This window comes from Ochotona princeps, chromosome X (genome assembly GCF_030435755.1).
Source record: "Ochotona princeps isolate mOchPri1 chromosome X, mOchPri1.hap1, whole genome shotgun sequence".
In the NCBI taxonomy this organism is placed as follows: domain Eukaryota; kingdom Metazoa; phylum Chordata; class Mammalia; order Lagomorpha; family Ochotonidae; genus Ochotona; species Ochotona princeps.
The window spans coordinates 22,293,877-22,438,055 of NC_080865.1; the positions used below are offsets into that span (position 1 = coordinate 22,293,877).

Here is a 144,179-nt window from a genome sequence, read left to right on the forward strand (position 1 = left end):
GGTTAATATGCGTGTCCTATTTCGATTTCTATTTATGTTTAAGAGGAATTAAGCAAAAGGAAAAAAAAGAAAAAGGAGTTAAGTATAACTTATGCTCATTTCTCTAGTAGGAATTTGTTAGTCGTGTACAAACCTAGCAAATTCATCGTATCAACTTTTTAGGAATGTTAGACAATTATGATCACAAGGTATTGTTCCATAGAAACTGACCATTCAGATCTATATCCAGAGAAGTATCTGGTTTTTTTCACAAAATAGTACCATATCTGTACAAAGAAGAGCATAATTGATGACTGTCAAGTTAATGCGCGAAAAGATTGTGTTTTCTCTTTGTCCATGTTCCTACTTATTCCTTCAAAATACTCTAGTTATTCACTCATTCCAAAAAGAGTTGTTTGGCTTATTATGTGCAAGGAACAATGCTAAATGCCACGTAAGATAGTTTCTATTTCATAACCCCTCCATATCCAGACTTTCTTCATTAATTTCTTATTCACTCAGCAAATAACTCAAGTATATTTTGTATGCCAGCAGCTCTGTACATTAACCCCATTAATTCAGTCAACAATTAGGTACCGAGTGGCAGCAATGTTCCAGGAACCCTGCCTGATTTCAGAGCTCCAAAGGTGAGAAAATTTGGCATCCTTTGTGTTGTAGAATTCATAGTGGAGTTGGGAATACAGGCATTACTCTCAGAGCTAATCTTTTAATCACAATTGCACGTGCATGCGTTTAAAAAAGGAGTTAAGTGCAATAAAGGAAAAGAAAACAACCAGTACTATGACACCAGAAAAGACTTGCGCAAGGAAGGGATGCCACAGTGAGATGCCAAGGTTGGAAGGAGCTTGTGAAAGGCAAGAGCAGAATCCAAGGGAAAGTCTACATGGACAAAAAGGCTTTTAATGCGGATGGTGTCAGGACAAAGACAGGAAAGCAGACAGCTTCAGGTGCATTAGAGATGGGAACAACCTATTTGGGTGATGGGATATGCAGGTTGATAAGTAGTATATCAAAATTTAATGCTACCTTTATTACGGTTTCTATCGACTTCTTACAGGCAAAAACACATAGGGGTGGGGCTGATAAAAATTACAAAGGGTTTCACGTGAGGCTGTTCACATTGCTGTGTCAGTTAGCTTTTCCTATATAATAAACCACCCCTAAAATGTAACAGCTTAGAACAATAATTGCAATTCCGAGACTTAGCAATGTAGGTAGTGCTCAGATACATGGTTCTGTTGCTAGCACTGAGCTCACACATGTGAACACAGTTAAGTGGCACATCAGCTGCGCACCCTCAGCCCTGATGGCTGACTGTGGCCTCCCATCTTCTAATAGTCAAGCCTGGCTTCTTCACAGGATGTCAGAACTCCAAAGAATAGCGGGAGAAGGCTAACCCCAAAGTGCGTTCACTCCTCCAGCCTTTGCTTGCCTCTAATACTATCAGTGGATGATGCAAGTCACATACTAAAGCACAGCGATACTACACAAGATGAACACTCAAAGGGCCCCACGTCGTGCGTGGCACAGTGCATTAAGCTACTGCTTACAGCAGCGGGCATCCATATCACAGCCACAGTTCAAGTCCTGGCTGCTTGGCTTCCAGTTCAGCTCCCTGTTAATAGTCCTGGGAAAGCAGCAGCAAATGGCCCAAATACTTTGGTTCCTGCATCCATGTGGGACGGGGTTCTTGGCTCCTGGCTGCAGGTTGGCCTAGCCCCAGAGTATGTATTAGCAGGAAGCTGGATTCCAGTGTTCAGCTCAGACTTACAGCCAGGCACTCCTAGACTGTGTCTTGACCATTAGTCCAAACACCTCTCCCTTAACTACTGATTTTTATATGGAGTGCCCATGTGCCCACAGCTCTAGTCACAAGTTGGAACAACTGACCTAAAAACTTCCCACAGGGTACTTCCCAACAACTCTTCTCAGACTTCTACAGGTAACCACTGCCCTAACTTTACCTTTACCTTAATCCTTCCCTTGCATTTTGCATAGCACTACTACCAATGTTCTCATATGCTTCCAGTTGTTAGCTCCTTCAGGGCTGTCAGTTTTTGGACAGAAAAAAACTGGCCAAAGGTTTTGTCAGGGTGGGCCTGTGATGGGCCTGGGGTCTGCACATTTACATCCAGGGTGGGACTCTTCCAACAGGCAACTGTCACTGCATAACTCCAGGTAGAATGGCAGACATTGCCACCTCCTTACCTTTCTGGCCTCAAAACCTTGTAATTTATTCTCAACTATCTTCTGGTTTATTAATTAAACTGGAAGTTTAATATGATACACCTAATCTATTGTTCAATATATCAACTGAATTTTTGGTAAGATCTAAGTATTATTTCTTTCGAAGGTACAGTTACAGAGTGAGATATCTTCCATCCACTGGTTCATTCTCCAAATAGGCATAACAGTTGGAGCTGAGCCAGGTTGAAGCCAGGAGCCCAGATCTCTATCTGTGCCTCCCACCTGGGTGACAGGGACCCAAGAGCTTGAGTCATCATCTGTTGCTGCTTTCCTAGGTATATTAACAGGGAAGGTGGGTTGGAAGTGGGGCAGCTGATACTTGAACTGGCCCTCATATAAGATGCATTTTTAATTCCTGCAAATTCAGGCTTGTTCTTTTATACCCACCCTATTGCTTTTTATAGTGTTTTGCCTTCCAAATGCTTTCAGGCTTGTCAATTTTTTTTACACTTGTCTCATAATCTCTGAGTGTTAAGATCTCTTTCTGCTATAATTTCAGCATGTTCTCATTCATGCTGGTTTGTTTCTTAGTGCTGTCTTGGACTCTACAGCAGTCACTGCCTTTGGACAGTAATATATGACAGCCTCCAGTGCATACGAAAAGATGGGCCTCGTGACTGACTTGGTCAGGCAGCCAGGTGCACTTCCAGTCCTGGTTGCCCTTCAATCCTTTTTTTTCCCCCAAAGATTTACTTATTTACGAGAGAGAGAGAGAGAGAGAGAGAGAGAGAGAGAGAGAGAGAGAGAGAGAGAGAGAGAGAGAGAGAGTCTTCCATCTGCTGGTTCACTCCTCAAATGGCCACAACGACTGGGACTGGGCCAGGCTAAAGCCAGGAATCAGGAGCTTCATTGGAGCCTCCCACGTGGGTGATGGGACCTAAGCACTTGGATCATATTCTGCTTCTTTCCCAGATGCCTTAGCAAGAAGTTGAATCAGAAGAGGAGCAGTTGGGACTTGAATGGACATCCCCGTAAGGAATGCCAGCGTTGTAGTCATTGGCTTCTCCAGGTAGGCAACAGTGCAAGGCTACCTCCCTCCATACTTTGATGTATTATTTTGATAGTTTTCAATAAGAGGATCAATCTGAATAACTTAATGTGATAGAAGAATATAGCCACAAACTATCTAAAGCTCTTCTTAGCAAGAAAGCAGGCAGTTGGTGTAGCGAATAAGATTCTAATGGGGATGCTCAATTCTATGTAGGGGTGCCTGGGTTTGAATCCTAGCTTACCTTCCAATCCAGATGCCTGCTAATGCCCATTCTGGGAAGCAGTAAGTGATGGTCAAGTGTTTAGATTCCTGCTTCATCCAGCCTTCCTTTAGTTCCAGCTTATGTTGGTGGACGCTGAAGCCTAGCCATGCCCAATCCGGGACCTCCTGCACTCCATCCTGGTTCTCAGATCTGCCAGTGGATGTTACAAATTGGCCCAGCATGGCCCACTCCCAGACCTGACACACATGTATGCCAGCAAGTACTGTAACCTGGCCTTGTCTGGGCTGCTCCTCGCCTTGGTTCTTGCATTCATCCGCAAGGACTGTGTGCTGAGAAAGAAGTTGACTCATGGAAGATTAGCCAGTTGAGTCAATGTGCCAGCACCCATAAACAAATCTTAAATATATATACACACACACACATATATAGTTATATATAGGGCCCAGCATAGTAGCCTAACAGCTAAAGTCCTTGCCTTGCATATACTGGGATCCCATATGGGCGCCGGTTCTAATCCCGGCAGCCCTGCTTTCCATCCAGCTCCCTGCTTGTGGCCTGGGAAAGCAGTCGAGGACAGCCCAAAGCCTTGGGACCCTGCAACCATGTGGGAGACCCAGAAGAGGTTCCTGGCTCCTGGCTTTGGATTGGCTCAGCTCTGACTGTTGCAGCCACTTGGGGAGTGAACCAATGGACGGAAGCTCTTCCTATCTGTTTCTCCTTCTTTCTGTATATCTGACTTTCAAATAAAAATAAAACACACACACACACACACATATATATATGTATACATATATATAGAGAGATTGCCAAGTTCATTTGTATACACCAGAGCATCACAGGAAAAACTGCACCTTTCTTTCTCTAATCCCTTCCCTTCCCGGGAGTAAAATTATCTCCTTTAAAGCAGTATTTAGAAAGAAAACTCAGTATTCCTTAACCTAGAAATCTAAGAGCAGAGAAAGAAATAGTACATCCCTCAGGCCATTCACTTTACTCCAAGTTAACATTCTAGTCACATGTTATGGGTAAAAAACCTTTTTGATGGCTTGCTAAAGCAAGCTCCAAAAATTGTGAGCAAGAAATCTTTTTGACTATACTATCCTTCATGATTGGGTATATTTAGCAGCTCTACCAACAGCATGCATAGCAAAATATTATTACTTTTCATAGATAATAATGTGCATTACTGAAATCCAAAGTAGCTTATGAATCTGTCACAAATCATGCAGTGAAGATTTTAAAGTTTTTTCGGAGCAGCCATTTGGCCGCGAGGTTATGGTGCCACCCGGGGTGCCCCTGTCGTGTACTGGAGTGGCCACGGTTGTGTCTTTCTTCCACCTCCAATTACAGCTTCTTGATAAAGTGCACCTTGGAAGGTAGCAGATAGTGGCTCAAAAAGCTAGCTCCCTGTAACTCACAGGAGATAATCAGATTTGAGTTCCCAGCTCCTGGCTTTGACCTGGTCCAGCTCAAACTGGGGACTACAAAAGTGGACAGGTAATCTCTCGCTCTGTTCCTGTCTCTTCACCTTTCAAAGAAATTCAATGATTTGAATACTTCTTTTAAATAACAATTGAATTGTAAATGTAGGTTGCTCACAAAATGCCCATTGTAGGTTCTGGGGCAGGTGTGATCATGTAGCAGGTTGAATTCACACTTAGGATGCTCCTATCTAACACACAAGTGCTTGGGATCAAGTTCCACCTCTGCTTTCAGTCCCTCTTGCTGCTAACGTGTCTGGGAGGCAAATCATGAGGAGCCAAGCAAGTACTTGAGTCCCTGTCACCCATGTGGGAAACACAGATGCAGTTCCTGCATCCTGGCTTCACCCTGGCCTACCCGTGACTGTAGCAGGCATTTGCGGAATGAACCAATAGATGGAGATTCTCTCTTGCTCTCTTGGCCTTTCAAGGAAATAACCAAAAATAAACTTAAAATATTGATCCAGTAAGTGTTTTGTGAACAAAGAACTTCTCTTGTTTGTAACTTACTGGGGCTGAAATGAATCTATTGCAATTTTTGGAAGTAAACCCCTTCTTTCATTAAACTGTATGTGAAATTTCTGACTATAAAATATTCTAGAAATTATTCACCATTTTCCAAATTCATTAGGTTTTTATATGTTGATGCTTATGGTGCCTAGAACATATGATTTGAATGTTGTTGGATTATAGTAATAAACAGTATTTTCTTAATAACTTCGTAAAGTTCAATGTGTATAAAGCCAATGACAATAATCAGGGTTTAAAATACGTGTTTCACATTAAGATAATACTGATGGGGCCCGGCGGCGTGGCCTAGCGGCTAAAGTCCTCATCTTGAACGCGCTGGGATCCCATATGGGCGCTGCTTCTAATCTCGGCTGCTCCACTTCCCATCCAGCTCCCTGCTTGTGGCCTGGGAAAGCAGTCGAGGACGGCGCAAAGATATGGGACCCTGCACCCGTGTGGGAGACCCGGAAGAGGTTCCTGGCTCCTGGCTTCGGATCGGTGCAGCACCGGCCGTTGTGCTCACTTGGGGAATGAATCATCGGATGGAAGATCTTCCTCTCTGTCTCTCCTCTCTGTATATCTGACTTTGTAATAAAAATAAATCTTTAAAAAAAGATAATACTGATGGTAACGACATAAAGTAAAATCAAAACAATTTTCTCCTTAAAAAATGAACTGAGTAATTCATTTTAAAATTCTTATCACAGATGAATACTTTTTAAAAAGACTCATGTATGGTGCCAGTGCTGTGGAGTAACATGCTAAGCTTTCACCTTTGGCACCGGCATCCCATATGAGAGCTGGTTTGAGTCCCAGCTGCTCCACTTCCCATCCAGCTCCCTGATTATGCCCTGGGAAAGCAGGGGAGGATGGCCCAAGTCCTCGAGCCCCTGCACCCCCATGGGAGAACCAGAGGAAGCTCCAGGCTTCAGACTGGCTCAGCTCTGGCCATTGGGGCCATTTGGGGAGTGAGTCAGTAGATGGAAGATTTTCTCTCTCTGTGTGTGCATCTTCTTCGCACCTTTCAAATCATAATAAAATAAATCTTTTTACAAAAGCATAATTTGGTTTGTATTGGGAAAATAACAGAGGCATAGTTTGGCTTTGAATTTGGCTGAGTATGCCATGTCATCCCAAGAGTCAACTGTGAATAAAGGTGTTTTTACAAAGAGAAAAGGCTGTAACTAAGAATCTATTTGTGATTAATTATATTTAGGAGAATATTTAATGCACAATTGGAGCTCTTCTAATCTTAAGTCCTCAATTGTAACTAATGAAGAAAATATCTACAAACCTTTTTAAGATGCAGGAGAGTTTAACTGGATTTATAGTATAGTTAAGGCTTTGGTTTTATTTTCCTAGAATGAAAGTGCCTTGCACATCTCCTATGATCACTACAATGCTTTCATTTAATTCGGAATACCAAAACCCAGTACAGTAGCAATTGCTGCAATACGCACTGTTCCTGGGAAGGATGCCTGAAGGAACTCAGTTATGGAGAGCAGCACCACCTTGTGGTAAACTTGTTTCATACAGGAAAGCAGCTTTTTTTTTTTTTTTTTTTTAAAAAAAAAAAAAAGCTGAAAGGTAGAGATTGAGAGACAGAGAGAGCTCCTTCATTTACTTGTTCACTCCCCAAATGGCTGTAATGGCCAAGGTGGGGCCAGGTTGAAGCCAGCAGCCTGGAACTCTATCTGGTCTATCCATGATGACTCAATTATTTTGGTTCTTGCCACCCAAGGGTAAATGTCAGATGGAATTCTGGGGTTCTGGCTTCAGCATGGCCCACCCCCAGCTGTTGTAGGCATTGTCGATGGGAAATCTATCAGTCTGTCTTTCACATAAAGAAATATGAAATAAAAATTTTAAATAAAACAAGAGTACTCTGGTACAAAAATTGTGAAATCTACATATAGGTTCTTCATAAAGTATTATTTTCCATGAACTTTTTAAAGTCCCCTTATACATTTTATATATATATATTACATATATATATAACATGTTATAGTACATGTACTATTATAACATGTAGATTAGAGAACTCACAATCTGTGGGATGAATACATAAACATAACATTGAAAGTTACTGAAGTCTCCCAACAACTTGGTTTTAGACATTAGTTATTTCTCATCCTTTAAATTTCATCAAAATCCATTAATGAAAAATCTAAGATGGCTGAATAGGGAGAAACTGCACTGACTTTAGCCACAGATACCAGAAAAAGCAAGAACTGGGCCCAGCGGCATGGCCTAGCGGCTAAAGTCCTCGCCTTGAACGCCCCGGGATCCCATATGGATGCCGGTTCTAATCCCGGCAGCTCCACTTCCCATCCAGCTCCCTGCTTGTGGCCTGGGAAAGCAGTCGAGGACGGCCCAAAGCTTTGGGACCCTATACCCACGTGGGAGACCCGGAAGAGGTTCCTGGTTCCTGGCTTTGGATCGGCACGCACCGGCCCGTTGCGGCTCACTTGGGGAGTGAATCATTGGATGGAAGCTCTTCCTCTCTGTCTCTCCTCCTCTCTGTATATCCGGCTTTCTAATAATAATAATAATAATAATAATAATAATAATAATAATAATAAAAAGCAAGAACTATGTTCCCAAGGGACTTACTGAGAGAAATTTTCAGGCGGGTGCCTGGCAGGGAGTGCCATATTCCCAGGCCAGGTGAGAGGAAACTGCCAGTCTATGGCCATGGAGACTCTGACTGAGCTGGACTGCACAACCTTCACTGCCTTTGAGCCTGGCCTGGAGCCCTGGCGGGGACATCTTTGGAGGGGAGTGTACATGGAGAACCTCTGTTCAGGCCTGACCATCTGCTTTCACAATGCTCTGGGTGATGGAGTCTTCAGGAGGCAATATACTTACTTCATGGGTTAAAAAATACTGAGCAGCTAAAAAAAATGAGCCGTTCTTGAAGGCAGTAATCATAATTACCCAGGAATCTAGGTAGCAACCTATTCAGTGAAACCATTGCCTTAACTGAGTGCACTTCACGGACAATGTATACATACATAGCATACATTAGTCTCTCAATCACTTATCATCTGATAACTAAAACAAGTTGCTGGGTGTAGTCTGTAATTAACTTGTTCAAAACAACTTTCATTACTAAGTTGGAAAGTTCTGCTTGCGGCTTTTTTTCCCATGAGGTATTGCTCAAAAATCAATAGGGTTATCTATCAAATGTGGCTCTTAGATTCTATTTTTTTAAAAATTATATATATTTATTAATATTTATATAGCATATATCACGATATTGTATATAAATATATTTTTATAAATATTTGAAAGTCAGATTTGCAGAGCAGATACAGAGAAGATCTTTCATGTGCTGGTTCATTCCCCCTGTAGTCACAATGGCCGGAGCTGAGCCGATCCAAAGCCAGAACTCTTCTCTGGGTCTCCCACATGGGTGCAGGGTCCCTAGGCTTTGAGCCATCCTCGACTGCTTTCCCAGACCACAGGAGGCTGGATGGGAAGTAGAGCAGAACAGGCATCCACACATTTGGCAGAGTCTTAGCCTACTACGTCACCAGCTTGGCTCTTAGGTTTTTAAAACTAGGTTGATTCTATCTAAGACATTGGTGATGTCATATCAACCACCATATTCAAACCACACTCTCAGTTTGGCTGCAACCTTCTTTCACTCAAGAACACCCATAGGAGTAGATATGACAAGATCCATCTAATTGGTTAAACAAACAAGTGCTAATTCAAAACGAGACTTCTGGCCCACTGCCATAGCCTAGTGGTTAAAGTCCTCACTTCATTCTAATCCTGGCAGCCCCACTTCCTATTCAGTTCCCTGCTTGTGGCCTGGGAAAGCAGTTGAGTAAGCCCAAAGCCTCGGGACCCTGCACCTGCATGGGAGTCCTGGAAGAGGCTCTTGGCTCCTGGCTATGGATTGGCTCAGCTCTGGCTGTTGCGGCCACTTGGGGAGTGAATCATTGGATGGAAGATCTTCCTCTCTGTCTCTTCTCTCTGTATATCTGAGTTTCCAAATAAATAACTAAAAAAGAAGAAGAGTTGAGGTGATTCTTAAAGCTGTATTTATTTACAAGGCAGTTACAGGGAGGAAGAGACACAGAGGTCTCCCATCCACTGGTTCACTCTCCCAAACAGCCACAAAAGCCTGTGGGCCAGGCAGAACCAGGAACCCAGAACTCCATCTTGGGGCAGCAGGGACCCACGTAATCCAGCCATCATCTGCTGCCTTCCCTGGCACACTTAGCAGGGAGCTACATGGAAGAAGGCAGAGCAGCTGGCACTTGAACCTGCAATCCAATTTGCGATGCCTGTGTTACAGGCAGGAGCTTAACGCTGGTTCCATTTCTCTTGCATATTGACAATGTGCAAACTGTTCAAAACAATTCTACCGGAAGCAAGATCAGTAAGATTCCAACATTTTTAATCGAATAGGCTGTCAAGACAAACAAAATTATACCCAAAGACAGTGAATAATGGATTTAAGCCCAATCAGGTTGGAAATGCACCTTTTATTATCAAACATATATTAAGTTTACAGACAGGTAGACATCAGACAATTTTATTACTGCCAAATCTTCAAATTTTGCTTTAGCTGCTCATCTTTCCTAGAAATAAAACTATCGAGATCCCAGGAAACCCCTTTCTTCAGTTCCCTCCCACCTACTTCCTCAGTAAGCACCACCCTACAGTTGGTACTCATTATCTGTGTTTCATGTGCATCTATCCACTTAAGTGACATAAGATTTTGCAAGTGAAAAAATTTTGCACAGTTCATGAATAGTCATGATCTATAAAATATTTCCTTAAAGTTTTGGGAAAATATTAAAATGATTTTTTACTCTTTTTAATTCTTCTTTCTACTTTTGTTTTGTTTTATAATTTTTCTCATATTACACTTATTTCCAAGCAGATTAAAGAATGTAAATGTGCAAATATTCACTGCTATTTGAATAAGGGTCACGATTTAAGCAGTAGATCACAAACAAATCTTGTCTCCCACTATAAACTTTGTAGTAAAAAAGAAAAAAGATATACTAGCAAATTAAGACTAAAGATTTAAACTGAAGTTGAAGATGACAAATGAAATCAAATCTTTAAGAAGATTAAGAAACCAGCAGTTAGAACCCTTCGCTTAGGTAAAAGCTGGGTTACTGACAGTCATGGTCATAGAGTGTGCTGAGGACTTTCACAAAATGGTCTCCTTTCGGTACCAAGTACTTAGGCATCCTTAGTGTTAGTGTATTTTATTGGATGGCCCAGAAAAGCTGTTGAGAGGGTTAAAAAAAAGTGCAGAAAGTGTTTCCTCATAAGTCTATACATCTGAGGTCTTCAAAAAATTTGTGGGAAATGCACATTATGAAAATACTCTGCTGTCACAAATACGTATTTTCCCAGACTGTGTTCTTGTCCCTTTCTGAAGGTACATATTTTCTATTGGTAGCTCAACAAATCCTCTATTGACAGATATTTTGCTGAAGATTTAAATGATTGGCTATTTACAAAACTTCCTTGTACACTGGCCATACAAAAAGCAGCCAGTGAGATAAATATTATCAGTTTTAATAATGAGGAGTAAAGAACAAGCTAGTTAACTTTAAGATGAGAAAAGGCCTGAGGCTGCCTTTTAGAATAAAATTCATCTTCCCCTCAACTGTTAGATTGTCAGTCAGAGTTAGTTATTTGAAACAGAATTAAAACTGTCAATGCTATTAGCTAATTTGAGCAATTTGTTTCTAACCTATCTTTGGAAAATTTATCTTTATAGTCCTTAAAGTCAACTTAATGGGCAATTTCCATTAAATCTGATGACAAGGAACTCTCAGGAAATAGTCATTAATGTACTAGTTTATGCTATTTGCACATCTCATATTTAATTATAAAGTCAGAACTAAGGTGAGTTCCTTTAATTGCAAAGTAGCAATCAAATTAGTTAAAAAGTCACTGTTTTCTACTATTACATGAACTTATGTTAAGTTGCATGAGCAAAGGATCAAGTAAACATTATTTACATATTATAGTTAAATATTAAAAGACATATTTTAAAATAATTTTCATATTTTTCTGTTTACTATTAGGTAAATTATTACAGGTAAATATTACCTACCCTATTTTCAATACCATTAGTTGGTGTCCTCTGACAACTTTATTTGGCAATTTCTCCAAAATAACTATCAATCTTCATTCACATGATACAAAACACACATACACATTCCAAAGAATTGCATCTGGGGCACCTGAAAAATCAAAGAAAAATCGAAGCTATCATTACAGAAGCACAGATGCATTACTGATTTTATGGAGTAGTTGGAGAACAAAAGATTGAGGTGTGGCTATCAAGTTGATAGGACAATGGTGTGGTAGACTCCAGTGACTAAAATGAAGCTGAAGCCCAGAAAGAACCCGGTAGAAGGCCATAGGTAGCCAAGCAAGACTACTGACAATAGCTGTTAACTTTGCCAAGATATTTTCTAGCAATCTGAGACAGAAGAATATAGTCTATTCTAATACAATGATTTAGGAATTCATTCTAGAAGCTACTTCTTTGGATGCTGGATAATGTTTCAGAATGTGCCTGATTAAGGACTAATATCTGAGTTTCACCTTTCCAGCAACATCCTTCTTAATTTAACTTTAGTCTAAGTTCTAGGCTGCAAATGAGAAATGCAAGTAAGAATGCGGGGTCAATTTATTTGTTGTGAGCTTATTAAATTATCAGTGTGTACAATTTAAAACATTTATACATTTTGCAATTTTTAGAAAATTCATGCATTCTTAAAATTATTTAAACAATGACTTTTCACAACTATTTACAATTAATCTACTTTTGTAGAAACAATCATTTTTTAAAATAGTTGCCAGAAAGTGATGATTTCATAGTATTTTCTATATTAATAAAATTTAAATACATGGTAAATACTACCTACCCTATTTTCAATTAATTAACTGTCAGCTACATCAATAAAACCCAGCAAAATTTAATAATTTACAGACAGTCAAAATAGTAAATACAGGCTACTATTAATTCCAAAGAAAACAAACCTTTTATATTACCATATAAATATTTTCCCAATCAACACTAAAAATGAGATATTCTATTATTATAAAACAAATTCATTTTCAGATATTTTAAAAATCAATGTTAAGAAGCTAGATTATGTGTTTTTAAGTACAATACTATATATTTTGAGAAAATATTCTCATCAAAAATCATTTCTAATAGATCAAACTTTTTCTGTTTAAATACATGAAGTAGGTAATTATGTCACCCTGGAAAGAAATCATACTTTCTTATTAGTTGAAAACATCTTAATTGAAAGAGATTCTTGGTTTGTTGCTATAGTTTTCTCTACTTCTATTTTTAACTCTTCAGTTTCTCAAAAGGATCTTAAATATGTGCAAACTATGAGACTGACATGCTACACTTCTGTGCTAATGAGACACCTGATATGTGAAAAAGAATTCAATGAAAAATTACCCTATTTGGATTAGTGCTTATGTTTGAAAATAATATTTACTGTACTATTCCAAAGATTTCCTTATTTTTGTAGCATGTATCTGGCTAAGACAACTAAATTAAAAATATTATAAAAGAAAAATAGTTGAAGTTATAATGAAGTACATTTTTATTGGCATAGAACATATGCTTAAAATTTGAGTGTTGACTCTTTAAGAAAAAATATCTCCTAAAAAATTATGTCTGATCACTGCCCCAAAATGTATACAGCTGTTTTCCACAAATAGTTATATACACAGTAGTCCACTTAAAAAGAACCCTGTTATAATCTACTGAATACAATGTGCTCTAATTTATGAGTGAGCTACCCTCATGGCATAAAAAATGTATAGGTATGTATATTACACATACAAAGTAAGAAGTATACAAAGAAAAGATGAAGAAAAAAGAAAGAAAAGGTAAGTGCTGTTCTTTATATGATCCAGGCAGAAATGAATTTTAAGTAATGAAACCATGTAAAATGTCTGAGAAGTTTGTTTGGTAAATGCTTCTTAAAGAAAAATAACCAAGGAAGTACTAAATATTAGTAATTTAGTAGATTTCCATTTAACCATTCAGTGAAAGTCTGCTGTGGTCTTCTAAAATGTAGGAAAAATGACTTTGGGGAGGGGGTCTGCTACAAAAAGTTCACTTAATTTTAGCAGGTGTCCTGGCTTCATCAAGCATGTGTAGTACAGAGAATCAAATCCTGCTCTACTACCACTTGAATGTGTTTGATGAGATTCCAGTGGGCAGCATCTTCCTAGCTCCTAGAGGGAAAGAGCCAGCATGTTATGGCAATGGAAGCATCAGCCTCCAAACTGGTCAACCCATCCTTAACTGGTGATGATAAAAAACACACCAAATGTTTCTATAGCATTCTTTCTGCTGCATTTTCTTTATTTCAAGCCACAAGTCTACTTGGAGGATCATGCAGCAAGTGGCTTATAAATAAAATCAGAGTCTATGAATAGTGTCATCACATTAAGAGACAAAATTGCTGGATGCATCTTGGGGATCCATCAGTTCTACTATTTATGGGATACCTAAAATGGGGGGACAGAAATCACATATCAGTCATGCATACATGCAATATAGGAGATACAGTAATGAAGACTATTTTATCATTTACTTATATAGAAATTTACTAGGATTTCTAAGTAATGTTCCACAATCAAAACAGAAAAATATAACAGAAAAATATATGCAAATCTGAAATTAGCAAATATTACTATTGTTGCTAATTGTTTATCAAGAAAACGATTTCCACTTTTCTGAATTCTCAGCACATGTTAAATGAGGAAAAACCTAAAGATGGTGACCATATATTTTTTAGAAGCTTTTTAATTTAGACACGTATTGTATCCTTTCGCTTAGAGAGTTGCTCCATTTTCATAGAGACCACGCCTTTTCATGTTGACATGGTACCAAGAGAAATGGGTAGGGGTGAGGGGAATCAGCAAAAACATCTGTACAGTTTCTTGACTTTTCTAGATCATCATTAGGTAGCCCTAAGTACTTAGGATAATGGAATTTTTTCTCAATAATTTCTTTGTGAATTTCAATTACAGTTCTCATAGGAATGTTTAAAGTTTTCTATTAAACACTCCCCAGAAGCACAAAGAGAACAAACATCTGCTACTTCTATACAGACTTGTGAATACATAAGCCTTAGTATAAAGCATAAATACCAAAATAAAGTATTATTATTATTAGCAGATGACTTTTGAACAAGTTTTTTTCTGAATATTTGAATACAAATAATACAGAAAAAGGTAAGATAATATAGCTTTAAATTTTCATGCAAGTAACTCAAAATTCTCATTAAAGGATAAACTAACATTCTGCTGATATAAAAATGAATTTCATTACACATTTATATATCACTAGACTGATGATATCAAGCTGAATAAATTGTTAGATTTCCACAACCAACTGTTCTCCCCCACAATAATAAAGGTTCAGTTTTATATTTTCAAACCAGGTCATCATCTTACTAATTAAAAGGTCATTTAGTAACCATGAAGTTTTCTTTCAAATATATAGAACAAGAAACAAGTCATTTCCACTTGACTCAATTAGCTTCCAAGATGGCTACTGTATTTAACCTAGCTTATAGTATGTACTTTATACCATGTTGCATCATTTTTACTTTTGTAAGAATAGCTTTAGAAGTTAATGTGCAAAAATAATAATTCATTTTCATTCCAACAAATTTATTTAAGCAATCATTTTTTAAAAAACTTCAGAAAATGCATGCTTTTAACTAAAATGAAAATGAATATAAATCTGCCTCAGTTTTAAAATTTTACAGGAACTCTGCTAAGAAACTGGACAAAATTCTTTCCAGAATTAAAACATTAAAACGTGCTTAGCAAATTTTCAAAACTATAAAAAGCAATTCATACACAGTTGAGAGCCAATTAATTATCAAAATTATACATTAACTTTGCTTAGTAATGCTGAAACTCCTTTTCTATAAACATTAACAGTTGAATATAGCCTCTCAAAGCATCATCTACAAAAGTAAAAACCATTCAACACAAGCACAGTCCTTAAATATAACGGCTCCCAAAGACTAGTTAGTCTAACTAATTGATTTTCCAGGTTCCTAAAATTTGGAAGAATAAAAACCATCAGAAGTTTTCTGCAGAGTTATATATAAATACATTAAAACTAACTAATAAAATCGTCTAATTTAAAGAGTAACTAACCTGAAATGTACCTTGCTCCGATTAACATTACCATGCTACTCACTATAAAAAAGCCCAAGGGCAGACTACAGAAGATACTAGGGTCACCTGTGGTCATCCAAGCAGAAGGGAATTCCAGTCAAGCAAACCAAAAGAGAGACACATAATTACAATATTTGTGTTAAGAATCACATGATAGCAAAACAAGTTATAAAATAGTAAAAATTCATGAAAGCTAACAGTTATTACTTCAAATCAAAAATGTAATCAATATTAAAGGCTTATGACAGTTAACAAACAATACAGATAGCATGCCACAAGTAGCCCAGAACATAATACATAAAGACCAACATTGGCCTTCCATTGGCAGAGCCAAAGAGAGGCTATAGATAACTTTTTGGGAGGCTGCTAACTTTAGCTTTCTTGATTCTTTCCCCAAAAATACTAAATGAGCAATCCAGTTGCCCTAGAGCTTAAAAGAGGTTCTTTGGCTGTCAGAGAATTACATTCGTCTACTGAAAATGACTTAAAAACTCTGTTCTTGCTACATCTTGGTTCAGTGTTACTGCAGATGAAAAACGGCACTGTATTAAGCTACACTTTTACACTCATCTAAGAACAAACACTTCAATACTTTGTGATCTAAATTTTCTACGAGTCCCTCCCTTTAAAGATTACTTTATATATACACACTTTCCTTAAATTCAAAAATGGTTATTTAACATTCTTTAAAAGTTTATTTAAGAATAAATAACTGCTATCCTTAGGCAAAGGGGCTGTGATCTCTGGGGTAGTGTATTTTGTCATATTTTGCATCTGGGTGCTAGTCAGCTGATGATGGTCATTGCTTTGCTTTCCTGGGAGAGGATTGCCTTCTGCCCGTAACCTATCATGAATGTCTCCCTTTAAGACAATAGATGATAGATTTTCACTTTCATTAAAAGAGGAATATAAATCATATCCCTCATCTTATCACTGCAATTCACATTTTCAAATAAAAACAAGGTCTCTTTTTGTTTCCATATTCCTTAAAGGCTGCATTTTATTTTAGAGGTATTTATTTTTTAGTTCTAAATTGAAATAGCTGGTTTTCCTGATGACCCTACAATGAGTTCTAACTAGATAACCTGCATTCCAGAGTTCTTTCCAAATGGGGGGTGACTAGGCATTTACCTTGTGTGTGTGTGTGTGTGTGTGTGTGTGTGTGTGTGTTATACAGACAGAATGACTTTAAAATGTTTATGGAAAACTGAACTAAATGATAAGCTTATTTTGGTACAAAAATTTTTGAAATCCTTGCATATGATTTTCATAACATGAATTCCCATGAACCTTTATAAAACCACTTGTTTGTGTACGATATGTTGAAAATACCTGTAATTAAACAATTATTATTCTGAGTTGATTGTACAACTTAGTGACCTCCAAAATAATATACTTTAGTGTTTACAAAAAATCAATTTAAAACATATTTAAAAATTTTAATTTAAATCCACTGTAGTTTAAAACAAAAGCAAATTTAAAAAAATCTTAAACTATCAAAAAGTCAAATTACTTTTATCAATGCTGATAATAGAAACTAAAGAAATAATGTAATTTTTCTTTTTCTATCAATTTTTTCTTGGCGTCTTAAATTCACTGATAGTAAGGTATACAAACATAAAATGATCAATTGGTTTTGTGGGAATTTTGCAACTAAAATACCCTGAGCTTCTAGGCAGGAGAACTGCATATGTGTGTGTGTGTGTGTGTGAGGTGTGGAAATGGTAAGAGGGACAAAGGATGATTGTGCCATTTGTAAAAATCCAGTTGGATAAACAGACATCATGTAACTCAGCTTGTTTTTACTTTTTTAAAAAATATTTTTTACTTATTTTTATTGGAATGTTAGTTTTATAAAGAGAAGAAAAGACAGAAAGATCTTCCATCCAGTGGCTCACTCCCTAAGCAGCCGCAACAACTGGAGCTGAGCCAATCCAAATCCAGGAGCCTGGAGCCTCCTCCAAATCTCCCACATGAGTGCAGGGTCCCAAGGGTAACTCAACTTGCTACCAAGTATTACTTATAGGCAAGTAGAAAAGGAAATCAGAGCCCATGTTTGTTGTGTCTTACCTAACAACCAGCAAGTAATGTTAAAAAAAATTATAATTGACAAGTTTAATTATAGAGGTTCTCAAAACTATAGTCATGGGGAAGCTTTGACATTCTCTTTGGAAAGCTATCAATCCCCCACAAATTTAAAGAAAAGGATATTAAACATATTTAGGAGAAAAACCAAAAGCTTCAAATAGAAACATCCAGTACTAAAAATACAGATCATAGTATTCTGTGATAATGGGTGATTTTAGAGGTTTCTCCTAAAATCTAGATACATTAGAAGTAGTTCTGGGCCCTGCACAATAGCCTAGTGACTAAAATCCTCACCTTACATGCACCAGGATCTCATATAGGTACCGGTTTGTGCCCTGATTGCTCCACTTCCCATCCAGCTCCCTGCTTGTGGCCTGGGGAAGCAGTCAAGGACAGCCCAAAGCCTTGGGACCCTGCACCAGCACTGGAAACCCGGAAGCACCTGGCTCCTGGTTTCAGATCTGCTCAGCACCTACTGTTGCAGCAACTTGGGGAGTGAATCAGCAGCAGATGGAACATTTTTCTCTCTGTCTCTCCTTCTCTCTGTAAATCTGACTTTCCAATAAAAATAAATCTTAAAAAAAACCAAGTACTTTTACATTCACTTTGAAGTTGGAAGGCAGGAATTATTTCATTTCAAACTCTTTCTATTAAAATACATACTTGAATAAATTAGTAGCCATTTTTCCATTCATTATGCCCCAAATCTTGCATTCATTAAGAATTACAACATATATCCTACTAAAGATAACTTAAGGCTGCTTAAAGCTTACATGGTTTACTGAAATTGAATACCTTCTTACATAAGCAATTGAAAACTAATGTAGTTCCCTATTTTCTGTCAACACCTTTTCCTCTCCGTTTCCAAAGGAATTCCCAGTATGCTCATTTCTTACATACCTGGTATCAGCCTAGAAAGTAGTGGAATATATTTTGAAATTCATGTAACTTTTGAGTGTTTCAGGTCATAACGACAGCCTCCCAAAAAGGTAAAGTAAAACTGCGAGAGGAAGGGAGGGAAAGAGGGCTCTAGCTGATTTCTTTATTATTAAGAAGAAACTAGAAATAATTTTAATTTAGGAAAATTCAGTTATCAAGTGGAATCATCAAAAAAAAAAAAAACTCTAGAAGAAAAATGCGGCAGAGGACAGAGTTGAGTTAACCTCATAACCTGATAATTTCCATTTGTTTAGAACTTCAAAGTATTTTCAAAATGTGAGATTGGACATAACTATAATCAATGTAACTAAGTGTAGATGGCTAGATACTTCAACTTTTTAGCATAATAAGAAAAGGTGGCAGTAAGAAATAGTACAAATACTTTTTTACCACTTTCTGGAGACTGTGTTGTCACCCAACCCATTGACTTCATCACAGCTTTCTTCCAAGTAGAATATCGAATTTCACTTTCTGGAATTAGAAAGTAGAAAAAAACACACAGGTGAAAGGTAGTTTGCTGACATGTTTAATGTATCACACTTATGATAACTTGGTATTCTAGATAAATTGGTGCACATTAAAGTGAGGCCTCACCAGGACTGAAATTAGGAAGTACATGATTACTAGTAACTGGCAGTTGCTAGAAGTGATCTTGCTTGGAAACCAGAGTGAAATCTTCGGCATTGGTCTGTAGGGTAAAGGGAGATTGGGAGACACTACAAACAAACCTGGATGGATTAGAAAGGGCAGTCAAATTTGATTTACTTTTTTGGGGGGAGGGGGGAGAGAAGAGGACTTAGCACGAGGAAAGGAGTATATTATAATGTGCATAACTGGAGGGAGAGCTGTTTTAGGGACAAAAGAATAAAATCTGATTTCTCCTAAGATTCAAATTTCTGTGAGATGGCCTGGCTCCTTAAAGTAGGATTTCCTTCCAGTGGAAATGTGAAGAACCTGTGCCTATAGCTTGGGCTACCTGTCTCTCAAGTCCCTCGGCCTTCCACAGCACCCGAAGCCTACAGTGCCCAGGAGACAAGACTTCAGAATCACTGCTTCTGCCAGCTCCCTTCCTGCTTCCTGCAGCCCTGCATGCATACCTCAAGATATCAATTAACACAGCAAATGTGTATGTTTTTTCCTACCTATCCAATGTACTTGAGTCTCCTGAAAGGTAAGGACTTAGCCTTGAACTCATCTCTGCAACTGTATATCAGCCAGAGTCTTTGGCCTGTAGTTGGCTCTAAACCAAAGTATTATGAACCGCTGCCTGTAATAAGGTGCCCATTAGCGCGCACGCGCGTGTGTGGTAAAAGGGAGGATGGACACATCTGGCATAACTGATCGGGTCCAGTTAAGGTCAATTATAAAGATGGTTCTCCTTAGAAAACAGAACTTAATAGTGATTTGCATAAAGATTGCTTCCTTTAAAAGTATGATTCGGTGCTGGCACTGAGCATAGCACATTAAGCCTTTGCCTATAGCACTAACATCCCACATGGGCACTGGTTCAAGTTCTGGCTACTGCACTTCCAATCCAGCTTCCTTCTAATGACCTGGAAAAACAGTGGAGGATAGTCCAAATACTTGGGCCCCTGTACCCTTGTGGGAGTCCAGGAAGAAGCTCCTGGCTCCTTGCTTCGGATTGGCTCTGGCTATTCAGGTCATTTGGGGAATGAAGGAGCAGATGGTAGATATCTCTCTCTCTGTAACTCTGCCTTTCACATTAAATAAGTAAGTAAGTAAGTAAGTAAGTTAAATCTTTGGGAAAAAACAAATTTAAGAGGTTTGTTTTTTTTAAATAACAAAAATAAAAAGAATAAAGTGTGATTAGATTTGGAGGCAATATCATTTCTAAACTTTATTTGCTTATCAAAAATTTTGATATTTTGGGGCTGGCAATGTGGCATTTTGTATAAAACCACCATCTGCAATGTTGGCATCCCATATGGGCACCAGTTCAAGTTTCAGCTGTTCCACTTCTGCTCCAGCTCTCTGCTCATGCACCAGGGAAAGCAGCAGCGGATGGTCCAATTGCTTGGGCCCCTGAGTCTCCATGTGGGAGACTCAGAAGAAGGTCCTGGCACCTGGCCTTGGATCAGCCCAACTCTGGCAGTTGCAACAACATGGGAAGTGAAAAGCAACAGGCAAAAGATCGCTCTCTCTTGGTCTTGCTCGCTCACTCTGTTTCTTCCCTCTTTCTCTGTTACTCTGCCTTCCAAATACATTTTTGATGGTTTTTCAGAAGCAGAAAATCTTCTGAATTTCATGTTTTATCCAGTATCGAAAAAAATTTAAAAAAATTCTGTATCAAGTGACATTGTATACTCTGATTATAAAAATATTAGTATTTGGGGCCAGTGTGGCAGCACGGCAAGCTAATCCTCTTCCCTGTGGCACTTGCATTCCATTGGAGCACCCGTTCATGTAACAGTTACTCCATTTATGATCCAGCCCCCTGCTTATGACCTGGAAGAGCAGTGGGAGATGCCCTAATTCCTTGGGACCCTGTGCCCATGTAGGAGACCCAGAAGAAGCTCCTGGCATCAACTCAGCTCTGGCTGTTTTGGCTGTTGGAACAGCTTCTCTATTTCACCTTCTATTTCCGTAAAATCTGCCTTTAAAATAAAATAAATAAATCTGAAAAGGAAAATAGTGGGCTCTGGTTTGTTTCTTGGCTGCTCCACTTCCAATCCAGCTCTCTGCTTATGGCCTGGGAAAGCAGGAGAGGATGGCTCAAGTCCTTGGGCCTTTGCACCCGAGTGGGAGACCCAGAGGAAGCTCTTGGCTTCTTGCTTCAGATTGGCAAAGCTCTGACCATTGCAGCCATTTGGGAAGTGAACTAGTGAACCAGCAGATGGAAGAACTCTCTCTCTAACTCTGTCTTTCAAATAAAAATAAAAACAAATCTTTAAAACAAACCAACAAGCAAAAAGTATTGTTATTGGGGTTTGTGGTATGGTGTGGTGGGTAAAGCCACCACCTTTGACCTCAGCATCCCATATAGACACTGGTCTGTATCCCCAGAAAGAGCAACAGAAGATGGGCCAAGCACTGGAGTCCCTGCATCCATGCTGGTACACCTGGATAGCTCCTGAGTCCTGGCTTCAGCCTGGCTTAGCGCTGGCCATCGCAGACATCTGAGGAGTAAAGATCTCTGTCTCTTCTCTCTCTGTAATTCTGACTTTGTATATAAATCTTACAAAAACTTCATACAACTTATTTTCTTACATCGGGAAAAGAATTAATAAGATTAAGAAATACTGAAATATTTCAGAAAATTTAACAAAATGTATCAGAAAGCTTATTTAAGCTTATTTAACAGTTCAAAATCCTCTGATGCTTTTATGCAGACTTCTTAAATATTATAAAATCAAATTCAACATATCTTATTTTTCAATTCACATTTATGTTAATTTAAGAGATGTATCAGTATTCTATGAACGTGTTGGTCAGGGCTTGCAGCTTACCTCAATATCTTAGGACTATTAATCAGACATTTAATGTTCATTTAGTTAAATTGCTTCTGCATCCTACTGTACTTGAAGATTACCAGGATGTCTCAGAGGCCCACTAATGACATCTAAAAGCTGGGTCATCACTGCCAAAGACAACCCAGTAGAGACATTAGGGGCAGTCGGCTAATGACTCATACCTCCCTTATCACTTTTCAAAAAGGAAATTCTCACAAGCCATAATTGAGAGTGTGGCAATATCACTCTCCTACACAAAAGGCCTGTAAACAGTAAACATCATTAGTTTTAAAAAGCCACCTTCAGGGGCTAGTATTGTGGCACAGCAAGTAAAGCTGCCACCTGCAACACTGGCATTCAATATGGGTACCAGTTCTGCTGCTTCACCAATGATTTAGCTCCTTGCTAATGACTTGGAAAGCAATAGAGGATGGTCAAAGTGCTTGGGCCCCTGCAGCCACACGGGAAACCCAGATGAAGCTCCCAGATCCCTAACTTGGCCTAACTCTGCCCTATCTCTTGCAGCCACTTAGGGAGTGAACAAGCAGATGAAGATATCTTTGTCTCTGCCTCTTCCTGTCTATGACTTAAACTTTCAAATAAATAAACAAATTTTAAGTGATCTTAGAAGGGTTTTTATAAAGTATTATTTCAATAACACTCAGAATAAACCACATGTGCTTAGCAGCCAAGTGAGCAACAGTAACATTTGTAATTTTTATTTTTCGTCTTGGCTCACAGATAAATAGAAAGGCAAAATGCCCTCCACTAAGGTCCCTTTCACAGTATACCACTATTTCACAGTATACCTTGCATGCACCAGGATCTGATATGGGCATCGGTTCATACCCTAGCTGTTCCACTTCCCTTTCAGCAACCTGTATGTGGCCTGGGAAAGCATTTGAGGATGGTCCACAGCCTTGGGATGCTGCACCTGTGTGGGAGACCTGGAAGAGTCTCCTGACTTGGATCAGCTCAGCTCTGGCCATTGTGGCCACTTGGGCAGTGAACCAGCGGATAGATCTTTCTGTCTTTCCTTCTCTCTGTATATCTGCCTTTTCAATAAAAATCAACAAATCTTTTTTTAAAGGTATCATTCTTTAAAAGTACCCTCAGCGTTGATCTGAGGCTCAAACCTCTCCATCGTGACAGCTGATAAATCCTCGGGTTCAAGACTCCACACGCCTACTCCTTCTGCAGCCCCAGCTGCCATGGCTGCACCCAATGCAGTTGTTTCTGGCATGGAGGGCTTGACTGAGGAAGGAGAGAGAGAGAGAGAGAGAGAGAGAGAGAGAGAGAGAGAAAGCTACATCAACATTTTTGCAATTGCATATGCCTAGAGAACCAGTTCTTGACAAACATTGCTCCTGTAGTTGAAAGGAACAAAGTTTACTAACCTACAGGGATATACAGAATGTCTGCTTGTAGCTGCATCAGAATTTTATTGCTGGTCATTCCTCCATCTACTTGCAAATGACTGAGTGGAATCCCACAGTCCCGATTCATGGCATCCAAAATCTTAGAGAAAACATGCAATTAGCATAATAAAACTACTTTCTAGTAACATTCTAAAAATGACAATCCTCTGTTTAATAACCCTCAAGAGCTTCTCAAAGTCTGCACAATAAAGTCAGGACGATATACTGTGGTCCTCCAAGCCCTCTTTTGCTCTGGTCACCACAAACCTCTCTTACTACACCAGCACATTGACCCTGATGTGCAGTGAAGCTGGAAAACTCTATCTTGCACCCTGGTTTCCTTCTTTGATGTCCACATTACAGCTATTTCCTCTGTCTACCCAACAAGTAATTCAAGAAGTTGGTAGAAACGGCAATTAAATATTTTGGTGCAGAGGCAAATATGAGACTCTGTGATTAAGACATGACTTGAAACATCCAGATCTTACATCAGAGTTCCTGGATTCAAGTCATGGCACATTTACTCCCTGCTCATGTGCACCCTGGGGGAGGCAACAGGTGACAGATCCAGCACTTGGTTCACTGGCACGCACATTAGAGATTCATACTAATTTCCAGGCTCCTTGCTTCAGAATGGCCCAACCCTATTGTTGCAAACACTTGGAGAATATACCAGCAAATGGGAGATCTCTGTCTGCCTCTATCTTTCAAATAAGTTAAAATAAATAAGTATTCAAAGTTACAAAAAATAATTTTGGTGTAAAATAATCTTGAAACCCATGCATATGCAAAGTCTTTATACACATCATGACAAAGCTATGCATGTTTTTCACAACTTATCTGCACCAAAAAAATCCTTATTTTTCAATTCTGTTCTCTACAAACTTACTGAAATAGCCTCGCAGATACTACTCAGCCTCCCTTCAATCATGAAATGCCCAGAAGTCTAGCAAATAACAGGAACTCAAAGAGAAAACACAAATATTTAGACTAGTATTGAGGTAGACTTAAGTACATTTTCAGAATTTAATAAATATCAGGCAATAATACATAACTCATCAATGAAAAAAGTAGTTTAAGTACAAGGAAATAAGTCCACAACCATTACCTCTCGGGTTTGGAAGCAAACTGCTTCCAAAGCAGCAAAAGCAATGTGGCATTTATTGGTGAACTGAGTGAGTCCACAGATTATCCTAAAAATATACAGAAAGATTTGCCCATGAGAGTGGTATAAATGATTCATTGACCAGAAGTGTCTTTCGTGAATATGAAAAGCATGAATTCCACAGAACCGCATAGGTTTGGGGTGGACAGACATGGTATTTCCGTGGAGTTAGGCTGCTACTTGCAATGCTGGTATCATATTGGAGTGACAGTTCAAGTCCTGGCTGCTCTGCTTCTGAGTCATCTTCCTACTCAAGTCTGGGAAAACAGCAGAAGATGGCCCAACCAGTTGGGATGGAATTCCCTGCTCCTGGCTTTGGCCTGCCTCAGTCCCAGCCATTCTGACCATTTGGGGACTGAACTAGTAGATAGAGGATCTCTCTGTGTATGACTTCCTCTCTGTCACTTTGCCTTAAAAGAGAGATGTGCAGGGAAAGAATGTTACACAAAACTATTTAGCTACTTGACATGTCTTTGTAGACACAATCCTGCATCCATGAAAAAATTCATGATCCAGCTGAATGGATAATTGTAACATAAAATCAAATCAGTATTCATTAGATGATGTCCTTTTGCATACAGCTGTCAGACGCTTTGAAGATCAAACATAGTAACACCATCACAAATCACAGCACCCACTATGGCCACAGTGGGGGTTATTGTCAGCTGATTTATAACCACATGGAGCCAAATGGCTCTGAAATTTTGATCTCCAAATAGGAAAAGCATAGAAAAAAGGTCTTCCTCAAACACTTCATGAACTTACTTGACAATAAACAGAAAACATTTAACAGGTTTTCAACTAATTTAGCAAGTAAGAAAAAAATCCCTAAAAAGCATTTTATATTTTCAGTACACTTACCCTCTTGCACTGGGTTCCCAGTACGGTGCATATAACCCTGAAAACGCTGGGACAAAGTAGCAGCCATAAGAAGTGCCTACTTCTTTAGCAAGTTTTTCTAACATAAAAAAGATAAAGCAAAAGTTATACTTATGTCCTATTTTATTGAATAAACATGCCCACTTAAAAAACTAGGGCAAGATTTTTTTTTTTTTTTTTGCTGTTGTTTCAAATTCCTTGGTATGGAATAAAGTTTCTAACTATAGCAGTATGCTAGGAGTAATAGAAAAATTTTCTCCACATTGCACACCCCTACTAAAGTGTTTTATTTTATTTATTTATTTTTATTACAAAGTCAGATATACAGAGAGAAGGAGAGACAGAGAGGAAGATCTTCCGTCCGATGATTCATTCCCTCAACGGCCACAACAGCCGGAGCTGTGCCAATCCTAAGCCAGGAGCCAGGAGCTTCTTCCAGGTCTTCCACATGGGTGCAGGGTCCCATGGCTTGGGCTGTCCTCGACTACTTTCCCAGTCCACAAGTAGGCAGCTGGATGGGAAGTAAGGCCACCAGGACACATGCTGGTGCTCATACGGGATCCCAGTGCATGCAAGGTGAGGACTTTAGCCACTAGGCTACTGCACCGGGCCCTCCCCCACTAAAATGTAATCCAGGTTAAGACATTTAGGAATATGATTTGTTTCCTTGCAGTATTTTAAATTATCAGCATTTTGAAAGTCTCTGAGAGATGAAGAAATGTCTCTCTTGAATCCCTAAGCAGAAATGCATGTTGAATTGTCCTACCTTTAGGAAAAGTTAACAAGTAGATAAAAGAGTATAGCTGGGGCCCAGTGCAGTAGCCTAGTGGCTAAAGTACTAACTTTGCATGTGCCGGTTCTAATCCCAGCAGCACCACTTCCCATCCAGCTCCCTGCTTGTGGCCTGAGAAAGCAGTCAAGGATGGCCCAAAGCTTGGGACCCTGCACCCACATGGAAGATCTGGAAGAAGCTCTGGGCTCCTGGCTTCGGAATGGCTCAGTTCCGGCCACTGCAGCTGCTCGGGGAGTGAATCAATGGATGGAAGACCCTCCTCTCTGTCTCTCCTCTTCTCTCTGTATATCTGACTTTCCAACAAAAATAAATCTTCAAAGAAAAGAGTATAGGTGATTTCAAGCCATTCATCCACAAACAGAAGTTGTCATACTAATATTGAAATAATAGATGTAAGAAGCTGAACGTTCACTCACATCTAGGAGCTAAAGCTCTTTCTTTACATACAGCTTTAACTAGACTACTCTACCTTCAGATTCTGACAATCTCCAGTGTTCAATATTACACTTAGGTAATTTTTATGTCCTGTAATGCCACTTTCTTCATGGTTACCACTAATTGTGTCAATCTACTATTTTACAAAATTTCACAAAATAGCTAACTTTCTACATAAGTCAAACATACAATAGTGATTGATATGATTTAGAGATCACATCTGGGGTAAAACAGTAAGTTTTTAGACTAGAGAGGTAAAAGATTACAATTTATCACTCTTCAGCATACTTACCAATTTCCTCTGAGGACTTAATAATTCCAAGATTATCTCTTAGCCAGCGAATAACAGCACCTGCTATAGCTACAGAACCCTAAGGGGGATAAAAAGGAATCCAACATATAATACATATTGTAACTACACAAGCCTTTTATTCAATATATTCTGTGTATTACTCTACTTGATAGACAAAATTTAAATCATTTTAACTTTGGGACTCTTAAACATGATAAGCTAGCTTTTTCACTAGCAAGTTTTTCAGAGGATAAGGAAAAGTTAGTCCTCCAACACAGCCTTGGAAATGTTTCTGTAAGTGGATATCAATTGTTGAGAAGTCTGCCTCTTGTAAAATTTTACTAAGCTACAGAGGTGTGTGACCATCTAAAATACATCCCCATGTTATGAACAAAGTTATTCAGGCAGCATCACATTACAAGGCTTTTAAGAAAATACTTATTTCTATTTGGCAGGTAGATTTACAGAGAGAAGGAGAGCTAAACTGAAAAAGATCTTCCATCCACTGGTTCGCTCCCCAAATGGCCACAACAACCAGAGTTAAGCTGATCCAAAGCCTGGATATGGGTGCAGGGGCCCAAACACTTCGGCCATCCACCATGGCTATCCCAGGCCATAAAGCAGGGAGCTTGATCGGAAATGGACCAGCTGGGACACAAACCAGTGCCCATGCAGATGCTGGCTCCACATTACAGGCATTTTTTCCTGCTTATTTCCGAAATCTAATAGCATAGTAAATCAAGATGATGACAACAACAAAAAGATGGCAATGAAGCTAGCTACTAAGTAATTATTCTTTAAAACAAAATCATCAAGGATTTGTCTGTGGAAATAAGGATGAAAAAATATGATTCACAGTCAAATAAATAAACTGGATTTGAGCTCCAGTTTTAATATTTAATTACTATGTGATCATAGGCAAATTACTTGGGCTTTCTGATCTTTCATCTCTAACCATAAAATGTTAAGTGTAATACTTACCTAAACTCACAATGTGAGGCTCAATATGAAAACATAATGAAAATTCTTATTGAATGTATTAACTTCATTATATTTTTAAGTGTCAAAATATATCAATCAGATTATATGAACTAATATATGGATAAAATGTGCAATATTCACACAAAATATATTATCTGGCCACGAGAAGGAATGGAGTACTACTTTCACTTGCAAAGTGAAAGAAACCAGGCACAAACACAATATATTGTATTGAATGAATCAATGACTATGACTATGACTATGACTCCACAGAAACAGAAAGTAGATCATTGGATGCTTAGGCTTGGCGGAGTAGCTACAGGGTTCTCTTTGGGGTGATAAATGTTTGGTAAAGATAGACTGTGGTGACTGCTGTAAAAACCAATGAATACACTAAAAACCATTGAACTGTATACCCTGAAAGAATAAATTCTGTGACCTATGAATTATATCTCAGCCAAGCTATTATTAAAAAGACCCTAAGAACAAAAAGTAATATAAACCATTAGGAATTCTCAAAACAAACTTTTGTTTTGTTTCATTGATACAGATTATCAATGTAAATTTCACTGTGTCACCATATACCAAATGGTCTGTGATGTTAAATCTAGGAACCTATAATAGTAAATGTAGGCACCTATCCATAACTCAATCAGCTGAACCTAGAAATGGTCACCCCTTTCTGCTAATCAGCACTGTGGTATATCAGATTAAGCTGCTGCCTTCAATGCTGGCATCCCATGCGGGTGCCAGTTTGAAGCCTGGTTGCTCCATTTCTGACACAGCTCCCTGCTAATAAGCCTGAGAAAATAGAGGATGGCTCAGGTGCTTGGGCCCCTGTACCCACATGGGAGACCCAGATGAAGCTCCTGGCTTCTGGCTTCAACCTGACTGACCCCAGCTGTTGTGGTCATGTGAAGAGTTGGGATGGAAGACTTCACTCTTTGCCTCTGACTTTCTGTCTCTGTAACTCCGTTTTTCAAATAAATAAATAAATCTTTAAAAGAAGCAAATCATTTTCACTTCTCCCATCAGAAATGTGTTACTGAAACTGAAGACATAAACTGAATGGAAGAGAATTATACATACAAATACATACCTGAAAGGAGTAGCTAATTTTGCTATAGGATATGATACAAGGTATTATTTATCCTTTAAAGAATTTAATAAAATGAGAGACGCTTCCATATTTACAAAAGACATGTGATCTTTTGAATTAAGAGTTAGAAGATAAATTGGAACATGATATAATTCTTCAAAACTGGACAGGAAATTGTCCAGGAACAGCTGTTAAAACTTATACAAAGTCAACTTGCTATCAATTAAATCACAACAAATTACATCCTAAACATAAAGGTCTAATACTTAAGTACATCAACTATGATTGTGAACGACACAGACCTTAGCTGTAACTCATGACTAAGAAAATATAGCAGGCAGGGCCAGCATAATGACTCAACTGGCTAATCCTCCACTTTGTAATGCCGGCATTCCATATGGGTGCTAGTTCATCTTGGCTGTTCCACTTCCCATCCATCTCCCTGCTTGTGGCCTGGGAAAGCAGAGAAGTACAGCCCAAAGTCTTGGGACCCTGCACCCATATGTCAGGGTTGGAGAAAGTTCCTGGCTCCAGGTTTCAGATCAGCTCAGCCTCAGCTGTTGCGGCATCTGACGAAAGAACCAATGGATAGAAGATCTTTTTCTCTGTGTTATCTCCTATCTGTGAATCTGCCTTTCCAATAAAAATAAATGTGTGGCTTTTTTTTAAAGAAAATGTGGCATGCAAGACTAATAACTTGTTCTTTGAAAGACACAATGGAAGTAGAGGATATAAAGGATAATAAACTAAATAACAGGACAAGAAGAATAAATTATTATTTCCATGCCTGGAAAGTGAAAGGCTGAGAAATAGGCCGGGGGGGGGGGGGCAGCTGTTTGTGGAACAGTGGGTTAAGCCACACTTCAGAAACCTGCAGCCCATATCAGAGTGTCTTGAATTCAGTCCCACCTCTGCTTCAATCCAGCCTCCTGCCAATGTGTACCCTGAGGAGTACCATTGCTACCACCACAATCTGTTTTAGGATCCAGTAGATTTGTATCTTACAAGGCAGCTGGGTTAAAAATGGTAGGTGTGAAAAAAAATCATAACACAGATTATCCTTAAATTGCTTAAAGCATTCATGAGGCACAATAAATGTAGTTCTATTTATACTACACTGTTATATATCTCTGCATGTGTAATTTATACTGTAACTAATTTGTACATATTTTACTATAAATGCAATGTCTAACCCTATAGCATTTTTAATGGCAGGGGAAAAGGGAAAACAGGCAATATTTTCTAAATGTAACATAATTCACACATCCTTCAGCAACAAGTTAGAGAACTAGTATTAAAAGCCTATATTGTTGCTGTTGTTTTTAAAGCCTATATTGTAGGGCTGGCATGCTGGGACAACAGGCTACTCCTCCACCTGGAACACTGGCATCCCTTATCGGCACTCGTTGAAGACCTGGCTACTCCATTTCCAATTAAGCTCCTTTCTTATTAACCTGAGAAAGTAGATGACTCAAATGCCTTGGGCCCCTGCATCCATGCAAGAAACCGGGAAAGAAGCTCCTGGTTCCCAGCTTTGGATCAGCTCAGCCCTGGCCATTGCAGCCATTTGGGGAGTGAACCAGCAGATGGAAATCTCTGTCTCTCCTTCTCTCTCTGTAAAAATCTGCTTTTCAAATAAAAACAAACATTTTTTTAAGTACATATTGCACAGAAGGCATACTTTTCAAGAAAGCACATTATAAAATCTTCTACTCTGCTAGATAGTCTTTTACAAAGTTGATAGGGTATATGTGCTGATAGATTGCATTGACCTTGAAGAAGTAGGAAGCCACTCTGAGGACCCTTGTGTGGCAATCAACAGCAGGTGGCTTCTTGGCACTTAGGATAGCCTCAGGTTAACAGCTAGGAAGAAATCCAAGCCCTCAGTCCCACAACCATAAGGAAGTGAATTCTGTCAACAATCTGAGTAGGCAGAGAACCTCAAATGAGCACACAGCCTTGTGTGACCATAAGCAGGACTCACCATAGCTGAGCTGTGACTCTGAACCCATGGGAACTAAGAGGCTGGCACATCAAAAACTTGTACATATTTATGGGGTACCATGCAACACTTCCACACATGCATAACTGTAATATCCAAAATGTATTATTCCAAGCTGATTAAGTCTGAGATAGTATTGTTGTGTAGCAATAGATCTCTAACACACAGGCCTGTGTTAATAGGCATTATTTACCTCAAGAAGAATGAAAAACTCCGTAAAGGAAATCATAACCATGTAATTTTAACTCACACCAAGGAATATACGAGGAAGATACATTTGAAAACAGTTAACATGTCACAGAAGGAACCCTTTGGAAGATCGTATTTGAAAAGAAAAAATATCGCCATAACAGAATTTGCTGTGTAAGCAATATTTACGGTCTATCATGAAAGCCAACCGGAAACTCAGTGAACAAGACAAACAAGTATTTTGGCCTCAGGAAACTGACATCCTGGAGACAGAGCACAGAACACGGAAGTCTGAAAACCTAAAGCAGCTCAATTTCATCATCATAGTAAAGTATGTCCAACTTGCAATTAATTTCTGTTTTATAAAGCAAGATTTTAAAAAGGAAGAGAAACATGGAAATAGAGAAATACCATTTCCGCAAGACAGTATACTACTTAACAGACAATGTAGACAGCAGAATCAGTTAACTGCTCTATTTCGCTCCAGTCTCTTCTAACACCAAGAAAAATCTTGCAAGTAGAAAGAGTGAGACAAAATTTGGCAGTTTAATACAAGTTTAAACTTGGATGAAAAATTCAGGGATTATATGCTCCAATACCACTTGATACATAACAAAAATAAGCACTCAAAGAGTGTTAAATGACTGCCCTGGAGCAACCTTCTGGTGCTTGATAAAGAAAAACAAACGTGAAGGAGGAAAAGGATGCTGATGTCCATATATCGACAGAGACACTGAGTTTCTACTTCAAAAATCCTCACTGTTGTGAACACAGAGAAGAGCACACAAAGTAGAAAACAGTAAGAAAAAAACACTCGTTGACTCAAATACAGAATGATCCACATGGCCAGAAGTGGAAATGCAAGAAGGAGCATGACTGAATACACCAGCATGATCTGATTCATTGTATGCGTCAGCCAACAGGGTGGACCATGTCATAAATACTTCTTGTTTCAGACAGGGAATAGAGTTGGGCTCAGTGCTTAAAGCCAGAGAGCAGCCTACACTTTTCCACTTGTGTAGGGATCTGGAAAATTCAGCAATGGTCAGTTTGCTAAGGCTATGCATGTCTTGAAGGGATATGGGACTAGAAGTAAAAACTTGAAAATACATGCAAAAATCTATATTTTAAAAAAATAAGCCAGAAAAACCTAACAGCAAGATTAAAAATGATTCCAGTCTGATCAAGATTTTTTATATACACTGAAACTATTTCACGAGAAATAAAAGTGTCACTTTCATTAATACACAAAATTATGAACTACCAAAAAACTACTGTGAAAAAGTCATATAAAGATCTTGAAATGTGTTATAATATATTAATGCTATTTATATTTATATAACGCATATAAGTATATACAGAAGTGTATATATATATATACATATATATATATATATATATATACTCATTATATTATAAATGTGGGAGCCAGTGTTGTGGCATTGTGGGTAAAGACACCACCTGCAATGTTGGCATGCCATATGGACACTGGTTTGTGCCCCACCTGCTCCATTTCCTATCCAGCTCCCTCCTAGCAGCCTGGGATATGCAGCAGTAGATGACTCAAGTGCTAGGGACTTTGCTACCCACATAGGAGGCTTAAAAGAAACTCTTGGCTCTCTCTCTCTTTCTCTCTGATTTTCATGGATGGATTAAATAACCTAGTTAAGAGGCTGGTAGTGGGCCAGGCACAGTAGCAACAGTCCTTGCCTTGTATACACCGGAATCCCATATGGGCACTGGTTCTAGTCCCGGGGTCCCTGCTTTTCAACCAGCTCTCTGCTTGTAGCCTGGGAAAGCAGTTGAGGATGACCCAAAGTTTTGGGACTCTGCACCCGTGTGGGAGACCTGGAAGAGGCTCTGGGCTCCGGGCTCCGGGCTCCAGGCTTCAATTGGCTCAGCTCCAGGCATTGCGGCCGCTTGGGGAGTGAATCAACAAAAAAAAAGATATTCCTCTGTCTCTTCCTCTCTGTATATCTGACTTTCCAATAAAAAAAAAATCTTCTTAAAAAAAGAAAAAAAATCTCGAAATGGGGGAGGAGGGAATAGGTGCAATGGCTCAATTGGCTAATCTTTTACCTGTAAGTGCCGGCATCCCTTATGGGTTCATTTCCTAGCTGCTCTACTTCCCATCCAGTTCCCCACTTGTGACCCGGGAAAGCAGCAAAGCCTTGGGACCCCGAACCCACGTAGAGAGCCCAGGAAGAAGACACCCAGGAAGAAGGGAGCCCAGGAAGAAGCTCCTGGCTCCTGGCTTTAGATTGGCTCAGCTCCAACTGTTGAGACCTCTTTGGGAGTGAGGCAGCAGATGGAAGAGCTTTCTCTTTGTCTCTCCTCTCTGTAAATCTGCTTTTCTAATGAAAACAAGTAAACCTTTAAAAATCTTGAAAATGAAAATGCTAAATAAAACTTTAAAATGTAATAGATGAGATAAACCCTACAATGGACACAGATGATAAGAAAATTAGTGTTTCCATGCACTGCCTGTGGGAGTGTGACTTGTTATAATCTACAACCTGGAAGTTCTACTACCACAGAAAGCTGCGCACATAGAATTCTGAAAACATAAAAAAAAAAGTTCATAGCAGCAGTTTTCATAATGGCAAATACTAAGAAAAACTACAATGTCATCAACATTTGAATACTAAATTGCCGTAATACCATATATGGCAACATGAAAACAAATGAAAAAAAAAGACACAGATTCAACATACACACACACACACACACACACACACCCTTTTTCTTCCCTGTTTCCTTTATAGTTGGAATGTATATTGATTGTAGAAACATGTAAAACTGAACACTGGTGTAGGAAATCATCCGTTTAAGTGTTAGAACTATGAACAAAAACAAGGAAAGGATCATAATGAAAGTTAAGGAAGTGGTTATGCCAGGGGAGAGAGAAAAGGCAGTGATGGTGCCAGGGAGAACTTACAGACAAGTTATATAGGCCTTGTCTTCATAATAATTCATCACTAGTATCTCATGTAACTTTTTTCTGCATGTGTCTTACATTTCACAATACATAAAAGGGACTTTTATGTTTTGCTATGCTGGTTTCAAAAAGAGAATTTGGAAATGGAAGGTAGATACGATAAACTCACCAGGGATGCATCATAGAGAAACAAAGAGATTAAAAAACATAAAAGAGCAGTTAAGAGACATGGAGGATGGGCTCAAAGTTTCCAATATTCATCCAATAGCAATTCCAGAAGAGGATGGAGGTAATGGTAGAGGAGCAATATTTGAAGAGATAACTGCTGAGAATTTTCCAGATCTGAAGACAGACTTGGATCCAAGTACCTAACAGGATAAATAAAAATAAATCCAAACCCATGCACATCACAGTAAAACTACAAAGTATCAACGACAAAGATAATGTTAAAAATTCCCAGATAAAGATACAGATTATCTATAAAGAAATCACATTTTGATTGACAACAGAGGTCAACAATGGCCAGAGGAATGTGAGAAAAATAACTGCTAATCTAGGATTTCATAACTCTCCTAGAGGGAAGGCAAAGCAAAGACAAACACAAAAAGAATTCACTTACTTTTCCATATGCTGAACACTATAAAGGGATGCCCTTCAAGCAAAAGAAAAAAATCTGAGTGGGGAAATCAAATGTGCCACCCAAAAGTAAAGATACTAAACACAGAAATGAATATAATAAGTAGGTAAATTTAATTTATCATTTATTGTGAAAACAATTATTAATTGTTGCATGTTGAAGAAAAAAGGGAAATTGGAAACTAAATGAAATGGCTGCTGGTGGAGGAAGTGGTAGCAAACTTGAATTCCTCATCAGAATTGGAAAATTGAATGCAGTAAACTACTACATACACTGACAGAAAAAAAATATACTTAAACAATATATTAAAAATTTAAAGGGGGCAAGTGTTGTGGAATAGTAGCTTACTTAAGGCACTTCTTGGGATGCCTACTGCCATAGTTGAAATGCTGGTTTGGGTCCCAGTCACGCCACTTTTAATCCAGCTCTGTGCTAATGTGTTTATGAAGCAGTGAAATGATAGCCCATATATTTGACTGCCTGTCACCCAAGTGGGAGACTGGATGGAGCTCCAGGCTCCTGACTTCTTCCACATGGCACAGCCCTGGCTAACAACCATTTGGGGAATGAACTAGGAGATGCAAGATCTCTCTTCCTCACTCTCGATTTCTCTGGCACTCTTTCAAACTATTATTTTTTTAAATTTGGAGATACTCACAAAAAACACCAAAACAACAAAAAAATAAATCTAAATGCATTATGTTCTTCCAAATCAGCCCAGGTAGAAAAAAAAGAAGACTAAATGAATAAAAATAGATGCTAATAATTTCAGTTTTTACACAGAACAGAAAGAAAAATATTAAAAGCCCCTGACTTGCAAGCCTAACAGTAATCTGTAAATTGAAGCCATGGTCATTTAAACACATACTTTGTAAGCACTTATAGATAAGGGGAGTTGGAGGGTATGGATTAGTATGACCAAGTAGAATCAGTATGACATTAATGGGGAAAAAAAAGGTTTTGTCAATCTAGCATTAGCCTTCACCCTCTATTTTGATTTCGTTAATTTTTAATATTCTTTAGTTGCAAAAGAAATTTAAAAAATGGGCTAGAGACTCCAGCCTAGTGGCTGGAGTCCTTGTCTTGCATGAGCCAGGATTCCATATGGGCACCAATTTGTGTCTCAGCTGCTCACCTTCCCATACAACTCTCTGCTTGTGTCCTAGGAAAACAGTTAGAGGATGGCCCAAACCCTTGGGACCTTGCACCCATCTGGGAGACCCGGAGCAGGCTCCAGGATCCTGGCTTTGGAACAGATCAGCTCTAGCCATCGTCGCCACTTGGGGAGTAAGCCAGCAGATGGAGGGTCTATCTGTCTCTCCTTCTCTCTGTAAACCTGGCTTTCCGATAAAAATAAATCAATCTTAAAAAAAAAAAGAAATTAGAAAAACATAAAAGGAGTGAGGAAAAGAACCTGATATTGTTAATGTATTACTCTCTCTGTGTGTGTATTGCTGTTGCTGTTTTTGTTGTTGCTGCTGCTCAGCCTGCCAAGTTAGCAGATGAAGGAGGGGACATATTCAAGACATGATGACAGCAACACCAGATCTCAAGACTGCAACCCTGAACATTCAGACTTCAAAGGAGATGGTACATTGGCATGCCTTTTGCATCCTCATTTTACTAAGCGCAGCATGTCAAAAGTTACCTTGGCCAAACGACTGAAATTTTGTTTCTTTAATCAAAAAGACACCTCACATGTAAGGAATGGGGAGAGAAAGCTTAACCAGGCATGTTGTCACATGATCTAATGTTTATTTCTCAGCTTGAAACTCTATGAAAGTTAAAAAAAAAACATGAATTGCAACTAAGTCAAAAAGAATGCCATTATATCTAGATGAGACAAAACCAGAAAACAGAGTAAAGAATGAAAAAGGATTCAGTCTACACCATCATAGACTACAAATCACCGTAATAAATTAAACAGGAAGAAATAAATATATGAATGTAAATTAACAAAACATCTTCTACAAAAATGCTAGACAGAGCTGACTTGGTTTAATAATAGTATATCTAAAATAGAGTGAGGTATTTTAGCATATTCCCCTGGGACCAATAGCATGACAAAGTTATTGGAATAAATGAATGGACTCTCAGGCTGGAGAAGCAAAAGGAATGCTTGCAGAAAACAGGCAGGAATCATACTATTGAGCACAAAAATTATACCATGGAGCACAAGTTAAATGTTGTGGAGGCAGCACTATGACGTAGTGTACAAAGCTACCACATACAATGCCAGTATCCCATATGGGCACTGGTTTGTGTTCCAGCTGCTCCAAGTCAGATGCAGCTCCCTGCTAATGGCCTGGGAAAGCAACTGAGGACGGCCCAAGTACTTGGGATTTTGTCACACACATGGGAACCTAGATGAATCTCCTGGCTCCTGTCTGGCTCAGCCCTGGCCCCTGGGACTACTTTGGGAATGGACCAGTAAATTGAAGGTCTCTCTGTCTCTCCCTCTCTCCGTAACTCTGCTTTTCAAATAAATGAATGAATGAATGAATATGGAACTGTATCATAAAATGATAATAATAATAATAAAATGTAAAAATAAATTTAAAAAAATTATTGGGGGCTGGCATCATGGCATAACAGGTTAAGTCTTTCCCTTGCAGTTTCAGCAATCCATATGAGTGTCAGTTCATGCCTCAGCTGCTCCATTTCAAATCAACCTTTCTGCTAATGGCCTGGAGAAAGTGGCAGAGGATGGCCCAAGATGCTGGACCTCTTCACCCACATGAGAAACTCAGAAGCTCTGACTCCTGGCTTTGGGATGACTCAGCTCTGACTTTTAAGCTATTTGTGCAGTGAACCAGAGGATCTCTGTCTCTGTCTCTCCTCTCTCTGGAACTAGGTATTTGAAATAAAATTAAATAAATCTTGAAAGTATACAAAAATTAAACAAGAATACTATATTGTTTTCTAGAAGACACACATTGCAATGCATTGATTTCAGGGAGCTCAGACTATCAAGCATCTAGGAACCACATGAGATCACAGCAGTAGGACACTCTACTCTGACCACGGAAGAACCAGAAAAATGAGAGCTGTCTTTTACTATCTGATCACCTGACAGTCTTTCTAGGGTGAATGCAAGAGGTGTTACCGAAAAGCAATTTTTGGAGCCAGCATTGTGGCACAGAGGTAAAGTTGCTACCTGCAGTGTCAGCAGCAGTTTATGTCCCAGCCGCTCTACCTCCAATCCAGCTTCCTGGCAATTGGCTGGAAAAAATAACGAAGGATGGCCCAAGTGCTTGGGGTCCCTGTTACTCACATCTGGAAAAAGCTCTTGGTTGCTGACTTTGGCATTACTTAGCCCTAGCTTTAAGATAAATGCATAAATCTTTACATGAAAAGAAGTTGTTTTCAGAGCTTTCACTAGTAAGTTAGAAGGCTACTGGTAAAGGAGACAAGAAAAGGTTTTTAGACCAGGTGGCAGTTAAGATCTAATGACTCCTGTCCCTAAGGCTATTTCCACATCTGAGGTATCTATAATTCTAAACCACTTTCTCCCAAGTAAGGAAAAAAGAAAGCATCTTGCTGTTGCTACTATATACAGATTACTACTACTAGTAGTGGTACTAATATTACTACTGCTATTAGAGTGCACACCCTGTGCACTTAGTTCTAAGTTAAGCACTCCTCACAGGGGAAATTGAAAGGGGGAAAAGGTTCATAGGATTCTAAGTTTTGAAAGTGTTAAGATACTTTAATAAGCAGACTAAGTTTTCCTCAAATGCTTCTATCAATGCAGAAGGAGCTGACAGGAGAAAGAACACAGTGTTTATAGAAGGACTGAAATAATTTCTTCATACTCTAGATATAACAGCTAATAAAGTGTGTAACCAAATTGTTATCAGCACTCTGGGAAATGAGCTTCAGCAAATTTCAGATCAACAGTGTCTTTGTAGGTTAACAGTAGACATTTCAACATTTATTGGTCAGAAATGCTTATAAGAAATGTATGAGATTTTTCAAAGAGACTACTCATTCTTTGACTTTATAAGTAGATGTTTTCTAATACAAACTTACATCCTATAGACCTGCGCTGACTACCATGATTTATAAACATGCTTGAAATAAATGTTTCCAATGATATTTGACATAAATCTCCCTTTTCCATAACAAAATGTTACACAAAATTTATTTTTATTGAAGACAAATTTATTTTTATGGTTTCCTGTGGAACCCTGAAAGTATTTTAGTTGTATATTGCAGAATTTTCAGACTGAAACAATTGTAAACAAGTGAAATCTCTTCATCAAAACTTAGGGATAGAACACCTTTCACTGCAGAGCGATCACATAATCCAACCAATGTGACACAAGTAATCGGTAGAATAATCAAGGAACCAATATAATCCAGGTTTCCAGAGCCTTAACCCTCAACTCAGACCTAGTTCATTTCACTGAATCAATTGCTGAGAAGAAAATGGAATTTTTTGTCTTATAAATCAGGATTTACCATAAAAGATGTTAGAAAACACTGTAATTTCCCATTAACTTTGCTTGCTCGGTTATTCATATTGACTTAAAGGAACTTACTTCTAATGCATAATATACCGGTTTGTCTCTGCCAAGTTTGTAAGCCACGGTGGTCAAAAGGCCATGTTCAGAAAACACACACTGTAGAAAGGAAACAGAAGATTTCAATACTGGGGAAAAGTTAAAAGCTCAAATGACACAGATACAAAATAACAATCAAAAAACAGTTTAAAACTTAGCAGTTAAAATTATCAGTATTAAGAACACATTCAAGTTGTAAAACAAAAGTTTATTCCTCATTCTAAAAAAGAATGTGACAAGCTTTCAGTCTGGATTTCCAACCAATACAATTAACACACATATAGAATTCAAACAATCTGAAACGGTTCTCATCAGACTCATTCAAATTTCATGATTCTCTTCATTGTTACTGTGCTATAAATTAAGACGATAAAGATTAAGTAAAAGCTGCAAATGCAAAAATAACTTAATTGCAATATATGCTCAAATAGTATTTACAATATTAAAAAATACTCATCAATCTTTTTTGGAAAAAAAAAAACCCTACCTTATGACCTGTATTACAAAGTAAGAAGCATCCTGTTCCATATCTATAGGGAGAAAGAAAATGAATAGAATGACAAATTCATTGAAAGAAAATGATGAAACAATAATAATACAAATAGTTTAAATTTACATATAACAATAGAAGTGGTTATGTGAAAGTTTTAGAAAAGCACTAAAACCTAAGAACCACCACTCATACACTTTTTATGGAAGAATATTTCAAAAATTATTCTAGAGGGATTGGTGCTGTATAGTAATAGGTTTGGGTCCCAGCTGCTCTACTTCTGATCTAGACCCCTGCTGATATGCTTGAGAGGGCAGTGAAAATGCTTGGACACTGGCACCCATGTGGAAGACCTGGGTAACACTCCTGGATCCTTGCAGTGGTCACTGCAGTCATTTTGGGCGGGGGGGGGGGGGTAAACCAGCAGGTGGAAGATCTGTCTCTCCTCTCTGTAACTCTTTCAAGTAAATCAATTTCTTTAAAAAAAAAGAGAGAAAATGTACTTGGCACAACATTAATGGAAATGATGCAGGTAGAACATTTATCATTTAGTCAGCCACAGAGCAGGACTGCATTTCTAGAAACATAGGTTGAGTATTTCTTATCTGGAATGGGGTTGAAAGTCTTTCAGATCTGGAAGTATCAGTATTTTGGAATGTCTACCTTAAAATGTTTTGATCACCCTGCAGGAAACCACAAAGCCTAAGATCGTGAAGCATGCTCAGCCATACTCATTTTATTGCTAATGCATGTCAATCGGCACCGAGAGGAGGCTGGGTGCAGAGTTCTGAGAGAATGCAGCTGTAAACTGAGGACCTCTGTGGCCACTGAAGGCCACAGTGAAGAGTTTTTCCACTCTTTCCGCATGATTTGGTTATTATAGCAGTGGTGTAATAATCAGAGCCAGGATGTAACAGGCTGATATGGAAGAACTGTATTTTGTGGCAGCCTTACCGATATAAGCTTTGGACTCTGTAACAAGTCTGGCACTTGAACGTTAATGGGTACTTTTGCCTTGTGCCAGGCAGATAAAGAGTCCGAACTGATACCAGTAAGTGTCACAAAGAAAACTGAGTTGGGATAACAAAGCCGTAATGTCTCCCTTATTCAGGCTAAGCTCATTTTCTCTCCCTAGATGTCTCGTTCCTGTTCTGTGTGCCTACCCTGTACTAACTGCGCTAGTGACATCCCAGCAGGTGGCATAAGGGCCAGTGCTCAGTACAGGGGCAGGCAAAAGGATACCAGCAGAATCTACTACCAATCAGCGTAACTCCACAGATCATACTGGCTACACTTCACTTCTCTCGCGCAACAAATACAAGCCTAGAACAATTTTTTGATAAATATTTTTATTAGGCATCATTATTTTGAATAAGCATTAGTACAAGATACTCTATCTGTGCCAATACCTATTATTCTTGGCCTGCTTGATAAACAGGTGACACATTCGAAAGTGGGAGAGTAATACATACCTAAGTTTGAAAATGTGTCAAATAACACTAAATACAGGTAATAAATTTACACACTAAAGCACATAACTCCCTATTTTTTGCTATCACAACAATGAAAAAGCTATACGTTGTGAGTTAGAATTTTTAATAAATATTCATAAAATATGTTAGTTATAGTTTATGCCTTTTACTTATGTGTGTATGTCTGAGGGTGTATACACATACACTAGGTTTTTAAATTCACTTCAAAGGTAGAGACAGAAATCTCCCATCTACCGTTACATTCCTCAAATGCTCACAATAGCTGAACCTGGGCTATGTCAAAGCCAAGAGCCAGGAAGTTAATTCACGACTTGCACCTAAGTGACAGGGACTAAACTACTTGAGGCAGCTCTGCTGCCTCTCAGGCTGCACATTAGCAAGCAACTAGAATTGGGAATGGAGCCAGAAAACAACCCCCGGCACTCTGACACAGAATGTGGCCGTCCCAAGCAGCATGGTAATCACTGCGCCAATCATCTGCCCATATACACTATTAAAGTAAAAAGCCAATGAGAAAGCTCAAGGCACCTATTTAATAAAAGTCCATGCTTAAGTTAGTGTACTTTATAACTACTTAATACACATCATCAAAGTGTCAAGAACACTTTTTTGCTACATTTACACCACAGTTTTCAAAGCCGTACATGGGCAATTATTTTCCCCTTAAGTGTTAATATTCTTCCTTTCAGCCAACAATCATCTACAGAACTTTCAGTAGTTATAGGTTCTACCTAGCCTGCCTCTCTATAGTACTGTGTTCAAATATACCAAAAAGATGTCCGACCTGTCTGATCTGTTTGACCTTGGCAAAAGTACAGGCTGCTTGCTATCCTTCACAACTATCCAATCAGAACTGAGCAGCCTCATAGGTGTACCAAAGATTGCACCCAAGGGCATGGCAGGTAGCCCTTGGCAAAGCTGGGAAAGAAGTTAAAAGACTTTATTATACCCCACTGGTGCCCCTGGGGAGATTAGGAAGCTACTTGAGGGCTCTTTTATAAAAAGTGAATTTAATATTCAAATAACCCATGTTCTTTCTAGAAAAAAAAATGTAAAACATATCTAGTGTAAAAGAGAATCCCCAAACACTCAGGATCAGAACCAGAGACAGGTTTTCTACTCAATTCTTTTTTTTTTTTTTTAAGATTTATTTTATTTGAAGACAGAGTTATAGAGAAAAGGGGTGGTAAGAAGGGAGAGGAGAGGGGTGGAGAGAGACCTTCCATGGCTGGTTCACTTCCCAAATGGCTGCAACAGTAGGGACAGGACCAGGCCAAAGCCAAGAGGAGCCCAGAAATCCATCTAGGTCTCACATGTGGTTGTAGTGGCCCAAGTACCTGGGACATTTTCTGCTGCTTTTGCAGATATATCTGCTGAAAGCTGGATCAAAACCATATCAGCTAGGACTTAAATTAGTGCTCATGTGGGATGCATGCACTGCAGGTGGTGGCTTAACTGACTGTGCCACAAAGGTTCCCCTCTAGTGAAACTCTGAGCTGTCATTTTTTTGTCGTGCTGATTGGGAAAGATTAACTTTTCAATCCCAAATTCTCTAATCTATCAATACTGTATTCTGCCTACTGTTTATCTTCTATGATTTTAAAACTTCCATCTGTTCTCCACTCAGTCTACGAACATTCTCTAGTCCTAACATAATTCCCTAAACAAAATTCCTCAAACATTGCATGAACCTGTTAACCTCACAAACTGTCTACTTCTCTCACTATTCCTGGATGGTTGCATTTTCTGAAGCATGTTCTGTCTTACTCTATTTTCTGCCCATCTACATCTTTTGTGACTATGTGCAACTGGATGTTGATCTTTAGAATTCTATTAAACCTTCATTCTTCAAGTCACAAGATGAGGACTTAATTTCTACATACAATGGTCCACTCTTTTTTAGCCTCCATGATCTCTCTATAGTATTTTGTGATGCTGACCACACTTTCTGCTTAAATAACTAGTGTCCTGGATTTCCACAATAATGGAAATTTCTGATTTCTCTATCCCAGTGGCTCCTACTTTTTATAAGTCTCCTCTCTACCTGAATACTTTCTCTTGGTGATGTCACCCACTTTTATCACTTTGATAATCAGATCTAGAAGAAATTCATAACCCCTACTTTTATATTAAACTAATTCCATTTCCTCAAATATGTGCAGTATGTAGATACCTTACCAGTACCACAAGCATATACCAAATAGAATTTTTTTACGGACCCATTTTTGTCTTTGGCTAAGCCTAATCACAGTGCCTAGGAACCTAAGCTCCATACGTATTTCCTCTCCCTTACCCTATTTCAACCATCCACCACCACCTACACCTTCTTTGTCCTGCTGAGTCTACAACCTCATTATGAAGCACCCACCATAGTAGTTTCCTCCATTGTTGTAATAGTTCAGTGAACGCTAAGCACAAGCTCACAAACCTGTTGAAATTTTCTAGGATCTATCAGAAAAAAACCTCTTTGCCATGAAATACAGGGCTTCACAATATGATCCTAGCTTTATTTTCAAGCATCCTACCATAATGATCCCAACATTCTCCAAAGTCTCCCATTTCCCTATGTGTGTATTTGTTTAATGTTTCCCACACTCTAATATTTCCTCATTTTCAGTCTGATTATGAACATAGTATTTTTCTTCTCTCCCTTTGAAGCCCAACAGAATCATTTCAACATTTCTTCCTGATGGTGTCCCTGGGAAGGTAACTGAACATGGTTTAAGTTCTTGGACTCCTGCCACCCATATGGGAAACCAGGATGGAGTCCCTGGCTCCTGGCTTCAACCTGTTCCAGATCTTCTGTCATAGCCATTAGGGAGTATGAATCATCTGGTGAGGGATTCCCCCTCTCTCATAAAAAAAAAATTAGGGTCACTCTTGAGGCATAGTGGGTAAAGCTGCCACGAGCGACAGTGGGAATGGGTTCCAGGCTGGTTTGCTTCAGATCCAACACCCTCTAATGGCCTGAGCAAGCAATAAAAAATGGTCTAAATGTTAGCCCCTTCCTCTCAGGTGGAAGATCCTGATGAAGTTCCTGGATGCTGGCTTTAGCCTGGCCCAGCCCTGGTTCTTGCAGGAGTGAACCAGCAGATGTAAGATAATCTCTATTTCTATCTTGTTCTCCCCCCCCTTTGTCTCTCTCTCTGTCTCTGTCTCTCTTTTTCCCTCTTCCCATGTACATTCTAAGAAAAACAACAACAAAATGTGACATTCACTTGAGATCTAGCTTTGTCTTTCAGCCAACGCAAAGGCCTTGAGCAAGCACATAATCATAATCTGAACAGCTATTTTCTCACACCCAAGTGGGAATCATCATCTTACTACATCTTGATGTGGGATTTTCCCAAACTTCACACATATCAGCAATAAGATTGTGAGGAGATAAATTCTATCCTTGTAGCCTCATCAAATGAGAACATTCAGATAATTGGGAGAAAAAAACAGTACCAGGAAAATAACCTTAAAAATTTCCTCAAATAGGGGTAGACACTGTGGCTCAGAAGGTTAGGGCACCACGTGGGACATCTGCATCCCATATCACAGTGCCTGGGTTTGAGTTCAGTCTGTGTCTGATCCAGTTTCCTGCTGATGTGCAGCTTGGGAAGCCCTAAGTAGATGATGGTTCAAGTGCTTGGATCCCTCCCTGTCTTTCATGTGGGAGACCGGGATAGGGTTCCTGGTTCTTGGCTTCCATGGGCACTTGCAGAATGAAGCAGCAGATGGAAAATCTATGGTCTTTCTCTCTCTGTATTTCAAAATAAACAAACATGTTAAAATGCCACAAAAATATGAGGAATAACAAGCTGAAAATTGTATGTTCTATTATGGCTCTTCTGCACCTTCTTAGCGCTCCTCCCTTCCTTATCAATCTGTCCCCAAAGTCAGAAATAATTTCAGGCAAAATGTATTTTCTGGGAATAAAAAGTATTAGATTTTATGAATGACATGCTTCGTAAGTACGTTTACACATGGTATAATATATTTTATTTTCAAGAGATGAAGAAGAAAATTTTTAAATGCCTATATCTATGTTGGTTTTGGCCAAAATAAACTTAAGAAGGTGCTTCACCTTTGAAACAACAATAGCTTTTCAGTTTCTTAAACTCACGTATTTTTGGCTTGACCATCCTGGAAGCACATTTGTCCCACCAATGCAGCAGACTGGTCCCCTAAACACTGAAAGCACAAATGACAATGATGAATGCAGGCTAAGACAATATTATTAATTTCATTTTTAGAAGGACCATAAGTTTACTTTTCCATTGTTATTCATCAAGGCATGAATTGTCTCTTATATTTCCTCCAAATAATCATCTTTTTCTATTTGTAAATAGTTCTATCAGACAGTATAAATTGGAAGAGAAAGTTAAATTAACTTATTCAGAAGGTTCTCAATGACCTATACTGTTTCTCCTAAAAACAAAAATTAATCAGTTTTGCTACTGCTATTTGTATTCCCTGATTCAGGAAGGAACATTCCAGTGAACTAAGATAAAGGAAGAAAAACCTCATCCAGAAGAGGATTCAGATGAAGAGGTGATAGGGAGGTATTTTGTGATGAAGCTTACCCCAGATATTGGCACACCTTCCAAGGCCCCAGCTTTCTAATAAAATTTGGAAAAAAAAATACAATTATGAACAATTATAAATTTTAAGTTCTTTTAATGTAACATAACAAAAATGAGCACAAATGGTAATGTGCCAGAGGATGTGAGCAGACAAGACAAAGCAAGTGTTTTAAGTACACGAGTGGCATAGAAACAGATACTAGAAGTGCTCCTAGAATGACAAGAAGAGACATGGCATTCATAGAGAATGAACACGTAAAATGGATTGGGAATCAGGAGACATATATTTTGCTCCTGGTTAACTAGTATTATGCCACGAGCAGACCGCTGAACCTTTACATACTTCAATTTATTTATGTACAAAATTAAGACTGGGTTATAAATGACTGTCAAATCCATTAGTATTTGGCTATTACTGTCATTATTAAATAATGACTCACATATCCTATAAATAGCTATCAAGCCAGCATGGGACATATTTATTTGTGCAAGGCTGTATTTTATCAACTCTTCTTTCTAATCAAGCTGCTCTTAAGCAAGAAACACAAGAATGTTCTATGAGTGGTCATTACTTATCCACAGGAGACATCATTCTTCAAAATAAGATATGTTAATTTGTCATGATGAATGGTTTTTATTTCCTTCAATATGGCCAGCATTCTTGGAAGAAAAATGAGATATAAGTGACTGACTGTTGATTTTGTAAACTTAATTTAAAAATTCACTAATGTGAAGCAATTAGTGATTTTACAGAACAGGGGAAATTAAGAAATGAAGCAGTGGCAATATACTTGGAAGAACATGAAACGAAAGCTTTATACTAGTGCCTTGGTCTGCATTTGTGAATCATACACTCTGAGAGTTTCAGATACCCCATCTGTTAAAGTGTGGGCAAGAAAACAATTGACCCCACATGGATATGAGGATAAGAAAATATCAGCAGATATGAGGACACTCTTTACAAAACAGAAAAGAACAGCTGTTACTTTCATTCATGTTTGAGATAATTCAAGATCTATTTTTATCTACAGTATATATTCTCTGAAAATATGAGCTTAGGCATCAAGTTTAAAAAGGGTACATTTCATAAAAAGTTTAGAGTGAATCAACAGGAAACCTAGAGTCAGTATATTTTTAATATATTGAAATACTCGAGGAAGTTGCCACTTTTACTTTGGAAATGATAAAACTACCAGTAAGATCTACTATGTGTGCTCAGAACCTAAGGCACTGTTTCTCCTCAATGGAGGAGTCCTGGAGCATCCTCTGATGAAGCATGCAGAAAAAGCTTCAGTGCATTTCCAACTAACTGGTCTGAAAGGCTGGTCAAGATATCATTTAATATAGACATCTAAAACTTTTGAAAACTATGCCTAATTTCCCTGTTGTGCTAAAACCCGAAACATCATACCTATACTTAGTAATGGGTAGCATCAGAAGTTCTCATTCCAAGAAGCATAGTTTCTTTTTTTTTACGTTAGAACATCAGTGTCAGTCATAAAGAAACAAACAGGATTAGAGCTTTCTTTAAAAATGAAAACCCAAATAGTGTTTATAATAATTTGGAGAGTCAAAGAAATTCCAGACATGTCTGCTTAGCAAATTAACTTTCGCTTGTCTCAAAATAAATGGAAATGCACTGTATCTTTTCCAAATGAATGGGTAACATAATTGGTGGGTAACCTACTCACCAGGCTATGAGAGATTTTCTACAGTCAGCAAGGAGGAAAAAGAGGGACAGAAGCATAATATTTTAAATGCAAGAGAACTCTAAGCCAGTTAATTTTTTTTCAATATTCCATTGATAGTATCTCAAGTATCTTTTCCCTGACTCAAATCAGTTTACTGACAGCTATGAAATTACCAGAGTGCTTCTATTCTAAGTAGTGACTATGCATCCCTTAAGAAACTCCACATTGCTATAAAGTTTTATTGTGAATGAAATGGTTAATTTTTTTCATGGTTTATTCAGAGAATATATTCTTTGACCCTATTATTACTAACTCTGTAAGTGGAGTTTTTATTATATTTTATGTCTAAAAATAGTTTTCTAAATTTTTAATTTTTTCATAAGCTGCATCATGAATTCCAGATTTTTGTGCTCAAACATCAGTTCACATCCTTGTTCATTCTCAATGCATATTCTCAATGAGGCTAAGTAGACATTTTGCTAAAACTGCTTTTTTTTTAGTTTCAATGACAGCAGCCATAAAAAGGTAAATCAGTTTCATCAGAAATCCCCAAATTAGAAAGAAACAATTTTCTTTTAGTTTCTTTGCTAAATTTTGCTCAGGCTGACAAATAATCTAATATATAACATAGTCTTGCCATCAAAAAGAGATTAAACCTGAGAAAGAACACCACTAACATGTTAGAGTCCCTCGTCTCAATTCTAAAGCAGACATCACAACTATTTAGCAATTACTATGACTGAAAGAATAATCTGGCTCACTCATTATTTAAAACTAAAAATATTCAAAGAATTAATGTATGCAACTGTAAATCAGTTGGTAAGAAGGACTATAAGGTTCTTAAGTTATAAAACTAAACCCTAAATATTATTTTATATTCTATCAATATTCACAAAGAATTCACTAATCCCAAACTATGAAAAACAAAAATTGTGCTTTGAGTTTGAATAATTTTAAAATGAAAAATAAAACTTTTCTTTTTCTTTCTGCTTTCCTCTTTTATCTCTTTCTCATTTTTACCATTAGGCCATAGATTTCAGAAGAACTCCGGACATTTGGAAGAATTTCCATTGGAATTTCAAAAAATCTGAAAAATATCATGATAGACTATTAATGAGTATGTAAAAATATTTGCATGTATTTCAACATTAAAATGTGAAAAAAATTAGAGAATGGATATATTAGAGTATAAACAGTAAATACTTAAACCAGAAGAACATAGTTGTATGCTTGGATACCGAATATTGGAACTCCCAGAGCAACTGAATTAATGCAAATAAAAAAAGCACATGGAAATCACATTACTTTACTAAAGGAAGCTAACCCATGAGAAAGAATTAATTTGGCCTGCTTATTACATGCAATAACAAATTCCTTAATAAAGACCAAAATAGGCTTGCAGATTGTACTTAATAAGTCAATTACATTAACACCTAAAAATACTAAAATTTAGCTGAGAAAGAAATAACATAATGGGGAAACTAATCTTAGGGGAAACTCCAACTCACTCGCATAGCTCTTTATCCCATTCCAAAGAATGAATATTGAAAAGCATCGTCCTACTTGCATTTGTTACATCTGTACAGTGGACACCTCCATTGACTCCTCCTGTCAAACTCTAGATAGAATTAAAAGGACAAGTTATATTTGTACTTATCTGCAACTCAATTTATGTATTAAGGGTCATAACTAGCAGCACATAGAACTTTTGAACAGTTCAACTACTTAGTTTTCAAGTTTGAGCACTCTCCAACCAAAATAAAATTTGAACCACACTTGTAATTTTTAAATTTCTAATAGATACACTAAAAGAGATTAAATATGTGAAGTTAACCTTAATAACATAGTACATTTTATTTAATCCAGTATATTTAAAATATTATTTTAATGTATACTTAACGGCAAAATATTAGAGGGATTTCATTTTCTTTGTTCAGTATTAAGTCTTTGAAATCTAGGTCGTATTTTATACTCATAGTACATCTCAGTTCAGACTCAAATGCTCAATAGCCACATGTGAGTAGTGGTTACCACATCAGCACAATTCTAGTTAATCAGTGGTTAAACCAAAGATCAATTTTGTTTTTCTCTTCTGATCTTTGAAAAATTCAGTCTTCTTAAACTTGGCAAGGTGAAATAAATTGAGATATCCATCTCTTGAGACTTACAGAGAACCTTGTATTATCCCTTTGTCTCATATTTATCTTCTTAAAAAATTATCTCATCTATTTGAAAGCACATGACACAGAGAAAGACTGGGAGAGACTGGGAGACAAAGAGCTGCAGTCTCCTAAACTAACAGCAGGGGCCCAAGCACTTGGGCTACTTCCTCCACCCTTACATGTAGAGTAGCAGGAATCTGGGTTGGAAACAAAGCATTCCACCAAAAACTATCAGATTGGTAGCAGTAGTACCCTAATTTACATGCTATAACACTAGCCCCATTTTGTTTTATTTTTTATTTTTTGATTAACAATTTGCATTGAGCTTTGTCTATACTCACCCAAGCACATATCCTGAAAGCAGAGTTTTAAACTCTGATGTTAACACTCACATACCTGAACTGGAGACACTAAGAAGTTAACAAAGGAACAAAGGTAGATAAAAGTGAGTGCAATGATGTAGAACTAAAATGTACTTCCTCCAGTTTCCTGTAACTCACACTTCCCACATCCTGCCTTACTTTGTCTTGAGACAATTGTCAGAATGAATCAATCAACTGTGACAGACGGAATCACTCATCTGTGCGTGAGAGATGTGGAATTGGCTGGCCAGGAACACAGAGTACAACCTTCCCTGGCCAAACTCAAGAGGGAGGGTAGAGAAGGTGCCTCTTCCTGGGAACGCTTGCAAAGGACTTGATCTGGCAAGGGAGAACAGGGTAAATATTTCCGTCAAGTTCCTTGGAATGCTGAAAACGTCCTCACATTAAATATACACAAGTGAAAGTTTATGTCTGAGATTTGCATTAAAATGATCTGTTGGGACAAAGAGTACTGATTTTAGATGAACCAAAGTTGGTCCACAGGTTGACGATCAGTGTATGTGATTCACGGGGACAGAGGTTCAAGAGAGTCACTGCACTATTCCTTCGACATTGCGGAACAGTGATGTAAAGACTCAGAAGTCCAGGAAGAGAGAGAGAGAGAACCACTGGAGGACATGCCATTTTAAGCAGCATCTTAGAAAAATTTTTAAAAGCTGCTACTCTTCCTTGTTCAACTTAAGCAAAACAATTACCTAACAAATTCCATTATGATTTAGTTTCACATCATGACCGTTACACAAGAAACAGATGTGTGATACTGAAAGCAAATGAAAAAGGTGTCCTAGGTGTTTTATCAAGCTAAATGCTTTATCTTTTCTAAAAACTGGTTAGTGGAAACGAAGCATATAATAGGAAAGAATCAAAAGCTACTTATATTCTTATCTTAAAGATAACACATATGAGGGACCAGCATGGTAGCCTAAAAGCTCAAGTCTTCACCGTGAATGCACCACAATCTCATATGGGTGCCAGTTCTAATCCCGGCAGCCCCACTTCCCATCCAGCTTCCTGCTTGTGTCCTGGGAAAGCAGTCAAAGATGGCCCAAAGCCTTGGGACCCAGCACCTGCATGGGAGACCCGGAAGAGGATCCAGGCTCTTGGCTTCAGATTGGCTCAGCTCCAGCCGTTGTGACTGCTTGAGAGTGAATCAACGGATAGAAGATCTTCCTCACTGTCTCTCCTCCTCTCTGTATATCTGACTTTACAATAAAAATAAAATAAATCTTTTTTTTAAAGATAACACATATGAGATGTGGTTTTGGCAAGTATCCTCCATTTTCATTGAACTAAAAAAAGAAAAAAATAAGGAGGAAGTAGGGAAAAGTACCTCTCAATTGGAGGCTGAAATGGTTTTCCTTCTTCTTGAGCAGTTTTTCTTAATGATGCTAACTAAAAGTGTTGAACTATTAGTAGAAAATAGTAGGTCAGGCAGTTTACAATAATTTTCTGACAGAATTCTCCATACAGGAATGGTACTTATACATACCCAAATAAGCCATGAATCAATGGTCCCAAAAAGGGCTCTATTTTCTTCAACAGCTTTTTGAACTTTTTTCACATTGTCAAGGAGCCAACGAAGTTTCACTGCACTGAAGTAAGTACTAAGTGGGAGGCCTGTTTTGGACTAAAACAGTTATGAAGTTAGGCCAGCAACTTATATTTATTACAGTTTAAAATAAAACCACAAAGTTCAGGAGTTCAAAAAAGCAAAACTCTCAATGGCCCAAAGGCAATCCCATAGTATTAGAAATGAAAATATTGTTTCTATCTCATGACACAAGAATATTCATGGACAAAGATCAAAGCACTATGAGATCAAAGCCAAAGGGCACCCACGTGACAAGGTAATGACAAAATTAAATGACACATCATCCTGCAATTAGTCAGTGATAATGTAGCTGTTACCTTTTATAATAATATAGTATTGTGTATAGAAACTAAATCAAAACTCTGCTTATTTTACATTTCATGAAAGTAAAAATCAGAATCCAATTCACAAAACTAGTGACCATATCAGATAATTTTATGTCTTCAAAACACAAAAGACTTAATAACAATATATTCTTGTGTATATACATGTGTTAAAACAACATAAATAATATAAAATTATTGCAAACTAAAGCAGAGTCAAAGACATGCTAAATTACAAGCAATTAAGAGCTATTCTATTTAGGTGCCTAAATTCAAATACATTGAAGAGAGGCAATGTGCACTGAATAAAAGTTTACAGTATGAACATGAAACAAATATGAGCTTATCAGTCTTTCTTGAGAATGGGTCAGATCTAACTCTTATTTATGGTAGTATGTTAAATGTCATGTTTCTTATAAAGCCTAATTAAAGCAGTTAATACATACAAGAAAATAATGCAACAATCTTTCCCCTCCTCAAACTCTATTTTCATTTATCACCTAACTATAAAACCCTTTTGTTATGGAAGAAAACTCAAAATATTTAATACTTTACTATATTTGTAAGTTAAAACTCCTAAGGTTTTCTAACTTTCCTATCCTAGAAAAAAAAGACCAATACTCAAAAAAATTATTGAAATATCTTAATTGATTTTTAAGAACCCAAAAGCTAATAGTGGGCTGAATATACTTAATCTCCATGATGTGTAGATAGAAAGTGTAACAGTTCTCTGAAATGGCGTCAAAGACAAAAACCATGTATCCCCTGACGCACAGTGCAACCAGAGTTGGGAGTGTTAGGCAGTGTGACAAAGAGAACAGAATAGAGAACATGCACGGGTTTATTCAGGATACAACTGAATGATTTTCCAGCTTCATAAGACTTGAACACACACACACATGCCATAAACATCCCACTAAATGGAAATGAACAAACAAAGCAGAGGGAACTTCCTTCTGGCTATGACCTTTCTGAGAGTGCGCCCTGCCTTCCCATTCAGTTATCTGCAGACATTTATAAAATGCCTGAAAATGAGGGAATTTTTACTAGCTTTCTTCATATCAAGAAAGTGGAAGAGAGTTCAGTTAAGGGTTTGAGTGTCTCCTATTTTCTCTCCTTGAATCCAGCTCGGTAAAAACTAACAACTTTACTCAGAATTTGCTTCAATGATCATTAGAAAACAACAGAGATGGGTTTAGAAAGCACCCCTTGGGGAGAACAGCTTAAACCATTGCACACATTTTAATGCCCTCCAGCCTTCTTCCAATTCACCACAAGGCAAGGACAATGTCTGGGGAACAGTCTGTAAACTGAATCATACAACTACTGTGCCATAAGCTGTAAGGCCCTGATAATCCTTCTGGTGAAATCTGCACATGTTTTTTATAAACATTCTTATAAAAACATTTCAAGAGATTTCTTTCTTACCTTGACAAAGTTATTATTTCCTGGAATTCTTTTACTAAGATTCTCAACAGTAGACTGGGTTCTTAGATCAAGCCACACTATAAACCGAAATATAATAAAATTTTCATTAAAAATAAGAACGTAATGAAATCACTGTAAAGGACAGGATACTTATTAGTTTTCCATAAGCAATTAAAATGCTAGAGCTTTCAAAAGACAGAAATTAGAAAATTAGAAATGAATGGACATATTGTTAGAAGAGAATTAAGTTATAAGGGAGAATTTATAAGGTTTTTATGCAAAATTACAGACCAAGTTAGGAAGAACAATACAAACCTCAGGGTACTTATTTTGTACTCTTTTTATCAAAAAAATCCCCAAAAATATCTGGAATACAGATTTTCTAAGCAAATTTTCAGATATCTGAAAACTAGGCCAAGCAATTGGCAGTGCAAAACGCACAGCCTAAGACCACTACACCATGCAGAGTGTGGATCTTAGAAAACTTGGGAGCAAATTGTGACAAAGACAAAGTAGAGAACCTGATCCTATTATTGCAGGAATCAAAGATACAGTCTTTCATGTATAAAATGCTTATATATCTGAAAATCTTTTAAAGTATGCTAGACTCAGACTCCTTTAAAGTTGCAGTTTCTGTATGCTGGAGTGTAAAGAAGGGGGGAAATCCCCGTTTTAGTAATTCAACATTTTCTTTTACTACAGAGCCACTGTCAGCTTCCTGAAAACTTACTAGAATACATTTGTTGTGCTTAGTAACAGAAGGTGTGAGGAAGCAAAAGCACGAAATTCTACATAAAGCAATTGTGAAGAGTAACTAATATAATCAGATTTCTTTCTCACATTTAAGTTTTGTAATTCATTTGTGTAGCCTTTGATATTTTCAGCATTGACTGCACAGATACCTCTTGAAAACTCTCAGATCCACAGTGTGGTAAAAGACCTCAGAGAAACTTACATAAGCTTGCCACTGCACATCTGAATGCTAACACCTATTGTCTACTTGGGCTCACTCTTACTGTTTTTGTTCATTTAAAAACCAGTCCTTTCAGTCCGGGTGTGATGGCTCAATTGGTTTTGCAAGTGCCAGGATCCCATATAGGCACTAGTTGTGTCCTGGCTGTTGAGGATAACCCAAGGTCTCGGAACCCTGCACCTGCGTGGGAGATCCAGAAGCAGCTCCTGCTTCTTGGCTTCGGATCAGCCCACCTCTAACTGTTGTGGCCATTTGGGGAGTGAATTAGCAGATGGAAGGTCTTTGTCTCTGTCTCTCCTTCTCTCCATAAATCTTATCTCCCTTTCCGTAAAAATAAGCAAAATCTGTTTTAAAAATTAAAAAAAAAAAAAACACCCCTTTCTCAAGAGTGAATTTTAATCAATTCTTTCTCATTACTTAAAGCTGTCATTTCCTGTAAGGGACCTGTTTGTGACAGTGGCTACTTCCCCAGGGGCTTTTTCAATTGAGGACTTCAGGAAACAATAATTTTTGTAGGTATAGAAAAGCAGCAAGGAAAGACTCATTGCAACCAGGACGGGGGTGGGGGACTGACTGAGGAGACAATACATGGTAATGCAGCTAAGCCGAGATGGGTGCCAAGCCTGTTCAAATCTGAGCTTGGCAGTATGTAGTATGCAGCTGCTGCCCTTAAAACAGGAGAGCAAAATCTACCACATTAGGAGCCATTACGGGGGGGGGAGGGGGAACAGACGTGAAGGGATCCAGTTGATATTGTCTAAATCTGAAATCAGCTAGTTTAGATTACTGGTTCCATGAACAAAGCAATTCCTTTTTTTAAAAACTCAATTTATTTGGAGTTTCCTATTACTGAGACACTGTGTTCGGTGCAAGCCAACAGTGTTATCATCGTGGAGGTGGAGATCTGCCATGTCCAGGGAACAAGGACAATCCACGTTCTACACAGTGACAGTACTGTCTGACTATGACATAAATGTGCCTTCCTCATAGGCAAGCAACCCTAGCAAATAGTATTGGTATAACACAAGTAATTGTTAAAAAAAAAAAAAAGGAGAAAAGTTAACAGAAACAATTTTAAATCTATGACATCTCAATCCTGTGTATCAAATCACAATGAGTTGAGATTAGAAATCAATTTCCTGAGTTTTGATTACCTGCTTTAAAAAATGAAACAGTATAGATCCAGTCATTGCACTTGGTAAGGTAAATATTTATTTGTCAAACTTGTTTCAGATTATGTGGGGTTTCTGAATCACATTATAAAACATATTTCTTATCAGAAGGTGTAAACAAGCAACATTTAAAAGTCACCACTATAGGCTTTTTGTTTAATGACTTAGATTCTTCCAGATCAGCTTTGTTCATATTTAAGGTTCATAGCATTCACTAGGGAATTTAAAGTTGAGTCGCAACTCTCCACCCCCTTAGATTTGGAAATGTGGCACCAGATGGCCTTTGAAATAGTTATTCCACTTTCAGAAGCACTAAGAGACTCCATAGCCTTACCTAGAAAACATACCAAGAACACCTGTAAAACTTTGACATCACACATCCTGGCCCCACCTTGTATGTCTATGCAAGGTTTGAATCTCTAAAGTATGCCAAGTTATTCAATATAGTGCTAAAACTTGAGAACCTCTTCTCTGGGGCATGTCCTCTAGGATACTAGAAATATCCTCATTATTTAAAACTAAAACTAAAACTAAAACAGGTAGCTTCCTATATCCCAGGAGCCCTGTGACTCTATTCTTCCTTGTTAAGGACCACTTAGAAAACTAAGTTATTTATTCCCCACTTGAAAGCCTGCAGCGATGACTGACAACAGCATTCGGAGTTAAAATATCCCCACCAAGAACAAAAACTCTGGATATGCAATCAGGACACCAAAGTTCCATATTTGGCTTTGTCACCAACCAGCTGTATGACTTATGCAAGTCATTTCACCATTCATGGCCTGGATTTCCTAAAAATAAAGTAAGGAGGCTGGATTAGATGGCCTGTAAAATTTCTCTCCTTCCATTGTCCCATGATCACAGAAGCCTGTTAAGATACATATATATGGAATGAATTAGTAAAAATGTCAAAGAGAAAAATGTCAGTGGTTGGTACACTACCAAGCAATTCACAAATGCTCAAAATTAATTGTATTAAGAACAAAAAAATTAGAAAACTCATTAAATAAGCTAAGATGACTGAATTAGAATTGCAGAATGAAAGACCAAAGCCAAAGAGAAGACTGCAAGCTGAAGGACTAAGCCCCTGTGTGTGTAATTTCTGAGATCAAAAGAAGTGACAGATCCAGATCCAGAAGCAGAGGTCAATTGCCCCAACATGTCTGAGTTGGAAGGTTGGGCAGTGAGTAGTTAGCCAGAGCACCAATACCTGACGAAGTACCAGCAGCTGGAACTGAAGAGCCAGAGGGAGCAACGGCAACTGGAACTGAAGGGTCAGGAGAAACTGGAGCAGCTGGAGCATTAGGAGAAATAAGGGCAATTCATGCTAGAGATGGCCGAGTTGAAGGTCTGCATATTCTTGTTTACCACAAAGGAAATGGCAGATCACTTGGGCAAGTTCACCAGAAAGAGCATTTTTTCCACACATTTGAGTGTAGAAAAAGAAAAGGAAGAGACGTGGAGCAGAAAGGGAAACAAAGGAAATCCAGTTCAATCTCCATTTCAATATTTTTTCCATTTGGATGGATGAAGGCCAGGTAAATACCTGATTTCTGGTTCAGGAGGACTCTTCCCTACCTGGCAATATTTATGCATCCTAAGAGACTTTCATGTATAAAGTTAACTAAAGGCAGCTCAGTCATGCACTGAAGGGAAATGTTGCGTGGATGTAGGGAGGGAGCGTATCCCTGGGAGGATGTTAGAAAGGAATGAGCTGCAGCCATCTGTAGTAAGACATCAAAGTGCTGCTTTGGGAAGAAAAGACCCCAAGATTAGAAATAGATGTTAGGGTGTTCAGAAGACTATAGAGCCTGCTCTACAGGTAAAATAAACTGAAACTAAACAATTCATATCATCAAATGAATTGGCTGAAAAAAAAACAACTGATTTGAATGATGTGAATCTCATTTATATTAAATAAGGCCACATCCAAAATACATCTGGTCAACTCTGTTCTGAAAAGTTTCAAGAGTGAAGAGAAAATGAATTTGCCTCAACCACCACAGACCAGGATTTGTTTTTTGATGTAGTAACAGTACAAAGGAAAACACTATAGTGAGAATATCTAGAATAATAAAACCTCACAAATTTGCATCATTTTTATATAACCATAAAGATATAAGGAAAAAGCATCTAAGAAACAAAAAAAAAAAAACAAGAAAATGCCACTAGGAATAATCTAAACTATCTTCAGCTGACTAGAAACAAAGGCAAATAATGAAGCTCCTGTGAGACAGTTTATTAGAAGGAGCTTGTGGTCTGATCTGATAAAGTGAGGCGCCCGGCTATGAGACACATCCCAAGCAAGAACTTCTAACAGTCACACAAAGTGTTATGAGGCTGTTTCCCACCCCCCAAGAGACACCAAAATAGTAAAACAGCTATTTACTGTGTTTTACTAGTTTGTCAAAAGTTAAAGTATTAATTAAGCTGAGAAAGAGGTTATCTGCAAGAGGGAAAAAAAAAACAACTATACTGACTAACCCACACCTGATGACATTTCCAGAAAAAGGTGGGGTAAATTGAAAAAAAATTGAGAGTGGGACAGAAATAAATTAATAAAACATTGTTACTCTGTGTGTGTATGTGTGTGCATGCTTGTGTGTGTGTAAATACCCACACATTTAAGATGAGAACTAAAACTTATTTTATTTCATAGGTACACAAATGTTAACATGCCAATAACTAAACTAAGGCTGGGTGGCCCCAGGCAGACTCTGCACTTTCCCTAGGAACACCTGTCATGGATAAATCAGCCACTGCATCCGCCATTCCTAGATTTAAAATGCTACCATCAATTTAGAAGAGTGACCATGGCTGACACTGAAACCTCAGTCTGCCAGGTACTCTTTCAAGGATCCCACATCTCTTAACTCCCGGATCTTCACCTCAAACCTAGAAGGGCCAAACATTCAAACTCCTGGATCTAACTATTAAGCAAGAGGTACAGAATGCCAGAAAGTGAAAAAGCCAGTATTTGAACCCAGAGTCCAAATCCAGAATTAAACCCTGACAATGCAGATATAACTATGATGAATTCATAGTTTTAAATGGGACAAAATATTAAATATATTTTAATATTGAATATTAAATATTCAAAGTTAAAATCTTTCTACTTAAACTAACTTGAGTTGAATATCCCAATCACTGCAAAATACAGCAGTGTTTCTTTACCCAGGATTGAAGGCGCTATAAAGCTTTCAAAGAACCATGCAATAAAAGGCTTGAAATAATAATAACCAGGTATTGATAAAACTGAGAATTGGAAATTTTGTAAAAGTAAAAACAAAACAAAACAAAAACCTGCCTTCTAAATAAACAATAAAAATCATATTCATTATTCAAATCCAGTGTACTTAAGAATTTTAGATGGCTTGCCATATTTGCTTTGCAATCCATGGTTTTTCTTACAAGTAGATTTTCAGTTATAAAATGCCCAAGTTCAAAATTCCTCCAACAGATCTCAAAAGATGATTACACATGTTTAGTCACTGGTGTAGAATTCACCAGTATGTTCAAAAACAGAGGCAAAAAAAGATCAAAGCTGGGGTCAGCACTGTGGCATAGTCCATTAAGTCTCCATCTGCAGTGCTAACACCCCATATGTACACGGGTTCGAATCCTAGCTGCTCCACTTCCAATCCAGCTCTATGCTAATGTGCCTGGGAAACGAGTGAAGGATGAGCAAAGTCTTTGGGATCCTGCACCCATGTCAGAGACCTGGAAGAATTTCCTGGCTCCTGACTCGCCTAGTTCTGGTCATTGCAGGTATTAAGAGAGTGAACCAGCAGATAGAAGATCTCTCTCCCTTTTTCTTTGTCTCTCCTTCTCTGTGTAAATCTGCCTTTCAAATAAAAAGTATTTTTTTCATCAACATTTAAACCTGTAATATTCTACAGTGAGAGCTGTGTGTCACAGGAAGCTGTAAAGGCAGTATCTTAGAAAAACTGTTTTTTACAGCATTTCAACAAGGAAGTTTCAGAGATAAAGAAATGAATTTTGTAGGTACCTTTCTTTAGTACACTAAAGGTATTCAACCAATAACTCTAGCCTCATTAGATATTAGTCTATATTGCAAATGGTATTTTTATATCAAATAATAAACTGTGTTCTACAGAAAAACTCCCAAACTGAGGGTCACAGCACACTAGGCTTGTCATACATTGCAGGTTGGGTAAATGAGCCAGCCTGGCATAGAAAGTAGAAAGCAGCTGGCTTGTCCTGGAGAAGTTACATTATTTTTGCTGGTAGCCTCACTGAAACATGTGTGTAAACACATTAAATATAACTGACATCTAATCCTTCAATTCATGTGGGTAGTTTGGTGCTTTATCAGTAAGGGCTATGAACTCAAGCTTCCTTCAATAATATTTAAAAAGCAGAAATTTATGTACACTACTAATAAAAGTTGGTTTTGGAAGGAAAACGTTTAGCAAACTGGGTGAGTGGAAGGATCCCTTTGGAAAAGGACAATGACAAAGATCATGCTAAAAGTGAGAGAAAAAAACCCAGGGGAACAAGGAAAACTGAGCAGAGGCAAGAGAAGCCAAAGGCTACTTCAGACTTGGGGCTGCAAAGCTCTCACAAATCCTCCAATAAGGTCATCACGGTGAATGGTTGTGTCATGGCACAATGGATGGGAAGCAGTGATGCGAGAGTCATTTCGTCATTTCAGATACCACAATGTTTACCTTGCTAATTACAGAATCAACATACCCGTAAATTCTAAATTATATACGAAACTCCTAAAACAGGTCACCAATGATTCAACAGACCCACACCAACTTCTCTATATTTATAGTTGTCTGTTAGAAAAGATGTCAACAAACACACCTTCATTACAAGCAAGAATAGCGTTTTTCAGCATTTGATTCCTTCAATTAGCCTATTCCATGACCATCAATGGTAGCCTATGACTCTGCTCCCTGGGCTTCTGTTATTATACTGGAGATGATAAATTTATTGCATATAAGTGCTTCTGAGTCATAAAAAACTCACAGAATGCTCCTCTCATTTATTTGTCCTTAATAAACGTTGCTCATCAGTTTCCTAATGTAATAAGACAGAAAAATGAAGAGGAAAAGAACAGGCTTAGAGTGACAGAGTTGGAAGAAAAAGAGACAAGGAAGGAATAAGTAAATACAAAGAGAGTGCTACAGACTGAAGGTTCCTGTCTTCCCAAACTTTGTATGGTGAAATCCTAACCTTTGTAGTGACAGTATTGGGAGGTGAGGTTTTTGAGGTCTGATCCCTCAGGTATAGGACTTTCATCTTTATAAAAATACAGGAGAATGTTTTCTATCTTTCTGTTCTTTTCATATGAGGATATGGCAGGAAGCTGTTCATCTGCAAACCAGAAAGCAGGCCCTCCCCTGACACTGCATCTGCAGGCCCCTTGATTTCAAACTCAGGTCTCCAAAACTGTGAGAAAGGCAGTTGAATAAGATACCCAATCTACAAACTTTTTGGCACTATAAATAGAGAAAATTCAGACTGAGAAATAGACAAAACCAAAAATGCTCAAAATAAGATTCTCATGTGTATAGATATATTCTCACGTGTATACATGCTTTAGGATAAAACTGCTGAAAATTTTATATTATGCTGATATTCTCTATTGAGACCTCTATGGAGACATGACACCTCAGTGTTTTCCTGAATGAAATAAAATTGGAAGCAGACTCAATCTTTGTCAGTACTTAATGGCTTCTCTTCTGAGCTCATCACTGCTCGCTCCTACTTTTCTATTCCCCTTTCTGCTTCCAGCTTTCAAATTTCTATCTTAGCTTCTGTAACACTAATGCAAACAGCAGGTCTGCTTTGTTTGTTGTCATCTGCCCAGGGGTCATCCTATAACCTGGAATAAAGAAAAGCATCTAAACTTTCATTGAATGAATTATACGTTCATTTCTATGATGAAATTTCTCTCTCTATATATGTGTATATATATGTATACACACATACACATATATACATATATATAATATGTGTTATCAGGGTTCCATTCTACATTTTGAACACCTAAATTTATAACTTCCCAAAATTTAATTTCAATCACAGGTTCAAAACTCAACTGATCCAAAACAGAAAATCATTGTTTCCTCCCTGGCCCACAAACCTTCAATATTTAATTTCTCCGTTAGCTCAAATTGACAATCTTGCAGTTCTTATTTATTTTTCCTAATGTCTATACTCTATGCAACACACATACATACAGGCTGTTTTGCTTTCCTCTGAAAGGTCTTTCCAATTTGGCCTTTTAAACTTCTCTTTGCACTAACCTGAGCAATTCACTAGCAGTTCCAATAGACTCCTTTGCTAGATTTTACTGTGGAGAGAAAAATCTTATCCTTTTCAATATAACTACTTGCGTGTTTAAATTTTAGGGCATTTAGCACAGCAGTTAAAAATATTTAGATTCAATTGCTTCTCAGCCTTTTGGCTAAGATGAAGTGTAAAACCATTTAGATTCAAATTCTATTTCTCCTTCCTTACATCCTGTTTCATATATATTTTCCTTTCCTTCCTCATGTTCTTTTTTTAAAAAAGAAATCCACTCTCCTTTATAAGCTTCTTAATTGTAAATTATTTAACTTACTAGTTACACCACACATCTTTAATAAGTATTTCATAACACTTAAATCTTATTTACTTCAAATTCCTTTCATGTATTAGAATTCTCAATATATCTTAAACACATTAATATTTTATACTGCAAAAACTCCTTTACATTGATATACATGTTTGCCCTTTCTAGGGCACTATACTCCCACTGCAGTAGCAAATTTCTATTGTTTTTCCCTGACAAGCAAATTAAGCTTATTCTTTACTGGGTACTATCATCTGAATGTTGAGATATCATGAAATTCATGCTGGGACCCAACAATAAGAATTGATCATATCAAGAGGCAAGGTCTTGGAGAAGTGATTTCATCCTCAGGGCTCAATACTCAGGAATGGGATGCTAAGCAATGGAGAAGGTGTTTTCATTTTCCCCACCTGAGGAACAGTGAATCATCAGCTACCGATCTTAGGCTTCCCAGAACCCTAATAAATATCTGTTGTTTACAAATTACCCAGTATAAGGCATTTTGCTACAGCAGGCTAGACTGACTAAGACAATGGGAGTTTACTTGTAATAATTTCTGGCATTTGTCGTTGCCATTATCTTACCTTCATTTCTTTTTCTTTTCTTATTAGAAAGGCAGACACATAAAGAAAAGGAGATTCAGAGATAAATATCTTGTGTCCACTGGCTCCCTGCCCAAGTGGCCACAACAGCTGAATGTAAGTCGATCTGGAGCCAGGAGCCAGGAGCCAGGAGCTTCCTTCAGGTCTCCCAATCGGGTGCAAGGTCCCAAGCCTTTGGGTCATCCTTAACTGCTTTCCCAGCCCTTAAGCAGGGAGCTGGGTAAGAAGTGGAGCAGCTGGGACAAGAACCGGCACACATATGGGATCTTGGTGCATGCAAGCAAAGAACTTTAACCACTAGGATATTGCACCACGTTACTTTTTCCAAAAGATTTATTAAGGACCTGGCATGGCAGATCAGATTTATGGGGAGAAAGACAGCATTATCTTCCATCTGCTAGTTCACTCTACAAGTGGCCAAAAATAGCTGAAGCTGAGCTGATCTGATGCCAAGAGCTTCTTCTGAGTCTCCCACTTGGGTGCAAGATCCCAGGTACTGCTTCATGAATTTACAGCTTGATATTACCCATCAATATGGAAAAACTTTCTTTCAGTATCTGCCAAATAGTATCTATGCCTCATTATCTCCTTTTCTTCTAGAACACCAATTTAAAAAACATCACACTTTCTCATCTTACCTCATATTTTTCTTAAATTCCTTTCTATGTGTTCTATACTGCTTCTCGATGCTTTAATCTGGATGTTTACCTCTAATCTCTCTTCTAGTTCATCCTTACTTGTGTATGCTCTGATACACAACTCATTAACTGATTTTTTAAAGGGCTGTTTATTTCTATTTCAAAGGCAGAGTTACAAGAGAGAAGAGACAGAGAATCTCCATTCATCCCCAAATGGTCACAATGGCCACAGTTGGGCTGGTCCGAAGCCAGGAATCAGGAGCTTAAGGGTTTCCCATAAACCAGAAGATGCTCCTGGCTTCTGCCTGGCCTAGCCCCAGCTGCTGCAGCCACTTGGGGAGTGAACCAGTGAATGGAAGATCTTTCTCTCTGTAAAATCTGCCTTTCCAGATAAAAAGACATTTAAAAATAAAGATTCTTTAAAAGAAGAATCTTTAAATAAAAGAAAATAAATTTCCTTTATATCCAGTTCATCTGACACTGTCCCTTTTTTTTCAAGTCTACATTACTCTTCATTACTTTCAGTGTGTTTTATATCTGTACTAAATCCCATGTACTCAACTTACAACACAGGCTGGAATTGAAGAATACTGTGGCCTTAACTCTACCTTCAGCTACATGAAATTGGATAAGCTTTTCCATAATTCATTTTTATAGTAAGGTTAGAATGAGGGTGAACATTTGGTGTAGTTCTTAAACTGCAACATAGGACATCTGTGTTGTACTATGTATAAAGAGTGCCTGGATTAGTGTCCCAACTCCACTTCAATTCCAGCTTCCAGCTAACAACACACATCCTAGGAAGCAGCAGGTGACCAAGGCTCAAGTACTTGGGGCCCTAATACCTGTGTGGGAGACCCAGATTGAGTTCTCAGCTGCTGCCTTCCACCTGGTTCATTCTCAGTAGTCATGGACACTTGAGTAAACTAGAAGATGGGAGATCTTTAGTCTGTTTGTTTCTCTGCATTTCAAATAAATAAAATAAGTTTGATAAAACTTGTTTCACAGGTCACTGAAACTAAACAACATGGTTAAAGTGTTTCCAATCCCACAGTCAGGGTCCTGAGCATTATCATCACTGTGAGTTCTACTAAAAATAATCAGTAAGTAATCCATGCTTCAAAACAATTTCTTCAAGATTTGGTAAAATGTGTACGTTTTTCACCTTCACAGCTTATTCACATTATTCTTCAGATCCCCTGAATCCTAATCTTGCACATGCTTCAAAGCCTGAAAGAAAGGTAACCTTCATTATGAAAACTATGCCCAAAATAGTAGAAAAAAATAAGAAAAAGCAAAAACAAAAAAAGGACAAAAATGCCACAGTTTCACCATCCACACTAAGGTGTACTTGTTCTAATTCCTAGTTTAGTTGTGCACAATTCATCAACTACTTCCTAATTTTGCGCTAGTCTCCTTCCAAAACATGATTATAAGAGTTACAAAAACAGGGCCGAGCACAATAGCCTAGCGGATAAGTCCTTGCCTTACAGTGCTGACATCATTTACAGGTTTGTGTCCCGGCTGCTCCACTTCTAACCAGCTCCCTGCCTGTGGCCTGGGAAAGCAGTAAAGGATAGCCCAAAGCCTTGGGACTCTGCACCCATGTGGGAAGAAGCTCCTGGCTCCTGGTTTTGGATGGGCTCAGCTCTGGCCATTGCGGAAACTTGGGGAATAAACCAGCGGATGGAAGATCTTTCTTGCTGTCTCTCCTCTCTGTAAATCTAACTTTCCAATAAAAATAAAGAAAAACATATATATATATATATATATATATATATATATATATTACAAAAATAACCAATATTATTTTTCTACAAGCTAGATAGCATCAAAAACACAAGACTCAGTATACAAAAAAAGTTCTTTATATCTTACAAGTACACTTGAGTTAATATTCCAAAGTACACAGAAACGGGGAGATATACAGAGCAGCAAGTTAAAAGAAAAGGAAATAAGTTAACTAAGCAAATCACAGAAAGATTCTCTGGTAAAACATTTGCTGGATCCTTCAGTGTGAGCAAAACTCCAACTAACCTAGTTGCATTCTTTTAAAATGACATCAAAAGTCCAAAGTACCATTTTTATGATTCAAAGTTTAGAACTTCACAGGAATGGTCTAGTTTCCTGCAGTAGTCCCTTCCTTTCACTGGGAAGAAAGGTAAAAACCATCCAGAATATTCTGACAAGTTTATATTGCCCTGGTTTCCATTTTAAATACGTTTAACATTCTCAGACCTAAAACTGGGCTCAGTCACTTTTAAGAATTTCAAGTTCTATCCCTCCTCCTACTTGTTCAATGTTTGACACGGCAGTCTGCCTGACACTACTTTCTAGAAGATAGTTACATTTGACCTCTTCATCTGGCCCCACTCTTATCTCACAGACTACCAGGCCACAAGAGCCACCTCCCAGTCACAGAAATACTTCTTGGAACATGGGGTTTTCTTTAAGTCCATCAATTAGAACTCATGGGAAATCTATACGTATTGGATCCAATAAAGGTACTGGTCTACAAGTTACTCTCTCTACTCACTGTGTTTCCTGACCTCCATGCCTTTAAGCATGTCATTTCTTCCACAATATTTATTAGTAGTATAATTCTAACTTCCATCTTGTGTGTCTTTCACTTATTAAAAGGGTACTCTCCAGCTTAAAGATCCTAAATGACAACAAATGTAACTAGTTTAAGAAATTTAAGTAACACTAATCTGTCAAAGAATACTCTCACAAATACTAGTGATTAAATTTGCAGATGTCTACATTAATTATATTCAAAAAGAATTGCTTATGAAGATCATATCAAAATAGATTTAAAAGATGCTTTTGCGTAATAGGATCAATGCTTACAATTCTTTTGGAATTCTTTTGGAATATTTTGACTTGGCTTTCTGTCTCTAATACAGAACACATACTAAATGTTTCTTATAATGTAACATTAAATAATAAATAAAAACATTAATTTTAAAGTTTATTCCTACATAATTCCTAATACGCTTACAATGTACCTTTTTTTTTTTTTATTAATTATTATGCATTATGTGACAGTTTCATATGCTCTGGGAATCCCCCCACCCCTCCCTACACCCCTCCCCCCTGGTGGATTCCTCCACCTTGATGCAGTATTACAGTTCAAATTCCATCAAGATTCTTTCCTTGCAAACATATACCCAGCATAGAGTCCAGCTACCTTTTTAATGTATTTTCATTGTTAATATCGCTTTCTTCTAATCAACCCTAAAATAATTACATTACTAAAGTAACTAAAAAGTAACAGTAGCTCCCTCTACATTGCATTACATCTCTAATAATTTTTGGCTCCACTGTGCCTTCACAACTTGGTAATGACTGACAAAAAATGCTGTTTTTAAGATACAATTTTCCTTTTTAGGAGATACCATTGTCACTCAATGCTCAACGGTTATCACATCTAAATTGATGCAATAATATACTCACGTTCAAGTTTACCTTTAATAAAATAAAATGCCTAAAGGTATCATGCTGGAAATGCTTTAGTTTCCAAAACTCTGCTAAATTTCTGCCAAAATTCTGATTTTTATAGCCTCCAAGGAACAGTTCAAATTCATAAAACAGTAAGTTCACGGGCCCGGCACAGTAGCCTAGCAGCTAAAAGTCCTCACCTTGAATGCGCAGGGATCCCATATGGTCACCAGTTCTAAACCCAGCTGCTCCACTTCCCATCCAGCTCCCTGCTTGTGGCCTGGGAAAGCAGTGGAAGACACCCAAAGCCTTGGGACCCTGCACTCACGTGGGAGACCCAGAAGAAGCTCTTGGCTCCTGGCTTCAGATCAAATTAGCTCTTACCATTGCAGTTGCTTGTGGAGTGAACGATCGGATAGAAGATCTTCCTCTCTATCTCTTCTACTCTTTGTATATCTGACTTTCCAATAAAGTTTTTAAAAAATCTTTAAAAAGAGTAAGTTCACAAGCACTTTAGATAAACTGTAAACAACTGTAATTGTGATTATTCTCGGTGACATGTGAAATCTTTTAAATATTGCAAACAGAGATTATAAAACAGTTCTGGCAAAATCTATTTATTTGTGTAAAACAAATAATCAGAAAAAGCGTACAGCAAGGGAGAGAAAGAATACACAAGTAAATATGGTCTGAAGAAGGTTAACTATAAAAAAAGAAAATGGTACCTATATAATAGAAACACAATAATTTCTTAGACAGCTCTTCTCCCATCCCATCAGATTATGGAAACATGACTACATGCTTTTTTGAGCAAGATAATCTAGCACAAATACATTTGCAAGTGGAACAAGTCCCTGAATTTGACCTTGGTACGTGACAGCTTACCCACAGCATTGTAGAGAGGCTCTCCAGTTAACTTGTCCCAGACTACGGTGGTTTCCCTCTGGTTGCTAACACCAATAGCTTCAAAGAGAAAATTAAACAAGCAGAAAATTACCTTAGGAGAATAGCTCATATACACACACTCACAAACTAAAACAATTTAAAAAAACTTGGAACAATTGTAGTGATATCTATTTTCTGCAAGTAACCCAGGGAAAGTAAACACACCATCTGCAAGTTTTCATTTTATTTCTACATACTCCTCCCTGCCTCACTGTCAGGACACAATGGCATGGACACCAAAAGATACACAAATGAAATCTCCCAGGTTACAGTAAGGAATTCAGGAACACCCAATTTATTATTCTGACAAAATCAGAATCACCTCAGTAATTTGCCAACTGTTACAAGATTTTTCCCTGGGTCAGTACTGTGGCATAGTACACTAAGCCTCAGCCTATAGCAGCAGCATCCCACATGGGCACTGGTTTATGTCCCTACTGTTCCACTTCTGACCCAACTTCCTATTTATGGCCTGAGAAAGCAACAGAGGATGGGTCCAAGGACTTGGTGCCTCGCATTCACATAGGAGACCCAGAAGGATCTCCGGCTCCTGGCTTTTGATCAACCTACATTCAGCTTTTGCACCCATTTGAGGAGTGAACCAGAGAAGGAAAGACCTCTCTCTCTCTCTCTCTCTCTCTCTCTCTCTGAAGATGAAAGATCTTTTTTTTCTCTCTCTCCTTCTCTCTATAACTCTGCCTTTCAAATCAAAATAAATTTTTATAAATTTCCTTCTTACATGGGTGTGTGTAAGCACAAACAGCTACATTTTGAGAAAAAAAATGGGGGGAAAAGGCTGGTTCAGTGGTACAGCAATTCAAGACACCACCTGTAATGCTGGCATTCTAGGGTTGGCACCATGGCATAGCAAATTAAGCTTGGGGTGGGTGGGGGCGACATCACATTGTCACCAATTCAAGTCCTGGCTGCTCCACTTCTCATCCAGTTCCCTACTAACGACCTGGGAAAGCAGCAGAGGCTGGCCAAAGTGCTTGGGCGTCTGCACCCACATGGGAGACTTAGAAGAAGATCCTGGTTCCTGGCTTCAGACTAGTCCAGTTCTGGATGTTGCAGCCATTTTGGAGGATGAACCAGTGACAGAAGAGCTCTCTCTTTCTCTCTTTTGTAACTCTGCCTTTCAAATGAAAATAAACCTTAAAATTCTTGCATCCTATATTTAAATGCTGGTCCTTGTGCCCCAGCACTCACATAGGAAACCAGGAGATGGGCCTGGTGCGATAACAATAGTGGCTTAAGTCCTTGCCTTGAACACGCCAGGATCCTACATGGGCGCCGGTTCTAATCTCGGCAGCCCCATTTCCCATCCAGCTCCCTGCTTGTGGCCTGGGAAAGCAGTCGAGGATGGCCCAAAGCCTTGGGACCCTACACCCACGTGGGAGACCTGGAAGAAGCTCCTAGCTTCAGATTGGCGCAGCTCCAGCTATTGTGGTCTCTTGGGGAGTGAACCATCAGACGAAAGATCTTTCTCTCTGTCTCTCCTTCTCTCTGTATATCTGCCTTTCCAATAAAAATAAATACATCTTAAAAAAAAAAAAGAAAGAAACCAGGAGAAAGTTCCTGACGGCCAGCTTCAGACCAGCCCAGCTCTGACCACTGCAGCTACTTGGGGATTAAATCAGCAGATGGAAGAGCGCTCTCGCTCTCTCGCTCGCTCGCTCTCTCTCTCTCTCTCTCCTCTCTCTGTAACTCTTTCAAGGAAAATAAATTAATCTTTTTTTAAAGATTTACTTATTTTTATTACAAAGTCAGATATATAGAGAGGAGGAGAGAGAGAGAGGAAGATCTTCCATCCGATGATTCACTCCCCAAGTGAGCGCAACGGCCAGTGCTGCACCGATCCGAAGCCAGGAACCAGGAACTTCTTCCAGGTCTCCCACGTGCGTGCAGGATCCCAAAGCTTTGGGCCGTCCTCAACTGCTTTCCCAGGCCACAAGCAGGGAGCTGGATGGGGAGTGGAGCTGCCAGGATTAGAACCGGCGCCCATACGGATCCCGGGGCATTCAAGAAAGGACTTTTAGCTGCTAGGCCACAGCGCTGGGCCCAAAATAAACTAATCTTTTTTAAAAAATCCTAAAAAAGACGACAATATGTTTTTATAAATAGAGAAAGAAAAAACGTTGGAGTAGTGCTAAGAGGAGACAGCAGAGTCCTGATCAGGGACCGGAGGGATGGGATTAACAATGTAAGTACCCAAGGCCTCTGCTCCCCTGCTGATGAAGAACTAGCAGATCCAGGCATCATGCTCAGGCAGTGGAAAGGGGAGGCATGAAAGCCACTGAACCTCAACTTTCTCTGTCAATAGGCAAGGCTAGCTGCTGAAAGCAGGCCATGCAAAGTGATGACTAAGAGCCTGGGGAATTATTAAACAGAGGTCATATTCTGAAGCCAGATGGCTAAGGGTCAAGTTTCAATTTCTCAGCTTCCTGTTTAAGCTGGTTCTCAGTTCTGTCTCCTGGAAGATGAAGACTAAAGTCTCCACCTTACAAGCTTACAGTGAGGAATCCCAGAGTTAGTATATATGTGGTTGGCACATAGTAAGTTGTCAGATGTTTGTACTGTCAAGACTATTGTTAAGTAAAGTACAGTTGCAAAGAATGGCACTAAGTCAAGGAAGACAAATAAAGGAATTCCCAGAAGCTCTGTGAATAACAGGGGAGTAACAGCGACAGGTTGCTCAGAAGGCATCTTGTTTTTCCAAGATTTATTTATGTTTTTGAAAGTCTGAGTTACAAAGACAGAGGGAGAGAGAGAAAGAGATCTTCCACCCACTGGTTCAACCCCACGAGCCTGCAACGGCCAGGGCTCCGGCAGGTCGAAGCCAGGACTTTCATCCAAATCTCCAAATGGATGCAGTCCCAACCACTTGGGCTACCTTCTGTTGCTTTCCCAGGCCATTAGCTGGGAGCTAGATTAGAACTATAGCAGCTGGGGCACAGTCTACGGCCATACCACCCTGAACGCGCCCGATCTCGTCAGAACTATAGCAGCTGGGGAACAAACTGGTCACAATGCCATGTCCTCAACTGGCATGTTCTGAATGCATCACTTTTGCTAGTGACAACTTCACAATGTGGGATCATGATGAATTCACGGTGAACTAAAATTTACTCCTTACACCATTAATTTTCTTGCAAACAAGCTGGCTGCTCCTTCAGCTACAGTTTTGAGTCACTATTTTTTGCCCATCAGCTGCCTTTCACTACTGGCTCACTCTAATTTGTAATCAGAGTGGAATCTAGAGCTTTCTTCAATTGGATTCTTTGATGTCTGACCACTCCTTCCTTCTCCTCTATCATAAGTCCATTCCTTCACACCAATAAGATTGCTTTTCTTACAAACAAGGTCTAGTAAAACAGCTACTCAGATTTTCTTCCAGACACAAAGACACCTTTATCACCCAGGCCTTCTAAGCATATACAGATCTCCTTGGCAATGCCTCTGAGCATTTTCAATCTAATAGCTTCATAACATTTTAAAAAGTTTATTTGTTTGGGGCCTGGCATGATAGCCTAGCAGTAGTCCCCACCTGAGGGTGTGATCCCATATGGGTGCTGGTTCTAACCCCAGTGGCCCCGCTTTCCATCCAGCTCCCTGCTTGTGGCCTGGGAAAGCAGGCGAGGACGGCCCAAAGCCTTGAAACCCTGCACCCATATGGGAGACCCAGAAGAGGCTCCTGGCTCCTGGCTTCAGATTGTCACAGCTCTGGCCGTTGCGACCACTTGGGGAGTGAATCAACGGATGGAAAATCATCTTCTCTGTGTCTTCTCCTCTCTGTATATCTGCCTTTCCAACAAAAACAAATAAATCTTTTTTAAAAACTTTGTTTTTATTGGAAAGGCAGATTTACAGAGAAGGGGAGCAAAAATCTTCCACAAACAGCCACAATGGCCAGAGCTGAGGTAATCCAACCAGCACCTAGGAGCCTGTTTCTGGTCTCCCACATGAATGTAAGTTTGCAAGGTCTTGGATGATCCTCTGATGCCTTCCCGGGAATTAGCAGGGAGCTGGCTGGAAAAGGAACAGCCAAAACTCCAAATACTGCCCACCTGGGATGCCAGTACTGCAGGCAGAGGGTTAGCCTACTAAGCATTGCACCGGTCCCACTTTTTATGATTTTTATTTCATTTTAAGGGTTTATTTTATTTTTAAGACAGGCAGAGTGACCAAGATCTTCCATCTGCTGGTTCACTCCAAAGCCAGGAGATTCTTCCGGATCTCCCATGTGGGTGCCGGGGCCAGGGCCTTAAGCCATCCCTGCTGCTTTTAAGGCTGTAAGCAGAAGCTTATTTATTTGAAAGGCAGAATTACATACAGAGAGGGAGAGACAGATAGAGAAAAACCTTACAACCAGTAGTTCACTATCGAAATGGCTGTAATGGCCAGAGCTGAACCAGGCTGCAGCCAGGAGCCTTGGAACTCTACTTGTATCTCCCACTTAGGTAAGAGGAGCCCGAGCACTTTGGCCATCTTCCAGTATTTTCCCTGGTGCATCAGTAGGGAACTGGGATTAGAACTGGTTCTCACAGGGGACATCAGCTTTGCAGGCAGCTGCTTGATGTGCTGCACCACAACACTGGCTATAAATTGCAAATACTTTACAGCTTTAAGTTTGTGATCTAGAGTTCTATTGAAGTAAGCCAAACTTGGCCTTTGGTAATGCCGATTCCATAAATTATCTGGGAAAAACAAGTAGTGCTGGGCTTGTGGGACAGTCTCTTCCTTGGCCATAAACTACTGGCTATGAGAAGGAAGTGCTAGGTCACTTTGGCCCAGAAATGAGTTTCACACCGGCCAGAAACAAAGGTGTAGCTAGAAGCAAATGGAGTAGGTTCAATTCTTGCAGACTAATTAGTGAAACTAAAGACAAGCCTCAGGGCTGGTGTGGCACAGTGCGTTAAAGCCACTTGTGAAAACAGTATCCCATGCCTGAGTGCTGGTTTGAGTTGTGGCTATTCTGGTTCATATTCGGCTTCCTACTAGTGCATGTATGAAGGTAATAAAGGGAGGCCCAAGTCCTAGAACCCATGTCATCCATGCAGGAGATGAAGATTGAGTTCCTGTCCTACCTTTGGCCTCACTCATCCCTAAGTTTTTATGGTCAAGTGGGTAAAATGAATCAGTAGAGAGAAGATACCATTTGTTCTGTCTCTCTCCACCCTGTGCATTAGACTCAAACTGGTGCTCCAATATGAAATGCTGACATCACAGGCAGCAGCTTAACCTGCGGTCCCACAATGCCACCCCTTCCCTAGTATGGAAATTTCCCATTTACTTAAGACTACTGAATCAAAATCTTCCCCTTCCTGGAAATCAGCTGCATGTTGCTCCATTTTATCACCACCATACCTACACACATTAATTAGGGACACAACGGGATTACCAAATGAATTATTTTAGTTAATTCTAGTCTTTTTAAGTAGCTCTTATTTACAGAAATAAAAGAAAATCCTTTTTTGGAAAGATTTATTTATTTTTATTGCAAAGTCAGATATAAAGACAGGAGGAGAGACAAAGAAAGATCTTCCGTCCAATGATTCACTCCCCACGTGACCACAATGGCCGGTGCTGCACAGATCCGAAGCCAGGAGCCAAGAACTTCCTGCAGGACTCCCACGCGGGTGCAGGGTCCCAATGCTTTGGGCCATCCTCCACTGCCCTCCCAGGCCACAAGCAGAGAGCTGGATGGGAAGTGGAGCTGCCGGGATTAGAACCGGCGCCCACATGGAATCCTGGCATGTTCAAGGCGAGGACTTTTAGCTTCTAGGCCACCACGCCGGACCCATAATAGAAAATCTTAAGGATATATCTCAGAGCCAAGATGATGTTAATAAAAGTACCATTGAAAGTTGATGGTTCCCTCTTTTTTTTTTCTATTTATTTACTTTTTATTTGAAAGACAGAGTTTGGGCCTAGCACGATGGCCTAGCAGCTAGAGTCCTCACCTTACATGTGCTGGGATCCCATATGGGTGCCTGTTTTAATGCTGGCAGCTCCACTTCCCATCCAGCTCTCTGCTTGTGGCCTGGGAGGGCAGTGCAGGACGGCCCAAAGCCTTGGGACCCTGCAACTGTGTGGGAGACCCAGAAGAAGTTACTGGCTCTTGGCTTCAGATCAGCACAGCTCCGGCCGTTGCAGCCGCTTGGTGAGTGAATCATCGGATGGAAGATCTTCCTCTCGGTCTCTCCTCCTCTCTTTATATCTGACTTGGCAATAAGAAAAAATATTTTTTAAAAAAGAAAGACAGAGTTACACAGAGAGACAAGAGATTGGTTTTCCATTCACTGGTTCAATCCCCAAATGGCTGCAACAACAACAGATGAGCCAATGTAAAGCCAGGAACTCTAGATCTTTCACGTAGGTGCAGGGTCCAAAGGACTTGAGTCATCCTCCATCGCTTTTCTAAGCCATAAGGGAGCTGGGTTGGAAGTGGAACAGCCAGGACTTGAACTGGTGCCCATATGAAACACTGGGGTTGCAGGAGGAGTCTTAGTCTACTATGCCACAGCACTGGACCCAGTTCCCTCTTTCTATAGTTAAATTATCTTAGGAAGAAAAGAAGTCCTTCGGTGGTGCCCTTGAGAAGTTTAAGCTATAGGACCGGTGTTGTAGTACAGTGAACTACCCTGCCTCCTGTAGCACCACCAGGCCAGTATCCCACGTCAGAGTACCAATTCTAGTCCCAGCTGCTCCACTTCCAATCCAGGTCCCTGCTCGTGCACAGGGGAAGCAAACAGGGAATGTCCAAGGGCTTGTGCTCATGCCCCTGCCATCCAAGAAGCAAGCCTGGACAGAGTTACAGGATCCTGGCTTCAGTCTTGTCTGGCCCTGGTACCTTCAGCCTTTGGGGGAGTGAATCAGAGGATTGAAGATCTTTCTTCTCCTCTTCCTCCCTCCCTTTCTCAGTCTTTTCCCTTTCTCTCTATCACACTGCCTTTAACATAAATTTTTTAAAAAATCTTAAATTAAGAAAAGATTTTCAGCAATAGAGGCACCTCGTTAGCCTTTTGTCCTTTCACGGCTACATCAGCCTGAACACTGGATTATCAACCCTCGCTCCAACCACCACTCTGCATAAATGCTGAAAATCTAAACACACAGAATTTCTAGCAAAACTAGTAGAAAGGGGGTGGCATCATAGCACAGAAAATTAAGCCTCTGCCTGTGATACCAGCACTTCATGTTGGAGCACCAGTTCAAGCGTAGGCTGCTCCAGTTCCCACACAGTTCCCTACTAATGAACCTGGGAAGGCAGCAGATGATGGCCCAAGTGCTTGGGCCCCAGCAACCCATGAGGGAGCCCTGGATGGAGCTCCTGGCTCCTGGCCTCGGCCTGGTCCAGCCCTGGCCATTGCTGTCATTTGGGGAATAAATCAGCAGGTAGATCCCTCTCCCTCTTCCCCTCTTTCTTCCTTTAACTGTACCTTTCAAATAAATAAATATCTAAAAGAATATCAAATTCTTATTTTTAAAAATGCTAGGAATTCAGAGACCTTTAATAATCTTATATCTTCAGGCAACTATTTCAGGGAAATTTTCCAAGCGAAATGTCTGGATTCCAAACACTCTTCTCCAATACTTTCTTTGTCTACTATTTCTCACCTCAATAAAAAGCTTCCCCATACATGTGGGAGGTCCAGCAAGCTCCAAAGATCTCCTTTGACATAACTTGTCTCCTGACCTCATGTCTCAATCTATTATCCAGACCTCCATTCCACCAGCAAGTACTGGCTCTTTCTCCCTACCTACACTGTTGGTCAAACCACAAGGCTCACTCAGGACTTCCACAGCAGACACCACAATGGTCTTCTTGTGTCCACACTTACACCTTGACAGCCCACTCCTTGCACAACAGTCAGTAAGCCACCCTGCCATTCTGCTGCAGACTTTCTAATGGCTCCCTGTGAATCTGAAGAAGAGGCAGAAGAAGGGACCTGCGTGGAACACTTGTGTGGCTGACAAGTCCTACCCACTTGCACAATTTCAGCTCCTACTGAAACTCCCACACACTCTTACCCTTAAACCTTCTTTCATTCTGCTTTTAACACGCAAGACTTCTTTTAAACCAGTAATGTTCCAAACTTATTCTCACCTCAGGACATCTGCACAAGTTGATTCCTTTGATTCCTTTGCCTCACACTCTTAGCACAGAGTGTTGCATGACTGATCCCTTACAAACTGAGATTTTAGCCAAAGTGACACCTCTTCCGAAAGGCCTTCCCAGGCTACCCAACCTAAATGAAGCCCCTCTAGGCACATTGAATCATATCACTCTGTTTCTACATGCTGCATAGACCTTTTCAGCATGTGAACTTAGTTTGTGGATGGGCATTTCACACAGCAGCTGTGTTGTTGCTTGGGATGCTCACATCCCATACTAAAGTGCCTTGATTAAGTCTTGAATCCTCTGCTTCCAATTCAGCCTCCTGCTCACGTACACCCAGAAGCGACAGGTACTCGAACCGCTGCCACTTATGTGCATGACCCGGAAGGATTTCCTGGCTCCTGGTTTCAGCCTAGCCCAGCCCTGGCTGTTACAGGCATTGAGTGAACCAACGAAGGGAAGATCTGTTTCTCTGTCTTTAAAATAAAAATGACAGTAAGTAAATATTTGAAAAAGCAATCAGCTTGTATTTCTCTGCTTTTACTGTTTTTTTTTTTCATTTTTATCAAAACAAAAGCTCCATGAAAACATGAACTTAATCTTGCTTTTCATTGTAGGATCCTCATAGAAATGCTTGGTACTGGGCCCAGCACTGTAGCCTAGTGGCCAAAGTCCTCGCCTTGCACGCACTGGGATCCCATATGGGTGCTGGTTCTATCACGGCAGCCCGGCTTCCCATCTAGCTTCCTCTGCTTGTGGCCTGGGAGGAGAGTGCAGGACGGCCCGAGTGAAATCAGCAGGCAGAAAATCTTCCTCTCTTTCTCTCCTCCTCTCTGTATAGCTGACTTTCCAATAAAAATCAAAAAAATAAATGAACCTTTAAAACAAAAGAAATGCTTGATACTTCATAGGCATTCAAGTGTGAGCTGAAAGAATGAATTAATGGATCTAACAGAGTTTTAACAAATGAGTAAAATATTATACTAAAAATACCTTTTATGTTGGAAATATCAATGTTGAGCTGTCCAAGCTTCTCACACGTTTTCTCTATACACTCATAGACAGACTGCAGAATTTCCTTAGGGTCTTGTTCTACCCAGCTTTGAACAAAAGAATGTTATTTAGTTAGTCGACAAGAAATCAATCCAAATATAATTTATCTACGTAGGAATATTAACTTGGAAATGGTGGTTGATCCATAAATTACAGGAAATCAGATAAGCAAAGAATAACCCACATTCTCAAGAAATGCTTAAAAGAAGTCTATTTCCCTTACATTTTTATTATTCTTCAGAATAACCATTTTAAAGGCCACTAATAGCTGTAAACAATAAATACTCTATTTCTAAATTATATTCTCAAGTCCAATTAAACACAGTAAGAAAAGTTTTCCAATTCCCTATATCCTGCGAGTTTGATTAATTTTGATAACGAACTTGCAAGTTTCAATAACTAATTATTTCTGAGTAGACAGGAAAGTGGTCATTATTCTTGGGAATAAGATATTTGGGAAGCAGAAGAAATTCTGAGAAGTGAATTAATTATTTTAATATCTTATGTCATTTTTCCTGCAAATATTTTTGTGGGAATTGAAGGGAAAATACTTTTTCTAATGATTGTTTCGTGCAAACAAATGATGGATCAAAGCTTTGAGAATCAATTTTAGCGCAGTCTGGGTAAGGTTCCACTGCCTCCAAACAATGAAAGGCCGATAGTAAATACGAAGAGGAACAGCACTGTGGCACAATGAGTTACGCAACTGCCTGTGACACCAGCATCACATTTGAGCACTTGTTCAAGTTCTGGCTGCTCCACTTCTGCTTTAGCTTCTTAATAATATCCCCTGGAAAATAGCAGGTAACCCAAGTATTTGAGTCCCTGCAGCCTTGTTGTACATGTAGATGAAGTTCTTGCCTCCTGGTTTCAGCCTGGCCCAGCTCTTACCCATAGGCCACTTTGAGAACCACAGGATAAAACCACTAGCATGCTCTCTCTATCTCTGCAATTTTGCCTTTCAAATAAATAAATAAATAAAAACTTTCAAAGTTGCAAATGTAAGTATAAATAATAATAAATGAGAAGGAAAGGAAGGCTGGGAGAAACAAATGGTACTTGGTCAAAATCCAAAGTAGAAATGACCCAAACTAAAAGAATCCTGCCTAGATCTGGAGGTAGTGAGAGAATTCCAATTAGGCCCATTCTCTGCTTTTGATGCCCCCAGCTGAATGCTTCTCTTTGCTCAGCTTTGAGTTCTCTGAAGTTCAAGTTCCCTTCAAAAATCTAATCTCCTCCAATGTACTTGTGATTTCCATCCTTCCATGAACCAGGCACTCTCTTTCCAAACTGCATGGGAATTTGGCTTATGGATGGCCATTCTAACGTTGCTAACATATCAGTAGTTTTTTTACTAATACTAATATTATTATTAAACAAAACAATGCTCCTAAAATAGAGCATCTTTTCATGGAAAGAAAACAACACAATTTGGAAAGGCACAATTTCTCTTTTTCTCAAATTGAGGTGAACTTGAATGTGAAATACATGGATCCAAAAAGGGTACAATTTGCTGAGTTGACAAATTATGTATGTATGTAACCAATATTTCCAACAAGTTAGATTATTTCCATCACCCGAGAGTTTTTCTATGTAACCTTTTCAAGTTAAGTCACATGTAAGTAGCCATTTTTCAGAATTCTGGCATCCTATGTTAATTTAGCTTATTCTTAATTTGTAGATACAGCCATATACTATGTTTTATTTTTTACTTTTTTATTCATAATATCAATATGTTTCAGATATCACGTCACTTATAATGACTGCCAAATGTCTTCGAGTTATCCATTCTACTGGTGATAGACATATGTATCGTTCCCAGTTTGGGACTACTGTGAATAAAGGGGCTATAAACATTCAATTTTAGTCTTTCTCTGGAAATATACTTTTCATTTCTTTTAGACAAATTCCTTTGAGTGTAATACAGCAGGTATATAGTTAATTATATAAGAAATTATGAGTTTTTTCAAAAGTTTTATCATAAGTATCATTAAATTTTAGATACACTTTATATTATACTTAGTCACAATTACTACATGAGAACTATTACCAAAAGGATTATTTTTAACATTAGATGAGTGCTACTTTATAAGCAGATGTTTTTTATTTGCACTCATATCATCAAAATAGTATTTTGGCAATGATGGAAGCAGAGTAATGATTTCAAATCAATGCAAAATTTCTGATATTTCATGTTTTAAAAATTTTTAGCATTTAATATACATCTGAATTCCTAAGCCATCAGCACATACATGTTTTTCCAAGTTACCAAGTTATTTCTTCTTTTCCTGACTAATATCAATCCCTCAAGTCTTCTAAGGAGACTATCTAGACATGTTTACTTTACAAATTCATAGTGCAAGTGGGTGAGACGGAATAATAAACCCGATGTGTCTTTACACGTCAAATTAGGAAACATACCCTTCTCTTGGAAACTCTTGTTTTATTTCCACCTGATGATGACTAAGTAATTCTGCTGTTTTTGAATTGAAAACCTGGAAGACACATTGCAGTGTTAGTGTAAAAATCTATGATACTTAAAATTATTCAGCAACTGAGGTTCTCATTCATAGATTTAATATATTCAGTCAAATGAAATAGCATGTAAAATGTTACACTTTCTCTCCAAAAGGAATCCTAAAAAATTGTATGACAGCATCAGAAATAAATTCTCTTCAGATAAAAAAAAAAGTGGCAATTACTTACTCTTTAAAAAATGAAAATGGTTCTCCAACTGTACACAAGTTAACATATTTACCAGTTAATAGTACAGGATCATTTTTGGAGAATAGCAAAATCAACAATAAGACCTGATCTAAAGTTTGAAACAACGGTAACAGGGTCTCTTCTCCCTTCATCTTGAATATGGGGACAAGAAGCAGATGATAAGAAAAGGATTGTGTGTGAATTCCTTTGAAGGCAAGTGAAGGACTGCATCCAGCCCTTAAGAGGATAATACAGCCACAGGGTGCCCTGCCACGGCAATTTAATACTCTCTGTGACATCGTAAATTGCTGATCTTTGATAAAGCACTTAAATCAAGGGATGGAAACTAATAAAAAACTGCTGCATAAATCTATACAATTTCAATGTCACTAAATGGCACTTTTTAAAACTTAACAATATTTTTTCATATGCACTGTCTTCCACCCAGCAGGATCTACACTTGAGTACCAAAGGACTTACTCATTCCAAGAAAAATGCATATTTAATTAATGTCTCCTTCTAAAGCCAACATAAGTGCAGCAAGAAAGTAATTTCCAAATAGTAAAGAAGCATTTCCATGACCAGGTTTCCTGGAAAAAACTACCTGGTTCAATGCAGACTAAGAAAAAATAAAAGTGCATATGTGTATATATAAATATAAAACAAAACAAAACAAAAAAGACTAAACAATTGAGAAAAAACACTATGGTTTTTCGCCCTCCGCCCTTCACATCAAAATGTATCTCCTGCATCTCTGAAGAAGATCATAACCACACAAAAGGGCAAATTCTGAAGTTCTTTCAGGAGATAACATATCTTACAAGTCAAAGGTTAACTTGACAGACTACAAACAGAAGGCACTTGACAAAACTCTGGCAATATCCAATTATATAATTTAGGGTATGTCTTTAGGATGGCAGCTCCTTCAAGTTTATAGTATAAGTCTATGATACTGGCTTCATTTATTTTGTGAACAAAGTTGGGGTTCAATCAATACTTGAATGTTTTATAATGTATGGTCTATTATAAGGCACTCAATGGAGGGGGAAAAAAAAAAACGAGAAGCAGCCATGTGACACAAAAATCCAATAAGAAACTAAAGCCAGGCTCAGCACAATAGTCTAGTGGCTAAAGTCCTCATCTTGCATGCGTCTGGATTCCATATGGGCACTGGTTCTAATCCCAGCAGCCCTGCTTCCCATCCAGCTCCCTGCTTGTGGCCTGGGAAAGCAGTTGAGGATGGCCCAAAGCCATTGCAGCCACTTGGGGAGTGAACCATTGGATGGAAGTTTTTCCTCTCTGTCTCTCCTCCTCTGCATACTTGCCTCTCCAATAAAAAATAAATAAATCTAAAAAAAAAAAAGAAACTAAAACTATATACTCTTATTACCCGTATTATTGCCAGTCTCTTGCCATTCTCATATCCCCAAAGTAATCTGGGTTAAAAACGAGGTGTCCTTTTCGGCTGGATGGATTAGTAACAACTGAAACAGTGGACCTATGGGGCTATAAATGGAGTGGGACCCTTGTTTCATCCCCTCCGAGTTTTAACTAAGCTAACTTCAGGGTTCTCATTCTGATAATGAATTCATAGGCCTTGGAGAGGCAAAGGGAAGGATTTTGGTAAATTCTATTAACCATAATAGAGTGTGAAGCCAGTCAACTACACACTATTTGGACCTGCCAGAAAGGAGCTGAGACCTCACTACTTCCTTAGAGCTCTGAGCCTAAGAAGATTGCTACCACTTTTAACAGTGTATTTTAGTTCAGGCTAGCTACATTGAAAGTGATCATTAGCTACATGTGACTAGTGCCTATCATACTGGACAGCAGAATTATAGAGCATTTTTCCCTCCCGGATTCACATAAAAAATCATAATGAAGCCTTTTGGCTGTCCATTTGTCAGTACCTGGAGAAATGTGCAAAGGCTAATGCTATTTCCACAAACTGCCATGATGGAGGGTAATGTACTCCCCATGAATGTTCTCAGTATGTTCACTGTTCAGTAACAAGAACACTACTACATTATTTTCAAGCAGACCTAACAAAAAAATTACCAACTAAAGATGGCAGGGGCTGCATAGCTTGCTTTTATTAACTAATGTGGTCTCTTGTTTAGGAATCATCCTCATTAAAAAAGAAATCATTCGAAGGCAAGGAACAAGAAACAGAAAATGACAGACACTCTTCTCATCTTGTCATTTTAAACTTTGAAATTTATCTAACTTGAAGATCACCTAAAGTTTGGACACACAAGTGTACAGTAATGAAAACAATTTTAAGAAAATATTTAAGACAGAACGAGTCTATGGGCACTAGAAACTATGCAAGAATTCCTCTGGCCTGGGCACGGCACAGAAGCCTAGTGGCTAAAGTCCTCACCTTGCAAGTGACAGGATCCCATATGGCCACTGGTTCTAATCCCGGCAGCCCCATTTCCCATCCAGCTCCCTGCTTGTGGCCTGGGAAAGTAATTGAGGACAGTCCAAAGCCTTGGGACCCTGCACCCATGTAGGAGACCTGGAGGAAGCTCCTGGCTCCTGGCTTCAGGTCGGCACAGCTCTGGCTGTTGCAGTCGCTTGGGGAGAAAATCAGCAGATGGAAGATCTTCCTATCTGTCTCTCCTCTCTGTATATATCTGATTTTCCAATAAAAAAAATCTTAAAAAAAAAAAAAGAAAAAGAAATCCTCTGGCTTAGCATATTCAAAATATGCTCCCATGGGGCTTTCACAGTAGCTCAATGGGCTAATCCATTACCTATAAGCCCCATCATCACATATGGACTTGGGTTCATGTCCTGACTGCTTCACTTCCCATCCAGCTCCCTGCTTGTGCCCTGGGAAAGTAGTTGAGGACAGTCCAAAGCCTTGGGACCCTGCACCTGCGTGGAAGACCGTAAAGAAGCTCCTAGCTTCTGGCTTCAGATAGGCTCAGCTCCAGCCATTGCAGCGCTTGTGGAGTGATCCAGAGACGGAATATCTTCCTCTCTGTCTCTTCTACCTGTATATCTGCCTTTGTAATAAAAAAAAGTTTAAAAGAAAACAAAAAGCATGAGTTTTGAAGACTATAGTACTGCAGAAGCAGAGTCGGGCTGGTTAGCGAATCAGGTTCACAGTATCAGGGACTACAATGGTATTCTCAGCCTGGGTACGAAACACTGCAAGGAGGTGGCCAAGGTCAAGAAGCCAGGAACCTCAGCAAGCTCTGCGCTGTGCCTATGCAAAGAGACCACAGGGACAACATGCCTTGCCAGGCGACTGCACACTGTGTCTCTGTGCTGGTGCACCTCATTCCCCCTTCCACATGCACTGCCATCGTCTTGCCACTGTCCTCACAAAGCTGCTGCTGCCTGGCAATGACTGCTACATCTCAGTTGGCAGGGGGAAGGCACTGACACCTGGGCAATTTTGCCAAGGCTACCTTTGATATTATCTTCAAGAACTACAGTCATCTGACCCCTGGCATTAGGAAAGAGACTACAGTAAGCAAGTCTCTCTATCAGGAACTCACAGACCATCTTTCAAAGACACACCAGAATTTCTGCACAGAGGGTCTAGGATCCAGCTGTAGCTACAACATAGTTTTTTAAATCAGAAAAATTAACTGAATTAAGCCTGCTTAAAAAACAAAACAAAACAAAACAAACAACAACAACAACAAAACCTGAGCTCTCTGCCTCTAAGAAGCATGAAAAGAAGAACAGGGAACCTCAACCACGCCTTGGGAGCATGCTCCACCCTACAGTTCACATTTTGACTGGCTTTCAAATTTAAACTCTTCCGGAAATGATGTTAACAATGGATTTCCAAGGTAAAAATTGAGCAACACCAACTGAAACCCAAGGCACTATTATAACACTCATATTTCCTACAAGGGAGTTGACAATACAAAACGGAATACACATCAAGTTTTATGAACACCAATTCAGTATTTTTTCAATCCGAAATCATACTGATACCAGTCATGATTTTTTAATCATCCATTAAGTGGCAATAAATATAATGAAGTTTATAACCTAGGGCTACCAGGGTGTAATGGGTAAAACCACTGCCTGTGAAGGCAATATCCTATATGGGTACAGGTTCGCAATTCAACTGCTCTACTTCCCACTCAGTTCCCTGCTAATGCACCTTGGAAAGCAGCAGATGGCCCAAGTGTTCTGATGCACCTGCACGCATGTGGGAGCAAGGAAGAAGCTCCTAGCTCCTGGCTTTGGACTGGCACAGCCCGGCCTTCACAGCCACTTGGGGAGTGAAGATCTTTCTGTCTTTCCCTCACTCAGTGCAACTTTTTCAAATAAATAAATCCTTTTTTAGAAAAGGAGAAAAATACAGCGAAGTACAGAAAGAGATTCAATTAAAAAGGTACAAGCGGGAATCCAGAACACTCAGGAATGAGACAACACAGGTGAGCAGAACTGATGAGCAGGGTTTACAAGACAAGAATATGTACGAACATTAGTTACAAATCAGGAAGGGATAAGGAAATTGCAAATCCCATAGCATATAGCTTGTGTTTCAGGTACAGCTCCAACACATAGTAGAGATGGTCAAGAACTGTTCTCAGAATTTTGTGTGGGCCGGAAAGGCGAGAAACTTGTACTTGGTATAATGCAGAGGCTAAAAAAGCCCAGAAGGTAAAGCTCCAGTCCCACCCACATTAACTGTTGAACTTTTCTGAGCCTTGACATCCCCATTTACCAAAAGGATTAAGCAAAATATCTTAGAAACAATATTGAATATAGGGCTCAATAAAATGGATCTGAAAGATATGATTGCTATGGCTGTTGCTACTGCTAATTGTCACTATTAGTTCTACTACCATCACCACCAACAGGTGACAAAATCCTAATTACACCAGTTCTGTATTCCTCTCTAAACCAAAATTGTGTCCCAATTCCAGCTTTTGCTTTGGGGAAAGGGAAACTTAAAATGAAAGCTACTGCATCCAGCACAGTAGCCTAGTGGCTAAATCGTAGCCTTGCATGCACAAGGATCCAATATGGGCACTGGTTTGTATCCTGGTTGCTCCACTTCCCAGCCAGCTCCCTTCTTGTGGCCTGGGAAGGCAGTAGAAGAGAGCCCAAAGCCTTGGGGACCTTGCACCCATGTGGGACTCAGAAGAAGCTCCTGGTTCCTGGCTCTAGATAGGCTCAGCTCCGGCCATTGCGGCCACTTGAGGAGTGAACTAGTGGATAGAAGATTTTTCTGTCTTTCCTTCTCTCTGTAAATCTCATTTTCCAATCAAAATAAATAAAACTTACCAAAAAATGAAAGAAACAAGGAAAGTTTGCACTGGAAAGGAATTTACTACAGTGCAGACAAACAGTATACACCCAATGTTACAAATACTGCAGTTATTATTGCTACATTATGATTATTACTATTATTTATAAGTGGTAGAATTACCCCAGGAAGCTGAGGAACTAGATTGGACTATAAGATGTTGGACTCTATGTTTAGTTTATGCTTGCAAAGAGGGAATCTCAACTGTACTTGATCAGTGGATATGCAACAAAGTGGAATATTCCACATGGGGGGAGGGCGGGGAGAGGGGTGGGGTGATTTCCAGTTCCAATGAAACTGTATCACATAATACAATGTAATCAATAAAAAAAAAGTGGTAGAATTAGACTTAGAAATCATCAGTTCTACAGTCACCTTTGTGCCTAAATAATGACTCACTTCCAGACTGGGAAGAAGCAGGTAAAATTAAAAAAATAAGGTAAACTATTCTTACAAAAAATGTTTGAAAGTAATCTTTTGCGATAATGCCTGCATTCTCTTTTTTTGTAATGTTTACTTATATTTATTGGAAAGGCAGATATACGCAGAGGAGGACAGATAGAGAAAAAGATCTTCCATCTGCTGATTCACTCTCCAAGGTGCCGCAATGCCTGGAGCTGAGCAGATCCAAAGCAAAGAGACAGGATATCCTTCTGAGTGTTCCACGCAGGTGTTGGGTCCCAAGGCTTTGGGCCACCCTCCACTGCTTTACCAGGCCACAAGCAAAGAACTGGGTTGGAAGTAGGTCAGCCGGCACATGAACTGGCACATGCAAGGTGAGGACTTCTGGCACTAAGCTACTACACCGGGCCCACATTCTCTGTCTTATAACAAGGAGCAACATGGAAACATGAAATGCTCTCCTTGTGGAGTAACTGTCCTAGGCTTGCCTCATTTACCCTCTGACTAATTCTTAATTCTGCTGTTCCATCATAAACATGCACATTCATTTCCCTCCACACGTGACTTCCCCACTGGCTTACATTTTTATGGCACATTAAACTTTACTATGTGATAAGACATTACTCAGGAAGCGAAACTCCTTCTCAAGAACATCATGACAGTTCATAAATTTGAATGACTGAAACTTAAAATACAAAGCAAAAAACTCAGGGCCCAGTGCGGTGGCCTAGCAGCCAAAGTCCTCACCTGGAAAGCACCAGGATCCCATATGGGCACCGGTTCTAATCCAGACAGCCCTGCTTCCCATCCAGCTCCCTGCTTATGGTCTGGGAAAGCAGTCGAGGACGGCCCAAAGCCTTGGGACCCTGCAACCGTGTGGGAGACCTGGAAGAGCTCCTGGCTTCGGATCAGCACAGCTCCGTCCATTGTGGTCACTTGGGGAGTGAACCAATGGACAGAAGATCTTCCTCTGTCTCTCCTCTTTTCTCTATAAATCTGACTTCGCAATAAAAAAAAAAACTTTTTTTTAAAAGCAAAAAAACTCTAGCTAAAAATGTCTGTTTATTGAAAACAGGATCAGAAAAGGGTTTAATGGCATCTTCCAACAAGACATTGGAATTTTTAACAATAGCAAATGCCAGTGTCACATTTTTCTTAGATGAAATTGTATTAAAGAGCATATGCATATACGCCTAACTCAGCTATATCTGTCAATAAATACCCTTTAAGTTTTGACTTCCTGTTCTCATAAGCCAAGAGTTCTAGTTAACACATCTGAGTTCTGTAGACCCTTTGCTGCTGAAGTTGATTCATTTAATGAGCACCTGCCACATGCTTTGGGGCAAAGACACTGTTCTGCCTCTCAAAGAGCTCAAGACTGAAAGCTCTTAAATAAGGCTTGTGAAACAGTAAAATAAAAGCAAATGGCGAGCCTGGCGGCATGGCCTAGCAACTAAAGTCCTCGTCTTGAACACACTGGGATCCCATATGGGTGCCGGTTCTAATCTCGGCACCTCCACTTCCCATCCAGCTTCCTGCCTGTGGCCTGGAAAAGCAGTCGAGGACGGCCCAAAGCCTTGGGACCCTGCACCCATGTGGAAGAGCTGGAGGAAGTTACTGGCTCCTGGCTTCGGATCGGTGCAGCACTGGCCATTGTGGTCACTTGGGGAGTGAATCATTGGACAGAAGATCTTCCTCTCTATCTCGCCTCCTCTCGGTATATCTGACTTTGCAATAAAAATAAAATAAATCTTAAAAAAAAAAAAAAGCAAATGGCAGTTGCCTGATATTATGTGTTCACACCACTTACATAACATTACGGGCAAAAAAATAGTTAATGAGGTAGGTAGGAACTATCCAACAAAAAATCAGGAGCCAGCATTGTAGCCTACAATGTTGGCACCTCACGAGCATGAGTTCAAGACCCAGTTGCTCTATTTCTAACCTAGCTCCCTGCTAGTGCTCCTGGGAAGGGAGTGAAGAATGATCCCAAGTGTTTTGGTTCCTGTCACCCATTTGGGGCACCCAGATAGAGTTCTAAGCTCCTGGAACTACAGGCCCTGGTCATTGTGGCTATTTGGGGAGTGATGGAAGCTTCTGTTTCTCACTGCAAATTCTGCCTTTTAAACAAATCTTAAAGAAAAAGGAGTTGTCTCATTCTATCTATGTATCAAATTAAGTTTCACCAAATTTACTGTGCCTTAGTCTCTGGCACATAAGGGATTTAATAAATAAGTTTTGAGTAAATAAATGAAAGAAAGCGGAAATTCATCCATAAGCCTTAGGAGCTCTCTAAGTATGAGAAGACAACTGCAGCCAAAGCAACTTTTCCTGCCAAAACAAGCATGGAAGTACAATTCAAGTCATTCTTCACATACACTGGCTGTTGAAACAAAGCAATTACACAATCATTCTGCATGACAACACACCTGAGCCCTGCCCAGGACCTGCTGAATGAGTCACAAAATGATCATAACATGCAACATTTATTCAAAGGTAACATTTTGTATATATACACTGTGGAATAGATCCATAGATACGTTTCTTGGTGAAAATTCATTCTTTTGTGATCATAATCAGAAGTGGCTTTGATAGCTAGGTTAGGAGATGGCCTTTCACATTTGCCCCGCTTCCCTTCAGTCTTCAAGGCAGCCGGACAGGATTCAGGTACTAATCGGAAGACAAGCTTTAGAATGTGACATATCTGACCTTGAATCCTACTTCTACCACAAAAGTTTGACTTTGGGGACAATCCTCACTCAATCTAACCATCAATGTAAAGGAGTATTCTATCACTTCCTTCAAAATAGAATTGTTAAAAAAAATTAAATGAGATAATGCTGAAGTCTTCAACACAGTATAGTCACAGTGCATTCCATGCCTTCTTGAAAATGTTCAACTTAATGAGAAAAAAAAGAAGTTATCAAATCAAAGGAAATTTTTTAAGCTGAAACTTTTGTGTCATAAAGAAATGGCTCCTCCTTAGAATCTGTTACACTGGGTCTAGCATAATAACCTAGTAGCTAAAGACCTTACCTCGCATGTGTCCGGATCCCATATGGGCACCAGTTCTAATCCCCGTGGCCCTGCTTCTCATCCAGCTCCCTGCTTGTGGCCTGGGAAAGCAGTCGAGGACAGCTCAAAGCCTTGGGACCCTGCACCTGCGTGGGAGATCCGGAAGAGGCTCCTGGCTCCTAGCTTCAGATCAGTACAGCTCTGGCCATTGCGGCCACTTGGGGAGTGAATCAACAGACAGAAGATCTTCCTCTCTGCCTCTCTTCTCTGTATATCTGACTTTACGATAAAAATAAAATAAATCTTTAAAAAAATAAAACAAAGTCTGTTACACTAACTCCCTTTCCAATAAGTTCCCATTCTGCAATATGGAAAAGCATGTGTCAACCCATAGTTTATTTTCCTGTCAAACAAGCTGTACATTTTCCTTTCGTATAAAACATACGCAGAGGGTCCCCAAGAGGAATTATTTGAGAACTTTACAGAAAATTAAAATGTTCAAAAACTATAGGTCTACTTTTAAAATAAAAATCATCAAAAATACCCAAGTCAGAAAGTTTTCATATTTTTGAGGGGCAAGGTAAAATGTTAAGCCTGAGGCAGGCACACTGCAACACTGGCATCTCATATGGGCACCACTTAGTCTTGGCTACTGCACCTAGGAAAGCATCACATGGACCAAGTACTTGGGACCCTGCTACTCACGTGGGAGACCTGTCCTGTGTCCCTGCAACTCATGTGGGAGATCTAGGAACCCAGGTTCTGCTTAGCCAGGCCTGGGCTGGCCCTGGCCATTGTGGTCACCCAATAAATCAATGCATGGAAGATGTTTTTGTATCTATGTATTTCTCTCTTCCTCCCTGTCTCTCTTTCTCTCTCTCTCTCTCTCTCTCTCTCTCTCTCTCTAACTCTGCTTTTCAAATAAATAAATATATAGATGTCTGTTAAAAAGAAGGAAAATCAAAATTCAAACCGTTGATCTGTTAAAGAAAAACAAGAAGGCTACTCAATAAAATAGCTTCCTGGTAACAAAATGCATGCTGGTTTGTTACATTGATCAAGACTTTTTCAGGAAACAAAGATTAAAGAGGCTTAACAGGAGATCCTTTCTCTCAAGTAGTGCAACTACATAATTATAATAAGGGGGCAGAGATAAGAGCTATAAATAGAGATATACAGAAGTGTTGTGGGAAGGGTGGGAAATTTGAGGGCCTGACTTGTACCGAGATGGCACTTGAGACACTAGAGGCAGAGCAGAATGAGAAGCAGATATAAAGCAAAGGCAAGAGGCATTTCTCTTAAATGAAATAGCATGAATAAAACTCCTCTTTATGAGAGAAAGCTAATATTATTAACAGAGTGAAAGGGAAAAGAAAGCTTAGATCCTGGAGTTTGTTGATCTTGTGAAAGCTAAATTAAACATGAAATTCATGGCAGGGAATTACTTAAATACATTTAACGGTAAACGTTTCCTTATGACTGTTTTCTTTCCTGATAAGGTTAAGTGATTATTTTTCAGTCCTCATTACAATATGGGACAATAAGACTGGGATAACTCCTGGGAATCAGCTGGTGATTGAAGCACTTATTCAGCAAATCCGTTATCTGCATTTCACAAGGAGGAGTTCAGCAACCTCTTTCCCTATAATCAAGGGGGGGGGGGGTCAAAAAATGGCTGGCTAAGCCATCCCCAGAGTTATATGAACTCCACGCAGGATCTTTTAAAACCATTTAATCTGCCTTGAAACATTCTTTCATAGTTGCTTCTCAAAGAACAGACACCTTGATTGGCAAACTTTTTTTTTATCATTCTTTAAGCAGGATGGGAGTGTGCAGAAATAGCACAGTTGTTTACTCATTGAAATCATGCCAAACACAGCTCAGTAACCAGAACTCAATCACTGAAGGTTCATGTTGTTCATGTTACCCACTGAACAATCAATTTGTTGTGGTTATATAAAGTTGCTTAATTCCTCCTCCACTGATGTAGAACAGAATTTGAGGGACTATGAACAACCTACAGAGGATACTAAGATTGTTGAGTCACATGGACAACAACAATGAAGAATCAAAAAGAAGGCAAATATGTTCAGGCTAGCTCCAAAAAAGGAAGCCTCCACAGTTAAGAAATATTTTACCCACTTTCATTAAGGGCAAAGGCTGTAAACTCTGAGAAGAATCACTGTGCTTGGGTTTGGTCCTCAGTTCTTTATGAAGTAATTGTTGACATTTATAAGTTGAAAACTACAGACTACAACCATTCTTAAAGAATATGAAGATTGGGTAGCACTGGACTTCTGTTCTGTGCCTGACTCCCAGATAAATGTGTGAGCAACTCTTGAATATGGCTTTAAAAATCAATCCAGTTCCCTGGCACAAATATCTTCATGTTCTTAAGTGGGAAGATGAGGAACCGGCATTGTGGTGTGCTGGGTAAAGTCACAAAATGGGCACCGGTCCATGTCCTGGCTGCTCCACTGCCCTTCCAGCTCCCTGCTAATGTGTTTGGAAAAGCAGTGGGAGATGACCCAAGTGTCTGGGCCCCTGCACCCACGTGGGAGACACAGAGGAAGTTCCTGGCTCCTGGCTTTAGAAGGCTCAGCTCTGGCTGATGTGGCCATTAGGGGACTGAATCAGTGGACAGATCTCTGTCTCCCTCTCTCTCTGTAACACTTCCAAGTAAAATAAACCTTTTTTTTAAGGTGGCAAAAGGGGCCAACGCTGTGTCCACTATTCTCTGTAAAATCTCCATTTCAAATAAAAAAATGAATAAATCTTTTAAAAAAAGGTTGTTATGTTAATTATGTAGTTCATATATTAACCAAATACAGTTAGTTGACTTTGTTATTTATGATTCAGGACTACTTTATAAAGATTTATAAAAATAAGACAAAGAGCAAAACTGCCCTAGGTGAGCAAGAGAGAAACAATTCAAGAGCTGGTGGAAGGAGGTCCTTAAATAAAATTCAAACTAAAACTGGACTGAATTTTTCAGTTTAAACAACAAAAGTGTCAAGACTAAAGCATAAATGTGATTTTAGTCAGATATCAGTTAAATAGAATCCAATATACATTCATACATATTTATACATAATGTATATGTACATATACATAAATGTACACATACATTTGTATGTCATACACAAAAAAGGATGCAGAAAAAGATCTGAAGGAAGATGGGACTAAACAATCACTAATTATTTACAGCAAGCTGCCACGTTAGTCAAATGTCTATTGAAAGTGTGGTCTTTTTACCAACCAAAATTCATCTAAAATATTTTAAAACCTGACTGAACTTAATGCCTGTAAAGTGTGACAGTAACTTGAAACAGTAACTTGAAACAAAATAAGCAAGGGGGTCACTTCAACAGCACTTTTTAATGGTAGAACACTGCTATCAAATGTTAAAAACGAAAACAGATTTTCCCTGTCAAATCATGGTGAGAAGTATAGAGAGGACAGTCATTAGCGTGTAGTGGGCAGAGTACCACAGGAGATGTGTGCCGAGTGTTCACAACTCAGTGAGGATTCTGGCAAAAGCGGGTAGTGTGATGGTTTCCTAATGTGTTCTGTGCACCCTCCACCCCTCAGCATTCTACCCTCTGTAATTTTCTGTGGGGATGACAAGGCATCATCGCGGTAATACTTTATACGATCTACTGCTCCAAAGGACTGTTAGGCTACCACAGCCGTGACACAGCTTTCCCTCACCCAAGGACGTCCTGTGCCTGGCAAGCCAAATGCTCCTGGGGAAGAGCGCTGCAGTGGTCAGTGTGGCCACCTGTCCCCTGCTGCAGACAGGCTGCTTTGCGCGGATGCTCCGGAGTTCCAGGTCCCTTTTTGAGGTCCCCTATTAATAGGTGACCCAACTCCAGCACCAAGACAGCGACAGTTCAACTCAGCCGAAGGGGTCGGGTGAGGCCGAGGTCCCCTAGGCCTGGGTGGGGTAGCCTCAGCATGGCACGTCGCTGTCGGACGTCCCTCCCAAGCCCTGGAACCGGGACCCAGGGTCCCAAGAGGCGAGCGGTGGGCACGCGACACCCAGACCCTCCGGCCCTGGACTCCCATTCCGAATATTGTGCGCCTCCTCTAAACGTCACCCCCGGCTCACCAAAAAGCGCGTCGAGCTGGTGCCCTGATCCACAGCTCCCACCAGTGGCCCTAAAACTGCTTTCTTCGAGGCTGCCATGAAACCAGCTTCAGGTCTGCGGGCGAGCACAGCCGGTTTCCCGGGTGACGGCGGCGGACTAGGGAGGAGCTGGCGGTGAGGCCGGAGGGCGAGAAGGCACGAGTCCGCTGAACGCTCGGACCGCGCTCGGGGCGGCCCCTTTACCCGCGCGGAACCCTCTCACCCCGCCCCTCCGGAGCAAATCCCGCCCCCTCCCGCGGCGTTCTCAGGGACCTCGTGCGTGAGGAAAGCGGTGGGGGGGGTGTCGCTGTCCGCCTGGCCAGCCAATGAGCGAAGGCGGAAAGAGGCCCAAGAGTCGGACAATCAGAGGGCGGTGAGACGTCACGGGGGCGGGGCCTGGGCGCGGCGGAGGCGTTGGCTTGTACGGCAGGTCACGTGGGACAGCCGGAGGGCCAGAGGCGGAGCCAGCCTGCTGCAGGGTCGGGGGCGGAGGCGGGTGCTACCCGTTGGCAGGGAACAGCCGCTGGGCTGCGGGCAGAGAACACCTCCATCTGTGCCCTGGGCCGGCGCCCGCGGATACCTCCCAAAGTGCAGAACTGCTTCTTCATTTTGGTGGGCTGTGTGAAGCACCAGAGTCGCCTGGCGGACCCACTCACCCCGGACTTCCCGCGCTTCCTACGGCCCGCCCACCTCCTCGCACTTGGCTGCTGATAATGCTAATAATCTTTTATGTAAAGATTGACACACATGGGGTTATGTGAAGGAGTAGCGCGAATCCCGAAGTTGTGTAGGCTTTTCAGGGACAAGAAAGCGGTTTAGCATTTAGGCAGTGTGCTGGAAATCAACCTCAAATGGCTCTATTGACCATCCTGGCAGAAGGCGTCCAGCACTTCCTTGTCCTGATGCGCCCTTGTGCCTAGCTTGGCCTCACTCGTGCCCCCTCCCCCAACGCCATTTCCTCTCCCTCCATTAAAAGCTTAGGTCACAGAAAAGCGACTCTCTGACCTTGAACTTCCCTGTGTTCAAGGGGCGTTTAAATTTTGAAAAGAAGACTCAGATTGTAAAACAGTTTGGCAAAACAATACATGGGACACGATGCGTATTTAATTATATAGGAACATGTAAAAATATTACCTATTAAGTATTTCCCAAAGAGTGTCTTTCCAAGCTATTCATTCCATCTGTATTCTAAGGCATATTACTTTTGAAAATGCTGATTGAAAATCACTACATTGATTTTGTAAATAACCACACTATTAAGTTCAAGAACACTCTACTATTCTCACTCTTTCATATAATTCCATCCCTTTGTCAAAGCTCATCATCATTTGGAACATCATTTCTTTGTTTGCTACACTACCGCACATGTTCACCACAGGGTTTGTATGGTTCACCACACTTCCTCTGGAAGCAAATTTTCCTGTACTTTGTTTGGATATCACATTCTGGTGACTGACGATAAGCCTGTGTATGGAGTAGCTGTCCTTAATACTTACTGATAAACTTAGGGCCCAGTGTGTTAGCCTAGCGGCTAAAGTCTTCGCCTTGCACATGCCAGGATCCCATATGGGTGCAGGTTCTATTCCCAGCAGCTCCACTTCCCATCCAACTCCCTGCTTGTGGCCTGGGAAAGCAGTCAAGGACGGCCCAAAGCGTTGGGACCCTGCACCTGCGTGGGAGAACCAGAAGAGGCTCCTGGCACCTGGCTTCAGATGGGCTTAGCTCTGGCTGTTGTGACTACTTGGGAAGTGAATCAGTGGACAGAAGATCTTCCTCTTTATCTCTCCTCCTCTCTATATATCTGAGTGAATGATAAAGGTAAGAATTTCCTTGGTTCCAGAAGGCAGTAAAAACAGAGCCACTGAATCTACCACACAAACACATTTTTAAAAATCCTAACTACGCTTGTACTTTCACACCCCTCTGTCAGTCTAACTACAGCAAATTACTCATTTAGCAACACAGTGGGATCAGAAAAAGCAGAGTTAGTTGTAGATGAGAAAGTCTTAAATCTACTGTGCAATGGTTCCTAGGACAGTTTGTATTTCACATCCTCACTCCTTTCACTAAACAAAACAGAAAAGCTAAGAAACTACTTGAACTTTCAGGACTCACATACATCTAAGTTCCCTCTCAGAGCCCAGGAAGGACACCAGAAACGGCCTTCATGGGACAGTCCAGTTCAATCTATCTCAACTCCATACCCTAAATACTTACTCTGAACTCTCAAAGGTTGATTTTTTTCTTATCCTTGTAGATCTATTCCCCTTTCCTTGCCCTTTCTCACCTCTTCAAGTGCTAGCTGCATTGTGAAAACTGCATTCAAATATTATATGTGAATATAAAAATCAACCTAATAAATATTTAGATGCTTTTTTCTTACTATCTTTGAGACTGAGTTGGAGCATCAAGGCTGACAAACATACTTGAAATCAACTAACTGCCTGTGGCAGAATCCAGACTAGTGCCTGGGGCTGGCACCATGGCATATTGAGTAAAGCTCCATCCTGCAATTCCAGCATTATATGTGGGCACCTATTTGAGTCCTGGCTGCTTCTGTTCTGATCTACCTCCCTTCTCATGCACCTGGGAAAGCAGTGGAAAATGGCTCAAGTGCTTTGGAATCCTGCACCCATATGAGGGACCCAGAAGAAGCACCTGCCTAGCTCTGATTGTTGCAGCCATCTGGAAATGAACCAGCAGATGAAAGATATATCTTGGGCCCTGCGTGATATCTCAGTGGCTAAATCCTCCCTTTGCAAGTGCTGGGATTCCGTATAGGTGTCAGTTCCTCTCCTGGCTGCTCCACTTCCCTTCCAGTTCCCTGCTTGTGGCCTGGGAAAGCAGTCAAGGACAGCCCAAAGCCTTAGGATTCTGCACCTGCATGGGAAGAAGAAACTCCTGGCTCCTGACTATGGATGGGCTGAGTTTTGACCATTGTGGCTACTTAGGGAGTGAACCAGTGGATGGAAGATCTTTCTGTCTCTCCTTCTCTCAGTAAAATCTGATTTACTTTGCCAACAAAAATAAATGTCATTTTTTAAAAAAAGATTTATTTTCTGTTCATAGGAAAGTCAGATTTACAGCACTTGCTTTCTCTCTCTGTAACTCTACCTTTCAAATAAATGAATAAAATATTAAAAAACAAAACAAAACCAAAATCCTAGTGCCCCTTTACAGTAGCCTGAAGGAGTAGAAAGTAAAAGAAAGTAGGAATAAAAATGTTTACAAAGGAAGGAGGATGTTGGTCCATCTTGGTTTCCCCACCTCCTATCTCAGATCTGAACGCATAGTAGAGAAAACAAACAAACAAACAAACAAACAAACAAACAAACAAAACAGACTGGAAGGCACAGACCATTCAGCACTTAAAATTTTTAACCTTGAGTAACTAATTTCCTCCCATGGCTTCTTTTTGCTCTTTTCTGAAACAGGGAAAATGTCACGGACACTGACGCTGACGGTTTAATGGGAAAATGAAATGACATAATGCTTGTAAAAGCACTATGCAGACCACACAGTGAATCGTGAAAGGTGAGATGCAACCTCACTTATTTTGACCAAGGAAAGCCAGAAGTGAACACCAAGCACTTTCATGCAAATGATTTAGGTAGCTTGAGTCATTTAGAGCTGCTGTGGTGATTTCTTACTGGTAGAGCAGGAAATCAAGGTTAAGCCCCTTTTGGAGAGTCTCTAAGTGTTTCACTTACTCCTTCTCTGGTTTTTCCTGTTCTTTGTTAACTTACACAGAATTTATATAACCAGAAACCCTACATTTCCCTAGAGGAACTTTATTTTCCCAGTACAACTTCCTGTCTTCTCATTTTTACTTGAGAAGCAGCCCTTATTCATTATAATGTAATCTATTTGTAAAGTTGGCATTTCCTTAAACCCTTCTTGCTATTCTGATTACTTTGATATGGATTGACGTAGATATGGAAAGCATAGAACGGAAAGTTACGGATAAAAGGGCACGATGTAAGCACATATATGAAATTACTTGCCCCCAAATTCCTGAAGGAATTAAAGAATTTAAATATACCCGATTAAAAACAGCCCCCCAGTATTTAATGTTTATATTTAATAAATCTGATAAAAATGCAATTTCTTCTGCAAATTGGTAAATCAACTCAGATGCATGCTAAATAATGTAAGTGTAACTAAAACTGTGTGCCTTTTTATGCAATGTTGTGATTATAATAGACTAAGGATGTGGCAGTGAAGCTCAAATTTCACATGCCTTAGAGCCACTTGCTGGATTTGTTCATTCTGGGATGCAACTCCAGAACTTCTGTTTTAAACAGATGAGTTCTGATCACTTACATTTCTTTTATTTTTTTAAAGATTTATTTATTTTTATTGGAAAGTCAGATTTAGAGATAGGAGACAGAGAAGAAACATCTTCTGTCCGTTGATTCACTCCTCAAGTGGCCACAATGGTTGGAGCTGAGCCAATCCACACCCAGGAGTCAGGAGTCTCCTCCAGGTTTCCCACATGGCTGCAGGGACCCAAGGCTTTGGGCCATCCTTGACTGTTTTCCCAGGGTACAAGCAGAGAACTGGATGGCAAGCGGGGCCACTGGGATAGGAACCGGCGCTCATAAGGGATCCTGGTGTATGCAAGATGAGGATTTTAGCCACTAGGCTACTGCAATGGGCCCGGTCACTTACATTTCTAATTAGTACCCGTATGATCTGACACTTCTGGTACAGCAACCACACTCTACTTAGCTACAAATTATGCTGGAAAGTGTAGCCTTCCAAAATTTCACAAACTACAGCAAAACCATGAGATAAAGGAACTCTTTTTTATGGAATTGCTAATGTCCGTTTCTTTCAAATTTCAAGTCTCTATTAACATTCAAATCATCCATGGAAGATATTGATAGATAAAAGCTTAAGGTAGTGAGTTGTTAAACATTAATTAGTATAATAACACGTTTAAACGATGAATATTCCTGGCCACTCTTTCCTACCCTGACACCCCCTAAATACAATGAAATATATTCTTTGATGCCAGGGACTTTGTCCTGACCGCTGTTTTATTCATACGCTGGGGTTTGTTCTATAAGTGATTGTTAAAAAAATAAAAATTATTGCTATAATTTTTTTAAAGATTTATTCATTTTATTACAGCCAGATATACACAGAGGAGGAGAGACAGAGAGGAAGATCTTCCGTCCGATGATTCACTCCCCAAGTGAGCTGCAACGGGCTGATGCGCACCAATCTGATGTCAGGAACCTGGAACCTCTTCTGGGTCTCCCACGCGGGTGCAGTGTCCCAATGCATTGGGCCGTCCTCAACTGCTTTCCCAGGCCACAAGCAGGGAGCTGGATGGGAAGTGGAGCTGCCGGGATTAGAACCGGCGCCCATATGGGATCCCGGGGCTTTCAAGGCGAGGACTTCAGCTGCTAGGCCACGCCGCCAGGCCCTATTGCTATAATTTGACCACTGATGAGTCATGGCATCAACTAATAACACTGTTTTGTTATGCCCTCCAATACTGGTCTTGGGCTTGGGCTATGTGACTTGCATGAGTCAGGCAATGTTAGCAAACTTAATTCAAGTGGAGATGTGATATGTACTTGTGTAGAAGTTAGCCTTTCCCTCTGGGAGCCCAGTTGCTATGCTATAAAGAAAGGCAGTCTAACCTGCTAGCAGATGAGAGACCATGTGCAGAAATGAGTTGCTGCCCAGCTGCTCAGCAACAACTTGCAGATATGTGAAAGAAATGTTGACTATTTCAGCCCCAGTTCGGTTCTCAACTGGTTACAGCCACTGAGCACATGATGCAGATGAATAAATGGCCACAGCCAACACCACCTAGAACAAAACTGCACAACTTAGCCAGCTTGCCTACAGATTCATGAGAAACAATAAACAGTACTGCTTTTAGAAACCTAGTTTTGGGGTCTTCTTTTCCCATTTTTTAAAATGCCTGCCAACAGCCAGTGCCAGGCCAGGCCAAGGCCAAGAACCAAGAACTCCAACCAGGTCTCGCACACAGTGGCAGGAAACCAAGTACTTGAACCATCTTCTGCTGCCTTCCTAGGGTACGAACTCTCAAGAAACTATATCCGAAATTGAGCCCAGACTTAAGCTGGGCACTCCCAAAGTAGCATGTAGCCATCCCAAGCAGCATCATAACCAATGTTCTATGCAGCCTCCCTTTGGAGTAATGAGGAATAGATAATGTAGGAATAGATAAATAACCCAATTACTGCATCCTGGTGTGATCCCTATTCCTTACAATCTCATTCATAGTGATATTTGATTATAACCAAGACACTGGGTCATTTAGAAAAGTGAAAATATGAGCATTCAAGAGTTCTCTCATTTTCCAAATATGTTTGATGCAAGTTTTCAGTATGCCTAAAACCCTATTCCTGATGGGGTTCTAGGGCAAGGAGACACTTGGAATGTCCTTGAGGTCATGGTTGATGTCTAAGGGCAAGATGATACTTAAGGTGGAATCACTGGCCATTTTGGCTGCTTAACTTCTTCCTTACTTCAGCATTCCTTTGACACTGTGGCCTCACATTACTCTTATTCTCCTTGTACTTTCTCGTTTTTTGTGTTTTCCATCCCTTCCATCCTCCCTTCCTCCCTTCCTTCCTTTCTCTACATCTAAGACTTCACTGGCTAACAAAAGAGGCAGATGCCTTTTGCCTCTGCAAGTGAAGAAGTAAAAAAACACAGGGCTGGTGTGGTGGTATATCATGCTAATCCTCTGCCTTTGGTGCCAGTATCCCATACATACTGGTTCTAGTCCCAGCTACTCCATTGTGATCCAACTCCCTGCCAATGCCATGGGGACAGCTGCAGAGGATGGCCAAGGCCTTGGGACCATACATTCATGTGGGAAACCCAGAAGAAGTTCCTGGCTGCCAGTTTCAGATGCCCCCAACTCAGACTGTAGCAGGCATTTGGGGAGTGGACCAACAGATGGAAGATAGCCCTGTCTCTCCCTCTCTATGTAACTCAGACTTCCAAGTAAAAGAAATAAAATTGTTAAAATATTTATTTATTTTTATTGGAAAGACAAATTTACAGAGAGAGAGATAGAGGAAAGATCTTCCATCTGCTGGTTCATTCACCAGGTGGTCACAATGTGCAAACCAGAGCCAATCTGAAGCCAGGAACAAGAAGCCTCCTCTAGTTCCCCATGTGGGTATAGGATCCCAAGGCTTTGGGCCATCCTCAATTGCTTTCCCAGTCCACAAGCAGGGAGCTGGAAGGGAAGTGGAGCAGCTGAGACACCAACCAGCCCCCATACGGGATCCTGGTGCTTGCAAGGCAAGGATTTAGCTACTGCGTCATTACACAGGGTCCAATATAAATAAATGTTTAAAAAGTAAAAAACAGGATAATGAATTTTGAAAAGTGAAGCCTTGACCACAATTATTTTCACATATTACATTTGTATTACTCTCCTAATCATTGGGCATTGACTTTCCAAGTGATCAATTCATACATTAATGGTATATAAAGAAAAGAATATTAAGCCATATATTATAAGGCATGTAGTAGGGCAATAAAGTATACAAGGCTACTTCATCAAGTTCTTGAAAAAATGGAATTAAGTGTATGAGTTCATTTTGGAGCAAAAAATGAAATTTATGCAGTTTTTTCATAATATACACATTCCATATATGATGAAAACTATTTTTTTCTGTATCAGAATTAACTCATACTTTTAATTATGTTTTTACTACAAATAATTTTAAATACTTTCTTATGCTGAATGGAAGAAGAAAATTCACTAATCTCTGAGACTGTAACCATTTATTTGCTGACTCTTTAATGTGCTACTGAAAAGAAAATGTAACATTACAAACTTTTAAGGACAAGAATCATCTGGTTCAAGGTCACTTAAATCCATAACATTGATCATCAGGGAGTGAAATGCATAGTTGTGTTTTGTGAAGTTATCATTATCCATAGAAAAATAACTCAGTGTATAAGTCAGTATATAATCATCAATTTTCCTCTAAAATATTATAAAAACCATATAAATTAATATTGATTTATATATATATGAGCCATCATTGGGAAAAAGTGTGATTTTTTTTCCAGTTTCTGTCATATTTTCTTTTTTAAGATTTTTTTTTTTTTTTTTACAGAGAGAAGAGACAGAAAGTTCTTCCATCCTCTGGTTCACTGCTCAAGTGACCACGATGGCTGGAACTGAACTAAAATGGAGCCAGGAGCCAGGAGCCAGGAGCTTCTTCTGGGTCTTCTGTTCACTGTCTGGCAGTGACTTGTTGCACAGAGGTGATAATAACACAAGTGGACTACTGACTGATGATCAATAGCCAAAGTTGATTAAAAACATCAGACTTTTTAAAAACAGATTGTCACGTAGGCAACAGGGAAGAGGGTTTGAGGAATTTACATTTGTTCTTTATTTTTTATTGGAAAGTCAGATATACAGAGAGGAGGATCTTCCATCCTATGATTCATTCCCCAAATGGCCATAAATGGCCAGAGCTGTGCCGATCTGAAACCAGAAGCCTGGAGCCTCCTCCAGGTCTCCCATGCAGGTACAGGGTCCCAAGGCTTTGGGTGATCTTCCTCTTCTTTCCCAGGTCACAAGCAGAGAGCATGAAGGGAAGCAGGGCCAAACACTCATGTGGGATCCTGGAGTGTGCAAGGCAAGGACTCTAGCCCTTAGGCTACCACAGCAGGCCCCATAAATTTACATTTCAATAACAAAGGGAATCTCCTTTCCTTGTCAGCTAGTTCCCTGCCTAGGGAGGAAGCACCTCTCTTTGTTTTGTATTCGAATCAATTGTTCTCATTCAAATAATATCCAATCAATCATTCTCTTGTAAATGATATCTAATTAATTGTCTTCCTACAGTCTCCCACAGGGGTACAGGGTCCCAAGCTTTAGGTCATCCTCCCAGGTCATAAACAGGGAGCTGGACAGGAAGTAGAGCAGCTAGGATCAGAAGTGGTGCAGCCAGATTCAAGTAGGTATCCATATGGGATGCCAGAATTGCAGCTGACAGCTATAATCTCCCACGCCACAGCTGCACACCCCTGTCATATTTTCTGTAATCCACTCTCTTCCTAAAACCCCACTCTTCACCACTGTATGCAAAATCCAGATCTTCATCTCTGTCATTAACCTTTGTAAGTTAGATAGAGGCTGAGCAACTAAAAATTGTAAAGAATCAGCAAATGCTGGAAAGGATATTGAGCAATATAAACTTTTTTTAATATATTATTTATTATTTTTAATTCATTAATTACATTGTATTATGTGACACAGTTTCATAGGTACTTGGGTTCTCCCCACCCCTCCCCAAACCCTCCCACCATGGTGGATTCCTCCACCTTGTTGCATAACCACAGCTCAAGTTCAGTTGAGATTCCCCCATTGCAAGCATAGACCAAACATAGAGTCCAGCATCTTATTGTCCAGTCAAGTTCAACGGCTTCTTAGGTATACCTTTTCTGGTCTGAAGACAGAGCCAGCAGAGTATCATCCCAGTCAATTGAAAGCTCCAACATACCATCAGCAAAAATTTACATCATTATGGAATTAATTGACATAGTAATGAGTAACCAATATGTTAAAAGTAAATGCGAGTTCCTAGCCACCTTCTGTGACCACCTCACTTACATTTCAATTTTAGTTTATACACAACATATAACATTCATAACATAACATGTTATACATAACATCATATCATCTTAAATTAAGGCAAACATGTGGTATTTAACCTTTTGGGATTGGCTCATTTCCCTTAGCATTATGGTTTCCAGTTTGGCCCATTTGGCCACAAAGAAACTTTTATTCACTGGAAAAAATGATTAACTTTGGAAGACAATTTGCAATCACACTCCTTGGTGTTTAGCCAAATAAGTTTAAAACTTCTTTGTGTACAAAAGTCTTCATATGATAAGTATAGCATCTTCATTCAAATTTGCCTAAACTTAGAAGCAATCCTTCAGTAGGTCAATGGATAAATAAACTGTGGTTTAACCTGGTAATGGAACACCATTCAGTGATAAAAAAGTTCTCAAGTAATGGAAAGATGTTTAGGAAACTTAAACCCATATACTTAGTGAAAGAAGCCATGCTAAAAGGCCATAGACTACATGATTCCTACTATGTGATATTCTGGCAAGCACATAACACCAAGGAGACAGTAAAAATAGCAGTGGTTTACACAGCTAAGTTAGAAGGGAAGGAGTAAGGAATGTACAGAGTACAGAAGATTTTTAGGGAAGTGAAATTGTGCTGGATGACACTGGAATGACACTACATGTCCTGCATTTATCAGAAATGCAGTTACTTGAGTCATCATCACTGCCTCAATGAGTCTGCCTTCGCAGGAAGCTGGTGTTGACAACTAGAGGTGCAGACTGAACTCAGTTACTCTGATGTGGGATGCAGTGTCTACTGCTAGGCTAAAGGCCTGCTCCATACCTTAGTATTTGTTAAAAGCTGAGAATACTTTAAATATTTTTAAGCTATTTGTGTAACATGGAATCATTAAGTTAGGCTATCAGAATGTTTTCCTCTTGGTAAAAACATTTAATCCACAAAACCCTGTTCTTCAGAACAATTTCAAGTGTACTTTTCTATTTATATTGTCAAACATGCCTTAACTTCTGCACTCCTCTCATGTCCCCTTCCTTACCTACCAAGTTCATGATACCGAAATCCACAAATGAAAATGTTCTCTTTTGTGGTTTGTGTCTGACTGCCTGGAAATGATGGTGATGTCACAACCACTGGCTTGTAGTTAAGCAATACAGCAAGAGGAACCTCTTTAAAGGGGAAATAGTATTAATGTAAATTTGTGTTTCTAGAATGTGGAAACCATACATTTATATGACTCTCCTCTTACTACTCCCTCTTCTAGATGGAATGATACAATATTTGCTTCTTTAAAAAATTATTTTATTTATTTGAAAGGCAGAGAGAGAAGAAGATCTTCCATCTACTGATTACTACCCAAATGACCACAATGGTCAGCACTGGGACAAGCAAAGCCGGGAACTAGGAACTCTATCCAGGTCATTCATGTAGGTTGCAGAGGTCCAAGTAATTGGGAGATCTTCCACTTCCTTCTCAGATGCATTAACAGGGAGCTGCATTGGCAGTGGAAAAGCTGGGACTCTGATATGGAATGCTGGCCTTTCAAACAATGGATTAACCTGCGAGCTACAACAGGGTCCCCTGATATTTTTCTGCCTATGGAAGAGGACTTGATTTGATGTGCGGCCTATGTATAAATGTGGCACTTTGGAATGTCTGTATATTCCACAGTGACAGAGTCCATATTGGCAGATAGCCATCTGCTAGTCTTGCACTGATGTGGACACCCAGACTGGCTTATGTGTCCAGGAAGAGAGAACAGACTGATCACTATTAACTTATGATTCATCACAGCGTGATTATGAAGCTTAAAGGAACAAGCCCTGCTTCTAGTAAGGGGTTGGTGCTATCTTGTGGCATTCCATGGTGAAGTGTTTTGAGGCAGAGTAATTCTTCTCCTGTAATTATGTTTACTGTTCAGAAATCACTTTGGCTGTGGAGTATGAAATTTTGTTAGTTATCTGAATTGTGTTTGAGGAAGACTTTATTTTTATTGTCTTGTATTTCTTATTTGTTAATTCTATTGGAATTGTATTTTTCCACAGGAAGAAAGGCTGATTATAAATCCCAATGAGAATGAAAAGGATACAGATAATTCTTAAATATTTTATACTATTCAGACTAGTATTTCTGTATTTCTAAAATCATAAGTTCCTGAGTTAAAACTCTTATAGTTCTGGGCCATGCACAGTGGCCTAGCAGCTAAAGCTCTTGCCTTGCAAGTGCTAGGATCCCATATGGGTGCCAGTTCTGGTCCTGGCAGCCCCATTTCCCATCCAGCTTCCTGCTTGCGGCCTAGGAAGGCAGGAGAGGACGGCCTAAAGCCTTGAGATCCTGCACCTGTGTGGGAGACCCAGAAGAAGTTCCGGGTACCTGGCTTCAGATCAGCTCAGCTTCAGCCGTTGTGGCCACTTGGGGAGTGAGTCAGTGGACGGAAGATCTTCCTCTCTGTCTCTCCTCATCTCTGTATACCTGACTTTGCAGTAAAAATAATAAAACAAATCTTTTTAAAAAGTCAATTCCAGAGGAGTAATATTTTAAAGAGAGTGAGTCTAAGAATATCAAATACTACCAATCCACTCCTCAAATGGCTGCAATGGCTGCTTTGGCTAGACCTGCCCTAGGTTAGGGACTTCATTTGGTTCTCCCATTGCTGATGCAGGACCCCAAGGACTTGGGCCATCTTCTGTTGCTTTTCCAGGTATACTAGCAAAGAGCTGGATCTGAAGTAGGGCAGCCAAAACTTTCACTGTTGCTCAATTGGGATACTAGCATTGCAGCTAGCAGCTTAATCTATAGTTCCATGACCCCAGTTTTACATACACTTGTTCTATCCAGCCTTTCTTTCCTGTTGTCTCTGTTATATATTGGACATTGCATACTTAATCTGGATCTATTAAGATGCATATCTTTGGGTCCAGAGCCGTGGCCTAGTGTCTAGGGTCCTCGCCGTGTACACGCCGGGATCCCATATGGGCGCCAGTTCTAATCCTGACACCCCCGCTTCCCATCCAGCTCCCTGCTTGTGGCCTGGGAAAGCAGTCAAGGACGGCCCAAAGCCTTGGGACCCTGCACCTGTGTGGGAGACTCAGAGGAGGCTCTGGTTTTCAGATCAGCGCGCATCGGCCCGTTGCGGCTGTTGCGATCACCTGGGGAGTGAATCATTGGACAGAAGATCTTCCTCTTTGTCTCTTCTCTCTGTATATATCTGACTTTGCAATAAAAAATGCATAAATCTTTATTAAAAAGATGCATATCTTCAAAGTTTCTTCTCTCAAAAAATTTCAAATGCTCTAGAGGATAATGAGAGGATTATTGCATAGGACAAAGACTAAAGCAAACATCAGTAGTGTGAAGGGGGTTTTAGTCACTCTTTTGGAATCAGAATTTTTACAGGAAAAGTTAGAAGTCATTCCAGCAAAGCCAAGAGCACACACAAATGCCTTGGGATTATTTACAGATTGCTATAAAGAATGATACATTAAACATTCATGATCTAAGGATCATGGTGAATTAAGAATCTCAATGTACAAATTCCATAAATGCTTTCTTAGTTGTTACATCATCTGTCTATCTCTAATTAGCCATCATTATCCTGGTTTATAAATGAAGTTGATAGGGATAGAGAGGTGGTTCATGAGAGCCAAGGAACCAAGAATTGCCAACACCTATGCCTTATGTCCTGAAAAATTCCCATCATTGCCTTGTCTGTCAATTCAACAGGGCTGAGAACTCGGCACATCCATTCCTCATGCAGCTAAACTTCCCCTTCCATCATATACCAGACCTACCTAGTGAGATGTCAATCTTACTAGACTTACTAGACTGCACCACATTCACAGCAGCCCCATCCCAAACACCATCCCTAATCCACTAAAAGAATAACCCAGCCAGGGTAGGGCAGTTCTCCCTCAGGAAGTTGTCCCGGCCTATGCGTACTATCTCTTGCCTTTCAATGACTCCTGTTCTTCTGCTACCTGCCGTGTCTCACCGTTATATTCTTACATGTGGCTAGAACCTCAACTAAATTTAACTGGGGATCTTCCCTAGTCCAGCTGAGGATATTGATCCCCATCACGAGGAAACCTAAACGCAGGATTGAAATGACTAGTCTGAAGTAAAGCCAATTCCAAGTTGCAGAGTACGAATGCCAGCACAGGTTTCCTGCTGCTGAAGCCATGCTCTTTCCTCTACATTCTGTCTTTCAGATCCAGTTCCCTCTCACAGGAGAGAACCAGGTGAAAGGTCAAGCAGAGTCCGCAGGAGAAAAAGCAGCAGCTGGAGTATAATGACAATTACCTTCACATTTTTTGCTCAAAGGCTAACTGCTAAATGAACTCTACAAAAGCTAATGTTCAGTAGATATACAAGAATGCCTTAATCTTCCCCATGAACAATGCTTTGCTTTCAACGACTAACACTGCCATTTTACATAGCTAAAAAAAAGAGGGGGGAAGGGCAGGATGACTTTTACCTTACTTAAATAACTAATGTGGATGCTGGGATTGTAGCCAACAAGAATGTCACAACATGAGGGGAAAAAAAGTACAAAATTAACTTGTACTTGCACAAATCACCTAATTGAAAAATTTTTTAAATTTTTATTTTAAAGTCAGATATATAGAGAAGAAGAGAGACAAGGAGGAAGATCTTCCATCAGTTGATTCACTCCCCAAGTGACCACAAAGGCTGGAGCTGCACTGTTCCAAAGCCAGGACCCAGGAGCCTCTTTTGGGTCTTCCACACAGGTACAGGGTCCCAAGGCTTTGGGCAATCCTCGACTGCTTTCCCATGCCACAGGCAGGGAGCTGGTTGGGAAGTGGGGCTGCTGGGACATGAATCGGCACCTATATGGGATCCCAGTGTATGCAAGGTGAGGACTTTAGCCACTAGGCTACTGCGATGGGCCCCCTAACTGAAATTCTAACCCACAATACCTATGGCACAATGGTGTGCTTTAAAAAAAAATGTGGGCCCAGCATGGTGGCCTAGCGGCTGGGAACCTCACCTTGAACATGCTGGGATTCCATATGGGCGCCAGATATAATCCTGGCGGCCCCGCTTCCCATCCAGCTCCCTGCTTGTGGCCTGGGAAAGCAGTTGAGGATGGCCCAAAGCCTTGGGACCCTGTATCTGCATGGGAGAGCAGGAAAAGGAAGTTCCTGGCTCCTGGCTTCAGATCGGCTCAGCACCAGCCATTGCGGTCACTTGGGGGATTAAATCGTGGGATAGATGATCTTCCTCTCTGTCTCTCCTCCTCTCTGTATATCTGACTTTGCAATGAAAATAAAAAATAAATCTTTTTTAAAAAGAGAAAAAAATGTAATACGATAGTGATCTGGTGTAATGGCTCAATTGGGTAGTCCACCACCTTCATGTGCCAGGATCCCATATGGGCACCGGTTCTAACCCTGGCTGCCTTAGTACCCATCCAGCTCCCTGCTTGTGGAATGGAAAAACAGTAGAGGATGGTCCAAAGCTTTGGGACCCTGCAACCATGTGGGAGATCTGGAAGAAGCTCCTGGATCCTGGGTTTGCATCAGTTCAGCTCCAGCCATTGTGGTCACTTGGGGAGTGAGCAAGCAGATGGAAGATCTTTTGTAAATCTACTGTCCAATAATAACAAAGAAGTCATTTTTTAAAAAGTAATAGGATTGTACCACACATTCTAACATAAAACAAAGTTTCACTTCATTACCACCGAAAAATATTTAAGTACCATGAAAATTCTTGAGTAAGGCAACAAGAATTCTGTAAAATCTAACAAATAATAACTATATAAATTCTGGTCTCTATGGAGATCAGCACTGCCACCATCAGTATGAAGTGGAAATTACAGTTAACAATTAGGAAAATTAGAATATTGTATCCTTAAATGAAATGTTAAGTTGTTTAGCTAATTACCAGTCTTAAACAATGAAATATTTGTGTTGGAAGAAATCTAAGAGAACTTCACATTTTCCACATCCAAATGGAACAACTGAAGGCCTTTGCTCAGTAACATTTCTGGGATATTTTCATTTACTTTGCTTGTTAAACAGAGTTGAGTAATGAATGACCATGCCAAAATATTTGTGTTTTCTGACATACCATGTGACTGTTGGGTGAAGTTTTATTGCTGTGAAAGACATGATAATGAGGAATAGCAACAAGAAAAAAGACTTAGTATTTCCACGTTTTCTTAGGCAATCGAGTAAGGAGGTAGAGAAGGGGTCTGCTTGGAGCCTGTGACTCATTCCCAGCAGTTTCTTGGCTGAGTGACCTTGAGCTAAATTTCTACACATCTTGTTCTCTGAAGTCACATGCCTGGAGTTTGACCTGTCTCCCAGGGTTGATGAGACACTCAGAGGAGACAATGAAATGGAAAGTATTATGTAAAAAAACAGAATATGAAGCAATTAAATGGTTAAAATACTTTTCAGAATCATCCACGCTTTAGAAATGTAGGTGATAATAAAAACATGTGTCATAATCAGCCATTAAAAAGAATGAAATCATATCATTTGCAACTAGATGGTCCCAACTAGAGACCATTATGCACAATGAAATAAATCAATCCCAAAAGGATAAATACCATATGTTTTCTCTGATATAAGGCAGCCATCACGCAAATTACAAGACCAATAACCCTTTCCATATTATTTTTGCTGCATCCCATGTGTTTTGATGCTTTTGTTATCATTTTCATTTCTTCCAAATAGTTTCTTTTCTCTTGTTCAATTCATTGCTGGCTCATGGATCACACGGTGCCATCATTTTACCCAAGAGGCTTTTGTATTTTCTTCTTTGGTTATTCAGTGGTGCATTTTTCGACTCCACGGTGCTAAAATTTTTCTGTTTTTAACCTCATACCTGTTGTTGACTTTGTTTAATGGCTTCTTATTTAAGGTAATGTATAATGATGGCGTAGTAGAGACTACCATATCCAGATGTGAAGATACAATGCAATATGTATCTTTACCTCCAAATCAAAGATGGACTCCCAATGAAACTGTTGGACATATCTAGACAATGGGATGCTGGACTGTCTGACACTGTACTAGCAGTGTTGGGACACACTTAAATAACAGAGTGATGCACTTATGACTGATTATAAAAGACTATACTATTGTAATAATACGGGGAAAATTAGTCGAGAGGGTGGGAATTTCGGGGGAAGGAAATCCCAGACCATATGGAATGGTACCATAAAACTCAAAAAAAAAGTGAGTCATTTAGGTAGTAATCTAATGGGGAATAAGTAACTTATACAGGAGGATTTGGCAAGTGCAATAGAAATGAACTGGACATAAGAAAAAATAAATATATTCTTTGGGAAGATAACATGACAATGTCATAAAGAGATATTTCATAATTTACAGAGTGAATTCATTAACAATCCCCAATAGAGAGCCCGGCGCGATAGTGTAGTGGTTACGGTCCAGGCCTTGCACGCCTGGGATCCCATATGGGTGCTGGTTCTAATCCCGGCAGCCCTGCTTCCCATCCAGCTCCCTGCTTGTGGACTGGGGAGGCAGTCGAGGATGACCCAAGGCCTTGGGACGATGCACCAGCGTGGGAGACCTGGAAGAGTTCCAGGCTCCTGGCTTCAGATTGGCTCAGCTCCAACTGTTGCGGTCACTTGGGGAGTGAACCATCCGACGGAAGATCTTCCTCTCTGTCTCTCTTCCTCTCTGTGTATCTGCCTTTCCAATAAAAATAAATAAATACTAAAAAAAAAAAAATTCCAATAGAGTATTTGACAAAACTTGAGTATCTGTATTTTTATTATGGGAAATGTGCCACCAACAAATATTTTGTGTATTTTTAAGACTGATTTATTTATTGTATTTGAATGGAAGAATTACGTAGAGAGACAGACAGATCTTCCATCACCATATTAATTCCACAAATGGTTTTGGCAGAAGCCAAGAGCCAAGAACTTCTTTTTTTTTCCATCAAAATATAGTCTCTTTTATTCAAGTGATATAAAACCAGTCTTGGTGACGGAATGAAGCAGTTTTTATCATGCAAATTGTTCCTGTTTGAAAAAACTAGCTCATTTGTCCTGGACCAATGAGCTGTTTCACTTTGAGAATATGCAGCATTTCCTTTTTTATTATTATTATCATTGTACAATACAATTCCATGGGCCCTGGGATTTCCCTTTCCCCCTCCCAAAACCCCCAAATTAGTTTAAGCCATTTATCTTCAGGGTTAACATAAATAAGTGGTAATTTGGTCCTGTCATTTAGCAACGGGTTGTTCATTGATTTAGTCTTATTATTTTACTGGGAAATTCTTCACATTTGCCTTTGGTTTTACTAGTTGCTATTCCTTTTCTCTAACACAAGAACATCTTTAAGTAATGTTTGTAGGGCAGGTTTGAGAGAGACATATTCCTTTAACTTTTTTTTTACTGTGGAAGAATTTTATTTCATTTTCAAAGACAAAGGAAAGCAGATGCAGGGTCCCAAGGCTTTGGGCCGTCCTCAACTGCTTTCCCAGGCCACAAGCAGGGAGCTGGATGGGAAGTGGAGCTGCCGGGATTAGAACCGGTGTCCATATGGGATCCCGGTGCGTTCAAGGTGAGGACTTTAGCCGCTAGGCCACTGTGCACCGGGCCCGCAGGCAGCATTTTAACTTGCCAACCCACAATGCTGGCCTCCATCCTACATATTAATTAGAAATATCATATTCATGGAGGCACCATTGTGGCAAGGCAGTTTAACCCTTAACCTGAGAAGTTGTCATTGCCTATGGTTACTAATTCAAATCCTGGTTGCTCCATTTCTATCCAGCTCTCTGTTAACATGCCTGGAAAGGTAGCAGAAAACGGTCTAAAGTGCTTGGGAGATCTAAATGAAGCTCTTGGCTCCTGACTACAGCTGCGCTCAGCTTTGGTCACTAACGCCATTTGGGGCAGTGAACTACCAGATGGGAAATCTCATTATATATGTGTGAGAGTATGTGTGTGTGTGTGTGTGTGTGTGTGTGTGCACATCTGTATGTGTGTAACTTGGCTTTTCAAATAAATAAGTAAATCTTTTAAAATATGTAGAAATGGAAATTTAAATTCTGAAACACACATATTAGTTTATAAAAGCAGAAATTCCAGGACCTATGGAACTGTATCATAAAATAATAATAAGAAGAAGTAAAATAAAAAAAGCAGAAATCACTCTCTGATGGAAGCATGATAAAAGAATATGAATGTGCAATTAGAAAAATAATGAATAGGTAAACATTATTCAAAGTCTGAGCTTCCCGAGGTATTTTATTTATTATTTTTTATTTTAAATTATTTTTTAATTATATATTTTTTGACAATCTTTACATAGTTAATTACGGTAAAAAGTTTCAAGGGCTATAGGGAAGTAGGTAAGACTATTATTTCCATATTGTTTCCTTCATGTATCTGAGGTAAAGGGGGATATTGAGGCCCCGAGGTTATTTTAAAACTCATGAATTAGGTCCTGGTGCAATAGCTTAGACTAGTGCCTGAAGTCCTCACCTTGAACGTGCTGGGATCCCATATGGGTGCCAGTTCCATTCCTGGCAGCCCTGCTTCCCATCCAGCTCCCTGCTTGTAGCCTGGGAAAGCAGTCGAGGACAGCCCAAAGCCTTGGGACCCTGTACCTGGATGGGAGACCTGGAAGAGGATCTGAGCTCCTGGCTTCAGATCGGCTCAGCTCTAGCCATTGCGGCCGCTTGGGGAGTGAACCATCGGACGGAAGATCTTCCTCTCTGTCTCTCCTCCTCTCTGTATAATGACTTTCCAATAAAAACAAAATAAAATCTTTAAAAGAATAAGTACAGGCTGTCAGTGTAATTATATTTAATCAGCAAATGTAAACCAATTTAAACAGAATACTATTGACAAGGTTGTGGGGAAAAATATTTAAAACATACACAAACACACACAAATATATACATATAATTGCTTTTCAGAAAAGCAAAGTTATAGAGAAAAAATTTTCCATCTATTGTTTCTTTCCTCAAATGACCACAAAGGTGGAGACTGGCCCAGGCCAAAACCAGAAGCCCAGAACTCCATATGCGTCTCCCACATGGATGCAGGATCCAAGGCCCCAAGGACTTGAGCCATCTTTCACTGCTTTCCCAGGTACATTAGCAGCCAACTAGGTCAGAAGTGGAGCAGCCAGGAGTTGTAACAGCACTTATATGGGATGCTTGCCTTGCAAACAATAGCTTAACCTGATATATGGCACAATATCAGCCCTCAAAAAAGATAGTTTTTTCTTAAAATTTTTATTAAAGATTTATTTTTATTGGACAGTCAGATATACAGAGAGGAGAAAAGACAGAGAGGAAGATTTTCCATCTGCTGATTCATTCCCCAAGGGGCTGCAATGGCTAGAGCTGAGCCAATCCGAAATCTGGAGCCAGGAGCCTCTTCCAGCTCTCCCACACAGGTACAGGGTCCCAAGGTTTTGGGCTTACTCAACTGCTTTCCCAGGCCACAAGCAGGGAGCTAAATGGGAAGCAGTGCTGCCGGGATTAGAACTGGTGCCCCATATGGGATCCTGGTGTGTGCAAAAATAAATATATAATATCTAGCAAAATTTAACTAAATATTTATTTTTATACTGGCTACAGAAAATTTATGAGTAGTAGAATTAGAAAATATTCTTTTACTAAGTAATAATACATTTTATTTTTATTTTTTGGAGGGTCTTTAGATTTGGAAGAGTTACAAAAAGGGAGGAGAGACAGAGAGTGAATCTTCCACCTGCTGTTCACTCCCCAAATGGCTGCATCCACAAGGGACCAGTTCAGGCTGAAGGCAGGAGCCCAGAATGTCTTCAAGTTCTCCCACAAAGCTCTGCTGTTTTCGCAAGTGCATAAGCAGGGAGCTAGCTTGGACTCAGAGCAGTGGATTTGAACCCACACCTATGCAAGAGACTGTCATTACAGGTGGAAACTTACTATGCCACAATGCTGGTTCCATATTTTATCTTATTATTTTAGGCATTATTTAATTACCTATTTGAAAGGAAAGAGAGGGAGAGAGAGAGAGAGAGAGAGAAAGAGAGAGAGAGAGAGAGAGAGAAAGAGGGAGAGGAGAGAGAATGAGAGAGAAGAGAAAGAGTGATCTTCTATTCACGGGTTCCATCCCCAAATAGCTGCAAAAATCAGGTGTGGGACAGGTTGAAGCAAGCAACCTAGAATTCCACGTAGGGGGAAGGAGTCCAAGCATTTGGGTCATTTTCAACTACCTTACCAAGCACATTGGCAAGGAGTAGAATCAGAGTGGAGGAACTGGAACTCATGGGATGCTGGGGTCACAGGTGGCTGCTTAACCTATTATTCCACAATTCTGGCTCCAACTGTGAAATCCTTTGAATTTGATATATTCTGAAATTGTGTAGTCATACCTCCTCATTTTGAGGATTAGGATACTGAATTCCAGAGACCAAGAGACTGTTCAAAATTACATGACTAATTATTTACAATTCAACTTTTAGCTTATATGAAGTATTACTTATTTTGCCTATTTTAAAATGATTTATTCATCTTTATTATTTGAAAGGCCATGTGTGTGTATGCAGGAGAGAGAGAGAAAGAGAGAGAGAGAGAGAGAGAGAGAGAGAGAGAATCTTTCATCAGATGGTTCACCATCCCCATCAGCTGAAGCTGGGATCCAGGACGTCCATCCTGGTCTCCCAGATGGGCAACAGATTCCCAAACTCTTGAGCCATCATCTGCTGTCTTCCCAGGTACATTAGAAGGAAAGGAGATTTTTTTATTTTTTATTTATTTTTTTCTTTATGAAAAGAGATTGGAAGTGGAGTAGCCAACATTCGAACCAGCACTCAGATAAGGGATGCGTCTCAAGGGGTGGCTTAACCTGCTATACCACAATGTCCTTTCCTATTTTAACTTTTATAATGAATTATATTCATGTGAATTGACCTGGGAAAATGTCCATGAAATTTTAAGAGAAAAAAAGAGAAATTTTTCATTGACAGAAGACCTGAGCAAGCAATATATAAATGTTCAGTATGGAGTGGCTGCTGTGCCAGTGGGTTAAGCTGCTACTTGGGATGTCCACATCCCATATCAAAGCATCTGGTTTTGAGTTCTGGCTCTGCTCCAGATTCCACCTGCTAATGCTGACCCTAGCTGGTAATGGCTCAAGTACTTTGGTCGCTGCCATCCATGTAAGATACCCATTTCAGAGCCAGCCGTGGGCACTTGCAGAGTGAACCAGCAGATCTAAGATTTGTTTTTGTCAGTCAACTTTGTTTTTGTCTGTCTTTCAAATAAAATAAAAAATTGTTTTCTAAAAGGAATATCATCAGCAGATAATATGTAACCAATTTTTCATGCCTGCTGTAACAACCACAAACCCAGATGCTTAACAGGGTACACATTTACTATCTTATAGTTCTGAGATCAAAGTCCAGACTGAGTCTCACTGGGTTGGAATGAAAAGTCACCAATGGTCAGTCCAGTCTATGTCTACCACATTACTCATGTCACTCTCTAGACTACTTTTAAGGACCTTTATAATTATATTGGGTCCACTAGATAATCCAGGATAATTTCCCTACAGAAGGTCATCTGATTATCACCCTCAATTCAATTTGCTATCTCAATTCTCTCTCATCATGTAAGGACACCCGATCACAGGTTCCAGGGATAGAAAGAAGACAATCAGGGAGTGGGGGCCTTAGTCTGCTTTCTACATAATCTGAGGACAAATGTCTACAACTGAGAAATACGTGGATGTTCCCAAGGTGAAACCAGAGCGGCTGGAATGTTATTAAATTTTTTTGGAGAGGAAAAATATAGCTTTATCTGATGATACTTCAGTCTAATGTGGCCTAAAGGAAAACCTGTTATGCTAGTTTTCTTCTAGAGTTGAACTTGGAAGTCAACCGGGCTTTTAATTGCTTTATCTCTTTGTTGTTCTTTGAGATGTGCTTACTGCCCCTGCTTTGGTATCAGTGCCTCTGCCCTTTGGTAGATCCTCCATTCACGAATACAACTACAGTCTTCGTAGACATAGAGTGTCTTCTCAGGGAGATCAAACATTCTGTCCTTTGCACATGGCTTGGAAAACTTCTGCTGCCCTCCCCCACGCAGAGGCTCTGCTGTCACACACTTCTCTTGGCTCTTTAGTAATAAAAGGTAAGTGACTTATTTGGGATGTATTCACAGACATACATATACAAAATTTACTCTGAAAACTTAGGTGCAAATACAAAGAGAATACAATTTGACTTGACATAGAAACCTGGCTGAAACTTCAGGAATCAAAGTTAATTTGGGAGATAATAAGAGAAATTGCTTCTAGAAGTAAACAAAATCATACTGTTTAGGAAAATTTATTATTTTCTAAGGTCACAAATGTATATCTTCCTGAAAAAAAAAAGACTATTCCCAACCCACAAGCTTAATCTTCCCTCCTGATTTTGTGCCAATACTAGTATCCAAGGCAGAATTTTAAAACAAAGTAAAAAAAATAAACCTACATCTGAAATGGAGCTAATATGAACTGAAATAAGGGAGGTTAATCATGAACAAGACTGACCTACCTAGAGAGGTATTGTGGTTTATTAGGGAAGTATGCCAGAACTCCAGTGTAGGTCTTTGACCATTTGGTTCTAAAAGTGTTGTTCTTAAAATACACACACTTCTAATTTGTTTTATCTTGATGTGTGAATAAAACTTTGAGGCTGAAATGGCTGATCAGATAGAGGAATTTCTCATTATTGGTAAAATACAGGGTTAGTCTCCCATTTTGCAGGAACTTCTTCTACTTTGTCTACCTGGTATTAGGTAAAGGAAAAGTCCCACAACTGGCTCTCAGCAAATATTTGCCTGCTGCTTGACAAATGTTTCTTCATTCGTATAATGGATTTTTCTTAACCTGGTTTAAACGTGAACAATAACAGAAGCCAAGTGGCAGTCCTGTGTTTGGTTCTCAATGAAATGGTATTAACAGTGTGTGAATGCTGGCTTAGGAAGGGTTAGGGTGAGATAAAGAAGAAAAATTATGAGTGTCTTTAGGCATGTACACACAGGGAAATGCAGATGTGAGACACACAATTATGGTGTCATTTTCAAGGTAATATAAAGAGCTTCTTTCATCTGCATGGAGCTCCTTACGTAATATGGGCGTGGGTGTAGGGTTGGGGAGATGAACAGGGAGCACATTACTGCCTGTCTCCAAGCAGATCTTTCAGAATATTCCTGTCACCTTTATCTCTTTTGCTTCTTCTCCCATACTACCCATCAAGACGAATAGGAAGTAACAAAATCTACTTTAAATCACATTAAAGAAAAAGTCAAGTATCCTTGTGCACTTAGCATATGTTATGATGATGACATACCTTGAAAAGGTTATGAAATCTGCTTGTGAAATGTTCAACAGAGCAAGGAAGTATCTTCACTGGCTACTCTCTGTAACCTGCACACCTATCTTCTTTTCTTCATTTACTCAATGTTGAATATCAACTTGCTCATCAACTTTGGGTTCAGGAAAAAGGGCATATCAACTTTTTAAGAAGAGTTTTCATTCTGTTAAAATTCAAAGAAGGTCAATACCAATGACTATTTTTAAAAGATTTATTTACTTTCATTGGAAATTCAGATATACAAAGAGGAAGATCTTCCTTCCGATGATACACTCCCCAAGTGGCTGCAACAGCCGGAGCTGAGCCAATCTGCAATCAGGGGCCAGGAGCCCTCTCAGGGTCTCCCATGCGGATGCAGGGTCACAAGGCTTTGGGCCATCTTCAACTGCTTTAACAGGCCAAAGCAGGGAGCTGGATGGGAAGAAAGGCCACCAGGAATAGAACCGGTGTGCATATGGGATTCTGGCATGTGCAAGGCGAGGATTTTGGGCACTAAGCTACCACACCAGGCCCACCAATGACTTAAAAAATACACACACACACACACACACACACACATATAATTGGAAAGTCAGGTGTGCAGAAAGGACAAACAGAGAGAAGATCTTCCATCCACTGGTTCATTCTCCAAGTGGCCACGACAGCCAGAGCTGAGCTGATCCAAAGCCAGGAGCCAGGAACTTCTTCAGACTCTCCCACAGGGGTGCAGGGTACCAAGGCTTTGGGCTGTCCTTTACTGCTTTCCTAGGCCACAAGCAGGAAGCTGGATGGGAAGTGCAGCAGCCGAGACATGAACCAGTGCCCATATGGGATCTCAGAGCAGGCAAGACAAGGACTTTAGGCACTAGGCTACTGCACCAGACCTCCAGTGACTTTTTAAAAGCCGCATTCCCTGAGTTAATAGGAAAAAATGTTTAGTGCTAGAAGTTTACTGATGCTACGCTTTATTTTTTCATTTTAAAATAAAGATTTTTCATGGCTTGTCTTTTTTTAATGTGTCCTTATTGCTTTTTCCCAAAGGCATTTATTTAATTTATTTGAAATACAGTTGAGAACGAGCGCTTCTGTCCATTGATTCTCTCCCTCAGATGGCTGCTACTCCAGAAGCTTGGCCAGGATCCAGGAGCCTGGAACTCCATCCAGGTCTCCCCTGTGGGTGGGTGGGTCACAGGGGTCTAGTAACTTGGGCTAGCATCTACTGCTTTCTTAGGGGCATTAATAGAGAGGTGGATAGAAAGAGGGGCAGATGGAACTCAAAGCAGCACTCATGTGAGGTGCCAGCATCACAGATGAGGCTTAACTTGTGCCACAATGCTGGCCCCATTACTTTTTTTTTTAAACTTACTATTCATCTATTTTCATTTTATAAGAAAAGCAGAGAGACAGAGGGAGAAAGACAGAGAGCATTTCCCTCAAGTGGTTTACTCCCCAAATGCTTGCAATGGTGGGGCCTGAGCCAGGCTAAAGCAAGCAGCTGGGAACTCAGTTCAGGTCTCCCATGTGGGCATCGGCAGCCAAGTACTTGAGTCTCCCATTGCCTCTTGGGTGCCCATTAGGAGGAGAGTGGAATCAAAAGCAGAGCTGGGACTTGAACCCACGCACGCTGATAGGGCATGGGGGTGTTCTAAGCAGCATTTTAATGGCTGTGCCAAATGCCCCAATGTGTCCTTATTATTGGACATTTTAAGTTTGGACTATTTTTACCATGACTACAGATCAAAACTAGTTAAATGTCCTGCAGTGAGGAAGAGTGTATTGAGAAATTACAAATCATTGCTTTATTTACAATTCTGAGTCAAATATTTATTTTAAGTAAAGATTATTCTTCAGTTGGTTCTCGACGTAGGTCATTCAGCAAGGCCACGTCAAGGTTATGAGAACATGACAATTCTGTGACTGTCTCACTTCGTATTTTACAGCAGGAATCAAAGTTCAGTTAGTTCTCTAACCTGAAGGGACTCCTACCTTAAGTTAATAAAGAACTAGTTTTTTTGTGTGGATTTTGCTTTGTTAGGCAATATTTAATAAGTTTGTTAATTGTTCTTTGGAAATTGAGATAGTTATGGAAGGTCAAGGGGGGGGGCAGAAAGAAAAACCACTTGAGTGAGGGCGACTGAAGGCTGAAAACTTTAAGACCCTGGACAAATCACCTCTCAGTCGGAATTATCTGAATTGAATTTGAATTGAGGAAATGGTAACTGAAGATGGAAATATTAACATACAGGTCTTGAACAGGACTCAGAAATCATACTTGCTTGAGTTCAAATCCTAGATCAGTTGATTACTGCAACTGGCCTGGAGCAAGTTACTTAATCTCTAAAATGTGGGTGAAAATGGTACATAAAGCTATTATAATGATCAAATGAGATAATATGAGTACATTAAGAGCACATAGGAAGCACTATGACTTCTAGATAAAAGTCATTATGCTAAGAGTGATTTTTTTTAGAAAAAAAGATTTATTTTTATTAGATAGATTTACAGAGAAAAAAGATGACAGAAAGATCTTCCATCCATGGGTTCACTCACCAAATGGCCACAACAGTCAGAAGTGAGTGGATCCAAAGTCAGGAGCCCAGAGCTTTTCCCAGGTCTCCCACATGGGAACAGGATCTCAAGGCTTTGGGTCTCTCACGTGAGTGCAGGGTCCCAAGGCTTCGAGTCATCTACCGCTGTTTTCCCAGGACATAAGCAGGGAACTGGAAGGGAAGTGGAACAGCCAGCACATGAACTGGCACCCATTTAGGATCTTGATGCTGACAAGGTGAGGATTTAGTCATTGAGCCATTGCACCTGACCCAAGAGTGGTCTTAATATTGAAACTGGCTAATGATAAATTCATTTACAGATTTTGCCATACATCATAGCTATTTCTTAAGGCAGTACTTTTAAAATATTTCATTTTTGTTTATGTGAAAGTCAGAGTGACAAGGAGAAAGGGAAACAGAAAAAGATCTTCCATCTACAAGTTCATTTCCTAAAAGGCTACCTAAGCCAAGGCTAGGCCAAGAAAATGCCAGAAGCCTAGAACTCCATCCTGGTCCCAAGGCTTTGGGCTGTCTTTGACTACTTTTCTAGTCACACTAATCATTGCAGGCAGTAAACATTTTTTATAAGATTTATTTATATTTGGGCCCAGCTTGGTAGCTTAGTGTCTGAAGTCCTCACCTTTTACATGCCAGGATCCCATATGGGCACCAGTTCTAATCCCAGCGGCCCTGCTTCCCATCAAGCTCCCTGCCTGTGGCCTGGAAAAGTAGTCGAAGACAGCCCAAAGTCTTGGGATCCTGCACCCATGTGAGAAACCTGGAAGAGGCTCCTGGCTCCTAGCTTTGGAACAGCACAGCTCTGGCCATTGTGGCTGCTTAGGGAGTGAATCAACAGACAGAAGATCTTCCTCTCTGCCTCTCTTCTCTGTATATCTGACTTTCCAATAAAAATTTTTAAAAAGGTTAATTTTATTTTATTTTTATTGGAAAGTCAGATATACAGAGAGGAGGGGAGAGAGAGTAAAGCTGATTCATTCTCCCAAGTGGCTACAATGGCCAGAACTGAGCCAATCTGAAGCCAGGAGCCAAGACATGGAAGAATCTCCTGGTTTCAGATTGGCTCAGCACCAGCCGATGCGGTCACTTGGGGAGTGAATCATTGGATGGAAGATCTTCCTCTCTGTCTCTCCTCCTTTCTGTATATCTGACTTGCCAATAAAAATAAACAAATTAAAAAAGGATCAAGTTTCTTTGCAGCATCAGGGTGGAAATAAAACAAGGGGCCCGCGGCGGGTAAAGCCATCACTTGTGGTGCCAGTGCTGCAAATGGGTGCTGGTTCGAATACTGGCTGCTCCAGTTCCGACCCAGCTCCCTGCTAATGATCCTGGGAAAGCAGCGGACAAGGCGCAAGTGCTTGGGCACCCAGACCCAAGTGGGAGACTGGGAAGAGAAGCTCCTGGCTTCAGCTTCCCCCAACCCTGGCTGTTGTGCCCTTTGGGGAGTGAAGCAAAAAATGGAAGGCATCTCCAGCTCTTTCTGTCTAGTTTATGTGTGTGTACATCTTCTTTCCTGCTAACTCTGGCTTTCAAATAAATAAATAAATAAAATGAGTCTATTCAACTAACAATTTTTTTGACAATTTTGTTAATGATCTATTTATTTTTATTGCGAAGTCAGATATACCCTGAGGAGGAAAGACAGAGAGGAAGATCTTCCATCTGCTGATTAACTCCCCAAGTGGCTGCAACAGCCGGAGCTGAGTTGATTCAAAGCCAGGAACCAGGATCCAGGAGTCTTTCCTGGTCTCCCACATGAGTACAGGGTCCCAAGGCTTTGGGGATGTCCTCAATTGCTTTCCCAGGCCACAAGCAGAGAGCTGGATGGGAAGCAGAGCTGCCGGACACACACCAGCACCAATATGGGATCCTGGTGCATGCAAGGCGAGGACTTTAACTACTAGGCTTCTGTGCCGGGCCATCTACTGACAATTTTACATATGTTCTGGCTTTGTTGATGGTGGCCCATCCAGCTAGGAGCGGGGGTTGCTAGGTCAGGGTGTTAACCAGGGGGAAGCCTCTGGACAATGGGGTTCAGCAACAGCTAGGTGGAAGCTACTTTGTGAGCTGGGTCAAAGTCTTCAATTCAAACTTTCTCCCCTCTGGAATCCTCAAATTCTTATGCAAATGTTACTATTCACCAGCCTAGGCACAGATAATTCACAATGTCAGAGGCTCTTTAATAAATATAAAATATATAAAATATATTTATGTATTTACATTTAAATATACATAACTTATATAATACATATAATTTATATGTTTATATATAAATATATAACATATAAAATACATACTATTTTACATTATATAGTAAATAGAAATATTTACATTTATATATATATATATATATATATGAAAAGAAGGGAAAGAAAAAGAAGACACCTTTACTACAGTTACACTTTCTGTTGTTCTACATCCTGACCAATACTTGATACGGTTAATCATTTTATCTTAATTAACTAAATTTAATTTCTTTAATTCTTCCATCTGCTGACTCACTCTAGTACTGGTAGACAAAGAAACAGAAGATCAATGGAATAGAAAAGAAATCCCAGAAATAAGCCCACACAAGTACAGCTAACTACTCTTGGAAAAATTTGGCTCTCTTCAACAAATGCTATTAGGATAATTAGATATTAGCCTATAGCAGTAAGAAGTAAGACCTCTACCTGTCACCTTATTTACAAAATCAGCTCTAAATGGATCAAGGCCCTAAATCAAGGCACCCAGAAACAATCACGCAATTAGAAGAAAGCCTACCATATGATCTGGCAATAGCATTTCAAGGAATATATCCAAAACACCTGTTACACGAGAAACCAACATGCACCCCTAAGTTCATAGCAGCACAATCAATAATTGCAAAAACCTGGAAGCAACTGAAATGCCCCTCAACAGAAGACTGGATAAGAAAGCTATGGTTCATCTACTCCATGGAATACTACTCTGTTGTTAAAAAAAAATTGAAATGCATTTCTTCATAGCCAAATGGGCCCAATTGGAAACTATTATATTAAGGGAAATGAGCCAATTCCAAAAGGTTAGATACCACACGTTTGCCTTAATTCAAGATGAAATGATGTCAATCCTAAAAATAGTAACTGTAAACTCATATTATTACACCCTCAAACAGCCTGTATCACACACAATAAGATGCTGTGATGTAACCAATGAACCAATATTCAAGGACAGACTGCTTAGGATCTACATCAAAGAACTGAAAAGCCTGATATGCTTTTTTTTTAAGATTTATTTAATTTTTTATTACAAAGTCAGATATACAGAGAGGAGGAGAGACAGAGAGGAAGATCTTCCATCTGATGATTCACTCCCCAAGTGACTGCCACGGCTGGTACTGCACCAATCCGAAGCTGGGATCTGGAACCTCTTCTGGGTCTCCCACGTGGGTGCAGGGTCCCAAGGCTTTGGGGCCATCCTTTACTGCTTTCCCAGGCCACAAGCAGGGAGCTGGATGGGAAGTGGAGCTGCTGGGATTAGAACCGGCACCCATGTGGGATCCCGGGGCGTTCAAGGTGAGGACTTTAGCCGCTAGGCCACGCCGCCGGGCCCCTGATATGCTTTTAATACCCTATGTTGTTCCGCAATGGGTTGGGAGAGCAGAGAAATCTTCCACCTTCTTAGTGTGTGTGAGGAAGATGTTAAGTATAATCTATTAAGATTGTAACAGGTAACTTACAGATAGCAGACTTGAATCTGCATTAGTCATTAGTAAAAACTATAAAGACATACAGTGGGATCCAAGAGCGATCCTGACAGTCTCTTAACAGGAGGTCATATGCACAGAGCAGGGGGGACCCCAGAGGGGAGCAGGAGGACAGGAGGAGGCTTGTATCCCAACCCTGGAGACTCCTGGATCCTCACCAAGAACTATCAGTATGGGCACCAAGGATTACATCCGAAGTGCCAAGGAGATCACAGGGAATTGGAGTGCCTTCAGAGGCCAAGAACTCTGAGGTCAACCATTCCCTATCAGAATTCCCACATGGGATGGAAGAAACCCAGATCCTTCCTCGCAGGATCTAATGTCATCAGAACAACAGCCAAGAGCCCTGAGCAGTCCTTAGAAACATAAGTCATCTTCCTTCAGAACTCAGGAGAGAAGCTTTCTCTGGTCCTTACTTAGTTCCAACTTTGGCTCCCCACCCTCTCTTGCAATGACCATCAGGGTTGCTCCGGGCCCCCCCAAAATTAGATCAGATAGACAGAGAGAGACCAATAAGGAAAGCTTAGAACAGACAGGAAAAAGTCAGCATAGATTCCCATATACCTTACTAAGTAGGACACAAAGATTAGTTACTCCTCACTAAGGTATTGAAGATTTCTCTGCGCACCCCTCCTAAAACTGTTCTGCTCCTCAATCATTAAAATATGGCTTCTTAGAGTTGTAAGCCTGTTTGGACTATCCTAAAATTCATGAAGTTCAGTAAAAATCACGCTTGAATACCATAAGCTGCTAATTATAAAAATGAAAACAGACATGCGACAGCTGAATACTACCCTATAATCATTTTAAGGTTTATAGCAGCCGGTTGCGTATAAATTAAAACTGAGATGTCAAGGAAGTAGTTACAGGATGTGGTTAAGAACTTGCATCTTCTGACATATTGGTCATTCAATACCATGTCAATTAACTTCATGATGCTGTAAATTTCCATCTTTCTTCCTGTTGTTGAAGCTGTGTAGTGGCATCTCATTGGAGGGGATGATATTCTGCCAGTTCTACTTTCAGATCAAGGATGGTCTCCCAATGAAACAGTTGAATTTATCTGGACAATAAGATGCTGGACTCTCTGCATGCTGCGTGCCCGCAATGAAGGAATCATGATTGGTTATGAGCTGTACTTCTGTAACAACATGGAGGAATTCAATATGGGGGGGGGGGGCTTTGGGGAATCCCAGAACCTATGAAACTGTGTCATAAAATGAAATAATAATAAAAAGCATATTAAACACTCTCCAAGATATAAGATTTGGGAAAGACTTCTTATAAAAGTCACCAAAAGTACAGGCAGTCAAAGCCAAAAAAAGCCAAAATAAACAAGTGGGACTACATCAAACTAAAAAGCTTCTGTACAGCAAATGAAGTGATCAACAAAGCAAAGAAGCAACCAACAGAATGGGATAGTCTTTGCACACTACACAACAAACAGGGGACTAATATCTAGGATTTACAAAATGCTTCAGAAATTCAGTGATGGTATGTGAGGAGTCAGACGGGATAGTAGGTAGTTAGGGTTTCTGATCCCTGGTGAAGTTATTTTTTATAAAGATAAATTGTATTTCTCCCCATTTCTTAATTTTTCAAGAGCATGGTCTCCCCTTCAGGGAGGACAAAGGGACAGAAAAACATATCTGTTCACCAGCTCAGAATTGTAATAAAAGCAAGAAGAAGTGACCCACACTAATCTCATCTCTGGGTCACTGTCAAGTTACCCAGTTCTGATGTCCTTTGATTCTTAACCAGGTGCTATTTTTTCCCCTTTGGATAGCTTCCCAGAGATGGGGCATAAAAGACACCATTTCCAGCATTACCTCTGTCTTTTTTTTTCCTTTTCTTCCTTGGACCCCCCTCCTGCCACTATGGCAGGAGCTCTGGGGTCTTTTCCTCCCTCAGAGCCCCCTCCTGCCACTAGGACAGAAGCCACTTCATCTCTTTTCCTTAAATAAATTTTGCTTTGCAAACTGGAGTTTGTCGGCATGAAAATTCTTTCATGTGACACAAGAAATGAGGTTGCTACAACCATGGCAAAACAATCCTGTGAAAACATGGGTGAAGGTAATGAACAAACATTCTTCAAAAGAACAAATGGGTAATAGACACATAAAAAATGCTTAGGCTCCCCAGCTATCAGGGAAATACAAATAAAAACCACATTGAGGTTCCACAAACTCCAGTGAGAATGGCCTACATTCAGAACTCTACTAGTAACACCTGCTAGCATGGATGTGGGGAGAAAGGTACCCTACTCCACTGTTGGCGGCAGTGTAAGTTAGTAAAACCACTATGGAAGTCAGTATGGAGAGTGCTAAGAGAACTGAAACTTGATCTACCATATGACCCAGTTATCTGTCTCCTGGGAATATATCCAAAGGAAGTGAAATCTGCATATCTCAAAGTGACCTGTAGCCCTGTATTTATAGCAGCGCAATCCATAATAATGAAGACATGGAAACAACCCAGATGCCCTTCAAAAGAAGAATGGGTAAAGAAACATATAAATACACCTTGACAATATGATACTAGATTTCTATCATTGCCTATACCTACAATGCCATGATACAGTTAAACAGCAAAATGTTATACTTGCTGAAGGACTATATAGTTTTAATAATATGGAGGGGGGGGGAAACAGTGGTGGTGGTAAAATGGGGAGAAGAGAAGGTAGAGGGGGAAAAAATCCCTACAAAATTGCATCATGAAAAATAATTTTTTTTAAAGATTTATTTATTTTATTACAAAGTCAGATATACAGACAGGAGGAGAGACAGAGAAGAAGATCTTCCATCTGATGATTCACTCCCCAAGTGAGCCGCAACGGCCGGTGTGCACCGATCCGATGCTGGGAACCTGGAACCTCTTCCGGGTCTCCCACGCAGGTGCAGTGTCCCAATGCATTGGGCCGTCCTCAACTGCTTTCCCAGGCCACAAGCAGGGAGCTGGATGGGAAGTGGAGCTGCTGGGAATAGAACCTGCACCCATATGGGATCCCGGGGCGTTCAAGGCGAGGACTTTTAGCTGCTAGGCCACGCCGCCGCCAGGCCCGCATCATGAAAAATAATAAAAATATTTTTTATTTGATATGAAAAGCAGCGTTAGGGAGGAGAAACAGGAGAAATCTTCGATCTGCTGGTTCTCCCCCAAATAGCTGCAACAACCATAGCTGTGCCAGTCCAAATCTGGGAGCAAGGAGCTTCTCCGGGGTCTCCCACATGGGTGTAGGGACCCAAGGCTTTGTGTCATCCTCGACTGCTTTCCTTGGCCATAAGCAGGGAACTGTATCAGAAGTGGAATAGCCATGACTAGAACCCATGCCAGTATCACATGCCAGCACCACAAGTCTGATTCAATTTCTGCCTCTGTTATTGGTTTGTTTAGGCTTGCCGTTGGTTGCTTCTTGGTTGAGTTTTGGTAGTTGGTGGGAGTCCAGGAACCTCTCCATTTCTTGGATGTCTTCTTATTTATTGTCACATAGTTGTGTGTAGTAACTTCTAATTATTCTTTGTATGTCTGCGGTGTCCACTGTGATGTTCCGTTTTTCATCTTTGATGCCATTAATTCTCATTTTCTCTCGCTTTTGTTTTGTCAGTTGGGCCAGTCCGGTGTCTATTTTGTTTATGTTTTCATAGAACCAACTTTTTGATTCACTGACTTAGTGTATGGCTTTTTTGGTCTCTACTTGGTTAATTTTTTTCCCTTATTTTCATAATTTCACATTTTGTGTTATTTTGAGGCTTGGTTTGTTGTTGATTTTCAAAAATCCTTCAGGCATAAACTGAGCTCATATATAAGCTGTTGCTCCGGTTTCTTAACATGGGCTCCAATTGCAAAAAATTCCTCTTAAAACTGCCTTGGCAGTATCCCATAAATTATGGTATGATGTGCTTGAGTCTTCATTAGTTTCAAGGAATTTTTTGCTTTCTTCTTTAATTTCTTCTCTGACCCATTGTTTGTCTTCTTTTTTTAATTTATTCATTAATTACATTGTATTATGTGACACAGTTTCATAGGTACTGGGATTCTCCCTACCCCTCTCCAAGCCCTCCCACCATGGTGGATTCCTCCACCTTGGTGCATAACCACAGTTCAAGTTCAGTTGAGATTCCCTCATTGCAAGTATATACCAAACATAGAGTCCAGCATCTTATTGTCCAGTCAAGTTCAATGGCTTCTTAGGAAGACCCTCTCTGGTTTGAAGGCAGAGCCCGCAGAGTATCATCCTGATCAATTAAAAGCTCCAACATACCATCAGCAAAATTTTACATCATTATGGAATTGACATAGTATTGAGTAACCAATATGTTAAAAATAAATGCGAGTTCTTAACCACATTCTGTGACCACCTCATTGTCATTTCAATTTAGTTTATACACAACATATAACATAACATACATAGCATAATGTGTTTTATATAACATCATATCATCTTAAATTAAGGCAAACATGTGGTGTCTAGCCTTTTGGGATTGGCTCATTTCCGTTAGCATTATGGTTTCCAGTTGGGCCCATTTGGCCACAAAGAACTGCATTTTGTTTTTTTTTAATAGCTGAGTAGTATTCCATGGAGTAGATGAACCATAGCTTCCTATTTATTTATTTATTTATTTATTTATTACATTGCATTATGTGGCACATTTTTGTATGCACTGGGGTTCCCCCCACCCTTCCCAAAACCCTCCCCCCATGGTGGATTGCTCCACCTTACTGCATTTCCATAGTTCAAATTCAGTTGAGATTCTTTCATTGGAGGTATTTACCAAGCATACAGTCCAGCATCTTATTGTCCTGGTAAGTTCAATGGTTTCTTGGTGAGACCATCTCTGATCTGAAGGTAGAGCCGGCAGAGTATCATCCCAATCAATTAAAAGCCCCCAACATAATATTTACAACCAATTACAACATTAGAACCATAGCTTTCTTATCCAATCCTCTGCTGATGGGCATTTTGGTTGCTTCCATGTTTTTGCAATTACTGACTGAGCTGGTATGAACATAGGGATGCATGTTGGTTTCTCATGAAACAGGTGCTTTGGATATATTCCCAGGAGTGCTATTGCTGGATCATACAGTATGTTGATTTTGAATTGTTTGAATGTTCTCCATACTGATTTCCATAGAGGCTGTACCAACCTGCAGCCCCACCAGCAATGGAGTAGGGTTCCCTTTTCTCCACATCCTCGCCAACAAGTGTTGTTGGTGCTTTTTTTCATATGGGCCAATCTTACTGGCGTCAGGTGTACCTCATTGATGTTTTAATTTGGATTTCCCTTATTGCCAGGGAACTTGAGCATTTTTTCATATGCTTATTTGCCATTTGGGTTTGTTCCTTTGTGAAATGTCTGCCCATTTCCCGTGCCCATTTCTTGACTGGCTTGTTTGTTTTGGCATTTTGGTTGCTTTGTAGCTCTTTGTATATTCTGGAGATTAGCCCTCTATCACCTACGTACTGTGCGAAGATCTTCTCCCATTCTGTGGGTTGCTTTTTTACTTCGTTGATTGTTTCCCTTGCTGTACAGAAGCTTCTTAGTTTGATGAGGTCCCATTTATTTATTCTGGTCTTGATTACTATTGTGTTTGGTGTCCTTTTTAGGAAGTCGGGACCTACCCCTAGATCTTGCAGAGTATTTCCAACATTTTCTTCCAAAAGTTTGAAGGTTTCTGGATGTAGGTTTAGATCTTTTATCCATTTAGATTTGATCTTAGTGTATGGTGAGAGATATGGGTCTATCTTTTTATTTCTGTAGGCTATTACCCAGTTGTCCCAACAGCATTTATTGAACAAACCTTCCCATTTGCCTGGCTTGTCGTTTGTCTTTTTGTCAAAGATTATTTGGCTGTATCTGTGTGGGTTCCCTTCTGGTGTTTCTATTCTGCTCCATTGATCTTCCTCTCTGCCTTTGTGCCAGTACCAGGCTGTTTTGATAACCACTGCCTTATAGTATGTCCAGATGACCCACTGTTTGTTAGGAGCATGTTGTTCATCTTCTAAGAGTTTATATATTTCCTGGGGTGTTTTGATTTGTTGATTTCCAATTTCATTCTGTGATGGTCTGAAAAGATGCATGGTATGATTTCTACTTTCTTGAATTCAGTAAGACTTGTTTTGCACACTACACAGAAAACAAATGGCTAATTTCCAGAATATACAGAGAGCTCCAGAACAACAATAACATCAAAACAAACAAACCAGTCAAGATATGGGCACAGGAAATGGGCAGACACTTTACAAAGTAGCAAATTCAAATGGCTATCAAATACTTGAAAAAATGCTAAAGGTCTCTGGCAATAAGGGAAATTAAAATAAAAACAACATTGAGGTTCCACCTAATGCCTGAAAGAATCACCCATATGCAGAAAAATACCAACAACACCTGCTGGCAAGGTTGAGGATGTAAAGGGAACCCTACTCCACTGCTGGTGGGAATGCAGACTAGTAAAGCCACCACGGAAGTCAGTATGGGAAACACTCAGGCAATTAAAAATGCACCTACCATATGACCCAGCAATACCACTTCTAGGAATATATCCAAAAGACTAATTATACAACAAAGCAACATGTACCACAATGTTTATTGCAGCACAATCAACAATCGCAAGTACTTGGAAGCAACTTAAATGCCCATCAACAGAAGACTGGATAAAGAAACTGTGGTTCATCTACACTATGGAATACTGCTTGGCGATTAAAAAAAAAAAGAGGGCCTGGCGCTGTGGCCTAGCGGCTAAAATCCTTGCCTTCAACACGCCGGGATCCCATATGGGCACCAGTTATAATCCCAGCAGCTCCACTTCCCATCCAGCTCCCTGCTTGTGGCCTGGGAAAGCAGTCGAGGACGGCCCAAAGCTTTGGGACCCTGCACCCGCGTGGGAGACTTGGAAGGGATTCCTGGTTCCCAGCTTTGGATTGGCACAGCACTGGCTGTTGCAGTCACTTGGGGAGTGAAACATCGGATGGAAGATCTTCCTCTCTGTCTCTCCTCCTCTCTGCACATCTGACTTTTTAATAAAAATAAATAAATATTTTAAAAAAAAACAGAGTGAGGGAGGGATGGAAGGAGAGAGAGAGAGAGAGAGAGAGAGAGAGAGAGAGACAGAGATAGATCCTTCACCTGCTGGTTGACTGCACCAGGGCTGCACCAGGCTAAGTCCTGGAACTCAATCATGGTCTGCCATGTGGGAGGCTTGGGCCCAAGCACTTGGGCCATCTTCCATTATCTTTCTAGGTACATGAGCATGGAGCTAGACTGGAAGCAGAATAACTGGGTCTCAAACTGGCACTTTGATATGGATGTCATTATGCAACTAGAAGTTTAAGCTGAAATGTTGTAATGCTGGCTTCCAGCAATACAAGAACATGGAACATAATCTGCTGCCTCCCAGAGGCATTGGTAAAAAGCTGGATTGGAAGTAGAGGCGCTGGGACTCAAACCCAGGCACTACCAGATGGGCTACATGAGGGTTATCCGGCCACAACAAGAGGTTGGTTGGTTTGTTTGTTTATGAAGATTTATTTATTTATTTTTTTATTGGAAAGGCAGATCTACTGAGAGAAGGAAAGAAAGAGAAAGATCTTCCATCTGCTGATTCACTCCCCAAGTGGCAACAACGGCTGTAGCCAAGTCAATCTGAAGCCAGGAGCCAGGAGCTTCTTTTAAGTCTCCCGTGCAGGGTCCCAAGGCTTTGGGCTCTCTTCGACTGCTTTCCCAGGCCACAAGCAGGGAGCTGGATGGGAAGTAGAACAGCCGAGATATGAAACAGCAACCATATGGGATCCCAGCACATGCAAGGCAAGGATTTTAACCACTAATCTATCACACCAGGTCCAAGAAGTGGTGGTTTAACCTGTTGTGTCATAATGCCTTCCTAATTTGTGAAACTTTTTGAGAGTAAGACTCATTATCAATGGTGAACTGACCCTATAGACCCAAAGTATAGCTTGTATTTCTGTATAATGAACCACTTCAAAAATTAATATTGCTTTAGAGCAATCGCCATTTATTGACTCACTCTTTAGTGGGTCAGCAATGAGAACAGTTTAGTTGGACGATCCTTTTGCTCATCCTGCTTGTGGTCACACATGCTGGGCTGACCAGAAGGAATGGCTTCATGCATTACTTAAATACGCAGCAGTTGGTACTAACAACTTAGAGTCTTTCTTCCCTTAGACTTCATCCTTAAAGAGATTAGCCAAGGTTTTCTCACATCAGCTCTGGCCTATCAAGAGGATGAGAGCAGAAGCTTCCAGATTCCTTGAAGCCTAGTCTGAAACTGGCATGGCATATTTTTGCTGATCACAAGACAAGTTCAGATTCCAGGGTTGAGAAAATAAACTCCATCTACTCATAAAAAAAAATGTAAATAACACCCCCCCCCCGCACAACTTTGTCAAATTGCAGTTATTTATTCATAGAAATGAGTAATCTTCGTGATAATCTTTGGAAATATTTCTCAATAGCCAGATTTTCCAGGAATGCAAAAACTATCCTAAATACCTGTCAATTACAAGGGGTTAAGATAAATGAGACAAGGGAAATGGGTTGGTGTCACAGGGGAAGAAGCCAGGTAAGCAATATTAACCTTGTCCTTGAAGTAAAAGGGAGAAAACTGAAGATATAAAAGTAATTTCTCAAAGTAACAAAAGGTGGAGGAGCACATTTGAGGGAGAATGTGATCAGTTAATGGAATAGAAATCTAAAATAAGGGGGGTGGTGCAGTGGCTCAACAGGCCAATCCTCCGCCTGCAAGAGCCAGCATCCCATTAGGCACTGGTTCATGTCCTGGTTATTCCACTTTGGATCCAGCTTTCTACTTATGGCATAGGAAACCAGTGGAGGATGAGCCAAGTCCTTGGGACCTGGAAATATCTCTAGCTTCAGTTTCGTTCAACTCTGGCTCTAACTGTTTTGGTCATTTAGGTGAATGAACTAGAGGATGGACGATCTTTCTCTCTCTGTCTCCTTTCTGTAAATCTGCCTTTTCAACAAAAAATAAATAAATCTTTTGATCATTAATTTTTAAAGCCTAAAACAGAAAGAATGGAAAGCAAAGGGCTGCAAAGTATACATGACAAGTAGAATGTGAACATGAGCTAGCCTCAAGTTGGAGAGGAGAGTAACTAGACATTCTGAACAGGACAAAGTCTTCAAACCATTATCTTGGATTTTGTTTGTGCAATGGTTTGAATGTTTGTGTTGCTCCAAATTTCATTATGGTGAAATCCTAATTCAAATGCCATGATATATGGAGGTCAGACAATTGGTAAGTAATCAGACCATGAGGCTGCAGCCTTCATGAGTAGATTAATGCTGTTATAAGAAGAACCCAGTGTGATGGCTCAGTAGCTAAATCCTCACCTTGCAAGTGCTGGGATCTTATATGGGGTCCACTTCATGTCCTGTCTGCTCCATTTCCTATCTAGCTCCCAGGTTGTGAACTGCGAATGCAGCTGAGGATGGCCCAAAGCCTTGGGATCCTGTGCCCATGTGGGAGACCTAGAGGAAGATCCTGGGTCCTGGCTTCAGACTGGATCTCAACTCTGGTTGTTGCAGACGCTTGGGGAGTAAACCAGCAGATGGATGGACTTTCTATATACCTCCTCTCTGTAAAACTGATCTGTCCTTCTAGTACAATAAATAAATCCTTTAAAAAAACAAACAAAGGGGCCCGGTGTATAGCGCAGTGGTTAAAGTCCTTACCTTGCACACAACGGGATCCCATATGGGTGCAGGTTCTAATCCTGGCAGTTCCACTTCCCGTCCAGCTCCCTGCCTGTGGCCTGGGAAAGCAGTTGAGGACGGCCCAAAGCCTTGGGACTCTGCACCTGTGTGGGAGACCTGGAGGAGGTTCCAGGTTCCTGGCTTCGGATCGGCACAGCACTGGCCATTGCGGCTCACATGGGGGGTGAATCATCGGACGGAAGATCTTCCTCTCTGTCTCTCCTCCTCTCTGTATATCTGCCTTTCCAATAAAAATAAACAATCCTAAAAAAGAAACAAACAAACAAACAAAGGAGGAGCCAGGGAACAAGTTAGCTGCTTTTCAACATGTGAGAATACAAACAGAAGTTGGGTGTCTGTAAACCAGGAAGGGTATCTTCATCAGAACCCAGCCATCCTGGCATACTGATGTTGGACTGAAAGATTTCACAACTTTGAGAAAAAGATGCTTGTTGTTTAAGCCTCTCACTCTGTGTTATTCTAAAAGTTCAGATTAAGACAGTAAGCAATGAGAAATCCTTTCATAATACATGGTGATGAATAATGATTATGATGCTCATACCAATCTTTCAAAAATGGTTTAGGCTGGGCCCAGCGTAATGGCTCAATGGCAGAATTTTCATCTTGCAAGTGCCGGGATCCCATACAGGCACCAGTTTGTGTCCTGACTGTTTCACTTCCCATCCAGCTACCTGCTTATGGAGTCAGAAAGCTGTGGAAGATGGTCCAAAACACTGGCACCCTGAACCTGCATAAGGGACCAAGCAGAAGCTCCTGGCTTCAGATTGGCTCAGCTCTAGCTGATGCAGCCACTTGGGGAGTAAATCAGCAGATGGAAGAGCTTTCTTTCTATATTTCCTTCTCTCTGTCTATCTGCCTTTCCAAGATAATAATAATAATAATAATAATAATAAGTTTATTTTATTATAAAGGAAGATCAGATTTATGAAGAAAACGAAAGAGAGAAAGATCCCCCATCTTCTGGTTCAATCCCCAAGTGGCCGCAATGGTGGGAACTGAGCCAATCTGAAGCCAAGGAGCCAGGAGTCAGGAGCCAAGAGCTTTTTCCAGATCTCCCATGTAGGTACAGGCTGCCAAGATTTTACACCATCCTCTACTGCTTTCTCAGGCCACAGGCAGGGAATTCGATGGAAAGTGGAGCAGCTGGGACACAATCTGGCACCCATAGGGATCCCAGCACATGCAAGGCAAGGATTTAGCCACTAGGCTATTGCATGGGCCAAAAATTGACAATTTTCTTAGAACAATTTCCAGTAAGCACAGTAACATATTTGGTTTTATGTTTCAATCCATGAGGGATTAACGTTTTGGAAAACATTTATATAGAAAAGTATTTGGTGCATCTGGTTAACAGTTGGGATGTTATCATTATTTTATGGATCACTTTAGCTGCCCTTTTTTGTTTTGGTCCCAGTAATGATAATTTGGGGAGTGAACCAGCAGATGGAAGATCTCTCTTTGCTTCCCCATCCTGTGTAGCTCTGCTTTTAAACCAAATCAATAGTTATTTTTAAAAATCACCCTTTGCGTTTTCTATATGTAATCACACATTGAATAAATTTATTTTTACTTGCATACCATTTAATTCCACATATACCACATGAGAGATCCAGAGAGTTCCATATCAGAAACTAGAATGTAAGCGGTATACTTTAAAAATGTGGAGCATACAAAAAGGAAAAATAAAGCTAACACTAAGGTTCCACCTAACTTCAATGAGAATACCAACATACTGAAATCGACAAACTGCTAGTGAGGATGCGGGGAAAAAGGTACCCTAATCCAAGAATGGCAGGCATGTAGACTAGTACAGTCACTATGGAAGTCACTACGGAAAATGCTCACACAAGCGAGATTTGATCTACCACATGACCCAGCTATCCCACTCCTGGGAATATATCCAAATGAAATGAAATGTGTTTATGAGAAAGCAACCTGCAACCCTATATTTACAGCAGCAAAATCCACAATAGCAAAGACATGGAAACAACAGAGATGCCTGTCAACAGATGAATGGATGAAGAAACTGTGATATATTTACTCTATGAAATACTACTCAGCCACTAAAAAGAATGAAAGCTATTTGCAACAAAATGGTCCCAGTAGGAGACCATTATGCTCAGTGAAATAAGCCAGTCCCCAAAGGACAGATATCATGTCCTCTCTGATGTGACTGTCTTTATGCAAAGTACCAAGCAAACAGACACAGGTTAACAAGTATATACATCTATTCTCACACATGAACTGTGTAATGGAGGGTAGCCTACTAGGAAATAAATTTACATGGCAGTATACCTCTCTATTCCCAAACAAAAGTAGGGCTCCCAATTAAATATGTAAATATATCTGTACAATATAATACTAGATTTTCCACTAAACCTACCATGGCTTGATACTTTTAAATAGCAGAGAGTTAAACTTGTAATTATTACTGAGGGATCAACTATTGTAATAATATGAGGAAAAATGGCAGGAAGGAAAATTGGGGAGGGAGGGAAGAATCTCTATACCTATAAAACTGCATTGTGGTAAAAAATATAATTGAATAGTAATAATAAAGTATAGAGCATACATCTATACATGGAATCAGTCTATATTTATGTTGCCATCACTTCCCTTCACATTGGCCACAATAGGAGTCCAGAAAGACCAATGACTAAAGCTAGAATCTGAATGACATACCTGGAGTGTGCAGAGAATTTTATCATAAACACAATTAATTCACTTTTATGTGTCCAGTGTATATCTTTATATAACAATATAAAATGTACAGAAAGGTTCATAGTAAAGACTCTGATGTGTATAATACTATTTGAGTGTGGTATGTGACAGAATAACTTAGTTTATTATGGTAATTATTTACCTTCACAGTGTGAGCCAAGGAGTTCAGCAGTATCCATGGACTAGATACCGAATGGTAACACTTTGGTTGGACAGGGCTGGGTCAGTCTGAAGCCAGGAGCTCAGAGTGCATCCTGGTCTCCCATATGGAAGGAAGAGGCCCAAGTACTTGAGTCATCTTCTGCTGCCTTTGAAGACCCATTAGCAGGAAGCTGGAACAGAAGCAGAGTAGCCAGGACTTGAAATAGAACTCTGAGATGCTGATGTCACAATGATGGCTTAACCCAGTAATCATCTTTCAAGTATGCATAACTTATCCCACATGGAGCATATGAAGAATCTAATATATCTATAAATTACATATCATATTCATCCACAAGTTGAATGCATCAAATTCCATGAGGACATCACTTGTTTTCACATTAAACACACAAGCTATTTCATAAGCTCCATAGTGTATGCTGTCACTTCAATGTCACCTATTAATTTATGCAGGGTACCCAATAATGTGAGCAATATATCCACTTTCAGGTAGCTATCACCTATTTCCACACTGAATGCATGAAGAGTCCAGACAAATGCATGGTATAGACCTTGAAGTGTTCAGCAAAATCTGAATTGGGCAATGCATTCAACTGAACATGGAAGAAACAAGCTAGTGATGAATCCCGAAAGATCTATGAACTAGACTAGTGAATAGTTCTTGTAATGCATATAAGTTTACATGCAATACATATATTATACAAAGCTATTCCTTTCTTTTACACTATACATATTAGACTTCTATAAAAATTCATGTAAATGGAATATTTTCATGTGCAAGTCACTGAAACCCACATGTCTCATGTCTGCTTTTTAGTAGTCAACACACTTCTACATTGGGCATATGAGAATTTCAGAAAGATCTATGATAGACAGTGATGCAAATGATAATCACTGAAGTGTGAAGAACACTCAAAATAACTAGGGGCACAGAAAGACTAGTACTGCATGATTCCATTCCTATAAAGAATCTAAAACAGCTGACTTCATAGAAGTTGGGAATACAATGGTTGTTACTAGAGTGAGAAATATAATACAAGTGGAGGAATGTGGAAGGGTTGATTAATACCACTGAGTCATAGATTGGATAAAATGTTCCAGCATTCAATTACACAGTAAAGTCACTATAGATAATTTACAAATGTGCTGTATATTTTTTAAAGTTAGAAGAACACATTTTTGAATTAAAAAAAAAAGATTTATTTTTATTTTCATTGGAAAGACAGATATGCAGAGAGGAGGAGAGACAAAGAGGAAGATCTTCCATCTGAATAAGTGGCTGCAATGGCTGGAGCTGAGCTGATCTGAAGCCAGGAGCCAGGAGCCTGGTCTGGGTCTCCCATGTGGGTGCAGGGTCCCAAGGCTTTGGGCTGTCCTCGACTGCCTTCCCAGGTCACAGGCAGGGAGCTGGAGGGGAAGCGGGGCTGCCGGGATTAGAACCAGCAACTATATGAGATCCTGGTGCGTGTAAGGCAAGGACTTTAACCACTGTGCTATCAAGCCGGGCATTGAATGATAATAATGACAAATGTTCCAAAAGGTAGATATGTGCCCCTTGATTTGAACATTATGCAATGTATACATGTATTGAAACATTAAAAGATAATCCTACGTACAATTTTCAGGTATCGGTTAAAAAATTTTTAAAAACCATGGAAAAAATACATGGAATTCATTTAATTTCCTATAACAATTACTTATCTCCACACTGAGCAAGGAAGCATCTATAAATCAAGTTGAATAAGAGTGAGATTTTTAGCATTAGGCAGTACATTAAGCTAAATTTGGAGGAATTTTACAGTTTAGCTCATACTTATTTAGCTTATGACAAGCCCAGGAATAGCCAGTGAAGAAACCAGCAATTAATTGGAACCATTTAGTTGCAAAGTACACATATACTTAGGATATATATTTACTTTATGTTGGCATTCTTTTTATCCACATTAGGTATACAAAGGGGAAAAAAAACCTTTTGTCTCTTTTGAATCACAATGTGAATGGCATCATTTAAATGTGCAATCATTATTCTCCTCCCCATTAAAAATGTGGAGTTCAAAGAGATTCATGCCATAGACTGTGATTTGAACGGCACTTCTTTTTTAAAATTTTTTTTTATTAATTACATTGCATTATGTGACACAGTTTCATAGGAAATGGGATTCCCCCAACCACTCCCTATACCCTCTCCCCCATGGTGGATTCCTCCACCTTGTTGCAGTATTAAAGTTCAAATTCAGTCAAGATTCTTTCATTGCAAGCATATACCAACCATAAAATCCAGCATCTTATTGTCCAGATAAATTCGACGGTTTCTTGGGGAGACAATCTCTGGTCTGAAGGCAGAGCTGGCAGAATATCATCCCGATCAATTAAAAGCCACAACATAACATCAACAATTTACAACATTATGGAATTATTTGACATAGTATTGAGTAACCAATATGTTAAAAAATGCAAGTTCTTAACCACATCCTGTGACTACTTCATTGACATTTCAATTTTGGTTTATATACAACCGGCTTCTATACACCTTAAAATGATTATAGGGTACTATTCAGCTGTCTCATGTCTTTTTCATTTTAGTATTTAGCAGCTTATAGTATTGAAGCATAATTTTTGCTGAACTTGGTGAATTATAGGATATTCCAAACAGGTTTACTACTCCAACAAGCCATATGTCAAAGGCTGAGGTGCACAACAGTTTTAGGAGGGGTGTGCAGAGAAATATTCAATACCCTAGTGAGGAGTAACTAATCTTTGTGTCTTACCTAGTAAGGTATATGTGAGTCCAGGCTGACTGTTTCCTGTCTAGTTCTAAGCTTTCCTTGTTGTTCTCTGTCTATTCTAATTTTTTTGGGGGGGGCGGGCTCTGGAGCGACCCTGATGGTCATTGCAAGAGAGGGTGGGCAGCCAAAGTTGGAACTAAGTAAGGACCAGAGAAAGCTTCTCTCCTGAATTCTGAAGGAAGTTGACTGTTCTGTTTCTGTGGACCGCTCAGGGCTCTTGGTTGTTGTTCTGATGACCTTGGATCCTGCGAGGAAAGATTTGCGCTTCTTCGATCCCCTGTGGGAGATTCAAAGGTGGGTGGATGAACTCAGAGTTCTTGACCTCCGAAGGCACTCCAATTCCCCGTGGTCTCCTTGGCAGTTGGGATGTAGTCCTTGGTGCCATACCGATAGTCCTTGGTGATCGTACTGATAGTCCTTGGTGAGGATCCGGGAGTCTCCAGGTGAACGGCACTTCTTGAGTATGCAGTTCACTATTATCATACATATATCAAATAAGCCTACTTTCCATGTTATATCACCTATAGTCACATTGAACATAAGAGTCAGGAATGACCTATAGCATAGATTACAATTGGAATGGTGCATCTTAAATCCACAGTGCACAAAAACATCAATAGAATAATTCTACTTTCAGATGGCTATCAAATTAAGCACTAGAATATTTCAGAATATTCCATGGTATACATTATGATATGATTTACAGCTCTGGAATTCTACAGTGCTGCTCACTGGTGCTATGCAATGCATATAACTATATACGCTACAAAGCAACTTTCATGAGGTTATTACAGGAGAATACATGGACTCTAAAATTCAATGACTGTAAACTGTAATGGCAATAGTTCTAATACAGTTGTAAAATCTAAGCAAGCATATATGAAATAAGTTTACATTAATGCAGCTGTAATTTATTTCAATAGCTTCACATGGGTGCAGGGTCTCAAGGTTTTGGGCCATCCTTGACTACTTTTCTAGGCCATAAGCACAGAGCTAGATGGGAAGTGGGGCTGCAGAGATTAGAACCGGCGCCCATATGAGATCCTGGCGCACACAAGGTGAGGACTTTAGTCACTAGGCTACTGCACCAGGCCCTTACAAGATTTATTTATTTTTATTGGAAAGGAAGATTTATAGAGAAAGTAGAGACAAAGAGACCTTCCATCTCCTTCTTCTTCCCCCAAATGGTGCAATGACTGAAGCAGAACTAATCCAAAGCCAGCAGTCAGGAGTTTCTTCCAGTTCTCCAACATGGGTACAGGGGCCCAAGTTCTTGAACCTTCCTCCATTTCTTTTCCAGGTCACAAGCAAAGAGCTGGATCAGAAGTGGAGCAGGTGGGACACAAACCAGTGCCTATATGGAATGTTGGCACTTGTAGGTGAAGGATTTAGCCTGTGGAGCCACTGCACCCATTTCTATTACCTTCCTACCTTAATGTGGTTACCACTTAATAACATTTGTATTATAAAAAGTATTTAAAAAGATGTATGGCTAACACTGGGATAATAATAGTGTATACAAGTTTTCATAGACTATACTTTATTGTGTAAATCACAAATCTCTTCACAGGGAGTCTAGGATCTGGGAAGTATATAAAAATCTCTGTTAGAAATCAGAATGTGATTGACATTCCTTAGTTCTGCAGTGTACTCTATTTTGTGTAAATCTTGAATGTGGCACTTATATTCACATTATGCATACAGTTCCAGAATTCATCATATGGCTGGTATGTTTTGAGTTGTACACTATACAATTATATATAAGCTGCTTAATTTCATGTGGTTATCATTAACTTTCATGTTTCTGACATGGGAAATCAAGAAATATTAATAAAGTAGACCAGTATGTAGGCCAGGTGCAATGACTCAGTGGCTAAATCCTTGCCTTGCATGTGCTGGGATCCCATATAGGCAATGGTTCATGTCCCGGCTGCTCCACTTCTCGTCCAGCTCTCTGCTTGTGGCCTGGGAAAGCAGTCAAGGATGGCCCAAAGAATTGGAATCCTGCACGCGCCTGGGAGACCCAGAAGAAGCTTCAGGTTCCTTGGCTTCAAATCGGCTCAGCTCCAGCCATTGTAGCCACTTGGGGAGTGAAACAGCATGTGGAGGATCTTTCTCTCTGTATCTCTTTCTGTAAATTTGCCTTTGCAATGAAAAAAAAATTTTAAATAAATCTTCGAAAAATAGACTAATGTGAGTTTCACTACTTGAATAGTATAATATGTGCAACTGTAAGTAAAGTATATGCACATTCATATGACCATCACTCACCTTATTGGTATATAAGAAGTCCAGAAAGAATTATACACACACTGAATGGTACTTTTTCTGTTGTATAGTGCAGGCATGAACCAATAATACGACTTTTCATGAAATGATCATATACTTCCAAAATTAGGTACAAATATGTTTTAAGAGCAGAAACATTTTGTTTCTTTGGAAAACAAAGGAGTTTTTGCAAAGTTCTTTAAAAAAATCTAAGTACTCAATGAATATGAGACCATTATTTCTACATCTAGAACACATTATTTATCACCTGTTAGGTTAAACAAGTTATTCAACAGCATAAGGGACAAGACTTTATATTTTGCAAAGAGAAATGACTTCATTTTCAGCTCCAGTGTTTCAAAGAGAATTCGGAGTGCATGCTTAACAAAATTGCATTCATGACTCGGATATTGTGTCTGATATTGACATTACATACAACAGGAGATTCCTATCTTACGTTCTCACGCCTGGAAGCCCACTACCAGGGCTCTGGGTGTAGGCTGGATATACTTGAGAACTTTTATGCAAATAGGCATACTGTTCTACCACTACTATGCAACAAATGTTAATTAAAATTATTTCTTGTTAATAACTTCAACAGTAGCCCAAGTTCGAGGACTGTTTCTGTTACTTTTCTTTGCTATGAAGAAATTTCTTAAAAAAAATAAAATGAAACAAGACAAAATAAAGTTGCTTCTCCCATATGATGCTTCCTAAGTACTTTTTTTTAAATTATTTATTATTTAACTTCATTAATTACATTGTATTATGTGACACAGTTACATAGATACTTGGGTTCTCCCCACCCCTCCCCAAACCCTCCCACCATGGTGGATTCCTCCACCTTGTTGCATAACCACAGCTCAAGTTCAGTTGAGATTCCCCCATTGCAAGCGTATACCAAACTTCCTAAGTACTTAATCAATGATATTTGCCTTCTTGTTTTTTTAGTAGCCCCAAATATTTTTCGTTACGGGCCTTCAACTACTTCTATCAAGACTCCAACTTCTTCCAACACATACCATTTTTTACTATCTTCTGTTAGGCTCATTGGTTTCTGCTAGTTAAATGTCTTTTTACCTCACTGGAAGTTTTCTTAACTTTTTCACTGTGCTAACCCCAGCACTGAATATGCATGCACACATCACACTTGATCTGCCATCCTCTGGGCTAGCTCCCTCTTCAGCACTCCTCCAGTGTCTTATCTGTGTGCTTTTGCTTGCTTATACTTGCTCATAATTACAGTAATTCCTCCTAACCAGGAATTACTTCTACAGGGGAGAGCTAAACTTTAGCTTGCTTAATCTTAGTTGTATTATTATCTCTTGTTTTTCAGGCCATTCTTGCCAGTAAAAAATGTTGACTATCTCTTAAAAGATATATTTGGCTAATTTTGAGGGGAAAAGATTCATTTATTTACCTAAAAGGCAGTTACAGAAATAGAGAGATAGGGAGAGAAAGATCTCTTCTGCTGATTTACTCCTTAAAATACCACAATGACTGGAAACTCCTTGCTGAAGGCAGGATGCTGGAACTCCACTAGATCTGCCAGATGGCTGGCAGAGCCCCAAGACCTTGGGCCATAATCCACTGCTTCTCAGGTACATTGTCAGGGAACTAGACTGGAAGTGTGGTAGTCAAGACTTGAACATGCGTTCCTATTTAGGATGCAAGCATTCCAAGTGGTGTCTTTGGGATCAACACTGTGCTGCAAAGAGGGTTAACCTGCTGCCTGTGATACTGGCATCCCAGAAGAGTGTTAGAGGCTTGGCATGGTAGCGGCTTAAGTCCTTGCCTTGTATGTGTCAGGATCCCATATGGGCACTAGTTCATATCCCAGCAGCCCCGCTTCTCATCCAACTCCCTGCTTATGGCCTGGGAAAGCAGTCGAAGATGGCCCAAAGCCTTGGGACCCTGCACCCAAATGGGAGACCAAGAAGAGACTCCTTTGGATTGGCTGAGCTCTGGCCATTGGAGCCGCTTGAGGAGTGAATCAATGGACGAAGATCTTCCTCTCTCTCTCCTCCTCTCTGCTTAATTTCCAGTAAAAATAAAACAAATCTTGAGAAAAGAATGTTAGTTAGAGTTCTGGCTGCTCCACTTCCAATCCAGTTCCCTGTTAATGGGGCAGGGAAAGCAGGAAAAGATGGCCCAAGAGCTTGGGCTACTGTTATCCATGTGAGAGACCTGAATGGAGTGACTCCTGGCTTCGGCCTGTCCATGCCCTGGCAGCTGCATCCATTTCTGACATGAGCCAGCAGATAAAAGCTCTATTTTTCTCATTGTATCTGCATCTTTGTCTGTAACTCTACCTTTCAAACAAAGTAATACTGGAAGCAAAAAGTGTAGAGCTGGCATAGTGGCATAGCAAGCTATTCTGCTGCCTGTGGCTCTCGCATCCCATATGGGTGTTGATTCTAGTCCTGGCTGCTCCACTTCCAATCTAGCTCCCTGTTTGTCACCTGGGAAAGCAGTTGAAGATGGTTCCAGCCCTTGGGCTCCTTCACCAACATGAGAGACCAGGAAGAAGTTCCTGGTTCCCAGCTTTGGACCAGTTCACCTCTGGCCGTTATGACATTCGCGGGGTGATTCAGCAGACAGAAGACCTCTCTCTCCCTGTCTCTCTTTTTCAAGTAAAATTTTTTTTCTTTTTTTTAAAGTGGTGGCATAACCTTGGCCTGTGTGTTGGAGAAGCTGGAGGGATATCTGACAAAAACTGGAGGAGCCCACATGCAAGCCAGGTGTACTAGCAGAGAAGTGACACATGTATGAGCTGCAACAGCACGGCATGTTCCTTCCCCAGGCATCTGAATTAAAGAGAAAATGGCTACTGGTCTACTTGCATCTTTTTTTAAAAAAGATTTATTTTTATTGGAAAGGCAGAAATACAGAGAGGAGGAGAGATAGAGAGGAAGATCTTTGATTCACTCCCCAGTGGCTGCAATAGCCGGAGCTGAGGTGATCTGAAGCCAGGAGCCAGGAGCCTCTTCTGGGTCTCCCACATGTGTGCAAGGTCCCAATGCTTTGGGCCATCCTTGACTGCTTTCCCAGGCCACAAGCAAGGAGCTGGATGGGAAGCAGGGCTGCTGGGACATGAACTGGCACCCATGTGGGAACCCAGAGTGTGCAAGGTAAGGACTTTAGCCACTAGGATACTGCGCCAGGTCCTCTACTTGCATCTTTTCAACCATTTAAAGAGTGTCACATGATCCTAGTTTACCTGGGATTATACAGCAAAAGGAATTGTGAGTGATTTGCTTTCAAACAGCTAAATGGACACACACCAGAACTCTACTACATCCTGCCAAGGTAGCTTTGGCATTCACTGAGCTGTCATCCACACTTAAGCAGATTTTCCTACTAGCTCTCATTTTGGGGCTTTAGCATCAGTTTTCATGGCCTAACAAACTATTTCAATACCTAGTGATCTAAAAGAAATCAACATTTATTATTATTTCTCCTGCTT

The 144,179-nt window shown here is 39.9% G+C and overlaps 1 protein-coding gene across 6 annotated transcripts; it reads right to left on the reverse strand.

Annotated features, from left to right (window-relative positions):
* Positions 1 to 11,976: 11,976 nt before the first annotated feature.
* Positions 11,977 to 92,986, reverse strand: GK (glycerol kinase). Of its 6 annotated transcripts, XM_058658456.1 has the most exons (22): positions 92,749 to 92,986; positions 79,649 to 79,722; positions 77,168 to 77,274; positions 67,993 to 68,070; positions 57,048 to 57,131; positions 53,693 to 53,769; positions 51,840 to 51,977; positions 49,314 to 49,423; positions 48,826 to 48,892; positions 47,806 to 47,823; positions 46,115 to 46,150; positions 45,655 to 45,722; positions 40,048 to 40,090; positions 39,540 to 39,620; positions 27,150 to 27,228; positions 25,612 to 25,708; positions 24,694 to 24,778; positions 23,565 to 23,685; positions 23,278 to 23,421; positions 19,088 to 19,168; positions 15,650 to 15,736; positions 11,977 to 13,981 (listed from the first exon to the last, which is right to left on the reverse strand). In XM_058658456.1, the coding sequence occupies exons 1-22, from the start codon at positions 92,824 to 92,826 to the stop codon at positions 13,971 to 13,973; spliced, it is 1,764 nt and encodes a 587-aa protein (XP_058514439.1). In that variant the 5' UTR covers positions 92,827 to 92,986; the 3' UTR covers positions 11,977 to 13,970. The 6 variants fall into 6 exon arrangements, with proteins under 6 accessions (XP_058514439.1, XP_012783220.1, XP_058514441.1 ...); XM_012927766.2 differs by lacking the exon at positions 47,806 to 47,823; XM_058658458.1 differs by lacking the exon at positions 15,650 to 15,736 and having other exon boundaries at positions 92,749 to 92,985.
* Between the last annotated feature and the right edge of the window lie 51,193 nt (positions 92,987 to 144,179).

Excerpts from the sequence above, each read along its gene's own strand:
- GK (XM_058658456.1), bottom strand. The coding sequence starts at position 92,826 with ATGGCAGCCTCGAAGAAAGCAGTTTTAGGGCCACTGGTGGGAGCTGTG. Across the intron at positions 51,978-53,692 it reads GAAATAATAACTTTGTCAAG|TCCAAAACAGGCCTCCCACT; the intron begins GTAAGAAAGAAA and ends TAACTGTTTTAG. Across the intron at positions 23,686-24,693 it reads TTTGCTTCCAAACCCGAGAG|ATTTTGGATGCCATGAATCG; the intron begins GTAATGGTTGTG and ends GTTTTCTCTAAG.